This window comes from Callorhinchus milii, unplaced genomic scaffold (assembly GCF_018977255.1).
Source record: "Callorhinchus milii isolate IMCB2004 unplaced genomic scaffold, IMCB_Cmil_1.0 Scaffold23, whole genome shotgun sequence".
In the NCBI taxonomy this organism is placed as follows: domain Eukaryota; kingdom Metazoa; phylum Chordata; class Chondrichthyes; order Chimaeriformes; family Callorhinchidae; genus Callorhinchus; species Callorhinchus milii.
Genome location: NW_024704764.1, coordinates 5,310,156 through 5,438,699, shown reverse-complemented (window position 1 = coordinate 5,438,699; position 128,544 = coordinate 5,310,156). Strand labels below are relative to the sequence as shown.

Here is a 128,544-nt window from a genome sequence, read left to right as displayed (position 1 = left end):
TCTGGCTACAAAACAAACAGTCACTACGCTCCATAGTAATTAGGGGAATGTGGAGAAGTGGGTCTGAGTGAGAAGAGTCCACCTCCATAAGGAAGGGTTTCATTTTTTGGACAGACTGCTGAAGGAGCAGGCTTGAGTTAGTTGAATAGCCTTTTCACCATAGTACCAAAGAAATTTACAGTACAGAGGGACGCCATTCGGCCCATTGTGTCTCACTTCAATCCCATTTTGCCCATATCCTTTTTAATATTTCTCCGCTTTAGATATATCTCCTTTTGTAATTCAATGTTTTGATAGTACATGTTAATCTTTCCTATTTGACTTATTTGTTTTCAAGCACAGCAATCCATAAATTAATTAATGGAACACAACATTTTGAGCATCAAATATTGTTTTTCGGTGCAAAATTGATGGGCCTCTTTCTGCTCTGTAAATGTCTGATTCTATTCTACAGGGCCTCATATGAGCATCTTCCTTCTCCTGTATCAATATTTTCTGCTCTCTGTATATAGACCCCCACCTAAATTCGCACTCCTGAATTAGGCAAATCAATCCAGGAGACATCACCAGAGCAACCCTCACTAGGACCTCACAGAAAGAGAAACTGAATGGAAATGTTATTCAGGTTTGGGCTTTCAAGGTTAGGAGGTCAAAATAGAAACAGAAGTAGGCCATTCAGCCTCTCGAGCCTGTTGCACCATTCTGTTGCGCCATTCTGTAAGATCACAGCTCATCTGTAGCTCATGTCCAATAACCTGCCCTTGCCCCGGATCCCATAATACCCTGACTAACAAATATCTATCCACTTCAGTCTTGACACCTCCTAGTCCTATTTCCTTGTGCGCCAAGAACACAGAGATTAAATTAAACAATTTTAAGTAATTGATTTACAAAAATCTACACCTGCTATCATAAACCCTCATGATATCATTTGTACTGCATCCAAAGCAATAGTATGGGTGTTGTTCATTTGGTTGAAAATTTAATTGTATCCAGGATGGGAAATGAAAGATTAGATCGGATATTGAAATACCATTGCAGCTGCTTGGAAAGGTGATAATGTAAGATTAAGTAACATATTGTAAACGTAACAACAACAATTTGCATTTATCAGACTCAGGTAACATTTCAGAGCACTTAACAATAGTGGAGCTTTTACTGGAAGCTACCGAAAAGAACGATGTGATAAGGCGCTATATCTAACGCAAGGATTATTATTATCATTAAAAGCAAATGAAAAGACTGGGAGAAATGTTTGTGGAACATTTATTAAACATGGGCTATTGAGACCCAGACGAGATTTGAAAGTAGATATTTGAATAGAAACAATGTAAAATAAGAGAATGGGGAAAGAGGAGAGAATCATAAGTCATGAGTCTCTGAATCAGAGGATGGGGTTTCAAACTCCACATCAGTCTAGGCTAATGCTCCAATACAGTACTGGTGGAGGGCTGCGTTGTAGGATGTGCCATCTTTCAGATGAGAGGTTAAACCAAAGTCCCCTATTCCTGTTCAGGTAAAGATCCCATGGCACTATTTGAAAAGAGAAGGGAGTTTCCCCTCGTGTTCTGTCCAACAATCCTTCAAATTAAATTAATCATTCGTTTCATGGCTGTTTGTAAGTCATTGCTGTACCAAAATTGTCTGCTGAGTTCACCCGCATACAAAATACACAGTCAGTACATTTTTTACAGTAAATTCTATGAGGTGGTTTGAGACATCCTCCCAACATGAAAGGTGCTGCCTCAAATAAAATGGAAGGATTGATGCTCATCTCTTCCATTGTAAAGTGCTGTGAGATGTAAATGGGGTTGTCATAGTGCCCTGGTCATTCAATAATAAAAAAAAGTGTTCGAAGCGATTGTGATAGGGCAGATGTATCAACATATATTGGAACACAAACTTACTCTCACACCCACATAATAGCCTTTCACCAGAGTTGGTGTTCTTTAAATGTTCCAGGAACTTCACGTGCTTAAAAAATCGCCAGCTGCCGTGAAATTGTTTTGCTGAAAGAAAGCAAAGGAGGACTATCAATATAAATCAAAGTACAATAGAATCAAAAATGCAGCTTTCAAAATGTACTTGGCTCTCTCTGAAATGACTCCAGAATGAAGTATGGATTATGCAAGGATGAATAAATGACTTGTAAAATATCAATTGCATTTCTAAAACAATTACATCACCTGTGATACAATTTTGTATTATTAGAATCATAAATCATAGAATTATACAGCACAGAAGGAGGCCATTCGGCTCATCATGCCTGTGCCAGTTCTTTGAAAGAGCTGTCCAAATCAATCCCACTCCTTCACTCTCTCTCCATAGCTTTGCAAATTTGTCCTCCCCAAATATCTATCCACTTCTCTCAGTTCTGTCTTTAGAATCATAGACATTGATAGCACAGAAGGAAACCTTTTAGTCCATTGAGTCTGCACTGGCTCTCAGAGCAAGATGTTCATTCTATCTCACTGCCCTGCGTTATTCCCATACCTCTTCAAGTCTCTATCAACAACAAAATACAACAACAACAACAAAATTACATTTGTATAGCGCCTTTCACGTTAGGAGGACATCCCAAGGCCCTGAAGGTTATCCTTCTCCATATACAGTACCTTCTCCTGAAGAGACTGACTCATACTGGGATTGAAGTTCATTGGTACTGGCTTGCCATCGAATAGTAATAATAATAATAATCCTTGCATTTGGTACAGTGCCTTATCACGTCTTCGAGACGTCTCAAAGAGCTTCACAGAATACACTGTAATGTGAATTGACTGTATATTTTGTGGGCAAAACGCGGCAGCCAATTGCGCACAGCAGTGTTCCACAAACAGTCGGGGATTGAGTGACCAAATTTATTACTATTATTTTTGAAGGAATTATTACTCCCGGAAAAGTGATCCGCCAATCGACTAACAACTGGGGTCCTACTTTTACTGTAAGGTAAACAGAGGAGTGTGGAGCAATGGAACTTGCCCAACGTTTCGCCCTGCCCGGGAATCAATCCCAGGTTTCTCGCTTGCAATGCCTTGCCCAGGTGATCAATCCTCTTGTGGGAGTTTACATAGTGACTGACAGTGAGGGTAGTCCAATGCGGTCTTCACTCAATATCTACACACGTATACTGTCTAGCAAGATCACACAAAGTAAAATGCAGATTGACTGCTGGGTTTACTTGACAGTATTTACTGCAAAGTGTTTTGAGGTGTTATGACATAAAAATTTGTGAAAAAATACAAGTTCTTTCTTTCAATCACTTACTTCATTGCTGCTGGTGGCACCTTGTTCTGTATAAATTGGTTGATGTGACATCTTAATAATACACTTAATTAATAAGTCACTGCACTTGATAGCTATCACTCGTGCAAAGTGTTTGAGATATTTATAAGATAATAATAATTCTTGCTCTTGATGCAATACAAGGATTATTATTATCTTGAATGCAACTCCCCTCACTAAGGGAAGTTACTTCATTCTGCTTGTTCTTTATATGACACTTTAAACCGAGGTCCTGTCTGTTTGTTCTTTTGTTTTTTAAAGATCCCGTGGACACTATTCAAAAGGAGAGAGAAAGGAGTTTCTCCCAGTGTCCGAGTCAACAATCCCAAGATAAAGTTGATCATTCATTGATAAAGTTGATCATTCGCTTCATTGTGGGAGATTTATATGCCTGACTGGCTGTCATATTTGGTACAAAAAAAAGTTACTACACTTGAGATGCCTTCCCAACGTGAAAGACGCTGTATCAAATGTAAGGATTATAGGATTACTATTAGTCAAAACATACTGACTAACAAGTTAATCTGTCAGTTGAGATATCTAGAACAGGTGGTATTGATTGTAATGCACCATGTAACTGCATCTGCCACAACATAATAACAGCATGTATGGCATGAAAGAATCTGAACAGTTCTGTTCAGAAGTTAGTCTCTCCACAAATTACACTCCTTGTTTTGAGCACATCATCAATCGTCAATTTATTAACCAAAATTAATGGGCAGAAAAAAGATGTAAAAATAAAAAAAAGACTTCTTATAGAATTTCTTATAGTGGTATTCACATCGGGAGGACATCTCAAAGAACTGAACAGGATTTACTGTAAAATGCAGTTACTGTGTCATTTGCAATCAAACACAACAGCCAATTTGTATGCAAACATTTCAAAAAAAATTCTAAATAGAAGCACCTTGAGACATTATAGGCAATATAACAAAAGCAAGGTTCACCCACAAAACACACAGCCATTAGACTTTACAGTAAATCCTGTGAAGAGCTTTGAGACATCCTCCAGACTTGAAAGCCGTTATACAAAATGCAAGGATTATTAATATTATTACAGGGATTATTATTATATTATTGTGAACAAATTGTTGGCCTGTTCCTCATTGTTTTCCTTCAATTCACTCAGGTCTTATTCAACTTAAGCCGCTAAAGACTTAGACCAACTAAAGCAATTAAGCCGTTAAAATAATTAATATCAACACAGTTTTCAAGGATCTCCTACTCTCTCTTAGTCCAGATTTGTCAATATTAAAAAACGCACTGACGCTGTTTAAAAATACAATAGTACAGGATGTGAACAGAACACTATCTGTCAGGGAAGCAGATGGATGCAAAAGGAAACTTTGCAATTATCTTGCGCTAATTGAACCGGGCTCTGCTCCTTAAGACTCCTTAATCAAGTGATTTAATCATCCCGTCAACTTCTCTTCAGGCAAAACAAACTGGAGATAAAACGGACACTGAGAATGTTTTCGGAAAAAAGGGACTTTTAAAGTAAATGGTTTCAACAAAGACTTCACATGGGATCAACAGGTTTGATTAAACACTGCCTTTTTCTCAATGGCTTATTTATTGAACATAAACCCAGGTTCCGTTGCCCTTTCAGTCCATTTATTCATTGCAGGATGGACTATTGTAGATATCAAAAGAAATAATAATGTGGATTGCAGGGAAGCAGAGTAGGCAATCACAATACTGTACTGAGCTACTCTGTTGAACACAATGATTTGCCTGTTTATATCTGCAGGGGTTCTCTGCTATTGTATAAAGCAGTGAGTGCAGAAATCATTCTCCACTATCCCACAGCTTCAGAAGTATTTTGTATTTTTTTTGCCTACAAAACACACAGTCACTACAGTTACAGTAAATCCTGCAAAGCGCTTTGAGACATTCTCCTGAAAGAAGAGTTAAAAAGTTAAATCCCTGTATTTAACTTAAAAAGAGTTAAATTGAGGGATTATTGTTATTATTATTTTTGGAAATAATAATAATAATAATCCTTGCATTTGATATAGCGCTTTTCACATTTTCTAGACGTCCCATGTGGTCACTCAATCCACAACTGTTTGTGGGACACTGCTGTGCGCAATTGGCTGCCATGTTTCGCCCACAAAATAATAATAAAAATCGTTGCATTTGATATAATGCCTTGTCAAGTCTTCGAGATGTCTCAGAGCGTGTCATAGAATATACCATCAAGTGAATTCATTGGCAAAACGTGGTAGCCAATTGCACACAGCAGCGTCCCACAAACAATCGTGGATTGAGTGACCGATTTATTATTTTAGATTATTATTTTTGAAAGAATTATTAAATGAAGGAACTTCCAAATTGAGACTAAACTTAAGAAATTTTCCATAATTACATATCTTCTTAACTTTTAAACAAATTGTACCACAGAGTAAAACTTGGTGGAATTACAGTCATCTTTACCCTCCACTGCCTGCCTCCCCCACCACACCCTCTTTCTCCCACCCCCAGCTCAGGTGCTAAACACCTTGGGAAATCCTCTGATGTGAAAGGCATTATATACTGTAAATGTAAACTGAATTGTATTATTGATCAGGGCCATACTCCAAACCCCTCTGTTTATCTAGCAGTAAGATCAAATTTCCATACTCCAAACCCCTCTGTTTATCTAGCAGTAAGTAGGAACCCAATAAAAGTTGATTTATTGGTGGGTCGTTTTCCGGCGGTAATAATCCCTTAAAAATATATAATAATAATTTGGTCACTCAATCCACGACTGTGTATGGTATGGTAATAATCCTAATAATCCTTGCATTTGATATAGCGCTTTTCACGTCGGGAGGACGTCCCAAAGCGCTTCACAGAACACACTGTAAAGTGAATTGACTGTATATTTGTGGGCGAACGCGGCAGCCAATTGCGCACAGCAATGTCCCACAAAGAGTCGTAGATTGAAAATAACCAATTTATTATTGTTTTTGGTTTTGGAGGGATTATTATTAGGCTCTGTGTGGAGTAAGGAAACTTGCCCAAGGTTTCGCCCTCTGCCTGGAATTGAACTCAGGTCTCTCACTTGCAAAGCGAGTGCTCTAACCACTGAGCTACAGGACTCCACTGTTGTCTACAGGACACTGTTGTTCGCAATCGGCTGTCGTGTTTCGCCCACAAAATACACTCACTAGATACTCATTCTTTACAGTATATTCTTTACAGTATATTCTTTACAGTATATTCTTTACAGTATATTCTTTACAGTATATTCTAGTACAACGTTGTCGCTTGATCAGCCGTGATCTCAATTGGTTCAAAGGGTCTGTATGAATTGTCGTGGCTGTGACAACAAATTGGGCAGACAGATTTAGTCACAGACTTTAGGTGTGCTGAGCAGGTTATTCAAGATGTGATTTTCTTCAATGTGTAGGTGGCAGGGTGTATAGCTTACACAAGAGCACAACTATTGAAATTCACAATGTGTAATAAACCCCGCAGCATAAACACTCTGGCCTCCAATTTTAATGGTACTATTCGAAAAGCGAAAGGATTTTCTCCCAGGTGTCCTGGCCAACAATCGCCTGAATAAAATTAATTGGTCGCTCGCTCTATGGCTGTTTAGGGGACATTGCTGTGTGCAAATTAGCTGTTGCGTGCGCCACAAAAGGCAATCACTCCATTTTACACTTTACATCCCGTGAAGCAATTTGATATGTCTCGACGATGTGATAAGGCTCTCTATATGGATTTGGTTGCTACTAATGCCACCTATATCTATACCTTCCATAGTTACAGCTGCAGAATTTCTAGTTTTATCTCTCCTGTCCTTGGAATCACTACTGAATAAACTGAGCCTATGCTGAAACCAATAAGTCACTGGAAACTGAAAATACATACAATTAAATCTAGATTAAATACAATTAAATACTGGGGTTCAATAATACGTTCTTCCCGTCAATATAATATTAGGTTGTTATATTTGTACCTCGTCCCCTTCAATCCACAATCGGTGGCCGTGCTTTCAGTCACTATACACCAGAACTTTGGAACTCTCTCCCTCAATCTCTCTGCCTTACTCCTTCTGTTCCTTGAGGGAGCAAGGGAGATCATGCTTGAGATATATAATATAATTCCTTCCTTTTCAACTATGCTTAATGGTCATCTTCCCTCGGCTTGATGTCAGGCTCCGTCACTGTTAATCGTTCCGAGATGCTAGCCTGTATGAAGGGCATTATGCTATATTAATGCAAGTTGTTTTTGTTGGGTTCAAATAACTTCAGAACTTCAGATAACTTAATGATAATAATAATGCTAGCATTTGATAGTGCCTTATCACGTGATTGAGATGCCTCAAAGTGCTTCACGGGATGTGCTGTTAAGTGTGTTTTGTGGGCGAGATTGAATGTACAGTTTGTTCACCAGCATCTGTGACTGTCCCTGTTCTCCACCATTCAAAAGAACCAGATATTTCCTGTGCTTTCATGTTCTTCCTTCTGTCTGTGTGTCTGTCCGCCTTGCCCTCAGCTCGGACAAATAGCTTTTACACTTAGTTATCTGCACAGACACACGCTTAGCACTTGAGCAGAGGCTTTGCCACTTGTTATCTGCTCCGCGCTCCACCAGCGATGCTCACTGTCTGTGTCTTTCACTTCCTGTTTATTTACATTACGTTTTGCCTCTGTTCAGTTGCTGAGTGTTAATTAGATGGTGCTGTGGGCTTTATGGTGGAGAGAGACATTACAGCAGTTAGCAGGCCACATCGCCACACAAGTGAGGTCACGGGTACATGCTATGTCGAGACAAGGGCCAGCTACACTTGAAGACATACAGGCTGTCTTCCAGCTGCACCGGGAGGAAAAAAAGAGACAAGTGTATGGGGATTGGGGTGACCATTCAAACCCTGTCAATCAATTACGGAGCTCTTTGTATCCATTGTCTCCTGGCTTTGTGTCATTAGTTCAGAAATGTGTCCTGCAAAGTATCACGCCGTTGTAAAGCTCTGTCCTGAAGCACTAAACCACTCATACATGGCATTGACTGTACGTCAGAACTGTACGATTAGATAGTTTTCTCTTAGGAAATAAGAATATAGGATATGGTACGTAGGTAATTTGGGACATATGTGCACGCAACCACCAGGAAAGTAGAAGGCAAACTAAACAGACCTCTGTCTTTTTTCGGCCCGGCGTTTGTTGTGTTCTTATGTTCTTAAGGGAGAACACGGAAATTGGAGTTATGATGATTAAAAGAAAACTTCACATTTGATATAATACGCTGCAAAGCACGGTGACCGCGTGCGTTTTGTAGGCGAACAAGGCAGCCAATTTGCGCACAGTAACACCTCACAAACAGCTAGGAAGTGAAGTGACCATTCTAAAAGGAATCCAGGAACTTTAGCAGTTAACCCACCTATTGTAATTGTAGGTCATGCTTCCCGAAAGCAAAGGAATGTTATTTAGAATTTGTAATCAACAACAACTTGCACTTATATAATAATAAATAATAATGATAATAATAATCCTTGCATTTGATATAGCGCCTTACCATGATAAATTTAGCCTGTAAAATCGCACATTTTGATGTTACCAGTCAATCGCTGCTCTTTATTTTTTTAAATTTTCTGTTGCCACTTTTGCAAGTTTGTTATTTTTCTGCACTGACATCCTTTGCCTTGTTTGACCCATTAATTTTAGCTTCCTTCAGCCTTGTGCTTCAGGTGGACTCTTCAATCACGGTAGCGGTCTTGGAGTACTAAATCCTGAGCATTAAGGGGGCAGTGGAGTCCTGTAGCTCAGTGTAGTTGCTTCCTCCCTTTCCTCCTTCAAGGCCGGTCTCAAAACCTTTCTCTTTGACCGTGCCTTCAGCTCCCCTCTCGACTCTCTTCCTCCTCCTCGCTCCCTCCCTTCCCTCCCCTCACCCTGACCATTTCCCCCTCCTCTCTCCCTCCCTTCCCTCCCCTCACCCTGACCATTTCCCCCCTGCTCGGGTCATGACCCAACTGTACAGCGCCTTGGGACGTCCTCCTGACGTGAAAGGCGCTCTATAAATGGAATCTTGTTGTTGTTGTTGTTGTTAAAGCGCTCACCTCACAAGCGAGAGACCTGGATTCGATTTCCAGCAGGGCGAAACGTTGGGCAAGTTTCCTTACTCCACACGCCTCTGTTTACCTGACAGTAAGTAGGAATCCGGTTGTTAGTTGATTGATGGATCGCTTTTCCGGGAGTAATAATTCCTGTTTAAAAAAAATTGGTCACTTCAATCCACGAGTGCTTGTGGGACGCTGTTGTGTGCAATTGGCTGCCGTGTTTCGCCCATAAAATATAATCAATTCACTTTACAGTAAATTCTGTGAAGCGGTTTGAGACGTCTCAAAGACGTGATAAGGTGCTGCATCAAATGTAAGGATTACTATTATTATTCTCTTATTTCAGTGGAGCTTTTCCCACCAGTGTAGCGCCTTTCACATCAGGAGGTTGCGCTTCATGGAATTTACTGTTTATTTTGAAGCTGAACGAGGCAGCCCATTTGCACACAGTGAATGTCCCACCAACAGCCACAAAGTGAATAACCGATTTTTATCTGGAGGAGTGGGGAAGTATGGGGGGGGGGGGGTGGGGTGGGAATGGGGTGGAATTGTTGGCCAGGACAGTGGGAAGAATGTTCCTTGACTGAGCAACATCACAGAAAGAAAAGAGAGCTTGACTTCTTTCCTTTGAAAGCGCAATTAATTTATTGTGCGAGATATTGTGTTCAGCAGGTGGTTTCACAGGAATGCTTTCACACGTGTGATAGAGTCATCCATCTTGAGAGCCACAGATGTGAATGAGCTGTCATAGGAATAAATCACCGAGAAGGGTTTGATATGCTCTCTGTTACAAGTCCTTTGAAACACGTTTTGGATCGATTCACCTTTATCCTTAGCCAGGTATAATTTGTGAGGCGCTGCGTTTAGTTATCGGTTTGCATAAAGCATGATGATGGGTTCCCTTGTATGTCAGACACCTGGTTGACAAAAATTGAGGGAGTAAAGATGCCATGAACGCTTGTGTGGTTAAAATAGGTCAGACTGTAGTACGTGCGATGTAGCTTTGGGACTCAATGTGCGAGGATGACTTGTGGTAGTTACATGCAGTCGCACACTTCACTCATAAATCATGTCTCGGTTATTCCTGTCCATCATTTGCCAAGTGATTGAATTTGGTGGCTGTGTTTACAAGGACTTGGTCCAGCAATGCATTTTCCAGGGCTTCCCAGAAGCTTTACTGGGCCAAAGAGCCGAGCAAACATTCCCCTGAGCTGGCTACTATGTCGTAATGCGATGGGGATGCTTTGCTGCAAACTCCAGTTGCGTCCTGCTGCATGTTAGTGGGCCTGCATGCTGTGCTCCCCAAACTCTCCAAAGCCCATCAGAGGCTTTGCATCAGTTTCAAGCATAATCTTGTTAACATATCACCGATATCTTGATTCAAAAATGAAGTCAGCTGCTCCTTGTAAACACAAGGGAGCAGAGTTTCTTCTCTTCTTCTAACCTTCCATTTATATTACAAGATAGAATGTCAGAGAATCTAGGATAAAGATCTCTCACTTTTTTTGGTGCAAGAAAGTATTAATTCATTATTTTCAGTCCCTCCCTGTGGAATAAATAGGTAGGATAAATAACAAGAATTCGAAAGAATTCAAATAGCCTTGAATTATTAATTATTAATGGATTTCTCTCAATTATTTTAGACAGTATTTAGACAATATGGATTTAGACAGTATGGATGGAATTGGCGTCATTTGCCAATTCATTTTTTTTGAGGGTGAGGGGGAGAGGGTGGAAATGGATTTATATTGGCGGCTGTGCTTTCATCCCAAAACTCTGGAACACTTTCCCTCAAATCCCTTTGCCTTACCCCCTCCTGCTCCATTTTCAGATCACACCTTAAGACCTTCCTCTTCGACTGTGCCTGCGGTCACCTATCCTCTTCCCACCGGCTCGGTGTCAGGCTCCGCCACTGTTAATCTACCTTGCATGAAGGGCGCTGTTTCAATTCAACTTGTGGTTATTGCTGTGTCACTCACAATAAAGCCCCTAATCGTCAGAGAAAATTAATAGATGTATTTTCCTTAAAAACAGATAACTTACTCCCAAACAAAAGCCACCCGCTTTGTAATCCACACCATGTGGGATTATGCAGAAATCCAGGTTGGAATGTGGCCTCTAGCAATGGAGTGCATAGTGAGCTCACTGCTTCATTAAATCGGAAGTTTGCTGTCCACAAATAACTCCCATTGCCTGGGCACACATGAGTGGATGCCTGTACTTTGTATGAATAAAGGTGGAGCAGTAATCGCTACCAAAGTCCAATTTTTGTTTCATTCACCTTTGATGTCAGAAACCCATCGCCATCTTTAACAGTATCAACACTCTAAGATTGTCATTCTCCACCAATGGCTGACCTATCTCTTCTCCCTCAACCACCCCATTCATCCACCCCATTCATCCCATCTGACTCCCAGCTCAGCGTGAAGCGCTTTGAGAAATCCTCCGGACAGAAATCAATGTAAATTGTCACTGTTTACCCAAATCAGACGGAGAGATCCACAATCATATGGATGTTACCTTTGTACGGAGCGGAATGCACCCTCTCTTCTCCGAGTGACACACAAAGATCATACATGAAGTAAACAAAACTCCAAAGTCTGAAATGATTTTAGATTGTCAGACTGAAATCCCAAACTACCAGGATGTCATATGTCTAATCATCGCCATACAACCATTGGGTTACAATAATAATAATAATGCTTGCATTTGATATAGCACCAAATCACCTTTTTCAGATGTCTCAAAGTGCTGAACAGGATACACTGTAAAGTGAATATATTTGTAGGCGAAACGAGTCAGCCAATTGCAAACAGCGGTGTCCCACAAACAATTGTGGATTGAGTGACCAAATTATTATTATTTTTTTTAAAGGATTATTACCCCGGAAAAGCGAACTACCAATCGACTAACGATGGATCTGTATTCAGTCGTCACAGCAATCTATTATTCCTTGTGACTATTCCTTGTGTGCATAGGGTCTTTGGGGATGGACTGTCCTAATGGGGAGATCTGAATAGCACTGAACATCGACAAAGTTGCTACGCATAATGCAGTCCGGAATTTCAGGCCACTCAACCGTCTCCTTCCAATTTCAGGAAGTGGCAAATTCTTAAAATGCAGCTTTCAAGCCTGTGTTTTTTCAGCAGGTTTCATTTGCAAAGAGCCCACAGTGGAAAATTGATTCGCGTTTCACACAAGATCACCAGCCTTTTTCTGAGAAAAGCGTAAGGGTGGCTGGGTCAGGAAATAAGAGATGTCACATTGTAGAAATAGATCGTTTCTCAATTGGGTTCCTGTTAATGGCATGGTATGGTGGGGGGTGAGGGGGCAGAGCTGAGGGTGGTGCTTCAAGCACATATTATACATGAGAAACGCAGTGCACATTTCTCATGGGGTCTAATTTGCCGTGTTGCTTCACATGGTTTCTTAATAATACGGAATGGGAAATAATAATATTAACAATCTTTACATTTGATATAGTGCAGTTCACATCAGGAGAACATCTCAAAGTGATTCACAGTATTTACTGCGAGTTGTAGTGACTGTGTATTTTGTAGGTGAATTTGCACACAAACAGCCATGAAGTGAATCATTGGTTAGGACACTGGCAGAAACTCCCATTTGAGATGCAGTTAATGGGATCCTGTCGGGTAATGAGTTGATATGTTTTAGGCTTACTTGGTCCTACGCGCTCATAAATAACACATAGCCTTGAAGTTCAAGTTTAGAGTGACAACTCAATGTTACTTACAATTCGAATTGAACCAAATTTATTCATAAAGTCCACAGCAGCAAATTCAAAAGCAACAACACTTGCAAATTCACTGCACGGAGCTCATGCAAACCCACTAAATGAATGAAGCGTCAGGAATTTTCGACACTGTTCAGTGAATGACTTGTTTGACAAAACAATAGTGTACTACTATGAGTGGTATTGACTCCATAGGAATTTGTGTTGAAATGTTAGTAGCCGCATCCCCTCTGGTGAAGTCCTTGGTGCACTTTCAAGTCAAAAGAGTTTGGAACAAACCGTTTCCACCTTTGTCTGCGGACACAAAGAAATCTCTCAAGGTAAATGTTATGAAGTGCTTTGGCCAAAAAAAAGGGCTCAAAAACAAAATCAAACACTGTGTCCAATGTGATTCAGGGAGTATTGACACATCGGTTTGGAAACCGGCCAAGGTAACACAACCATACAGAGCTATGTATACACACACACACTCCTGAAGAACCCATTGAAGTTAAACCCAGAAGGTTGGGAGGTGAAGAGGGATTGTAAGGAGTAATAATAACAATCTTTGTTTTTGATACAATGCCTTTCACATCAGGCGGATGTCTCAAGCGCTTCATAGGATTTACTGTAACTGTGTATTTTGTAGGTGAAGGTGGGGGAGTCAATATGCATTCAGCAATGCCCTATGAACATGAAGTGAGTGACACATTATATTTGAGGGGTTTATTTGGTCAGGACACCGGGAGAAACTCTCTATGCTTTTCGAATAATAGCGTGGGATCTTTAACAACCACCTCAATAGGTAGCGGAGTCCCCGGTTTAATGTCTCACCTCTAACAATGCATTGCACCCATAAAGTGTCAGCTTTGACTATGTGTCTGAAAGTTTTGACACGGGGCGTCAAATGGAAAGTCTTGAACCCACAAACTCCTGATTCAGAGCTGCGAGTGCTGGCAACTGAGCCAGGCTGACGCACAAATTTCATATTAAGTAATGTTAAAAAATAGCTTAATTGCAACAGATGAAGCGCTATTGTGAATGGTCTAGTAGCAACATGCCCTTAAAGGCAAAGCTATTTAAAAGGCAGGTCAAATCTACTCTCTGTAGGAAAATTGGAAATTCAGCTTAAAATTGCTCCAATGTGTTCAACTATATTCAAACCTTACAACACACACACACGTAAGACCTTTCGTGTAAGATATTGTCATGTGTGGCTGTTTTGTTTGATTGAAACAAAGATAAAAACAACTTTCTCTGAAGTTGCTGCAAATGCAGAGTTAGTCGTTCTTATTTCAAAGACGTGAGGTCTTGTTTTCCAGCTTATCTTCCCGGTTTATATTGCTCTCCTGATCCTGAATTAATTGGCTTCTCATCTCATTGTGTGGTGTGTGTCCGCGTGTGTGTGTGTCAGTCAGGTCATTGCAGGTTTATAGTATTAAACCTGATCAGCTTTTACACCAAACCTAACTTAAACTGTCGTTCGTCAAAACCAAGTGTCCCATCTGCTGGTTGACGTGGACGTTAAAGTTACCTTGTGGCACTATCGGAAAAAAAGGGAGCTTTCCTTCAGGTAAACAAAAAAAGTAATAATAATAATTCTTGCATTTGATATACCACCTTATCATGTCTTCGAGGCATCTCAAAGCACTTCACAGGATATTCTGTAAAGTGGATTGACTGTGTATTATGTGGGCAAAACCCGGCAGCCAATTGGACACAGCAATGTCCCACAAACAGTTGTGGATTGAAGTGACCAAATTATTATTAAATCACTTCACGGCTGTTTGTGGGAAATTGCTGGGCGCAATTTAGCTGCCGCGTTTGTCAACTTTTCAGCAATTCAAGGGTCAAGCCCTTTGAGGTGTTTTAACATTGTAGCTGGCATGTCAAATGCAAGAAGTGTTAAACGTTGTTAGAAACCGTTTTGCAGTTTAGTCTCTTGGATATTGAGCTTTTAAGTTTCCAGCCTTCAGGAACAGGTAATCCTGCCTGGGGTTTGTCAAAATCTTAAGTGACACCAGACTTGTGAATGATCATATTTAATTATGAGTAGCTTACTTTGAAGACAATAGTCCTACAGCTAAGGTCACGAGATATAATAATAATAATAATCCTTGCATTTGATATAGAACCTTATCATGTCTTCGTGATGTCTCAAAGAGCTTCACAGGACATACGGTGAAGTGAATTGACTGTATATTTTATGGGCGAAACATGGCAGCCAATTGCACACAGCAGTGTCTCACAGTCGTGGATTGAGTGACCAATTATTATTTTTTGTTTGGAGGGATTATTACCTCGAGAAAGCGATGAGCCAATCGACTATCAAGCGGGTTCCTACTTGATGCTGGGTAAACAGGCATAAATTGGGCCTCAGAGTTTCACAATGCAAGGAAGAATGTTTTCATTCTTCATGCCTCAAGCCGCTCTGTGTGTTGGTAGAATCAATGCTCCTGTGGTGTTGAATAAACTATTTAGGGACGAACATCAGACTGGCTATGTGGGTGTTTATACTAAGCAACTCTTTAACAGTGCAAATTATTTTCAAGGCTTTGAAGGTCAAGTCCCACTGCTATTTTCCTTTTTGCCTTCTGAGAACGTGTTTCATGCATTAAGGCTTGCAAAACATTACCACATCCTGAAAGAAATATACAAAGCAAAATTGTCACCTCATTCTGAAGCGATGAGCTGAGTTTTATAATAATCCTTGTATTTGATATAATGCCTTTATCCTGTAGTCGAGACGTCTCAAAGCACTTCACAGGAAATGGGGAGAATTTCCATCTGGGTCTAAATTTACTCTTTTTTAAGTGACATTTTAGAGTGTCCATAAGTTGGAAATTTCTTAAATAACGTCTTTGAGGTCGAAACCACTTTTCTGCAAGTTTCTTTTAAGAACCCGATGGAATGTGTCTCCAAACCTTGTGGCTTTCTGGGAGCAGAAAAAAAAATTGAGTGTAGGGTGTAAACGTGAAGCTTTGCTTCAAAATCTGCCCAATTCCCCCAAAGCTTTAAGGCTTTAGATAATAGAATGTAATTATAGGCTGTTTATGATGGATGGTGTTTATGTGGGTGGTGTGTACCATGCCCATCCTAATCACTGCCTGAGAGAAAACCTTTACAGCAGGTTAGTGGATCAAAAGGGGTGCACCAGATTGAATAATAGTAATAATAATAATCCTTGCATTTGATAGCTCCTTATCACGTCTCTGAGATGTCTCGAAGCGCTTCACAGAATATACTATAAAGTGAATTGACTGTATATTTTGTGGGCGAAATATGTGTCATTACGCAGTTTTTTGCCAGTAACAGCACATGTTCCTATGTTCCAATAAAACAGATGGTTCACAGCTACAACAACAACTTGCATTTATACAGTACCCTTCATGTGGGTCAAGGTTTTGGAGTACTTAATAGTGGCGGAGCCTGATGTCGAGTTTGGGGAGGGAGGAGTTGAAGAGGAAGATCTTCAGTTGTGATCTAAAAGAGGGAAGGAGAGGGCAAGGCGGAGGGATAGGGGAAGAGAATTCCAAAGCTTTGGGGAGTAGTGGTGTGTGGCCGTCAATGGTGGAGCGGATGGCATGATGGCAAGCAGGAGGCCAGAGCCAGCAGAGTGAAGGTAGTGGAGTGGGGGAGAGAGGAGACCATTGTAGACAATGGCTACACACCATTGTGTAATCACAGCAGATTTCGTGCCGAGGTAATAGTAATAAGGTAGTCATAATCCTTGCATTAAACCCAGTGCATGTCATTTTGAAATTGCTATTAAGTGTAGTGATTTTGTTTGTAGGCTAACGCGGCAGCCAATTCAAACATTTCAAGCTCCCATGGAACAATCATGAAGTGATGATTAATTTTATCTGAAGGATTGCTGGCCAGGACGCTGAGAGAAACTCTCTTCTCTTTTCCATTGTAATCATGGGATCCATAATCTTCACCTGAATGACAGGCAGACTGGACACAACTGACACATAACATTGGTCATTTACTCCATGGTTGTTTGTTGGACATGGTTGTTTGTAAAAGAGCAAGTTGTGTGCAAGGATTGTTATTATTGGCTAGCACTGATTGCAGCCCTAGTCCTGTTGCTCAGTGGTTAGACCACTCGCCTCGCAAGCGAGAGACCTGATTTTGATTTCCAGGCAGGACGAAACGTTGGCCAAGTTTACTTACTCCACACGCCTCTGTTTACCTAGCAGTAGGTAAGATCCTGGTGGTTAGTCGATTGATGGATTGCTTTTCTTGGGGGAATAATTTTTTGTTAAAAAAATTGGTCACTCAATCCACGGCTGTTTGTGGGACGCTGCTGTGCGCAATTGGCTGCCGTGTTCCACCCACAAAAATATGCAATCAATTCACATTAGGGTATATTCTGTGAAGCGCTTTGAGACGTCTCGAAGACGTGATAAGGTGCTATATCAAACACAAGGATTATTATTATCTTTGGCGACAGAGTTGTGGCGTATATAACATGCCGTAGGGCTCAGAGGACTGTCTAAAAAAGCCAAATGGGATGAGAATTGCATCATCTCAACAACAACGCCACAGCGACAGACCAAACACTGAGGCTGATATACCTCAAGAATTCCTTTCCGGTTGCTGGCACGCTGAGTGCCTTAGCTTGTCCACACATGCCAGCAATGCAGCTTTTCCCTTGCAGGTTTATACATTTCTTGCCCACCCACCAGGGACATGGCTCAGCAACCTTATAATAAAAGTAGCGACTTGGGGCTTATAAAAGAATCTTTCTGCAGTAGCTTGTCTGTTCTGGTGCTTCGGAATCTGCCCTCAAAGTAAGCGGGGTGGTTTCCACAGAACACGGAGCCTGAGGGTTTATTGCAGCACCGCTGTAGTTGTTGTAGTTCTGTAACACAAACACAGAGCACAAATGTACACTACTCTTTAGTTCTGGCTCTTTACCTATTTGCAGGTAAGTGGGGCTGCTAGGTATTTATACAGTGCCCTTCACGTGGGGTAGTTTCCCAGAGTGCTTGACAGTGGTGGAGTCTGCACCCGAGCCAGGGAGAGAGGGAGTGGGGGTGGGGTGTGAGGGGGAAGAGGTGGCCATAAGCACAATCAAAACTGAAGGTCCTTAGGCGGGTTCAGAGGTTCAGTGAACAATAGAACCAAAGTCTTTATTTGGGCACGATCTCTAGGTGTGTGGGTGACAGCCTGGTGCAGTTGGTGGCACTCTAGCCTCTGAGTCAGAAGATTGTGGGTCACTTCTTCACATCCAGTCCCTGACCACGACTGCTTTCCTTCACCTGTGTCACATTGCCTGCCTCCACGCCTGCCTCACTCTAATCCTCACTCACCCAATAGCTTATCCGTGCCTTCGCCACTTCCTGGCAGGATTTTTCCCTTGACATGAAAGGCTCTAAAAGATTGGTTTTGATGAAAAAGACTCTTCGGCCCCTTTGATCTTACCTTTACAGAACACCAATCCTCCTATCCTCCCATCACAGCGTTGAGCTGTTTCTTAAATGAGTCCAGTGTCCTGGCTTCAACCACCATTCCTGGTGAACTGTTCCAGTCATTATTTATCCTCTTGGTAAAGAAATACTTCCTGGTGTCTGTCCTAAAATTGCCCTTTGCAATCCTAAACTTGTGTCATCTTCTTCTACAGTCTTGGAGTATTTGAAAGTATTGTTTACTTTCTCAACCCCATTTAAAAAACGTCTATATACTTCTATAAATGTCGCCTCTAATCAACGTACCAAAATCCAGACAACACACATATATATAATACGTATATAGTAATAATCATAAATCTTGCCTTTGATACAGTACCTTATCACGTCTTCTAGACGTCTCAAAGCGCTTCACAGAATAGAGTGTAAAATGAATTGACTATATTTGTGGGCGAAACATATATATATACATATGTATATATGACTGCTCAAAAAGAACACAAGAGCTGTCTGGGAGAGGAGTAACTGGCTTTGAAGCATAAAGTGTTATTGTTCAAGGTCGACCATCCCATTTCTCTTATCCATTAGGAAGAGTCAATGTGGTCAACCTCTCAATGGAAAACTCAATATGATATTGATGTCTTAACTGAACAACTGATTTGCATTGTCACTGAAGTGTGCGTTTACCAGGTGATCTGGTAGCCCCAATTAGCCACATGTTCACTTCCCTATGTCAGGATCTCAGCCACTCATTACACGGGCTGCAAATTGTAGGGGTGTTAAATCCTAGACTATCCTCCACTGTTACTAACAGATGGTTAGAGAATAGCAAGAGCAGGTGGTCCTGGGAATCAGATCTCTTTGCACCCCCCACCCCATCCTCACCTGACAACATGTGTTAGCCCAGCTCAGAGACGTCTCAAAGCACTTCCAGAATATACTGTAAAGTGGAGTGACTGTATACTTTATGGGTGAAACGCTGCAGCCAATTGCGCACAGCAGTGTCCCCACAAACAGTCGTGGGTTGACTGTGACAACTCCTCAGATTAATCTTGGAAGAATGGTCACTGGGTGTCTCCAACTGGGGTTAGTGTGACCCACCTCTGTGTACATTAGAATCCACAGCATGACTTCTGTAAGTACTGAAAGCAGAACCTTTCTCTTTGCCCCAGACAGATTAGTAAAGACCTTCCTTTTTGATCGTGCTTACGGTCACCTCCCCCCTTCCCTCTCCTCCCTGGTTCCGGGTCAGACTCCACCACTGCCAAGCGCTCTAGGATGCTTCCCCACCTGAAGGGTGTTATATAAACCCAAGTTGTGTCGTCGCTGTTAGGATCCCTTTGCCAAGACTTCACTTTAGCTCCGTTTCTGCCATGCGTTAAAAGTACTATTTGGCAAACGCTCAGAGAAGGATGCTCATAAGTGCATCACTTGCTGTTGGCAAGTAGCATCAATCGGTAAGGACCGCACTCTGAAAAAAAAAACGGCCCCTCAGACTTCTCCCAGTTACAATAGCCCATCCGCTATAATAGGCTCTCAAAACACAATCCCCACACAGCGCTCATTGTTTTTTTTTGGCTCCCTTGTCAATAGAAAACCCATGTGAATCTCTTTAACATGACCCTTACTCTGTTTGCATTGCTTCCAAAGACAGCTTTACAGAGAGAGAGAGACTGCTTTTGCGTTCTGCAAAGCTCTAAGGCCACCCCAATTACAAAATGCTTTGCACGGTAATTGTGGAGAGTGCTTTAAACAGCCTCATTGTTTCTCACTGATCATCAAACCCACCTGACTGAGCTGCGTGGACTGTTACAATAATTGATCGAGCTCAAAGCTAACAGTGGCAGCGAAAGAAAAAGGGAATGAGGGAAGAACGTTTATGATGAAACTGATTGCAGCTGCAATTTCAGAAATTTATGGTCCAAATTGTACTTCCCCTTGGACCTGACCCAGTAAAATGTAATCTCACCAAAGCATGTTACATTGCTACATAGTATAGAAATATATGTTTCCGTAGTTTGCATAAGATTGCATTATATCCACTCCGACTCTTAAGCATGACAAACCTCACATTTGGCATAGCGCCTTTGCAACTTCGAGGATGTCCTAAAGAGCTTCACGGTATTTAGTCAAAGGTGCAGTTAATTTTGCACAGCAATGTCCCACAAACAGCTATGAAACGAAAGACCAATTTTCTTTTGGGGAGATTGTTGGCCAGGACACAGGGAGAAACTCCCTTCTCTTTTCGAATAGCGCCACAGGATCTTTAGCATCCACCTGAACAGGCAGATGGGACCTCGGTTTCACATCTCATCCAAAGGATGGCACCTCTGACAATGCAACCTCCAACCCCCAGTAATGCATTGGATTGTCAGCTTAGAGTATGTGAGTTCAAATCCTGATGTGGGGCTTGAATCCATAATCTTCTGACTCAAAGGCCTGTACTTGATTAGTTACCATTTAAGTGCTTCAAGACGCTCCCCATGGGAAGGCCGCTATATAAGTTGCTGTTGTCGTCAGATATCAGCCTGGCTCAGTTGGGAGCACTCTCAGTTCCCGAGTCATGAAGATAATGGTTTCAAGACCCACATTGGTGCTAGGAACTCACATAGGCCAGACTGACACTCCGGCGAAGTGCTGGGAGTGTGCTATATGGTCAGGAGTGCTGTCTTTCAAATGAGACGTTAAACCAAACTCTTGTCATGCCTGTTCATGTGGATGTTAAAAATCCCATCTTTCCGTAATTACCTTACAAATATTTTCATCTCAACTTTATAACAGGAACCTTGTGGTTTCCGAGTTTTGCTTGCTGATGATCTGTTAAGTGCTGACATTGACTGTGAAGATATTAATATTACATTGCGTCCAGCATCGTACAACAATGCATGTCTCAGCCAAGGCTTGGAGATACTGCTATTTTCGAAACACACAGTCACTATACTTTACTGTGAAGTGAAGTACTTTGGGATGACTCTTTGAATAGAGCAATTAATGTCAATCCCAATCCCCAGCCCTTTCCCCATATCCCTGCAGACCCTTCCTCCTCAAATACCCGTCCACCGCGTTTTTAAAAGGAGTTATCGAATCGGTCTCGACCGACCACCCTTTCAGGCAATGCGTTCCAGATTCGAACAACTCGTTGCGTGAAAAAATTCCATCTCACCTCCCCTCTGCTTCTTTTAGAGACTATTTTGAATCTGTGACCTCGAGTCACCGACACACCCACCACTGGAAACAGTTTTTCCCTTTCTAACCTATCAAATCCCCTCATGATTTTGACGATCTCTATTAGGTCTCCTCGTAACCTTCTCTGCTCCAATGAGAATAATCCTCGCCTCTCTCGCCTTTCCTCATAATCAAGGTCCCTCATTCCTGGTACCATCCTCGTAAATCTCCTCTGCACCCTTTCCAATGCCTTAACATCCTTCCTATAGAGTTGTGGCCAGAACTGGGCGCAATATTCTAACTGAGGCCTAACCAGTGTTTTATACAGGTTAATCATAACCTCCTGACCCATAACCTCCTTGTATATAACAACAAATTACATTTGTATAGCTCCTTTCACGTTAAGACAAAATAAACTATAAAGGTTATTATTATTTTCATAACCAATGAAATTTCCTGGCTCATCTTACAAAACTATTTGTCCTCCACGGTAAGATGGGGGGAGATGTGACATTCATATGGTTGATGGAGAGAGGGAAGTTGCTAAATTATTCATTTGCGTGATCGCCTTACATTCCGCTCCATTTCTGCACATCCACATTTTCGCTACAATTAGTAAAGGAAGGAATCTCAGGCCCATATCTCTATTTGTGTGTGTGTGTGCGTTTTTGTGTTTTATTAATTAAATGCTTTTATGGGTCTGGTCGTGCATGGGATAAGATGATTACTTGACATTAGTAAGGTCATGGGTTCAAGTCTGGCTGGCTGCAATCATGGAACCACTAATTTAATGAGTGTTGTCAGTTAGTGTAGCGTGGCTTGACAGGGGGTCTTGTGCTACCAGATTCTTGCTAAGTTGGGAGGAGAGCCAAATGATATCAGATAACACGTCTCCTGATGTCTGCAAATTCACGAAGAAAGCTGGAATCCGTGCATCTACGCACAGGTGTGAAAGTGAACGTGAGAGAGCTTTCAAAGAGTTCCGTTTGCAGAAGAAAAACACACACATATTCCCTTTCTCTCTTTCCTCACAAATTCTTCCAACTGAATGCGGAAGCTGTGTCCCTAAACACAGGAGCACAAGCCAAGAGCCTTGCCAGCCTCTGGTGCGGTGAGAAATACTTCAGTGTGTTTTATACCGGTGGTTGTTTGGCTCTTGCACCAGATGATGTTGTAGTTGGGAATTTACGGGGCTGAATTTCCACTTGGGGGCATTTTGCATGCCCTAGGTCAATAGAGACGTGTGAATGTAAGCAAACTTGCCTAAGGTTTTTCCTGCCCGGGATTTGAACTCGAGTCCTCTCGCTTGGGAACCAACAACGACAAGTTGCATTCATATAAAGCCCTTCAAGCTGGATGGCACCTCAGAGTGTTTAAAAATTGGTTAGAGGCAAGTGCTCCAACAAATATGCTACTGGACTCCACTGTAGCTAGTTAGCTCCACTGTGATGTTTGTGTAGTGAATCAACCAAGCCTGCAAAATGGGCTGCAAACCCAGATTTCGAGGGCTGGCGGGTATTATTTTCATAGCTACAGGTGCAGTGACTCACGTATGGCAACTCCAAAGGTGTATGTAATAAGGCCTGTTCAGTTCATTGTGCTCTGGCCTCTGAATCAGAAGGTTGTGGGTTCAAGCTCCCATCATGGGACTTTGATTCACGGTCCAGGCTGATGCTCCAATGCAGTACTGTGGGTGTGCTGCCCATACAATACAGTGCAAAATTACATTTGTACACTGCCTTTCCCGTCGGGAGAACATCCTAAGGCACTGGACACTCAGGGATTCGGAACCGAGCTGGGGGTCAGGATCGGGGAGGGTGGAGGGCAGGGAGGGTAGGAGGGTAGCTGAAGGCTCGGTCAAAGAGGAGGGTTTTGAGACACGCTTTGAAAGAGGCAAGGGAGGGAGCGAAGGGAATGTGGGATGCAGTTCCATAAGGTGGGGGCAGAGAGGCTGAAGGCCCAGCCGTCAACGGTAGGGCAGCCTGAGCGTGGAACGAGGAGCAGGCCAGAGCCTGCTGAGAGGAGGGAGCGGACAGGTTGATATAAGTGAATTGTGGGTAAATAGATAGGATCGGCATCCAGGAAGAATGATATCTGAGCCTCTCTGTGGCTGTGCCAAGATATAAGCAGGACATTGTTATAATACAAAATAATAATCCTTGCATTTGATATAGTGCCTTATCACGTCTGCGAGACGTCTCAAAACTCTTCACAAATTATACTGTAAAGGGAATTGACTGTAATAGTTTTGGGTGAAAAGTGGCACCCAATTGCACACAGCAGTGTCCCACAAACTGTCATGCATTGAGTGACCACCTTAGTTTTATTTTTGGAAGGGATTATTACCCATGGGAAAGCGATCCGCCAATTGACCAACAACTGGGTTCCTACTTACTATTAGGTGAACAGAGGCGTATGGATTAAGGAAACTTGCCTAAAGTTTCGCCATGCCCGGGAATTGAACCCGGGTCCACTGGCTTGTGAGGCGAGTGTTCTAATCACTACGCTACAGGACTGTAGCTTCACTGTGATGTTTAAGTAGCGAGAGAAACTCCCTTCTCGTTTTAAGTAGTGAAACCAACTGGCCTGCAAAATGGTCTGGAAACCTAGCTTTCGAGGGATGGTGTTGTTTTCATAGCTACAGGTGCAGGGACTGAAGAAGCCGATTGCAAGTCATTGTACCAGATGGTTCTAATGGTTCCCCTGCTGAGTTTACTGACAATTATACTGTAGTTCTAAGAAAGGGTGTCGTTCAGAGTCCTGCATATCTATGTCAGGTGATAAGGCCACTTGCTGTTTCTCTCATTGAATTCCATTTAATTTGCTGCAATGATATAACACTTGCGTTCAACACCGCGCCCATAAGGTCAAAACATCTCAAAGTGCCTTTACGAGGTAATTGCTGTGAATTTGCAAGCAAACGCGGCAGTCAGTTTATGAACAGCAAAGTCCCACAAACAGCCACTATGCAGCTCGGAAAAGAAAAGGGAGTTTCCTCCAATGTCCTAGCCAGATAAAATTAATCATTCACTTTGTGGCTGTTTGCAGGACATTGTTGTGCTCAAATTGGCTTCTGCGTTCTCCGACAAAAAATACATGGTCACGTGTGTCACAATAAAATCCTGCAAAGCGCTTTGAGACATCTTAACAATGTGATAAGGTGCTAGATCAAATACAAGGATTACTATTACTATTATGAAGTGACTGATCAATTTATCTAGTAGATTTTCGGCCAAGACACAGGGAGAGAGAAACTCCCTTCTCTTTTTGAAAGCACCGCAGGATCTTAAACGTCCTCCTGAAGAGACAGATCGGAGCTCAGTTTAACGTCTTATCCAAAGGACGGGTTGCGGCTGTGTTTAGTGCTGGCACGAAGGTGGCTTGAATGCCTCACGTGCCAGTGCTGTGTTGTCAATGCCAACACAAGGCATGTCTTAATTCTGCCACATATGGTCACTTGTGGGGAGTGAGAACCTCACGTGTGTCATAATTAAAGCTGTAATGGTTGCTTTTTGCATTTTTAATTTGCTATTAGCACAACAGAGGCCCTGAAAAACTGCTGCCGTGAACACGCAGGCAATGATGGGATTTTCCTGAAGCAAAAATCAGCACATGCACCCTGGACTGGATCTTACAACACTTATTTGTCCATCACTACCTATCTATCTCTGTCGAATGACATTCCCAACATTTTGGAATCTTTTGCCGATAAGTGAAGTCTGTAACCCACCCACTCCCCGAGTCAAACACTTGGCATTTCACGACCGATTTGATGTTACAATTTAATAAGAGGTTTGACGTGAAAATTATGCTATGAAATGTCGGGGGGGTTTACCCACCCCCACTGTACGCTTTCTTTTGTGTGCGTTTCATTGGGTGTACGTTTTTTTTGTGAACCTGTTTCACATCGCCCATTCTCACTGTTTCCCTGTTCAGCGGTGCGGAACGTTCATTGTTCTCTGTAATGACATGAGTATTCCTGTTAAGTCAATACGGATTTTCTTGTCCATGAACAGGAACAGTATTGTCTGTGGAGCGCTGGTATATGCCATAGAACCCGTCATAACCATATCAACCTGCCATAGAACCCGTCATATCAAACATAGACTAGATATGCTACTGGAGAACTTTCAGGATTAATACCATTAAAAAAAGAACAACAACAACAAAATTACATCTGTATACAGGATACAGTTCCAGAGGGTGGGGGCAGAATGGCAGAAGGCCCACCCGCCAATAGTGGGACGGACGAGGCAAGGGATGCAAAGCAGGCCGGAGCCCGCTGGGCGGAAGGAGCGGGCAGGTTGGTAGGGGGATAGAAGGTCTCACAAGTAGGGGGTAGCAAGGCCATGGAGGAAAAGAAATTCGTTTCTTTAAAAATAATAATTGGCTCACTCAATCCACCGCTGTGCGCAATTGGCTGCCACATTTCACCCACAAAAACACAGTCAATTCACTTTACAGTATTTTATTCTATGAAGTGCTTTGAGACTTCTAGAAGACGTGATAAGGTGCTATATTAAATGCAAGGATTATTATTATTATTATTCTTGAGGAACCTTCTCTCAGACAGACCACCTGCTTTTTTTATTGGAGCTAGGGAGCGGGTCAGTTGGAGAGAGAAACAGGAGGCTTCCCCTTTGTTGCTCTTACTGAGTGACAGCTATTAATTAATACTTACTCAGCACCTGTCATTGGCAGGTTTCGCCAGCGCCTCTCAAATTTACCTCACAAAGCAAGTGTGGGAACTACCAGTCTGCTATTGCAAAGGCCTCCGCGCACTGGCATTATTAATGCATCAGGAATCATAAAGAAGGGCAGCTAATGCCACAGGTCGCACCGAGCCTTTGGTTTTGTAGAGGGACCAAGCTTTTCATTCACCAGGCATTGCAGTGTTCCTTGCGATTCTTTTGTTGGTGAATGAACTGGTGGATCGGGGCTGACTCGAGTGTCCAGTATCAATATCAATGTTTGGAACAATGCCTCTCCCCCTCCCCCCCCAAACCCCACCCCCCCCACTCCCACACACCACCACCACCCCCAATCATCATGGAGTCCTGTAACTCAGTGGTTAGAGCCCTCGCCTTGCAAGCGAGAGGACCTGGCTTCGATTCCCGGGCAGGACGAAACGTTGGGCAAGTTTCCTTACTCCGCCATGGTTTACCTAGCAGTAAGCAGGGACCCAGTTGTTAGTCGATTGGCGGATCGCTTTTCCGGATAATAATCCTTTTGGAAAAAATAAGAAGAAATTGATCACTCAATCCACCACCATTTGTGGGGACACTGCTGTGCCCAATTGGCTGCCGCGTTTCGCCCACAAAACCTACAATCAATACTGTGAAATGAATTGAGACATCTCGAAGATGTGATAAAGTGCTGTATCAAATGAAAGGATTATTATTATGTGCATCAGTACCTCAGGCCCACCATGTTAAAGTAAATGTAATGGGGGATAAACCCACTTCCTGATTCCACTTAAGCGTAAAGGAGTGTGTTGTTTCTTTGGATTTGTTTAAAAAAAGGGGCCTGAGCCAATGTAGCTAACAATGACTGGGCTCCAATCAGGGTTGTTTGAAGTTTCAACAACAATGATAAATTACACTTGTACAGCATCCTTCACATCGGAAAGATGTCCCAGGGCACTGGACGTCCCAGGGCGCTGGACAGTCAGGAGTTTTGGACCCAAGCTGGAAGTTGGGGTCAGGAGGGGTGGGAGGGTGGGTGAAGGCATGGTCGAAGAGGAAGGTAAAAGAAGAGATGAGGTGGAGGGATTGCGGGATAGAGTTCCAGAGTGTGGAATAGAGTTCCAACCCTAAATGCTAATTGAGCACCAGCAACAGGTTAATGAATCAGCAGTAGTAAATAGCTGTGTGTGCGTGAGAGAGAGGGAGAATGCTGTAAAAAGCAGTGACTTCTTTATCAAAATGCAGCCAACTTTTCTTTTTGTTGTTAAAACCCTTGGTGCAAGTTTGTTTTCTGGGTGTGACATCCTCACCCTTTATTCCTTGCCACTGCCCTTTCAAAGGATTAATCGTAGAATTATACCACAGAAGACCAATTCGGTACATTGAGCTTATTTATCCTAGCTCTCTTGAAAGAACTAGCCTTTAATTTCCACTCCCTTGCCCTTTCTCCTTGACTTATTTTTGTTTTTGTTTCAAATATTTGTGTAATTAATTCCCCAGTGGTCTTCAAGTCTTGATTTATCACTGCACAGAAAATGGTATTGCCCTGTTAAGTTTGGTGTCGTTCTGGCTCAGCTGAGAGCAACAACAACTTCCATTTATAAAGCACCCTTCATTGTAGGTCGATGTCTCAGACTGTTTTGCAGTGATGGGGTCAGATGTTGAGTTAATAATAATAATAATCCTTGCATTTGATATAGCGCTTTTCACGTCTTCTAGACGTCCTAAAGCGCTTCACAGAATAATAATAATAATAATATTCCTTGCATTTGATATAGCGCTTTTTACGTCGGGAGGACGTCCCAAAGCGCTTCACAGAACACACTGTAAAGTGAATTGACTGTATATTTGTGGGCGAACGCGGCAGCCAATTGCGCACAGCAATGTTCCACAAACAGTCGTAGATTGAAAATGACCAATTTATTATTGTTTTTGGTTTTGGAGGGATTATTATTAGGCTCTGTGTGGAGTAAGGAAACTTGCCCAAGTGGGAGCCCGAGCCAGGAGGGAGATGTGGGGAAAGATAGAGGGAAAGTGGCTGACGGTACAGTTGAAAAGTTACATCTTTAGACAAGTTTTATAATAACAATCCTTGCATTTGATATAGCACCTTATCATGTCCTCAAAAAGATCTCAAAGGACACTTCAAGGGAGATATTGTAATTAATAATAATAATCCTTGCATTTTATATTGCGCCATATCACATCTTCAAGACGTCTCAAAGCGCTTAACAGAACATACTGTAAAGTGAATTGACTGTATATTTTGTAGGCGAAACCAGGCACCCAATTGCGCACAGCACAGCATAGTCGAGCCTCAATGTAATGAAAGAGTGTATGAGGGTTTCGCTGTGGTGTGAGACAGTGACATTGTGGAAGTGGGGGAAGGTAGAGCAGATCATGGCGCAGATGTGGGGTAGAAAGGATAGTTGAGGGTCAAACAAGACCCTGAGATTCCCGACTGGCTTAGCAAGGTGGAGTATGCAACCATGGATGGTGGTGCTCCTGAGGTGAGGAGGCGCTGATGGGAACAAATCAGGAGAGCCTCGGTCTTGTTGACGTTCAACTGCAGAAAGTTAGCTCTCATCCAGGACTTGATGTCCGACAGACATTCTGTCTCGACAACAATGGTCCTGGAGTTAAGGGTGGAGGCAGAGAGTAGAGTCGGATGATATCACCAAGAGGGAGCATATAGATATTGATAGATATTGAAGAGGAGGGGACCAAGGACAGAGCCCTAAGGAACTGCACGATGTGGGGGCTAGAGGAGAAACCGTTTGTGGAGATGAAGTGGACACGGTGCGAGAGATACGATCTGAACCAGTCAAATGGCTTCAGTACTGGCTCAGTCGGTAGCACTCTCACCTCTGAGGCAAGAAGGCTGTGGGTTCAAGCCACCACATCAGGACTTTGATCTCATACAGTCTAGCTGACTCTCCGCCAAAGTTGGTGGTGGGTCAGTAGAAATGGCTAATCAAGATGCAGTGCATTGATTCTCTCCAACGCACGAGTTAAAACACCTGGCGATGACTTTAGCGCTCATAAATATTTCAAAAAACAACCTGGATCCTGGAGAGATCAAAATGTGCGTGACCAGTGCCCTTCAGGCCTGCGATCAATACTGATCCAACTGTGAGCCTGACATCACTGATGTCTTTGAACTCTACCCAGCATCGCTCTTTCCAGCAGCATTTAAACCTGCCCACGACTAAATATAAAGCAGTTGCAGCGACAATTTGCATTTAGATTGGAAGTTTCTCAAATGTTTCCTCCAGTGACCTGTACATCAATCCCTATCCCCCACCCCATTCCGGATAAATTTGTTCATTCACTTTAGCGCTGTTTGTGGGACAGTTTGTTGTATGTAACGTGGCCACTGTATATTGACTGTATATTTTGTGGGTGAAATGCGTCAGCCAATTACGCACAGCAGCGTCCCACAAACAGTCATAGATTGAGTGACCAAATTACTATTTTTTTTCAGGGATTTTTATTGACTCACAACTGGGTTCCTATTTACTACTCGGTAAACAGCAGCGTGTGGAGCAAGGAAACTTACCTAAGATTTTGCCTTGCCGGGAATCAAACCCAGGTTCTCTCACTTGCGAGGCGAGTGCTCTAACCACTGAGCTACAGGACTCCAGTGACATGAACATGCCTGTATTCACTTGTTGTCAAAGTAATACTGCATATTAACACTGGATTTTGGTCTTTTCTTTTAACCAGTGAATTTGTTACTATGCATCTGAGAAGAGTGCCAACTGTTATGGAAGACTGACTGTTCACATGACAAGAAGCACATTGTGTTCTCCTGGCTGTGAGGTTGACCATGAGTTGTGAAACCAAGCAAGTTTAGAAGGGAACAAGGGGAATTTTCCAAATTTCCAACTCATCAGTATTTATTTTTTGTGCAGTGGGATTCACGGCATTCTACTTTCAACTTTAACTTGAAGTCTTTATGCATCTTTAACCGCACTTGAGAGCTTCTCTGATTTCTCGGAGTCAATTTCCCAGGACGTTTTTGATCTCACTCATGATCATATGCCAAGAACAGGAGGCTTTCAACTGGGTAGGCCTGGTCTTTGCAAAAGGTTCTCTTACCTCACCCACAAAATACGCAGTCAATCCGCTTTACAATCTATTCTGTGAAGCCCTTTGAGACGTGATAAGGCACGATATCAAAAGAAAGGATTGTTATTATTATAAACAATAAAAAGTTCCCCATTCACCAGGCTAGTACTACTGGCAGTAATAATACCTCATTAAGAGACACCTCTCTTTCCTGTTTCAATACAGCCAAAGAACATTCAACAATTGAAACTGTTTTCATTTAAATTCCACGCGAGTGGCAAGCTTAATGCCTTCAAGAAGTATCTATATAATCCTGCATACTGCCTTCTTATCCTTTTATGCTGAATAACCCTGACAGTAAGTGTATTTCATGGACTATTGTCAGCTGTTATTAAAGCTTACACTCATCCAACAAGCCCTTGCTTACCTCGCGTGTCGTATTGCATTCAAGAAGCTAAAGGCTTCAAAGGCTTTGAAGTGTATATGTTACTTTATTGTGTTACAGCCTCGGTTGCTTTGTGATATCTGTGGAAATGAGACTACGATTAAGGAGGAATTTAGTATCTACTTCTTCAGAAAGAAGGAGTAGTTACCCATGTCTAAACACGTTGAATAAAGAGCTTCGCTGAGTAATTCATCTGATAAGGAGAAGGTGGACAAAATCTGGGCAATTTTATTTGCTCTTGGAAACTTAACAAGGACAACAGCAATAACAAATGACATTTGTATAGCACCTTTCATGTCGGTGGGACGTCCCAAAGCGCTGGACAGTCAGGGATTTGGAACCAAACGGGGGCTCAGGATCAGGGAGGGTGGAGGGCAGAGAGGGTAGGGTATGAGGGTGGCCGAAGGCATGGTCGAAGAGGAGAGCCTTGAGAAGTGCCTCGAAGGAGGTAAGGGACGGAGCAAGAAAAAGGGACTGTGGAATGGAGTTCCAAAGGTTGGGGGCAGGGAGGCTGAAGGCCTGACTGCCGATGGTGAGGTGGGCTGGGTGTGGGATGTGGAGCAATCCGGATGACTCGAATGACTCAATTCCATCCTGAAACCCTCTTGGAGTGGAATGACATAATCTCGCTTCAGCCTCCCAGGTAGGGAGGCTTTTGTCCTTTGACAAAGAGCTCATTTAAGAGCCTGGCAGCTCAGCGAGGTTCGGGCAGCGCAGGGAGGTCACTAACAATGACCCTGGGACTCCAGGCACGAAAGACGCTTTCAACGTGTCCTGTGATTTTGTCCACAAAGTTTACAGTCAATCCACTTTACACCATGTTCTGTGAAGCGCTTTGAGACGTATCGAAGACATGATAAGGCGCTATATCAAATGCAAGGATTATTATTATTATTATTTGAGGGGGAAAGACATAAAGGGTTGGCGCTAGCCACCTGCACCTATGTTAGTGTGCATTAACCTCTGAGGCTGAGTTGATAATAATAATAATCCTTGCATTTGATACAACGACTTTTCATGTCGTCGAGACATCCCACAGGGTTTACCGTAAAGTGTAGTGACTGTGCAGTTGCAGGTGATTGCGGGAGCCAATTTTTGTGCAGTAACGTCCTCACAAAGAACCGCGGAGGAGATGATCAATTCTAACTGTGACTCCTTTCCATGTGATGAGGGACTGTATCAATTTCAAGGATCATTATTACTCAGCGGGTGTTTTTCAAGGTTAGCAGAGTTGCTTTTGACGACAGAAAATGAGTAATGGCTTTGTCAGATAATGCTGATATGTAAAAGCAAAGGGAAGTCCCAATCCAGAAGTACAGATGTCCTGTATGAAGTAATAACCTTCAGATTACAATACCAAATATGAGATTAATGTACTTTAAATCCATTACATTGCAGTATTTTGTTTTTACATTTATAAATACTAATTAATAATCCTTGTGTTTCGTATTGTGTTTCACATCATTGAAACATCTCAAAGAGCTTCACAAAATTGTCTTCACCTCGCTCCCTCCCTTGCTTCCTTCAAGGCACATCTCAAGACCCTCCTCTTTGACTGTGCCTTTGGTCATCCTCCTGCTCCTACCTTCCGTGTCCTCCACTCCTCCTGATCCCAACCCCGAATGCGAATGTGGCAGCCAATACGCGCACAGCAATGCTCCGCGAACAACCATGAAGTGAATGGTCAATTTTTTGGGAGAGGAGGAGATTGTTGGCCAGGACCCAAGGAAAAACTCCCTTAAGATACAAAAGTTTTTAACTATATATAATATATAAAATATATAGATCACATGAACACATTTTGTTCTCTCAGTATACTGCACATATCTCTCTTGGCAATAAACTCTAGAAGCTCTGCCATCATGGGTTTCCAAGGGGCAAATAGAAAATATCCAATGGTGAATTAATCTGGGTCTCTGTATTTAGATAAATGGCATACACATTAGATAATGAATTGCAGGTTAAATATACAAGCAAACATAATAATAATAATAATAATCCTTGCTTTTGATATAGAGCCTTATTATGTCTACAAGACGTCTCAAAGTGCTTCACAGAATATAATAATAATAATAATCCTTGCATTTGATATAGCGCTTTTCACGTCGGGAGGACGTCCCAAAGCGCTTCACAGAACACACTGTAAAGTGAATTAATTGTGTATTTTGTGTATTTTGTGGGCGAAACCCAGCAGCGTCCCTCAAACAGTCGTGGATTGAAGTGACCAATTTATTATTTTTTTTTGAAGGAATTACAGTTGGAAAAGTGATCCGCTGATCAACTAACAACCGGGTTCCTACTTACTGCTAGGTAAACAGAGGAGCATGGAGTAAGGAAACTTGGCCAACATTCCACGCTGCCGGGAATCAAACCCAGTTCTCTTGCTTGTGAGACGAGTGCTCTAACCACTGAGCTACAGGACTCCAGAATAGTGAAGAAAAGCATAGATTTTCTTTTCAAATCCATCCTGGATATCCAAAACACAATAAATGAGTTGCAGTAAAATGAAAACATTTGGGGATTAATGTTTAGCACATGTTGTAAATTGGAACAATTTATTGGACATGGTATGCATTTTCTGACAAATTCTAATACTTAGTTGTACTCTCCTTTTAGTCGATGGATACTTCTGTATAGTACAGTATGTATCATGCAAGAAAGAAAGATTGAGAATTGTAGAAATCCTCAATGTAAATACTGATTGTTATACAGAAATGGTATGTGTGTGTATGTCTATGTGCATATATATGTGTGTGTATATGTGTGTGTATGTATGTCTGTGTGTGTACATGTGTGTATGTATATGTGTGTGTGATCTCGTGACACTATCCAAAAAGAGAAGAATGTTTGATTATTCACTTATTTGGCAGCTGGAGGGACATCACTGTACAAATTGGCTGCCGCGTTCGTCCACAAAATGCGGTTACAACACTTGACAGCGACTTTCTGTGAAGGTGCTTTGAGACCTTAGGATGTTACATGCATTAGTTCATGTACGAGGAATTTGACTGGGAAAGGAGAGTTTACTGCGCTGAGATAATTATAACAATAATTAGCAATAACCCTTGCATTTGGTACGTACCTTATCACATCTTCGAGGCGTCTCAAAGCGCTTCACAGGATAAACTGTAAAGTGAATTGACTGTATATGTTGTGGGCGAAATTACTAATTACCGCAAGTCCTGTTTACACACTTTGCAGCAGGGAACCTGGATAGTCATCGCAAGGGGAAACTCTGGTTGATTTCAGCCCTGAAGCTCAGGAGGAACCAAGACCAATTAAGGTGCCCCATTTTGTGCTGTGACTGAGATCAGATGACTCAGGTTGGCATTGGAGCGTGTTAAAATCTTATCGGTGAGATGGCCTGATCTGACATTGCATTTATGTACTAAGTCATCGGGGAAAGATCTACAATAGACAGAACATGTGAAGAAACTAGTCTTCCGCTGACCTGCTGAAAGTGTTCAAGCGCTTCACAGGATCCAATGTGAAGTGTAGTGACTGTGTATTTTTTAGGCAAAAGCAACGGGAGACTAGAAACTCAATTCTCTTCTTGAACGATGCTTTGAAATCTCACTCCCTCCCCTCATTTGAGGCATACCTCTAAAAGCACTCCTTTGACCGGGCTTTCGGTCATCTTACAAGCCTTGGCTCCCCCCACCCTCAGCTCGGGTTCACACCCAGTACTGTGAAGCGCTTTGCGATGCCCTCCTGATGTGAAAGGCGCTGCATAAATGTAAATTGTACTGCGATGTAATTCCGTAATGAAGGGGAAAGCCCACTTAAAATGGTGTGAAATTGTCCTCAGGGCAAAAAGCTAAACAAGGAAAAATGCCTCTGTTAATACCTAACTGTTGGGAGATAAAAGCCAATGTGAAATAACATCTGTCACCGTTTATCTTACTCTGTGTAAAGTTTTTTTTACAGTTGCATCTGGTGTGTCGATAAAAATCATCAGGCTTTGCGTAAACTGCTCAGAAGATCCTAATCTTTAGTTGGGCACTTATTCTTTTTTGGATGAAAAATGCAAGTTCCCTTTTTGGTCTCGCAAGTACTATATGCAACTGAAAGATTGGAAATCTGAAGTTCCATTACTCAGGTTGAAATTTGCTCAGTTTTACTAACATTCTCCTGGAGTCCTGCAACTCAGTGATTAGAGCACTTGCTTCGCAAGCGAGAGACATGGGTTCGAGTCCCGGCAGGGCGAAATGTTGGGAAGTTTCTTTACTCCACACAGCTCTGTTTACCTAGCAGTAAGTAGGAACCCGGTTGTTAGTCAATTGGTGATCGTTTTTCTGGGGGTAATAATTCCTTTAAAAAAAATTGGTCACTTCAATCCACGACTGTTTGTGGGACGCTGCTGTGTGCAATTAGCTGCTGCATTTCGCCCACAAAATATACAGTCAATTCACTTTACAGTATATACTGTGAAGCGTTTTGAGACGCCTCGAAGATGTGATAAGGCGCTATATCAAATGCAAGGATTATTTTTATTATTATTATTATTCTCAGAGAGTACAGAATATGGTTGTTGAATTTGAATTTGAATTCAGTCTTAACTCTTGTTTCTTAAATCACCTTTTAAGCAATATTGCATTCAAGAGGAAACTTGACGCACACAACAAAAACAAGTTGCATTTACATAGAGCCTTTTCACGTCGGAAGTACATCCCTAGGCGCTGGCCACTGAAGGATTTGCACCTGAGCTAGGCGTTGGAGTCAAGAGGGGTGGAGATGGAAGGATGATCAAAGAGTGCGCATGGCAAATAGGACTATCGCAAGAAGTTTTTGCTGTTGTGACCAATTTGGAATACGAATAAAAAGGAACACTTATTGTGAAGCATCTCGAGATGCTTTGACCTATTAAATGCAGTGCTCATTAGCAACATGCAATAATACAGGAGCTGAAACAAGTGTAGTATCTCACCAAAGGGTAAGCTGTGCATCAATGCAAAAAAAACTCTTCTAGTCCTTTAAATAAAGACTCTGTTCTGGTGTTCGTTTTTGTGTGTGGGGAAGTGTGCAAAAGAAATGCACGAGTGGGTAAGAACTGGGGAACTTACTGTACCCAGCTGAGTGTATTTGAAGCATTTTCATGTGAAAAACATGAGATAATTCATCGCTTCATCCTGTTATGTCACACTCAAGCGACCACAGAGCAGCTCGCACTAACCTCAAGAGAATTTCCTGTCTGTAACAGCCCCCCTTTCACCCCCCCCCCCTCCACCACCACCATGCTGACTAGAATCAAAAATATTTTCGCGGAGTATTTTAGCAGTAGAGGCAAATTAAGACATTGCTTCTCTCCCACTCCATCTCCTGGGCTGCAAATAGACTAGGTTTACCGCGGGCTGGTAAGCTGCAGATGATTGAACCTATGATAATGTTGGTAATGGGGTAATGTCTTAATTACCCCAGTCCTCGCCAGACTGCACTGGCTGCCTATTCCAGAGAAGATCGGTTTCAAGATCCTCACTCTTGTCTTCAAATCCCTCCACTCTTCTGCACCCCCTACCTCTCTGACCTCTCTCCTCACAACAGTGCCCGTTGTCTTCACTCCACTGGGTCTGGCCTCCTCCTTGTCCCCCGAATCCTCTGCTCCACCAGTGACAGCCATGCCTTCAGTCACTATGCCCCGAGGTTCTGAAAGTCGCTTCCTCGTTTCCTCCGTCTCGCTCCCTCTCTTCCTACTTTCAGGTCTCGGCTAAAGACCTTTCTTTTTGACTGCACCTTGGTCACCTTCTCCCCTTCCTCCTGGCTCGGCCCTGGGATCCATTGAGACGCCATCTGGCGTGGAGGGCGCTATGTAAATCCAAGTTGTTGTTGTTGTAATGTTGAAATTAATATTTGTCTCATCGGGTGTCAGCCTAGCTCAGTTGGTCTGAGTCTCATCTCTGAGTCAGAAAGTTGTGGGTTAAAGCCCCCATATCTGGGATTTACAATGCACCATCTAGTCTAATAATCCTTGCATTTGATACAGCGTTTTTTCACATCTTTGAGTCGTCTCAAAGCACTTCACGGAATACACTGTAAAGTGAATTGACTGGATATTTTGTGGACAAAATGCGGCAGCCAATTGCGCACAGTAGTGCCACACGACTGGGTTCTTACTTACTGCTAGGTAAACAGAGGCGTGTGGAGTAAGGAAACTTGCCCAACGTTTCACCCTGCCTGGGAATCAAACCCAGGTCTCTCGCTTACGAGAGCGAGTGCTCTAGGTGCTCTACCCTACAGGGTAAGGCTCCAATACAGTGCTGGGGGTAGTGGATAGGAACCCTAGCTGATTTTCCTCTCTCTAAGCTTCTCTATAGAGCTGGGATTAATTTGGGGGGGGTGGGGAATTTGGTCCTGCATCCCACCAACAGGTAAAAATTTCTCCTTGGAGAGTATTAGTCGCAGGGTGGCATGAGGCAAGGCTTTGGGGGACCCCAGTATGTGGTGTGTGCATTAGGGTAACTGCTGGAGTTTTAACCAGCCTAGGTATGCTATTGATTTCCTTCAGTTGTTCCCAGGCTCTTTTTTTTAAGAGAGTTTGGCGAGGTGAAGTTCAAATAGATAATGAAGTGGTGGAGTCAGGTTGTAATAGTGGCAGCTGCTTTGGTGGAATGTAAATAGGGGCCGTGTTAGTTAGCTAATGGAAGGTTTGCAGGTCGAGGAGGGTAGGGAGGTGTGATCAATCCGCAAAGCGGAGAGCCAGGGAATAGTAAAGGTGTAGAGCTCAGGCGGTTTGAAATTATCCCTCAAATTTTGGCCTGTAGAACTATCCTGTAGTTCAGTGGTTAGAGCACTCGCTTTGCAAGTGAGAGACCTGAGTTCAATTCCAGGCAGAGGGCGAAACCTTGGGCAAGTTTCCTTATTCCACACAGAGCCTAATAATAATCCCTCCAAAAAACGAAACAATAATAAATTGGTCATTTTCAATCCAAGACTGTTTGTGGGACGCTGCTGTGCGCAATTGACTGCCGGGTTTCACCCACAAATATACAGTTAATTCACTTTACAGTATATTCTGTGAAGCGCTTTGAGACGTCTAGAAGACATGAAAAGCGCTATATTAAATGCAAGGATTATTATTATTATCCTGTCTGAAAATTGAAAGTGCGGCAGATATTGCTGCAGGTTCTTAAAAACTCGTTTCTGAACTTGCAGAGCGATCCTTTTACGAAATTGCAGAAAACGCACTTCCCAAACAGAAACTGAATTTAAAAAGACGTTTTCCCGCAGATGGAAACTGGGGCCACATAACAAAAAAGTCGGCCACTCACTCCATAGCTATTTGTGAGACGTTGCCGCGTGCAGATTTTCTGCCACGTTTGGCTGCCAATGGAACACAAGAGGCACACCACTTCACAGTATATCCTGTGAGGCCTTTTTCGAGACGTGTCAATGGTGTGATAAGGCGCTGTATCAAATGCAAGGATTATCATTATATACTCAATCTTAAATGTCAAGGCAAAATGGTCTTTCAGGTTAAATGGAGATCGAATTTCATGTGTAAAACTGTGTTAACAAATGAACACAACAATAACAACAACTTGCATTTATCAAAGCCCTTTATGTTGGACCAACATCTCAAAGCATTGAAACAGCTGACTGGACGTTGAGCCCAAACATTAGGTGTTGCATTTTTGTCTGATTAAAAAAAACAAGCTCTTTATTTTCATCGAAAACCATGTTAATTTTTGGATACTTTTCTTTCCCTTGCTTCTGACTCTGAAGCGAGGCCTCAGTCATCTCTTATGGGAACTGAAAATTCAACTAAGCAAAAAAGAAAATGTCAAAAAGTCAAGTCATTGCGGTTCATACCTCCTGCACGAAGCAATGCTACAAGCCGGGCACACAAAACAGCCTTGTAGCGCAGCAGAAGAGAAGGCAAGACACACATATTACCTTCACTCATTGAACCATAGAAATTTACAGTAAAGAAGACCATTTGGCCCATGTGTGTTTCGTCCACAACATATACAGTTGATTCACTCGACGGTACATGCTGTGAAGCACTTTGAGACATCTCAAAGACGTGATAAGACGCTGTATCAAATGCATGTATTATCATTATTGTTATGTGTCATTCTGTGCTGGCTCTTTTAAAGAGCCATCCTTACAGTTCAATTTACTTGCATTTGCTATAGCGCCTTATCACGTTGTTGAGGTGTCTCAAAGCACTTCACAGAATGTATTGTAAAGTGAATCAACTGTATATTTTGTGAACGATATGCAGCAGCCAATTGCGCACCGTAGTGTTCTACAAACAGTTGTGGAATTGAGTGACCAAATTTTTTACAGAGGGGTTATTACCCCCAGAATGCGATTTGCCAATCGACTAACAACCTGATTCCTACTTACTGCTAGGTAAACAGAGGTGTGTGGAGTAAGGAAACTTGTCTGAGGTTTCATCTCACCCAGAGCACATCCAGATTGGGTGAAAGGATTGTGAATGGTTTCCTCCCCCTCTTAAAGCTCCCTCAGATTGAGGTAAGAGAAGCTGATCTCCTTGCTGCATGGGTAGACCTACACTCTGCTAAGGTCCCCCTTAGTTCAATTCGTTACTGATTGCCCTCACGGGGTTAACCATGACATGTGTCGATGTCGATGATCTGTGCGATATTGTACTGAGCTGCTGTTCAGTTGAAGGGAGCCTCTGCTTAGCAGTTTAACATGCAACCAGTATATTAAAAGAGCCAGCGCAGACATGATGGGCAAAATGGCCTGTGCTGTAAATTTCTGCGATGTTATTTCAGATTACCCAGAATTTAGCAAATCCTTGAATTCAGTCTTCACTTTTTTCCTAATTCTTAAAAGAAACTTGTCGAAAAAACACTATCAGAATTAAGGCTGTGTTTAAGAAGTTACCAAATTGTTGGGTGCCAAAATTGGATGCTGCGTATGCCTATGAAGCACATAGTCACTGCGCTCTACAGTAAATCCTGTGAAGCGCTTTGAGATATACCAGTGTAGTAATAATCCTTGCATTTGCATTTGATATAGTGCCTTTATCACATCTCAAAGCTCTTCACAGAATATACCATAGCTTGAATTAACTGTATATGTTGAGTGGGCGAAATACGGCAGCCAATTGCGCACAGCAGCGTCCTGCTAACAGTCGTGAAGGTATTGGATGGGATGATAGTGTTTAAGAGTGGATTGTGGTCACAGGCACTGTGTGGAATGTAACCCCATAACTCTTACAAAATCCGCCTGTTTCGGGCTCTCTGTGGACAAACTGAACGTTGACATGACCTTGTGGCGGGAATGCGATCTGTCTGCTAATTACTCAGGAAGTGAGCGATTATTCTTTCCACGGCAGCTGGGAATGTTTGCCATTCCTGCCCAGCATCATATTAACAAGTAACGTTATGTGGGGAGAAAACAGGTGGAGAAATCATTTAGTCGGTCACTTGCGAAATGCCTTTCAATGCCAGCCCTGCCTTCCTTGGACTCTGTCAATTGACACTCGAACTTGGCTTGGCAATTGGATTCAAGGTCTATTGGTTTCTCCCTCCACCCCAACCCGCCCCATCCCAACACACACGTCATCCTGACCCCTCCACCCATCTCGAAGGATATACTGTAAAGTGGAGTACAGAATATATTGTAAATTGGACTGTGTATTTGGGGGCGGAAAGTGGCACTGGTGTGTTTAAAGTAGTGTGAGTCCCTCAGGGGAGAGTGAGAGCGAGAGAGAGAGAGCAAGAGAGAGGGAGATGGAGAGAGTGAGGGAGAGAGAGAGAAAGCACTTTCCACTCCAGAAACGGGGAAATTTCCACACGTAGCTGGCAACTCTCAGGATATTCTTAACCAGAGCAATGGGTTTCCCCATGTGTCGGCTGTGATTGACTCTCCATGAATGAGTTTTCATTTGCTTCTTACATTCTCCCTCACTTCCAACATCGAACCATGTGGCAACTCAACTGACTGTCTCTTTTTCACGATAAAAAAATGTGCTTTTCCTCTCTCTCTTTGTCTCTCCTTACAATTAAGGTTCTCGGGTTAAAGTTCAAAACAATGGGTCTGGAGCCCTGCAGCTCAGTGGTTAGAGCACTCGCCTCGCAAGCGAGCAACCCATGTTCGATTTCCAGCAGGATGAAACTTTAGGCAAGTTTTCTTTCTCCACTCGTCTCTGTTAGCCTAGCAGTAAGTAGGAACCTGGTTGTTAGTCAATTGGCGGATCGTTTTTCTGGGGGCAATAATCCCTTAAAAAAAATTTGGTCACTCAATCCACAATTGTTTGTGGGACGCTGCTGTGTACGTGTTTCACCCACAAAATATAGTCAATTCACTTTACAGTACATCCTGCGAAGCGCTGAGACATCATGAAGGTGTTGATAAGGCGCTGTACCAAATGCCAAAGATTATTATTAATATTATTATTATTATTATTAGAGAACAGACTCTAGAAGCATCTGGGGGAGGGGAGGAAAAATGTGTTAAGTAAGATTACAGAACTCTTTCATACACACTTCGGGGGGTTGAGAGGTAAACCTGAGAGCTAAGCCCCTTGTGTTGCAGGCTGTGTCTTGTACTGTATTTACAGTCTACATCCTTGCAGCTGTCTAATGGAGGGGACATCAGAGGCTAAGTGGAGCCTTATGTGTGTCTCCCCGTGTTAAGATTTATTGATTGGTCTGAGCTGTGGGATGTGATATCCCATTGTCAGTGTGGCTGTTGGGGGCCTCCCGAGAGATTACGCTTTCTTAGGTAAAGCGCCCAGAGTGTCTCTGGTTGATCAAATGAGCTCATGCCAAATTCCGCATCTTCCCAGACGTACGAGATGCAGACTGGGATTTAAGCGTTTGAGTAATGATGTGGTAATTTGGAACGACAGTCCGTTCCCCCTTAAACCTGTGTGCATCTGAAATAAATAATCGTCTTCTCTTTGATCTTCATCTCTGAGACGCTGGGCAGGCTAATCTTGCTGCCAGACCCCTGAATAATAATAATAATAATCTTTGCATTTGAAGTAGCTCCTTATCACGTCTTTGAGACATCGCAAAGCGCTTTACAGAATAAACTGTAAAGTCAATTTACAGTTTGGTATGTGCTGTATCAAAGTGCTTCACAGAATATACTGTAAAGTGAATTCACTTTACAGTATATTCTGTGAAGCGCTTTGAGATGTCTCGATGATGTCAAAAGGCACTGTATCCAATGCAAGGATTATTATATATATTTCAGCACCGATAAGGCCAACAAATGCAATTTTTGAATAGTCACTGATTTCAACTGTTCTCCTAACCATCATATTGGAAAGTTCTCTCTCCCGGTTGCCTGCCCGAAAATCCCCCAAATAAAAACGCTTCATGGCTGTTTGGAGGGACATTGTTGTAGCCAAATTGGCTGCAGCGTTTGCCTATAAATGTACAGTCACTATACTTTACAGTAAAATCCTGTGAAGAGCTTTGAGACATTTTGATGGTATGGTGCTGTGTCAATTGCAAGGATTATGATTATATCTGTTTACCTAGCAGGAAATAGGAACCCGGTTGCCGGATCGCTTTTCCTTGCAAAAATAATAATAATTTGGTCACTCAATGCACAGGTGTTTGTAGGACGCTGCTGTCCGCAATCGGCTACTGCATTTCGCCCACAAAATATACAGTCAATTCACTTGCCAGTATATTCTGTGACGCGCTTTGAGATGTCTCGAAGACGTGATAAGGCGCTGTATCAAATGCAAGGATTAGTGGAGTCCTGTAGCTCAGTGGTTAGAGCACTCGCTTTGTAAGTGAGAGACCTGAGTTCAATTCCAGGCAGAGGGCGAAACCTTGGGCAAGTTTCCTTACTCCACACAGAGCCTAATAATAATCCCTCCAAAACCAAAAACAATAATAAAAAAAATTGGTCATTTTCAATCTACGACTGTTTGTGGGACATTGCTGTGCGCAATTGGCTGCCGCGTTCGCCCACAAATATACAGTCAATTCACTTTACAGTGTGTTTTGTGAAGTGCTTTGGGATGTCCTCCCGACGTGAAAAGCGCTATATCAAATGCAAGGATTATTATTATTATAGTATTGTTATTATTATTTATTTCACCAAAAACCTTATTTATAATAACACTGCACAACGTACGTGTCATATTTATAAATACTATAGCTGTATGAATACCAAACGCAATTCATGTCTTATTTTCACAGCTCATTATGTCCTCTGAATCCCTGGAGAGTGCCTCATTAATCTCAGACATAATTTCATATAATCTCTCAGATAATAGCTTGGAGGTTTATAGAAACCAGACCCGCGTCTGTCTGCTACCTTGGGAGTTGTGGTGCTCTTTGTTTTTCTTTTCCACTCATCAATTGGATGGTCAGGAAGAGAGTAGACTATAATCCCAGAATGCCCCCTGTATAACATTATCATTAATAATAATAACCTGCTTTCCATTTGATGCAGTGCTTTTCGTGTCAGGAGGACATGGCAAAGTGCTTCATAAGGTATAGTACTGTGAAGTTCAGTGACTGTGTTTTGTAGGCGATCGCAGCAGCCAATTTGTCATACAGCAACATCCCGCAAACAACCATGAAGGGAGTAAGTGACCGATTTTATCTGGGGGTGGTGGGGGAGAGCATTGGGCAGGAGGCCACCAGGATAGAGAAAAGCTCCCTTCTCTTTTGGAATCGTGCCACAGGATCTTTAAAGTCCACCTGAACAGACAGACAGACCAACGGGTGGAAATGAACCTTGATTTAACATCCCATCCGAAGGTCATTGATTGTGGCTTTGTCTGGTTCACAGAAACACTGGAACCAGACGTTTGCCTGCGAAAAAAAAAACCACGGTACACCCGTTGAGGCATCCACCTGACGTGAAAGATGCAATATCGAATGTAAGGATTATTACTATTATCATTATTAACCTCAAGGGCGAAGAAAATAGGCGACAGAACTATTGTCTGCGCCCAGTGTTGGCTGCACAGTGACGGTTTTTACCATCAGCTACTCCGAAACATCTTAAAACCCACTTCCCCAAAGCCACAAGAGTTCAGTTGATGAACCTGAGCGCAACCCATCACACGGATAACAGCACAGCCTGACTCTTTTGTTGTCACTGTGGTACATCTGACTTAAGACAAAGGGAAAAACAGAACCCAGGGTGCTGCTATCACTCAGCCATCTCCAGATGGAAGATTTTTTTTCTACTGTGCACAAAAAACACAGCTATAATTATATCCGAACCGTACAATTAATGGAACAAGATATTATTGATTCCCTTCAGCTTTAACAACGCCTGAACAACAAATCTCAAGTTACGCAGAAACGGTGCAACTTGAGACCTAAATGGCAAACAGAGACAAAATTCTCCCTTGGTTTTAGCCCTGAGACCATAGGCTTAAAAGCCACTATTGTGCTGTGCGGGGTTTCTGCGAAGCCACTTAAATCTAAATTCCCGTTTGCGAGCCGTGCTTTTTTTCATGAGATGGGGAATCATCCTTCAATTCCACAATGTAAGAATTTTCCAAAAATCCGCACAATCGGAAATGTCCTGTCTTTCACGCTAAGTGTCTCGAATTTGGCCCCTTCTTAAACACTACCATCATTTTGTGCTGTTTTTTTTCTGTAAGGTTTCGTTTGTGAACCACAGAAATAAACGGCTTCAAAGTTAAGACTGAGTTTGTTCAACAATTTTGCCAAATTCTGGATGCTCTCAACACTACGTAGAGTCACTGCCCATCGGGTAAATGTTAAAGATCACACAGCTCTATTCTAAAGGGGAAAGGAGTTTCTCCCGGTGTCCTGGCCAACAATCCTCCAAAGTACAATTGGTCACTCACTGAATGGCTTTTTGTAAATCTCATCCCAGATTGAAGTTTCGCCCCCGTTAATGAGTCCAAAGGTCTCCTCCTGCGCTGTGATTCAACGATTAAATAATTCCCGCATTTGATATAGCGTCTCATTGCATCTTCGAGATGTCTTGATGCGCATAGCGACTGCGTGTTTCTGTACGCAGCAGCAGCCGGTTTGTACACACACAGTCATGAAATAAGCGAGTAATTTTATCTGGGGGATTGTTGGCCAGGAAGTACCTGATTCTCTGGCTGGACGTGGATTCTGGGCATACAATTCCTCAAGCAAAATCTCCTCTTGGTTGTTCTCCTCTTCATTACATCTCCCCACCCACCTCTTCTCCTCCCATTAGTACAGTGCTAATGTGGCTGTGGCTACTGTAATGAAGACCCAGATCTTGTATGGTTTATAGCTGTCCTCGGGCACTTCACAGAACTAGTCACAAATCAGAATGGTTTGTACAGGTAATTAGATTGGCGCTGGCTTAAAATCCACCAATGTAAATGATTTGCTGCTGCACTAAAACCACAATAGGACATGTCAACGGGTGTAAACATTGTGGGTTCAAGCCTCACATCTGGATTTTGAAGTCACGGTCTAGACTGACACTCCAATACACTGCTGGGGGAATATTGCCGGAGGTGCCACCCTTTGGATGAAACATTCTTTCGATGAAATGTTAAACTGAGGTCCTCAAGCAGGTGGACATCAAGAATCCTGCTTGAGGACCTCAGTTTAACATTGGCACTCTTCCAAAAGAGAAGGACATTTCTGTAAGTGTTCTGACCAACAATCCCCATGGATAAAATTAGTCATTCACTTAATGTGGCTGGTCGTGGGACGTTGTTGTGCGCAATTGGCTACCCTGTTCACCCTCAAAAGACACGGCTTTACAGTGAATTCTGCGAAGAGCTTTAGGATGTCTTTCCAATGTAAAAGACGCTTTATCAAATGCAAAGATTAATTATTATGTATCATTAACCTAGTCAATTACTTAAATTATGGTAGTCCTGTGAAGCTGGGTGCTGGGGGGGAGGGAGAGGGGAGCATATTTATGAAATTATGAGTCTCCAAAAATACCCAACCTTTAAAACTGTGATGAGATCTATGTTTCTATAGATTACTTCATATCAATTATAGATTAAAACCTGTCCTAGTCTAATCAGTTGTCTCATCATGTTGACTCAGCTATTTTTCTCTATATTGCTTTTTGGGGGGTAATAATACCTTTAAAAAAATATTATTTAGTCAATCAATCCACGACTGTTTATGTCTGCTGCATTTCGCCCACAAAATATACAGTCAATTCACTTTGCAGTATATCCTGTGAAGTGCTTTGAGACGTCTCGATGTTGTGATAGGTGCTACATCAAATGCAAGTATATTATTATTATATTTCCCCCCTTCCCCACACCCCCCACCTTTACCTAGGATTTTTTTTGTGGGGGGTCAGTTGGGTGGCCGGTATCTGACACATCCGGAAACCCATCCATTACCACGCTTAAGAATATTCAACCCAAACTGAGAATTCCATGCATCCCACCTCCACAAGGTATAACGTGTTTATTATTATATTACTGTGTAATGTGGGTTAAATGTGGTCCACATACTGCTCCAGATTCGGCCAGCTGGGGGCGCTGTGTCCCAACCTATGATTGTTTCAGCCACACAATGGTGTATTGCCTCACCTGGTGGTGGATTGGAGACCTGCTTGATATTGGAAACATCTCGCACCAAACTTGCCATTTTGCCAACAAGAGTGCTAACAGGCATGAACTAATAAAATAAAGGACACTGGATTAAGGGGCAAGTGATCACCAAATAATGAGGGGGATCACTGTATCTTGCATCTTTCATGTCGGGAGGACATCCCAAGGTGCTGGACAATGAGGGGTTTACACCCGAGCTGGGGGTGCAGTGTTAACATGGGATTTGGAATCACTCCCAGTGTGTTTGATCCCAACCCCCAGCTTGTGTCCAAATCCCTGACAGCCCAGCGCACTGGGTCGTCCTCTCGACATGAAAGGCGCTGGTGTAAATGTAATCTGTTGTTGCATGGAGCTGTGTCGCTTCGATAATGTTAATTTTGAAGGCATGGTTTTGTTTTTGTGGTACTTTTTGGCTGGCGGTTGCCACCCCTTGTGGCTGTGCTGTTGGTGTTGGAATTTAATCGTGCGGCACTCACTGTGAGTTGCTGTTTTCAATCTTTCTCAGGATGTGGTTGAGCTGGCAGGGCTGCCGTTTATTGCCTGGCCTCTGGTTGCCCTGAGAAGGTACTGGTGAGGCCTTTTCTCTTTAAACCGCTGCACTCCTTATGGTTTCTTTTGTAAAGCAGAGTCCTGTAGCTCAGTGGTTAGAGTGCTCACTTCGCATGCGAGAGACTTGGGTTCAATTCCCGGACAGTGTGAAACTTTGGGCAAGTTTCCTTACTCCACACGCCTCTGTTTACCCAGTAATAAATAGGAACCCGGTTGTTAGTCGATTGGCGGATCCCTTTTCTGGGGGTAATAATTCCTTCAAAATAAATAAATTATTTTGTCACTCAATCCACGGCTGTTTGCGGGACACTGCTGTGTGCAATTGGCTGCTGCGATTCGCCCACAAAATATACAGTCAATTCAATTCACAGTATATTCTGTGAAGCACTTTGAGACGTCTCGAAGACATGATAAGGTGCTGTATCAAATGCGAGGATTAGTATTACATTGTCTCGAAGTTAAATATTGCAATAATACATTTCTCTAGCAGATGGTACCTTTTCAGTAAGAGGGGTGTGGATTCTATACTTGAGTAAATATTCGGATGCAAAAGAGCAGGGAATCTGACATCAAGTGCTAACAGGAGGAGCTGGGAGGAGGATAGCTGCCTGGAGAGAAGGTAATTAAAGGGAGCGGAACCACATCACAGGTTGTAAAAGAGTAAAGTCGATTATATATTATATATATTATAAAGATTTAAAGATTTCGTGATGCTACTCGAAAAGAGAAGGGAGTTTCTCTCTCCCGGTGTCCTGGCCAACAATTCCGCAGGTAAAATTGGTCGTTCACTTCACAGCTACTTGTGGGGCACATTGCTGCATACAAAACTGGCTGTTGTATTTGCCGACAACCACAAGAGTTTTGCAGTGAATTCTGAGAAGCGCATTGAGACGCCTCGATGATGTTGTATCAAATGTTATACCAACAGTACGTCAGATATTTGCCCATTTAGTCACTGATATGTGTGTGGCTTTTGGTCTCTGCTCCCCCTTCTTACACGCACACACACATCCCCCCACCCACCCAACACACACACACACACAGCCAGTGTGAAAGCCTGCTTCTCGTTGAGTGAACAAAATAAATCAATCCAGCGATGAATGGCTTTGTATCTTGTCAGCGTCCTCTTTGCTGCTCTTCCCGCTTAGGCAGTGGCAGTCCCTCCAGCGGGGGAAAGTCTGTGGCTTTCCTGTGTCTGTAACCCACGGCCCGAAGGTGGTAGGTAAAGAACTCCATGACGTACATGTACCCAGGCTCCACATAGTGAAAGGAGATGGCCAGGTCAGAGCAGCATTCGGGACCCTGGGGATAGAGAGAGCATCAGTTAGCCGAGGAAACGGAGTGGAGTCCTGTAACTCAGTGGTTAGAGCATTCGCCTCGCAAGTGAGAGGACCTGGTTCAATTAACCTGCCAGGGCGAAACACTGGGCAAGTTTTCTTACTCCACACACCTCTGTTTACCTAGCAGTAAGTAGGAACCTGGTTGTTGGTCGATTGGCGGATTGCTTTTCCGGGGGTAATTACTCCAAAGAAAAAAAATAATTTGGTCACTTAATCCTCTACTGTTTGTTGGGACACTGCTGTGTGCAATTGGCTGCCGCGATTCCCCCACAGAATATACAGTCAATTCACTTTACAGAATATTTTGTGAAGCGCTTTGAGACGTCTCGAAGACATGATAAGGTGCTATAGCAAATGCAAGGATTATTATTATTATTAGTGCTGCCGACTGAGCCAGGCTGACATTACAATATAATTTATCTTCATACAGCGCCTTTAATGTCATTGAGACATCTCACAGCTCTTTGGATGAATTACTGTAAAGTGCAGTGACTGTGTGGATTTTTTGTAGGCTTTTATGACAGGGCCAGGGTTGGCTGTCTCTATAAATAGAACGTGAGGCATTGCATTTGATGCAATCGTCAATCCATCCAGGCACTAAGTCACCTGCCTGTCATCTGACGCTAATCAGGTCCAGGGGTTGTGAACCAACCTTAAACTCAGCGGATTACAGAGTGCAGAGCAAACATGGAAGCCCACTGCCTAAACAGCTCATCAACCTCCGTCTGTGAGAGGCAGTAAATGGATTACTTGAGGGTGACAGGTGTTCCAGTGTCACTCAAACAAGCCACCAAAATGCTGAGCAATTTTGGGAGGACATCATAAAAGCATACATATTTAATCGATTTTTTTTAAAAATTCAATTCATTTCCAGGCAGGGTGAAACTTTAGGCAAGTTTCGTTTCTCCACACACCTCTGTTTACCTAGCAATAAGTAGGAACCTGGTTGTTAGTTGATTGGAGGATCGTTTTTCCGGGGGTATTAATCCATAAAAAAAAAATTTGGTTACTCAATCCACGACTCTTTGTGGGACGCTGCTTTGCCTGCTGCTGCCGCGTTTTTCCTACAGAATATACAATCAATTCACTTTACAGTATATTCTGTGAAGCACTTTGAGACGTCTCAAAGATGTGATAAGATGCTATATCAAATGCAAGAATTACTATTATTATTACACAGTCACACCAACACTGAATCCATGACATACGGAAGAACCATCAAGAAGCAAAACTCACGTCGGTAGCTTTGTAGTAGCTGAATTCCCAGTACCAGAACTCCCTGCCTTGACGACCCCGGATCAAGTGACTGAACACTGTAAGAGGCAAAAATGTCTCCCTTAAATTCACGTCCCTGGTGTCTCCGGGCAGTATTCCGAGGTTTCTCATACAGATCCCAAATGCCATGTCCTCAACGTGCGAAGTGTGGCTGCAGGTCTTATCCTCCAAAGCCGCGACGTATCTTTTGAGCGTCTCCCTGCTTAGGACGTAGCCAGCTCCCCCGCTGTTGTAGCCGCCTGTCAGGTACTTTCCAAATCGCCTGCCCAGGTAAACGGGCTTATCAGGGTTGTACCTGGAAAGCAGGAGCCGCAGGTTGTCCAACACCACATAGGTGTCATCATCGGCCTTCAGGAACCACTCTGCCCGGTGCAGGTAGTGTTTATGGACATACTGGAAGGCCTTGATGGTCTTGCGGTACAGCTCCCGCCTGCCCTCCTTGGTCTCCAGGCCGATCGCGGGGAAGTCCAGGTTGGTCTCCGAGCTCATGAAGAGGAGGATGGTACAACGCTTCCCCCACGAGGCTTTCACGTGCCTGGCCTTGGTCTCCAGGTTCTCGGGCGCTGTCATCACCCAGCAGAGGACTCGCACCCTGCCTCGTAGCTCATTGGCCTCGGACCGATCGGCTCCTGCCAAAGACAAACACATTGCCACAATTGCTGCTGCCCTTGATTGTTGAGACAAGCACTGCCTGACAAGTTTCCCCAATCACTGCTCTCAGCCACTATGCTCCAACGTTGTGGAACTCTGTTTGTGGGACACTGCTGTTTGCAATTGGCTGCCGTGTTTCACCCATGGAATATACAGTTAATTCACTTTACAGTATGTTCCGTGAAGCGCTTTGAGACGTCTCAAAGACGTGATAAGGTGCTATATCAAAAAGCTCGGCTTGTTTGTAAATCTCTCCCTCAAGCCGTTTGCCTTGCCCTCCTCTCTCCCCCGTTTTCAGGTCACGCCTGAAGACCTTCCTCTTCAACTGTGCCTATGGTCACCTTCCCAGCCCCCTCCTACCCCTGGCTTGGCATCCTGCTCCGCCACTCTGTCCAGCGTGAAGGGTGCTATATAAATGCAAGTTGTTGTTGTGGCTTGTCCAGCTAGGACCACCCTACCCGCTTGGGCTCTGGCTTGCAAGGTTAAGCCAATGCTTTGAGATGTCCTCCCGACATGAAAGGCGCCGTATCCAATGCGAGATTTTTTTTGGGTGTTGGGTGGGGGTAGAAGGCATTATTGCTACTTTCTAATTGAAGAGTGAGGGTGCGGATTCATGCAGGTAGACACCCTGGTTCAAACTAGTTCATTCACACAGTAATCAGTGCAACTAAGGTATAGAATCATAGAATCATAGAATTGTACAGCAGAAAAAGAGGCCATTCGGCCCATTGAGTTTGTGTCGGCTCTTTGAATAGAGCAATTAATGGCAGTCCCACTCCCCAGCCCTTTTCCCATATCCCTGCAGACTCGCCCTCCTCAAATACCCATCCACCACATTTTTAAAAGTTGTTATCGAATCGGCCTCGATTCAACCTTTCAGGCAATGTGTTCCAGATTCGAACAACTCGCTCCGTGAAAAAATTTCTTCTCACCTCCCCTCTGCTTCTTTTAGAGACTATTTTAAATCTGTGACCTCGAGTCACTAACACACCCACCACTGGAAACAGTTTTTCCCTTTCCAACCTATCAAATCCTCTCATGATTTTGAAGACCTCTATTAGTTCTCCTCATAACCTTCTTTGCTCCAATGAGAATAATCCTCGCCTCTCTCGCCTTTCCTCATAATCAAGGTCCCTCATTCCTGGTACCATCCTCGTAAATCTCCTCTGTACCCTTTCCAATGCCTTAACATCCTTCCTCTAGTGTGGTGCCCAGGACTGCGCAGTATTCTAACTGAGACCTAATCAGTGTCTTATAGGTTAATCATAACCTCCTGACTCTTGTACTCTATGCCCCTATTTATATGATCATGTGATCTCAGGTAAGATATAATCATGTGCTCTGCTAATGAAAGACGTTTTTGCCTCTTTCACATGATAATTCTAAAGCTTTTGTGAAATCAAGGGGAGGGTGAGGTGAGGGGGGGAGGGGGAGGGTGGGGGAAAGAAAGCTATCAAGAACTTTTACTTAATTTGAATAATAATCCCTTAAAAGAATAATAAATAAATAACAATAATTTGGTCACTTAATCCATGACTGTTTGTGGGACGCTGCTGTGCGCAATTGCCTGCCACAAAATATACAGTCAATTCACTTTACAGTATATTTTGTGAGACACCTCAAAGACGTGATAAGGCACTATATCAAATGCAAGGATTGTTATTATTATTATAGATTACTCTGTCTAAATACATGTATTTGTCTTGGAGGTCCTGGCTGGGTGCATCTCCTTATGTGCAGCAATCGGTGGTGGAGTTTTCAGATCTAATGGCAACAACATCTAGAACTCCCTCCCTTTTCCCCAATCCCAATCTCGCTCCCACCCTCTATATCTGTCTTTAAATCCCACCTTAAAGCCTACCTGTGCCAATGGTCACCTGGTTGACCTAGTTGAAAGGCGCTATATCAACCCAAGTTCTTGTTATGTCCATGTTGTGATGCCATTGATTCCCTTTCATCTGGATGAGACTTGGATCTAGTCCTGATTCAGATTGGGTCCAAGGTGAGTGGGCAGCCCTTTAATGTGTTCCATGTGTTCCAAGAGACATCAGTCAATCTGACAGTCAGTCTTTTCTTCGGTGACCTCAACAACAACTTACATTTGTGTACTGCCTTTCATGTCAGGAGGGCGTCCCAAGGAGCTGGACAGTCAGGGATCCGCACCCGAGCTGGTGGTGGGATCAGGAGGGGTAGAGTGCAGGGAGGGTAGGGGTAGGAGGTTGACTGAAGGTACAGTCGAAGAGGAGGGTCTGGAGACGTGTCTTGAAGGAGGTAAGGGAGGTTAGCTAGGTGGAGGGACTGTGGGATCCAGAGGAAGGGGGCAGCTGGATCTTTGGGTTCCACGTCAAAGGCAAAGACGTCAGTGCCTTGGGAGGTCCTCCTGATGTAAAAGGCACTATACAAATGTAATTTTGTATTTAATTGTATTGTAAAGAGTGAGGAATCCTGCTCAAATAATTACAGCACCTCCTAGTGGCTCGCACAGGAATCACACCCTGAGTTTTCATAGAGCTTCTATTCATCAGGGCAGATTGTCAGGATACGAGAAAGGAAGCCCAGGGTAGACAGGGGGCAATAATAAATAATAAATATAAATAATAAATATACTCCAGGTAATAATAAAGCCTAGTAATAAAATAATCCGTGCATTTAATTATAGCGCCTTTCACATCAGGAGGATGTCTCTTAAGCCTTTCACAGGATTTAACTACAAGGTAATGACTATGTATTTTATTGGTAGTTAATATGGCAAATGGATCAACTAGCAATTGGAGCAATTCTACTAACTACAGGTGCTAAAGTTTGAAGCTTGCAATGAAAACTCGTCAAATTTTTAATCCTGTGAAAACTCGGCAAATTCAACAACAACAAATTACATTTGTACAGTGTAGCGCATTTCACGTCAGGAGGACGTTCCAAGGTGCTGGACAGTCAGGGATTTGGACCCGAGCAGGGTTAGGATCAGGGGTGGTAGAGGGCAGGGAGGGTAGGGGTAGGAGGGTGACCAAATGCGTGGTTGAAGAGGAGGGTCTTGAGACATGTTTTTAATAATAATAATCCTTGCACTTGATATAGCGCTTTTCACGTCGGGAGGACGTCCCAAAGCGCTTCACAGAACACACTGTAAAGTGAATTGACTGTATATTTGTGGGCGAACGCGGCAGCCAATTGCGCACAGCAATGTCCCACAAACAGTCGTAGATTGAAAATGACCAATTTATTATTGTTTTTGGATTTGGAGGGACTATTATTAGGCTCTGTGTGGAGTAAGGAAACTTGCCCAAGGTTTCGCCCTCTGCCTGGAATTGAACTCAGGTCTCTCACTTGCAAAGCGAGTGCTCTAACCACTGAGCTACAGGCCTCCATGAGGAGGCAAGGGAGGAAGCGAGGAGAAGGGATTGTGGGATGGAGTTCTAAAGGGTGGGGACAGAGAAGCTGAAAACCCGAGCGCTGATGGTGGGACGTGCCGGGCAGGGAATGTGATGCAGGCCAGAGCCTGCTGAGCGGAGGGAGCGGACAGGTTGATAGGAGTTAGCAAGTCACAGAGGTAGGAAGCAGCAAGGCTGTGGAGGCCTTGAAGGCGAGGATGAGGATTTTGAATTCAGCCTTTAAAAAGGTAATAAAACGGTTACTCACTCAAGCTGTAATTCACGAGTTCTTTGGCAAGCGAACTGTAGTACTGGAAGTTGTGAAGACTGTGGTTTCTGTGCACAGAAAATCGAGCGGGTTCATGTAGCCTGACTACACTAAGAAAATAGGAACAGCCACAAATTCCAATCACTATCCCACAGACAAAATTGGCGAAGGAACTCACAGACCTTGGCACTGCCATCTTGCAATGTCCTGAGAAAAGTAGAAACAGACTGTCACACATAGCACAGAGAGAAAGAGAGCGGAGGGCATGACTTCTATGTCACTTCCAATATACCCATGTTTCCTGGCTTCACCTCAATGAGGTTGTTAAAGATCCCGTTGCATTTTTCATAAAAGGAGTTTCTCCTGGTGCAGTAGTGCACCAATTAGCTGCAGTGTTCAACAACAACAACAAGATTCCATTTATTGAGCGCCTTTCACGTCGGGAGGATGTCCCAAGGCACTGTACAGTTGGGTCAGGACCCGAGCAGGGGGGAAATGGTCAGGGTGAGGGGAGGGAAGGGAGGGAGCGAGGAGGGGGTAGAGAGTCGAGAGGGGAGCTGAAGGCACGGTCAAAGAGAAAGGTCTTGAGACCGGCCTTGAAGAAGGAAAGGGAGGAAGCGGCGAAGGCACTGGGGGATAGAGTTCCAGAGCCTCGGGGCTGAGAGGCTGAAGGCCCAGCCACCGATGGTAGGGCGGTTGGGGCGAAGGATGTGGAGCAGACCGGAGCCAGAGGAACGGAGGGTACGGGCGGGTAGGTAGGGGGATAGTAGGTCGGAGAGGTAGGAGGGAGCAAGGCCGTGAATGGCCTTGTAGGTGAGGGTGAGGATCTTGAATTCGATCCTCTGGGGGATGTGGAGCCAGTGGAGGCGAGCGAGGGTGGGAGTGATGTGGTCCCGAAGCCTGGTGCGGGACAGTACACGAGCTGCAGAGTTCTGAATGACCTGCAGTATGGAGGGAGGGCCGGGAAGGCCGGCGAGGAGAGAGTTCCCATAGTCCAGCCTTGAGGTGATAAAGGCGTGAACCAGGGTTTCAGCAGCGTGAGGGGTGAGGTAATGCCGTAGTCTGGCGACATTCCGGAGGTGATGGAAGGCGGTGTCAGTTGTGGCGCAGATATGGGGGAGAAAGGACAGCTCAGGGTCGAACAGAACCCCGAGGTTCCTGACTGGCTTTGAGAGGTGGAGAGTGCAGCCTTGGATGCTGATGGTGTCAGCGCCTGAGGTGCGGAGGCGCTGACGTGAGCCAATCAGGAGGGCCTCAGTTTTGCGTACGTTGAGCTGAAGAAAGTTGTCTCTCGTCCAGGACTCGATGTCGGACAGGCAGCTGTCAGGACATCGGGGGTCGTGGAGTTGAGGGTAGAGGAGGGAAGGTAGAGTTGGGTGTCATCCACATACATGTGGAAGTTAACCCCATGTCTGCGGATGATGTCACCACAGGGGGAGCATATAGAGGGTGAAGAGGAGGGGACCGAGGACAGAGCCTTGAGGGACACCACACGAGACAGTGCAGGGGCTGGAGGAAAAAACATTTTAGGAGACGAAGTGAAGACGGTGGGAGAGGTACGACCTAAACCACTCAAGGACAGGGCCTTGAAGGTTTAGGTGGGAGGACAAGCGGTGGAGGAGGATAGCGTGGTCGACCGTATCGAATGCTGCCGATAGGTCGAGGAGGACGAGGAGGTAGAGGGAGCCCTGGTCACAGATGGTCAGGATGTCATTGGTGACCTTGACCAGGGCAGTTTCTGTGCTATGGGCAGCACGGAAACCCGATTGAAGGGGTTCGAATAGTGAATGGTTGGAGAGGAAAGAGTGCAGCTGGGAGTGTAAAATGCACAGTTGCTACATTTCACTATGAAACTTGTATAAACACAGTACTTAGAAACGTTCCGGGGACCATGATAAAGTGGTAGGTCTGTGCGCAATTGGCTGCCCACAAAACACTCAGTAACTTCACTTTACAGTGTACCCTGTGAAGCGCTTTGAGACCTCCCAATGACGTGATAAGGTGCTATATCAAATACAAGAATTATTATATCAAATTTAAGTATTATTATTATATTATAAATTCTGGAGACAGATTCCCAGGGATTATGGTTAACTTTGCACGTTTCACTGAAAAAAACCTCTAATACTAGTTGTTAACTGGTTGTCACTGTACGTGTGTATATGGATGTCCGTGCGGGCACCATTTATTTCACCATTTAAGTCATCACTAATTTAAGCCATGTAGGATGAATAGCCTCAGGCGGCACCATTGAAGAATAAATCTCTGTGGGTTTGCACTATGTAGGGATTGTGCGTTGCCCTCCCCCAAATTACTGTAATTCCCTTGTTATTTGTAAATCGGTTTTGCTTCAGCTGCCATTGGTCCCCGGTGATCACTTTCCTTTCAAACCTGCCAACCCCATTAAACGACTGATTATTCATACAAAATGAATTAGAGAAAAATTAATTATCCTCAGCGAATGTTTTCCTTAAAATTGTAAAACTAAAAAATTACAAGCCTATCAGAAAGATTAAGAAAAATCCTTGCATTTGATGTAGCATTTTACCACATCGACAAGGTGCCTTGAATCGCTTCAAAGCACAAATCATTTTGCCTATAAAATATATAGTCAATTCACTTTACAGTATATTCCATGAAGCGCTTTGAGACATCTCGAAGGCATGATAAAGCGCTTTATCAAATGCAAGGATTATTATTAAAACAATTTTAGTGTAGTAAATGCACATTTGTAGATGAATGCGGAAGCCAGTTTGCACCTTCAAAGCCTTCTAAGGCCTTGCTCCTCCCTACCTCTTTGACTCCTAACTCCCTAACAACCTGTTGCTCACTCTGCTCAGCCTGCTTCACGTCCCCCATCTTGCCTGCCTCATTATTGGCGGTAGGACCATAAGCATCTCTGCCTCCACCCTCTGGAATTCCATCCCACAATCCCTCCACTTCACCCCCTCCCTTGCCTCCTTCAAGACCCGTCTTAAGACTCTCCTCTTCGACCGTGTCTTCGGCCTACTGCTACAACTCCCCCAACCTCCACCCGTCCTGAACCCAACCACCAGCTCGGATGTGGATCCCTGACTGTCCAGAGCCTTGGGACGTCCTCCTGACATGAAAGGCGCTGTACAAATGTGATTTGTTGTTGTTGCACGCAGCAGGTGTCTCTCATAAGCAGCCAATTTCAGGTCGGGGATTGTTGGCCAGGGCACTGAGAGAAACTCCCTTCACAAATCAATACCATTGCTGACATGAACACGAGCAGCCATAGGGCAACACTTACCTAAGTTCGGCATCTTTTCTTCCTCAAGTTGAATTCAACAAGTGGACCATACTTTTGACCTTGTCAAATTATACGGAATCTTTTCTTTCCTCAAATTTCGTAGGGAAGTCAGGCATTGAGCGATCACCTTCCCCAATTCAGCAACCTTATCTGTGATCTAGAATTTCAACGTGTCATGCTCAATTATAGAAACTCAAGAACTTTGGGTGTGGCAGGACTGCCTCTTGCACCAAATAAACAAAGCACATACGTGAAAGATCAAGCCTCATGTTTACTCGACTCACACAAATACATTCTGTTACTTTGTGTAGGCTGAGATAAGGCCACGAGCCTTATCAGTTCTCCTTGGTATCTTACAACCAGATGTGCAGTGGACTCATTGTTTATTTTGAAATCTTGACTAATCGCCACCCCCATCACCGCCTTTTATACTTCATTGTGCATCTGTTCAATGTATAACTCAGTATATTGTACATCAAATAGAGATAAAGAAGCACTGGATTGTCAGGTGTTTTTTAATATAATAAAGCAAGTTTCAACAACATGTATTTCACGGCATCCAAATGCGATTTGAAATAAACACAGAAATTATACTATCCGATCTCTGAAATGCTTGTATCTCGGCTGAGTTAATTTTTTTAAATGATTTTTAAACAAAATATATATTTATTGATATTTACGCTGGCATTGAAAAATCGACGTGACAGAAAACAAAAATGCTACGTGCATTATGGGCTGAGTTGGCTGGCATTAATAAAAATGTTTGCATTTAATTATGATGCCTTTCTTTGTCAGAAAGATGTCTCACAAGATTCACTGTAAAGTGATTGTGTATTTTGTGGCAAACTCAGCAACCCATTTTTGCAGCAATGTTCCACAAACAGTCACAAAGTGCATGACCAATTTTATTTGGAGGATTTTTTAAAATTCTTTTCCTCTGGAGTTGTTGTACAAGCCCCACATTGTCATTTGGAATCACATAGTCTAAGGTACCGTCCTTCAGATGAAACGTAAAACCGAGGTCCCATCTGCCTGTTCGGGAGGACGTTAAAGATCCCATGGCACTATTCGAAAAGAGAATGGAGTTCCTCCCGGTGTCCTGGCCAACAATCGCCCAAATCAAATTGGGCATTCACTCTCTGGCTGTTTGTCAGACGTTGCTGTGTGTAACTGGCTGCTGCATTTGCCCACAAAATACACTGTAAATTCACGTTTTGGTATATCCTATGAGGTGCTTTCAGACGTTTCAACGATGTGAATAAGTGCCGTTTCAAATGCAAGGGTTAATTATTATTATGGGGAGGGGAAGGGAAAGAGAGACTGAGAGGTGGGGGTAGGGAGACAACAGAAAGGTGATGGGTAGAAAACAAGGTTTGCCAGAAATTAAAATAAGTTTGTATCCCAGATCCCACGAAAAGGAGGCCAATATAATAATAATCCCTGCGTTTGATATAGCGCTTTTTCACGACTTCTAGACATCTCAAAGGCCTTCACAAAATACAGTGTAGTGAATTGGCTGTATATTTTGTTGGTGAAACGTAGTAGCCAATTACGCACAGTAGTTTTGAAACTGTGTACGAAAGGGTCTTTCACTTTTACAAAACACACAGTCGGTACACTTTACAATACATTCTGTGAAGCACTTTGAGCCGCCTCGAAACAACGCAATGAGGCGTTACATCAAATCCAAGGATTATTATTATTATTGATTACGATTCAAAGGAGGGGGGGGAAGAAACGTTTGGCACTTGTAAAAATTAAGACACCCGCCCAAAGCCTTTTTGTTTTTCCACGCGCAATTAGAACCACAAAAACCCACCCAACTTGGGCTTGGAACCGGCCTATAAAAATAACAATAATAATCCCTGCATTTGATACGGTGCCTTATCACGTCTTCGAGGCGTCTCAAAGTGCTTCACAGAATATACTGTGCATTGTGTGGGCGAAACACAGCAGCCAATGGCGCGCAGTGGTGGCCCACAAACAGTCGTGGGATTTATTGATTAATTAATTCAGCCGCAACCGCCTCCCCATCTCCTCTCCCCCCGACTCCAATCTAGGAACGTTGGGAGCTCAGGAACAAAAAACCTCGCTCTGTGGCTCTCTCGGACCTGTTACTATCCGGGCTGCGCGAGAGCGACCGGAAAGAGTATCCGCGGCGGCGGAAGGAAAAAACACACACAAGGTGGTCGGGGAGAGGGGGAGGGAAAAGCAAAAGGGGGCGCGTCCTGGTCCTCAGAGCGGCGGCGCGAGGAAGCAGCTCCCCCGATCGGTGTTGCGTCTGCTCTGCTCCTGCTTTCCCCGCCGCCCCCCCTCCCTGCCGAGGTGCAGGCAGCCAGTCAACCGCGCGCGGGGTGGAGGGGGGAAGCGGGCGGGCGGGCGGGCGGCGGGCGAGCGTTTTGTGAGTGGAGGGAGACTGTCGGACGGCAAGAATGTCTCGCAGGAAGGTGAGCGGCGGTGGGTGGGGAACCGAGCGGGCGAGTGAGTATTTTTGTGAGGGAATGTCTTTTTTTGTGAGCATTTCCCAACGGTTGTGAAGGTTTGGTGCGGCTGCCCGCGAGCGACTGACTGACTGAGCGAGTGAACCGAGCCCGCGCGATCCTCGCCTGGTAACGGTCGCCTTTCGGGGCCTCCTCTTCTTCCTCCGCCGCCATCGCCTCCTCTCTCTCCCTCGCGCTCGACTCCTGGAAAGTACTAGACGCCGCTCGGCCCAAGGCCCCCCCCCCACCTCTGTCTCTCTCGCGCTCGTCGCCCCGCCCCCAAACCAAGCAGCTCAGGCACCTGATGGGCTGGGGGAAGCGAGGGCGTCACCTGATTGACAGTTCCCGCGGCCAATCGCCAGCCAGAGGGGATCGGCCAGCCGTACACACCCACCTTACTCCACCCCGATTGGTCCGTCGCATGCAAAACCCCGCTGGCTTGCACCGCCCCCTTCTAATTGGCTGCTCCCCTTGTCACTCCGCGTGGCCCACGGATGCCAATTGACCGCGGGAGCAGTCCGTCTGCTCTCACCCTGGTTGGTGATTGGGCGCTGGAGCTGTCAATCTACTGTCCCTCTCCCCGCCCCCCAAGCAGGCAGCCTGATCATCTGTTTCAGGGGCTGCATAATACCAGCTGCTCGCTGCTGGGCTGCACAAGTAGCAGCAAAATCAACATGCAGTAAGCAGCGCAACATTCTCCACCCTGACATTGACCAGGTCTTAACATTCCGAGACCTGCAGGGCGGTCTAGTTGACTGGTTTGCTAGGGTCAGCGATTCTTCCAACTCTGCTCCTGATAATAATAATAATCCTTGCATTTGATATAGCGCCTTATCATGTCTTCAAGACGTCTCAAAGTGCTTCACAGAATAAACTGTAAAGTGAATCGACTATGTTTTGTTAACAAGAACAACAAAAACAGATTGTATAGATATAAGATCCCGCCTTTTACATTGGGCGGGCAACCCAAGGTGCTGGCTGGATAGTCGAGGGTTTGCAATCGAAAGCCCAAAAGGGGCTGGACAAGCAGTGGGGAAAGCTTGCCAGACATTGCTCTCAATGGCAAACTGTGTTTTTAGCTGGTTAGATAGACTTCAGCAGTTACCCCAATGTGCCCTTTAAGGTTCTCAATTCTTGGCTCTTACCAACCTGCACCCAATGCTCTCTGGAATTAGTTAACAACAACAATATTACATTTGTAAAGCGCATCTCACGTCGGGAGGATGTCCCGTAAGCAGGATGTGTTCCCTCCAGGGCCTGAGTGCGCATTCCAATACATTTCTTGGAAATTTCCATTATAGGTGGGAATGCTTAGACGTCTGCTTAGAATGCTTAGACCTCTCAGCTGGACTATTTAAATGCGCTCCTCGCCGGTCTCCCCTCCACTACCGTTCATAAAATCCAGGTCATCCAAAACTCTGCTGCCCGCATTCTTATCTGCACTAAACTCCGCTCCCCGATTACTCCAGTCCTTGCCAGACTGCACTGGCTGCCTCTCCCAGAGAGGATCGACTTCAAGATCCTCACCCTAGTCTTCAAATCCCTCCACTCCTCTGCACGCCCCTACCTCTCTGACCTCTCTCCTTACCACAGCGCCCATTGCCTTCGCTCCACCGGGTCTGGCCTCCTCCTTGTTCCCCAAATCCTCCGCTCCACCATCAGGGCCGTGCCTTAAGCCACTACCCGAGGCTCTGGAACTCCCTTCCTCACTCCCTTCACCTCGCCCCCTCTTCCTATTTTCAGGTCTCGGCTGAAGACTTTTCTTTTCGGCCGCGCCTTTGGTCACCTTCCTCCCCCTCTCCCTGACTCTGCCCCGGGATCCGTTACTGTGAAGAGCTGTGAGACGCCATCCGGTGTGGAGGGCGCTATATAAATCCAAGTTGTTGTTGTTGATTTGAATACTCTTAAGCATGGTGATGGGTTTCCGCATGTGTCAGACGCGTGGCTGACCAAAAAATGGTTCACCAGCTAATCCGTCAACCAACCACAGATAAGCATTTAATGGTGTCAACCTGGCTCCATTGGCAGTCCCCACACCTGTGTGTCAGAAAGCCGTGGGTTCAAGCCCCCATGTTGGGACTTTGAGCTTGCATAGTGACTCTCCAATGTAGTGTTGGTCTTGCAGTGTTTTTTTTTGGTGGTGCCATCCTTTGAATGAGACATTAAACCGGATGTTAAATGATCCTGCAACACTGTTCGAAAAGAAAAGGGGGGTTCCTGCCCCTAAATTCCCCAGATTAAATTAGTCATTTGCTTCACGGCTTTTTGGGTGAGATTGCTGTGGGCAAATTGGGTCTGGTGTTTCCTAAAAATTACATAGACATTGAACTTTACAGTTAATCTTGTTAAACGCTTTGAGAAGTTACTTAAGATGACTTAATAAGTTGCTATATCAAATGCAAGAATTACTGTTATGGTGATAACCTTGTTGCCAATGTCACCATATTAGTTATTAAGATTAAGGTGTGTGCAGCTGCATTGTTGTAATGTGGAATTGGCTGCCCTCATTTAGATTCATTGAGTATTATATCTCAAAAGTAGGCTTATCACACCTGCTGGCTCTCTGCAACAACCCTGCACTTTTCCAAGACCTTTGTATATTTGTCAAATATTTGTGCAGATCCCTTTCAAAAACCCGTGGTCCGTTTTCTGCTAATCAATTGCTTATACTTAGGGTAACAAAATGGAGGTAACAGCCTTCTTTGAAACGTAACGCAACAGGCCCATGTTTGTATCTTGTTTCAGGAAATTAATATACAGTGTTTAACCAGTGAAATAATGGTAACTTGATCACGGTGTAGTAAAGTCTGCTTGTTGTTGACAGGAATGTGTAAACTAAATCTCTTGTCTCTTGTTTACAACTTATCAATTATGTACTGTTGATTTAGTAGAATTAGAATTTGTCCTGCTTTTACAGCAGCTGCAGAAACCAAACTTTGGTAAGATAATTGCAGAGAGATTGTCAAGGGGCAGGAAAACCATTGCAATACAATAAAAAGTTACATTTGTATAGTGCCTTTCATGTCGGGAGGACGTCCCAAAGCGCTGGACAGACACGGATTTGGACCCGAACAGGGGAGGGGGTGTTCAAGTGAGGGAGGGCGGAGCAGGCCAGAGCCTGCTGAGCGGATGGAGCCGACAGGTTGATAAGGGGATAGCAGGTCACAGAGGTAGGAAGGGACAAGGCTGTGATATTTCCACGTTACCTTTCTCAGACCAACAAAAAATGATAGTTCTGATTACATCTGTAAACAAATTTACTGCATAAATATATAGTTTTATTGCATCGACAATGGGTAGTATTTGCATTTTATATAAACAGAGCAAATCACTAGTGTCGCTTCATATTAACAAAGTAACAGGAAGAGTACTGGGATGCCAATTCTGGTTTCAGATTGTCTAAATGCATGAGGGTTATTTTCTAAGAAGATTGGTGTTTGTCAACTATTTTTTAACATATTACAACAGTGTTGGTCAAGTATCAAATGATATTTCTGTGTTACCTTTCTTAGACGAAACAGAAAATTCTAGTTCTTATTTCATCTGTGAACAAATTTAGTATATAAATTTATAGTTATATTACATCGGCAATCCTGTTTTGTATAGTTTTCCTATGGACTGCTACATTCAGTGGTAATCAATTTGTGACATAATTGGTGCAATTGTATTAACTAATGATCTGCAGCTATGACTAAGTTATAGCAGAATATGATGAGTATAGTATGATGATGCTGGATGTATGGTCAAGTATTTTTCTTGCTGAGAACCTGCTTATCAAGTACACAGCTGAGTGCCTAATTAACTTATGCCTTAGTCTAGTCTGAATCACCATATTCTATTAAAATCAGCATAATATCTTGTTGTGCACTTTGTCCAAGTCAATAACTGTAATAAAAAAGAAGTCACTGGGAACACTCATGAGGTTCAGGCAACATCTATGGAGAGACGAAAGTGAGTTAATGTTTCAGGTCGATGACTTTTTGTCACAAAGTAACTTTGTATCGGGGAGCAGCGGCAGGACAGCGCGGGGAGGAGCCTGGGCCTACTGACCCAGGTACTTAAACTCGACGCCGGAGCGAGTTCAGCTAGCGAGGGGAGGGAGGGGTGGGGGCGGAGCGGGGGAACCGCTGACGTCATAGATTAGTTTTCAGGTGAGTGCGCGCGCAAAAAAAAAAAAAAAACCTCTGCGCCCCCCCCCTCCCCAGGGCTCACATCAGAGCCCACTATGGTCCTGTTGGGTTCGCTGCCCCAATCTACGGGATAATGCCATCCACCTGACCGCTCGCTCCCGGTCCCCGCGTGCGCACTATGGCTGCCGCTTTGACCCGAGCCCCCTCACCCCCTCCCTCCCGCCCCCCTCCTCTCTCCCCCCAAACCCTCCCCCCTCTGCATCTCTCCCGCTCTCTCCTCTCTCTCCGTCCCTCTCGTCTTCTATCCCCACTTGACCCTCCCACAACCTCCCTCTGTTCCAGCCTGGGAATCCTCCGCCGGGCTCACCGTGGCACTCGGCGTTGGCTGTCCAGCAGCAGCCACACCGACTGCCCCATTCCCCACCACACTCGCCAGCCACCCCGGACACAGACCCGGGGAGTCAACCTCTCCTCCCTCATCCCCATCCCCCCACCCCTGCCTCACAACCTGGACCCCCTCCCCTCCCACACACCCTTCTGTCAACCGCTCCCTCCACATCGGACTGCAAAATGTCCGCTCCCTCTGCAACAAGGCCCTGGTCATCAACGATCTCATCCTTGATGAGAACGTTGATATCATGGCCTTAACAGAAACCTGGCTCACCCCAGGCGACACCTTCCCCCTCACGGAGGCCACGCCACCCGGCTACACCTCCCACCACATCCCCGGCCCCAACCGCCGTGGCGGTGGTGTTGCCCTTATCTCAAGGACACCACTTGCCCTATCCCCCTACTCCACTGGCTCTTTCCCCTCCTTTGAGCACCTCACCCTCTCCCACCCCTCATTCCTCTCCCTTAAAATCCTCCTCCTCTACCGGCCCCCTAAAACCTCTCCCACCTTCATCTCTGACATTTCAACACTCCTCACATCTCTTTGCCTCTGCTCCGATCGCCTCATCATCCTGGGCGACTTTAACCTACACTTCACCCCTCCTGCTCCATCTCCACAGACTTCTCTTCCCTGCTCTCCTCACTCAACCTCTCCTTACACATAAACTCCCCCACTCACAGTCACGGCCACCCACTCGATTTGGTGATCACCCGGGGCCTCAGTGTCTCGGATGTCACTATTACCGACAAGGCCATCTCTGACCACTACTTCATCTCCTTCACCACCTCCACCCCCCTCCCCACCTCCACCAGACCCACCACCATCTTCTACCGCCCTTGGAAGAAGTTACCCCCACAATCCCTAACCGATGCCTTGGAGTCCTCTGAACTCCTCTCCCTCTGGCCTTCAACCCTCACCGACCCCTCTTCTCCTCTCTCCCTCCTCCACAATACCCTCTCCTCCACACTCGATACTCTTGCCCCCATCACTTCCCGCACTGTCTCCTACTCCCGCTCCTCCCCCTGGTACACCACCCACCTCCGCTCACTGAAAAGCCAGGTGCGGGCTGCTGAACGCACCTGTGTCAAATCTGGCCTAACGGTCCACCGACAAATCTGGCTGGACCTCCTCAAAATTTACCGCTCCACTCTAGCCTCGGCCAAGTCGTCCTTCTACTCCAGGATAATCCTGGAGGCGAAGAACAACCCCAGGCTACTGTTTTCCACCACAACCCGACTCCTCCGTCCCCCCCGCCACCCCGCGCAGGTCATCTCCTCCAACCTTCACTGCGAGGAGATGCTGGATTTCCTTGAATCCAAGATCAAGGGAATCCGCTCCGCGGTCACTTCCCCTCCAACTTCCACCCACCACCCACCCCTTCCCTCCCACACTCCGACTCCTACCCATCCTCCCCTACACACCTTCGTACCCGTTTCCCCACCCTCTGTCACTGAACTCATCCTATCCCTAAAACCAACCACCTGCTCCCTTGACCCCATCCCCACTCCACTCCTTATCTCCCAGCTCCACTTTCTTGCCCCACATATCACTGACATCATAAACCTGTCCCTCTCCTCTGGCTCTGTCCCCATTCCATTAAAAACTGCCATCATCACGCCCACCCTGAAAAAACCCTCCCTTGATGCGTCGCAGCTATCAAGCTACCGGCCCATCTCCAACCTCCCCTTTCTCTCCAAGGTCTTGGAAAGAGTTGTCGCCTCCCAACTGCGCTCTTTCCTTTCCACCCATTCTCTTTTCGAACCCCTTCAGTCAGGTTTCCGTGCTGCCCATAGCACAGAAACTGCCCTGGTCAAGGTCACCAATGATATCCTGACCATCTGTGACCAGGGCTCCCTCTGTCTCCTCGTCCTCCTCGACCTATCGGCAGCATTCGATACGGTCGACCACGCTATCCTACTCCACCGCTTGTCCTCCCACCTCAACCTTCAAGGCACTGTCCTTGAATGGTTTAGGTCGTACCTTTCTCACCGTCTTCACTTTGTCTCGACGAATGGCTTCTCCTCCACCCCCCGTACTGTCTCATGTGGTGTCCCTCAGGGCTCTGTCCTCGGTCCCCTCCTCTTCACCCTCTATATGCTCCCCCTGTGGTGACATCATCCGCAGACATGGAGTTAACTTCCACATGTATGCGGATGACACCCAACTCTACCTTTCCTCCTCTACTCTCAACTCCACGACCACCGATGTCCTGACAGCTGCCTGTCCGACATCGAGTCCTGGACGAGAGACAACTTTCTTCAGCTCAACGTGCGAAAAACCGAGGCCCTCCTGATTGGCTCACGTCAGCGCCTCCGCACCTCAGGCGCTGACACCATCAGCATCCAAGGCTGCACTCTCCACCTCTCAAAGCCAGTCAGGAACCTCGGCGTTTTGTTCGACCCTGAGCTGTCCTTTCTCCCTCACATCCGCACCACAACTGGCACCGCCTTCCATCACCTCCGGAACATCGCCAGACTACGGCACTACCTCACCCCTCACGCTGCTGAAACCCTGGTTCACGCCTTTGTCACCTCAAGGCTGGACTATGGGAACTCTCTCCTCGCCGGCCTTCCCGCCACCTCCCTCCACAAGCTGCAGGTCATTCAGAACTCTGCAGCTCGTGTACTGTCCCGCACCAGGCTTCGGGACCACATCACTCCCACCCTCGCTCGCCTCCACTGGCTCCCCATCCCCCAGAGGATTGATTTCAAGATCCTCATCCTCACCTACAAGGCCATTCACGGCCTTGCTCCCTCCTACCTCTCCAACCTACTATCCCCCTACCTACCTGCCCGTACCCTCCGTTCCTCTGGCTCCGGTCTGCTCTACGTCCCCCGCCCCAACCGCCCTACCATCGGTGGTCGGGCCTTCAGCCTCTCAGCCCCAGGCTCTGGAACTCCATCCCCCAGTGCCTTCGCCGCTTCCTCCCTTTCCTCCTTCAAGGCCGGTCTCAAAACCTTTCTCTTTGACCGTGCCTTCAGCTCCCCTCTCGACTCTCTTCCCCCTCCTCGCTCCCTCCCTTCCCTCCCCTCACCCTGACCATTTCCCCCTCCTCTCTCCCTCCCTTCCCTCCCCTCACCCTGACCATTTCCCCCCTGCTCGGGTCATGACCCAACTGTGCAGCGCCTTGGGACGTCCTCCTGACGTGAAAGGCGCTTTATAAATGGAATCTTGTTGTTGTTGTTGTTGTATCACTGTAACGACTAACGCAGGGAATAGTAAATTTCTACAAGAGTAAAAGTTTACAACAACAACAAAATTCCATTTGTATAGCGCCTTTCACGTTGGGAGGACGTCCCAAGGCGTTGGACAGACACAGTTACGGACCTGAGCTGGAGGTCGGGGTGGGGGAGGGTGGAGGGCAAGGGGCGGGAAGCCAGGGAGTTGGGTAAGGATGGGGATGATAGGGTCGCGGAGCCTGGTGCGGGAGATAACACGGGCTGCAGAGTTCTGGATGATCTGCAGCCTGTGGAGGGAGGAGTTGGGGAAACCGACAAGCAATGAGTTTGCATAGTCGAGCCTCGATGTAATGAAAGAGTGTATGAGGGTTTCGCTGTGGTGTGAGACAGTGACATTGTGGAAGTGGGGGAAGGTAGAGTGGATCATGGCGCAGATGTGGGGTAGAAAGGATAGTTGAGGGTCAAACAAGACCTTGAGGTTCCCGACTGGTTTAGCAAGGTGGAGTATGCAACCATGGATGGTGATGCTGTCAGCGCCTGAGGTGAGGAGGCGCTGATGGGAGCCAATCAGGAGAGCCTCGGTCTTGTTGACGTTCAACTGAAGAAAGTTAGCTCTCATCCAGGACTTGATGTCCGACAGACATTCTGTCAGGACAACAGTGATGCTGGAGTCAAGGGTGGAGTCAGAGAGGTAGAATTGGGTCTCATCCGCGTACATGTGGAAGTTGACCCCATGTCACCAAGAGGGAGCATAGTTTAACCCTTTAAATAGTAAATAACGTTTAGTATTTAAACTAAAAAAAGGATATTGTGTATTTTTTAAAGAAAGAGAGGGAGCAGGAGTATTTACTTCAGTAAAATGTGTGTTTGTGTTCCGTTTTACATTCCTCTGGTACCTCAAGCTCCATCAGGCAGTGGGGTTCAACAACAATTCCTTGTGGCGCTTGACATCCTGCAAAATCAGCCTTGCAGATCACACCCTTCCTGTTTCTGTTGTATTCAGCCTAGAGCAGTATCGTATTTACATGCACCATGAATGCTTTGTGTACTCTGTTTAGCGCAATGGTATATGCAGATTGTGTAGTACAGGTATTTCATAACTGAAACGTTAAATAAAGTTTTGTAACAACTGAAGAATTTATTTTGATTGGTAGCATTGTTGAATCTGGGTCACAAGGTTGCAGGTTCAAGGTCCATGTCAGAAACTCAGAGCTGTAGGCTCATGTTACAATCCAGCATTGGGGGAGGTTGCATTCTCTGAAAGCTGCCTTTTGGATCAAACTTTAATGCCTGTTCATGTGGATGTTATACTACTACTAGTTTTCTTCTAATCCAGTCCAACAACTCTTAATTTATCATTCACTTTTGTGCCTGTTTACGGAACTTTACAAGCCATTGTTTGTTTGGGGAAGAGGTATATGTGCCACTATTCAAGTGACACATGAATGTGTTTATAATAATACTTGCATTTGATTGTGGTTTATATTGTCAAGCAAGCAAACAAATCAAAGGAATCCCAAACTTTTTCAAAAGGATAATCCAGTTTGAAGTTGAAGTTATCTGGTGAAAAAATTAATCAGTTTTAGTACCATATTATTGACGTAACTTGTTTTATACGTTAGGACCATGGAAGTACTTTTTTATTTACTAATTTTCTCAAATCAATTCTGTGTTTTTTTGGCGATGATCAATCTATAAAAAAATATTTTTTCTTGCAATTTGATCTAAAAATGTATGTTGTGTTCATCATTTTCCGGACATACGCTCATTGTAATCTAGATGTCCAAATGCTTAAGGTTGCTAAGCTTGCGATATCTCATAATTCAAGTGTCTGTAATAACCTTGTGTGCATGTGAGCAATTGGATTTTTTGTGGTTGTGCAAAGATAAGCTTTTAATGCTTAATTTTGTTCAGTGGCAAAATGGAGAGAGAAAGAGCCTTAGAGACAGAAAATCAGAGACTGAGACAGTGAGAGAAAAGGGGGGCTGACAATGCAGTGCTACATTGACAGGCTAAATCCTGATGGAATAACGTTTTCGTTAATACTGTGGACATTCTTTGACAAAAAGTAGACCCTGAAAAGGGACTTTTATTTTGTGGATGAAAAAATAACTTTCATGGTGCTTGTTCCATTTATGAGTTTGTCCAGTAGATTCCTATAGCTGTTTCCAATTTTTTTAATGAATACCCAAGTGAATGTGCAGAAACTTTCACTTGAAGCTCATTCACGCATAATTTTTTAGATAATGGAACAGTATTTTCAATGATTATTTTCAGATCTGTGCATTCCTGGGTGTGTGGTTAGCTTATGAATCTTGTATTTTTTTTTACCTGGCGAACATCATTCGGATACATTTTTCATGGCTGTTTGTGGGATCTTGCTGTATGCAAAATGGCTTTGTATTTGCCTACAAAATGTGTCACCTTTTTACTTACTAAGTAACTTTAGTAAAAAAAATTGAGATTGTGTACAAAATATGAGATTTTTGTGGGCTAAATATAGAGTGGCTTGCTTGTAAGTTTAAATCTTACGTAATTTGAACAGTTTTGCAAACTGCTATGTTGCAATGGGTGTCTAGTAAGGTCAGGAACAGTTTTTGTTCTTGTTGTTACTAGTCTGCATTTTTAAAAAAGTTGACATTAAGGCACTAGTTTAAAATAACAACTTGATTTTAAATTGATCATGTCATTTTATATATGTTGAATACCATAACATTTAGTTTACACACAGACCTGTATATGTTTTGTGTGAATAAGCACTGGACATAATAATTATTATAAGTGTTCAAGAACAAGTGCTGTGTTGGATTCAGGAGGATGAGTATCTTTTGATGTTCTTGCACACGCTAGGAGCCAAAAAATGAATGGGACATGTTTTCGCTGTTGCAGTCATACCCTGCAATTATGTTCCCTCAGGAAGCATCCTAACAAGGTGAAGTGGAAGCCTAGTGAGTAAATGGACACTGATCGACGAAGGCAGGTATGGACGCTGTATATGTGTGTATGTTGCTTGGGAAAGGGCAACTGATCTTTTAATAATAAAGTATTAATAATGCAGTATCAAGAAAAAAAACCCTAACTTAAAAAGTCATAAATACTAACAACGGAGGCAGAATTCTGTGCAAAATGACAATTGCAATAATGCCCATCTTTTAAACCTAACAGTTTAACTAATTGTAAATATTTAACCTGTTTAGGGTTTTGCCAAACAGTTGTTTATAATAATTTAACAAATGTCTATTGTGTGATGATGAGTTATTTTGTTGATGGTCAAATTTCTGCTGAAATATGTGTTCAGCCGTTTGCAAATTTTGTGCAAAACGCTGAACATATCACGGCTTTTCCAGTTCAGTTTTTCAGCCAAATTAAATTATCCTGTGAATTTTATTTATTGTCTCCCTCTCCACTCCTGAAGCTATTTGATATATTTTTCTTCAATCCTGCAGTTCCACAGGTGCTGTAACCCTCCAGTATCTCACTATTTGACCCTGAAGGTATCACACCTCAGCTCAATCCTGTCCAAGTTCAACACCCACACAAGTGGACTTTCTAGAAGGGAATAGTGATTGGGAGTGAGAACCCTGGTGACTTTTGTGTTTCCCCACCATTCCCAGTCCTATTGTAGAGTTCTAACTGCTGACGGACGTACACTAGGCATTTGAACTTGCATTGTTCCGATGTGTGTGGCTTAATGCAGTAAAGTTGAACTGTTACCCACTAGCCATTGGTGAGCTTCTTGAATTTGCAGGGTCACAAGCAAGGTTCAGATGAAGAAAGCCTTTTGGATCATTTGTTCTCATGCTTCCAAGGCTACCTGTCTCTCCATTTGGCACTGCACTATTTTTAAAACGAGTCCTTGACCTAGCCCTAAACTTTGGGAATCCATACTAGACGTTGATTAATATTTCAGGTATCTGTCCGAAAATTAATCTTCACAAACCCTGAATTTGTGCCCTCTTAACTCTTGTCCTGCTGATGTGATGTATCTGAAAGTATGGTTTCAAGTTTGCTTTTTTGTTCCATTAAGCATCTAGTGAAGCTGTAAGCTGACACCTGAAGTAATAATAATAATAATCCTTGCATTTGATATAGCACTTTAAGTCTTTAAAACATCTCAAAGTACTTCGCAGAATATACTGTAAAGTGAATTGACTATAAATGCCTTTTTGAGGCTGAAGAAGTCTATCCTATTGCTTGGTTCTTCCTCATTGTTCATCCCTTCATTTTTATTTCTAATTGCTTGGCACAGTTTGATTTTGTTTTTTAAAAAAAACTAATACAATTTGATAAGACGCCCATGAAAGGATACTATAGTTTTTACTGATATTTGCAGCCAACAGAGAAGACAACAGAGAAGACGATGTGGAAGCTGTAGGAATACTAGAAAGATGGGTTTCTCCAGTATAAATAGAAATTATTATGACAGGCTAGTATTTTTAGTCTGCTGATTAAAGGATTGTAGCCACTGTTTGGCAGTGTGCCGTTCAATAATATAGTGTGTTGGGTGTATAAAAAGCTAAACCTAGCGTTTCTTATTGAAGCAATCAAAGTATCTTAGTTCTTTAATTTTCTTTCCTACTTTCTGTACTTCATGTGTATTCACATATGTCTTGCTTTTAATTCTGTCTGTTCAAACAACTCCCACAATCTCATTATAGATGTCTTTCCTGCTACATCAAATGACTTGGAAGAGTCAAGTTCATACAAATGAGGCAGATCTTATCAATTGCACTTTATGAATTTGGGGATACTCAAAACGCAAAATACTGCAGATGCTGGAAATCTGAAACAAAAACATAGATCACTGGGAACACTCAGCAGGTCAGGCAGTATCTATGGAGGAAGGAAAACAGGTCAACATTTCGGGTCCATCACCCTTCGTCAGGGTTCTGATGCTGCCTGACCTGCTGAGTGTTCTCAGCGATCTTTGTTTTCGCTTTATAATCACTCTGGCTGAGTAATATGGGTAAACTCTGCTTCATTGACTATTAATTTGTATACGTCATGGGAAAGAAGTAAATATTGGGACCAACACCTTCAGAACCTGTAGCTCAGAGTAGCTCAGGCAGTTTACTTGGGCCATTAAATGTTGTGTCAAATGATACATAATGTTACAAAAAGCATGTGGTATAGATATGTGCCTGGTGACAACTACGCTTATCGTGGTGTAACATTTAGGAGTTTGCTAGTCAGAAGTTGTGTTTATTTGTCTTGGTGAATGTATTTTTGTAGGTTTCTTTTAAGTTTGGTGTAGCATTACTGTATGATTATCACAATGGAGATGAAATTGAGAGGTTGTTATTTGTGGAGTCCTGTAGCTCAGTGCTTAGGGCACTTGCCTCGCAAGCGAGAGACCTGGGTTCAATTTCCGGCAGGACGAAATGTTGGGGAAGTTTCATGACCTCACACGCCTCTGTTTACCTAGCAGTAAGTAGGAACCCGGTTGTTAGTTGATTGGAAGATTACATTTCTGGGGATAATAATCTGTTTTTTTAAAAAAAATTGGTCACTGAATCCACGACTGTTTGTGGGACACTGCTGTGCGCAATTGGTTGCCGCGTTTCGCCAACAGATATACAGTCAATTCACTTTACAGTATATTCTGTGAAGTGCTTTGAGACGTCTAAAAGACATGAAAAGTGCTATATCAAATGCAAGGATTATTATTATTGTTTGACAATCTGAAAGTTGGTGTAAAATTGAGCCAGCAGACTGAATTGTAGCACTGAAGCATTAAGGGTCCCTATTATATATTTATTTGTATAGAATTCAGACTTGGTATTTAATATGATCACGTTGGGACAGCCCAGTGGAGCACAACATTTAATAATAATAATAATCCTTGCATTTGATATAGCGCTTTTCACGTCAGGAGGACGTCCCAAAGCGCTTCACAGAACACACTGTAAAGTGAATTGACTGTATATTTGTGGGCGAACGCGGCAGCCAATTGCGCACAGCAATGTCCCACAAACAGTCGTAGATTGAAAATGACCAATTTATTATTGTTTTTGGATTTGGAGGGACTATTATTAGGCTCTGTGTGGAGTAAGGAAACTTGCCCAAGGATTCGCCCTCTGCCTGGAATTGAACTCAGGTCTCTCACTTGCAAAGCGAGTGCTCTAACCACTGAGCTACAGGACTCCATGGGATGGCTGTTTGCGGGACATTGCGCTGCATGAAATTCACCTATTTGACCTAACTACTGTCTGGAGCCAACTATCATTGATGGTGCAGACAAATTATGGTAGCATCATGTAAATGTATTAAATATATATCTGTAAAATATGGTTTACATCTGAACTTGATTCTGTTTAGTGATCATGTAATTACTAGAACATACGGGTGCAATATAAGTCATGTGAATGATTTTATTATTCTAGTGCCAACTATATCAATAGTTGCTCATTGCTTGGGTCTGGGAAGTGTTTGAAACAGTAACTTTCTGGCCTTGACTAAGCTACTATCTCAAGGGAATAACAAGTTGGCAATAGCTGGAGTCTGGAATAACTGGAGTGAGTTGCATGTCGATTCCAGCAACATTCTGTATATTGATAAAGATGAATGTTTGGAATTTGTTATGCTCCTCAAGATGAGGGATGTTAATGCTGAGGAATAGAACATTTTTCTAATATTGCACCCAGTGTTAGAATTCTAGACTTCTGCTGTCATTGTTCGCATCCCCGGTTCCCTCTACTCTGTGTTAAAATCAGTCTTCTTGTAACCCATGTTAGAAACACAGACTCCCTGTACTCTGTGTTAGAATTGCAACGTCTCCCCATATACAACGGTAACATCACAGCTTGTGTCAGATTCAAATACAGCATGGACCAGTGGCAACGACAAATTACATCAGTGTGAAGCTCTTTCTATTCTTCAACAATATTCTTCAGAATGTTACGCTGTAGTATTGCAGTATTTGTTTTCCTCATTCTCTATTCCTCCTTATTGGCAGTTTTGCGTTGTCATATTGTTACCGGAGACTAGGTTTTGTATGCCTAAAATAATTGCGTGCAACACTTTACAGCAGATAGTGAAAGTAGGATAGAGTCATAGCCATCTTTGTACAACCCATTCTTCGGATAATTAAGAGTATTATATGACTTTTCTAGTCTTCGCTTCTTTAATAATCAGGCATTATCTAGCATATAGATATATGCAACTGGCAGCCGCATTTTGCCCACAAAATACAGTCAATTCACTTTACAGTATATTCTGTGAAGTGCTTTGAGATGTCTCGAAGACGTGATAAGACGCTATATCAAATGCAAGAATTATTATTATTTAGCATATAGAAGTGTTTGAAGAATGTTACTGGGAGGCTTTGCCTCTTGATCTGTTGTATGTTCTATTTCAGCGGCAGGCAGGCAGCAGTTCCGAGGGCACAGAAGATTCTGATTTTTCTGCTGATCTGGACCATACAGACAGCTCTGAGAGTGATGGACAACCACGTCGGTCTACCAGGTTAACCAGGTCTTCATTACGGAATAGCCAGAGTTCTCAAGGTAAATGCTACACTCCGCTTTTGGTGGTTGGACCTCTGCCCCCCCATCCTTTGAAATTCTATCCCACAGTCACTTTACCTCCCCTCCACCCACCTCCTTCAAGGCTCGTCTCAGGACCCTTGTCCTCGATCGCACCTTCGGTCACCCTCTCTGCCCTCAACCCCTCCTGATCCCAACTCTCAGCTTGGGTCCAAATGCTTGACTATCCAGCACCTGGGGATGTCCTACCGACTTGAAAGGAGCTATACAAATCTAATTTGTTGTTGCTGTTGTTGAGGAATCATAGGGGTTATGAAAAGGAGGAAAGATTAAAAAATGTAAAGCATCCACTAAAAGCATTGCACGCTGGTAATTTGTTGTTGGGTACTATAAAAATCAAATGAAACAATACAAATTGCAATTGGACAATAACCAATGTGAAGTGAAACCAAGAGACGGTTTAAAATTCTGTGTTGACTTATATTCCACTTAATCATCAGCATAGACTAAGGTATATATTTTGTCTAAATGGGTCCTAATATAGAATCCAAGTTCACAATATTTAAAGATTCTGTACATGGCAGTGCTTGCAGACGCTGATCTTTATGACTTCAGATCACAGTGACGAGTTTGTGGGCCAGTTTGTAACTGACTATTTCAATGATACGTTGTCTGGGAAACAAACTGAAACAAACAAAAGCTAATTTGCACATCCCTGAAGAAAATATGCTGATTGCACCCAAAATGGTGCCAAGTTGGCATAATTGTATGTTATTTGGAACTCAACGAGTACGGATTCCATGGATTTTAAAAAGAGTTTCTCGGCCAGACATTCAGAACAAGCCTTGTGTGACTCCAATACAAGCAGCTTACTGAAGCAGGTTTGATAAAAAACTAATCCTATACATGCCAGCTCATGAACATTTTGTTAATGAAAGAATACATTTGCTTAAGTATGGATTTATTTCCATGTAATGGAAATGCTGCTGGATAATGGGAACAATAGAATAAAAGGTCAATTACAGTGGCAGTTAATGACAAAGATTTTGAGTATATTAAATCATTTCCCATTCGCAATTAAAATGTCCCATAGTTGCAGCCCGTATCCTCTTCCCGCACCAGGCTACGTGACCCTATCACTCCAATCCTCGCCTGACTCCACTGGCTTCCCATCACACAGAGGATACAGTTCAAGATCCTGGTCTTCACCTTCAAAGCCCTCCATGGCCTTGCTCCCCCCTATCTCTGCAACCTCCTAACCCCCTACCACCGTGCCCGCTACCTCCGCTCAGCGTGCTTCGGCCTGCTTCACAGCCCCCGCCTCGCCTTCCCCACAGTTGTCGGGCGGGCTTTCTGCCACTTTTACCCATTCTCTGGAACTCCGTCCCCCAATCCCTCCGCCTTGCCCCCTCCCTTGCCTCTTTCAAGATCCATCTGAAGACCCTCCTCTTCACCCTGTACACCCCCTGCCTTACACCCTCCCCATTCCCGACCCCCAGCTTGGGTCCGAAGCACTGACTGTCCAGCACCTTGGGACGTCCTCCCGACATGAAAGGCGCTATACAAATGTAAGTTTGTTGTTGTAGTTATACTACAAGAAACCATATAACAAGAAAGGCAATCTTAACATTCCAAGGATTATTAAGAAAGGCAATGTGGCTTATTAGGCCAATTTAAAATTTAAATAGAGAGTTTAGGGTTTACCAGCACGCGGAACATTGTCCTGGCGTCCAAATCGCATTATTTTCCTCTTCAGTGCAGCTGTTTTAAAATTAGATTGTTAAGAGTAGATGGCATTTCTTCTCGGGTGGTCGTTTGGTCAAAGGGTGCGAAATGGAAGCCTGCACTCTTTGGTCAGTGGGAAAGTGACCAAGCACTTTGCTATCTGACTATCTTCATGTCTGCCTGTTCATATTTAGAAATGCTGCGTTTAATTGCAGGCATTTTATTCATGTGTCTGTTCTGGAGAGGGGAAAGTTGTTTGGTTTGAAATTGAAAACTCTTCTAGTCTGCATTGTAGTGAGCCGTGCAGCCCTGGGTGGAAAACTGAGCAACCGATTGAGCAGAGTCTTGTCGGAAATGTCATAAACTTAACCGTGACTGTCCCCTTAAGAGTTAATCATTTTGGAGCGTGTTAAGTTTGGGTGCTCCCAGTATTCTGAACTTATAGGAAATGTTTTTTTTGTCTTTTAAATCCCCTAAATTATACTTTTTTCAATAAATGTATGCAGACTCCAGTCCAGTACGTCAGATTCCATCATATGCCTCGGATGAACCTGCCTATGCTACAAGGAGGGTGACTCGTAGCCAACAGCAGACCACCCCCGTCACACCCAAGAAATATCCCCTACGACAAACGCGCTCCTCTGGCTCAGAAACCGAGCATGCAGTTGACTTCTCGGACAAAGGTAAGACCCAGGATGTAATCACAGCTTGTAATTGTTTTAAATTGATTATATAAAACAACAACAACAAATTACATTTGTATAACGCCTTTCACGTCAGAAGGACCTCCCAAGGCGCTGAGCAGTCAGGGATCCCCACCCAAGCTGGTGATTGGGATCAGGAGGGGTGGAGGGCGAGGAGGGTGACCGAAGGTATAATCGAAGAGGGCGGGTCTTGAGACGGGTCTTGAGACGGATCTTGAAGGAGGCAAAGGAAGGATAAGGTGGAGGGACTGTGGGATGGAGTTCCAGAGGGTGGGGGCAGAGAGGTTATATAAAAGTATATAATCAGCCTATATAAGGCTGATGTGTATCATTATGACATGATTGATTATGGTCCCAAGGTGCTGAAAAACCTTTGAAAGAATTATGTATCATTACATTCCTTTCCAAAATCCGCAGCATTTTAGTGCATTTGTCCTTTGAAGATTTTTTAAAGATGAAATGGTTAATGTATTTACTCATCTCTACCCTTGTTACAAAAAACTGTTTGAACAATTAATAGCAAGTGAGAACATCAGCTGTTTCTCTAGGGCATGAGTATCGTTATCCATGTTTAATCAATTATATATAAAATAAAAGTTTAGATAATAGTATAAATATAGTATTGGCAATTTTGCTATCACAAAATTTAAATTCTGTTCTTAACACCTTTTTTTCGTAATCCGAAGAAGGTTACACTTCCATTTAACAAAGTGCTTTGAAGGAAGCTTGCTTTTTTGGCTTCTAGTAATGTTAATGGATTTATTCTGCTTTTGTTATAAACAAAGGCAGCTCACAGCGCCATGGTAACAGTGTTTGTCTTAACCATACCACTTACTCTGTGTTACGTGTACTTAAAAAGGTTATGCGAGTACTGTAGTCGTCTGATTGCTAAATAACCTTCTAGAAACTGGGCGCAATGAGACTGAAAGCCCTGTTTTGTTTGGATGTTTTAGGCAGAGTTTGAATGTCATACAGAACTAAATTACCTAGTTGAGGCATGCTTGAAAATTGCTTTGTAAATGTAATAGTATCTATGATCCTTTGGGTAGATGAAATAGTTCATTAAGCTTTCAGAAATAGTTTCCCTTATAGCATAAGCAATAGTTATTGACCATAAGGCTGAAAGGATAAAAACAATACTGAAAGAAAGAAACAGTGTGGTTTTCTTAAAAGTTGCCCTGGAGAGGTAAGGGGAGAGAAATATGAGAGGGATGAAAAAAGTTTAGGATGGAAAGTCTTTTGACAATAAAAACAGTCCCTATGCTTGACAGTAATCCCCGTAAAGTGCTTTGACATGTTTTGACATGATAAGGCTTTATAAAATCCATTCCTCCTGAATGACTTGGATGCACTCCCATTGATTTGAGTTGAAGGCACATTGTTCAATGACACAAAAGCAGTCTGCTTCAAGCTAGACTCGTACCTGATTTAGCAATCAATGTGAAAAGTGGCAAAATGTGGTCCAAATCATGAACACAATACATCAAGAGAGAAAGATAAAAACTGAAAAATACTACAGACTCCTAATGATTAGCTTAACATTTTTTCGATCTCGAATGAAAACTAAAGGTATGAAATTTTTTATGTGCCCTGCTTTGCCCGCCCCATCATTGACAGGCGGACCTTCACCTCTCTGCCCCCACCTTCTGAAACTCCATCCCACAGTCCCTCCACCTCACCCCCTCCCTTGACTCCTTTAAGACCCGTCTCAAGACCTTCTTTGACCGTGGCTTCGGTCACCTTCCTGCCCCTACCCTCCCCGCCCTCCACCCCTCCTGATCCCAACCACCAGCTTGGGTTCTGATCACTGACTGTCCAGTGCTTTGGGATGGCCTCCTGACGTGAAAGGCGCTGTACAAATGGAATTTTTTGTTGTTGAAATGTTTAACAAATCAGTGTTTTGCAAACTGCTTGTTTTACAGATACTAAAACTGCCGTGGACCATGATGAGTCTCCCCCACGCACCCCGACAGGCAACGCTCCATCCTCGGAGTCTGACATTGACATTTCCAGTCCCAATGCATCGCATGATGAGAGCATAGCCAAGGATGCTTCAATGAAAGATTCCGGAAGTGACCTTTCACACAGGCCCAAGCGCCGGCGTTTCCATGAGAGCTACAATTTCAACATGAAGTGTCCCACTCCTGGCTGCAATTCTTTAGGTAGGGAAGAGATGTAGTTACTGGGATCAACAGAGATCTCTTTACAGTGATGACTTTAAAGCTTTAGAAAGGGACCAACTAGGCTGCCAATGTTTAACCAATGAATGTGTTGCGCTAATTACAATATTGCTTTAATTCCTATTTTATGAGCAACCCATGTTATAACGGGATTCCACTGCATTTAAGAAACAGTTTGATCCTGTCAAAAGGATGAATTTAGAGTTTGGTTAGTAAAACCAACCACTGTATTTTTCTAGTATTTTCTTGCTTCACATATGTTGGTCCATCTGCGTTGGTGGAGCAGTCTATACTGACACCTGCTGGATCTTCTCAGTTTATCAGCCTGCTTATTTCTTACTGTTCCTTTTGGATTTCATACCAGTGAAAGATTCCGGTTATGCGGAATGACGTGATTGAAAGGAAAAGGCAACACTTTTTAGGAGAAAATGTTGCATTGCAACTTATTTACAGTAATTTTAAAAGATTATTTATGCGCTCATTATTTATTGCTGTATTGCTACAGTCATAAGGTAATGTACTGTTTCAGGTCTCCAAAAATTCGCCGGTTATGTCTGTTCATTCCTCTCTTTGGGTCAAAGTACACACATTTTTCTCTGCCAAGTACCAAAGCTATTGTGACATTGAGGTGAGGTGGGAGTCAATTTGTGGAATGTAGTGTTATCTTTGTGTTTTGTGTTGCTATCTTGCTGCTGACGTAGATGTTTTGTTATTAAATACAGGACATTTAACTGGAAAACACGAGAGGCATTTCTCTATATCTGGCTGCCCACTGTACCATAATCTATCTGCCGATGAATGTAAGGTAAAGTAGACTCCATCCTATAATGTAGACCGAAAAAAAATCTAAGCAATACTGGTTAAATGCCATTCTACCCACCTGCCTTTGTGGACAAAGGAAGTTATTATAGTGCATGATAAACTCTGACAGTCAATTTTATATATTTCCACCTTCATTACATCTCCATTATAAGCGTGTCTTTGTTTTCAAAGGACTACATTTGACCTGATTTGACAGAAAACTAAGATGAAAGTTCTTGTGAAGAAATGAATCATTTTAAACCCATCTGAGGGAGTTCTAGAGTCAAGACTGTACACTGTTTGAGTGAAATAAAAGCAGAAAATTCTTGACATTTACAGCAAATCAATCAGCAGCTATTATAAAGTCCCTCATTAGAGTGTGCGTTCGCTTATAATGCAATGTCTTGTGGCTCCATGGTTATCAGAAATGTGGTATTTCCAGTCTCTGGTGAGGACTGACCCAATTCCTGTGCCTTTACCTTTTCTAAATCATAACCTTGCAGCTACCTTTTACTGAACAAATTGCCTGCCACAGGATTCTACTCCCAATACCAACCAGACATGTTTTCCTCCCGAGGCAGCTGGTATGCATATCTATCACCAGCTTGGAATCGTGAGTTATGTTCCTGTGAGTTAGGAATTGTCCCCGTTGACAAGTGGGCGGGACACAAATAAAATACAACCATTGCTGGATGTGCTAGTGGGAAGTGGAACTACATGTTTGGGCCTGAGCTAGAGACAAAGCTCCAAGGTTCAGACTCATAGCCTCCTGCTCGCAAACATACTCCACAGAGCATGTTGTTAATTGGCACATGTGCCAGATTAGCTGCATCCTGATCAGAATAGTGGCGTGCCAATGCACAGCAACACTTAGAAGGTGTTTTTCCATCTGTAATACTGTCAGTGTTGCATTAACTTGACTGTAGAAGAAGCAGTGATCCATGTTTCCTTTATATTTGCTAAGATCTCATCGCTCACCTGGGTTTGAATGATAAGCATTATTCATTCTGCTTACTTCATGATGCAAAATGTAGAAATTGGCAACTTAAATATTTGCACTGTTTTATAAGTTTGATATTAAGTCTCTTGCTTTCTGGAGCTTGCCCAGTTTTTCTCTTCTAATAGAGGAGCGTTGGTACTTTGCAGGTTAGAGCTCAGCAGCGTGAAAGGCAGATTGATGATCGTGCACTATCACAGAGGCAAGATGAAAACAACAGACATGCGACCAGACATCAGGCGAGTTTTTCTTGTTTCTGCACTCAGAAATATTAATTTAAAATAAAAGGTAGAGATACGGAATGGAAATAATAATAATAATCCTTGCATTTGGTATACAACGACAAAAAAATTACATTTATATAGCGCCTTATCACATCTTGTAGACATCTCAAAGCACTTCACAATAAAGTGAATTGACTATATTTTGTCGGCGAAACACAGCAACCAGTTGCGCACTGACTGTGACAAAGCTGAACATCTTGGTAACAGAAATAAACTTAAATTACATATTATGATGTGAGGCAAGAGGTTTGCGTGTTTATTATGGGATCATTTCTATATCACCAGTTATGTATTAAAATTGAAATTCTGCAAATACTGTAAAGATGAAGGACTGAGTATATAGGACCAGATAGTTTATTTACATTGTTCTTTACTCATCTTTACAGAAATAATTTACTGATGTGGTGTGTTCTAACCCTAACCCAAACTTGTATTTCTTTTCTTTCAGGCTCCAACAGAAAAGCAGCTGAGATATAAAGAAAAGGTGACAGAACTTCGTAAGAAAAGAAATTCTGGACTGACCAAAGAGCAGAAAGAGAAATACATGGTAGGATTATTTTTTTATATTTTTATAATCCTTTTGGATTTAATTTGTTTGACATTTTGAAACCTGGAAAGCCTGAAGACACACGTGAAGTAAAAGGTCCTGCTAACTGTGCTCCTGTGCTCTTGTTTGTCTGCTCAAATATGTATTTGTATACGTGTGTGTATGGGTTTAATTCAGCTTTAATGCCTCACCTGCATGATGTATTTGGACAAAAATGTCGAAGGTCTTTTTACTCAGCATTAGAATTTCAGATCACCTCTGTAATGGAAGCTTGAACTATTGAGGTGGGGGATAAAGAGGCATTTGTTTTAAGTGGTTATCTCTGGAGCCTGATGTCACTTATAAAAAAAATTGTAACATGACTATGTCCACTGAATTATTCTTATAATCATAGGATTTACATAAATCTAATTTAATGCCATAAATGTAGATATTTATTTTTCCTTACATATGTCTGGTGTCTTTTCAAAACACATATATTGCACTCGGGTAACTTTGCACTTTGCAGAATTATTCTTTTAATTACCATGGTGACGAAACAAAATAGAGCCCTATTTTGAAGCATTGATGTGTTGTTTTTATAACTTCCATTCAGTGGCACAATTGAGTTATGTAATAATATGATATTAACCTTCATATTGCAGAGCCGTCCTTGGAAATTCCAGGCACCTTTTCCGTGGCTTTTTTGTAATAAAAATCCTTTTTCACTCATGCATCACAATATATAAGCACTTGTATCAGAGTAATTCAAGTGCTCATATGTAAAGAGTAGCTTTTTTTTCTGAAATACTGTAACCCTATACAACAAAAACACCTTAAAAAGCATTTAAAATAATTTCCAACACTTCTATTCGTTTTACCTATTTGCTCTTTTTCCTTGTACTCTCTTTCTCTATTATTCTAGCTTTACTTTTTTCTATGTAATGGTTTTCTTCTGCCTCTTGGTGTCCACCATGTGTTTTGGTGATTGGAGGCAAATCCCCCCCCCCCCAAATTAGGCTTTTATTGTCGAACATTTTACTTCTGACACTCGTCCCTGATGTTTGCTATGCACTGTTGATAATTTGTAGTCAAAGGTCCATTTTTGGCTTCTCCTAGGTATTAATAGGTCACGGTAGTGTAGACAAACCCTACGTTAATTTAACCCACGAGCTTGCAATTTAACAGTTGTTATGATGTTGTGAAACCTACTCTGGCTGCTAGGATTTGTAATTCAAGATTAGGAAAGTGAGAAATATAGTAACCAAAGTTGATGCTCACAACCTCTGGTCAAGCCACCTCTGGTAATGTCCATCTCTGCCTGTTAGGTCTCAGTATGCAGCCGATTTTCTTTCACAGTGAAGCTAGTTTCAAGATTTGTGCTTGTGCAGTTGAACTTTCTGATGCAAGTTGCAGGACAAAATATTTTAACAAGCCCCCACATGGTGTAATGGATAGCTTATACACCGGGCCTTATGGAACAGGCTCCCTAGAGAGACAGTGGAAGCAGAAAATGTAATTTGTTTCAAGAACAAATCAGATAGATTCCTGCTAGAAAATATCTCAAGATACAGTACATAATTTGGTTCACGACATATCAAGTGACTGCCAGGTTGGTGGATGACGAACTAGATGGACCTTGGTCTTCTTTCACCTGGCAAATTCTTATGTTCTTATGTCTCACTAGTTTGAATCCGTGCTGAGTTTGCAGTTCTCACTCAGTCTGCTGCATGGGGAAGCTAAATTGGCTTCAGTCTTAACCAAATTTAGGGAGGATAACATCAGTTGGGTTTCGTAGTCCTGATCCCTCTTTAATATCCTCTTGGATTAGGAGGTCAGGTTCTGCTGTGACACCTCCGCAGTTGAGTGGATTAGTTGACACTCACTGGCAAGACTCACATGTGGATAATGACCACTTAGGCAGGATACTGGAAGACAGTCAATGAATGCCTGTGGAACGTCACCTCAGTTTGAGGAAGAACTTCACCTCAGCTTGAGGAAGCTGGGGACAGGAGCAGGGGCGGATGTCAACAGGAAAATCAAGAAGACAAAATGAACAAACTTTTTTTTAAAAAAAAGAATCAGTTCAGTTTAACTACCTATACTACAGCATTATATTTTTGTCATCGCTAAAAAAAAAAACTGTTTAGTAGTCTCCCTTCTGGAACGATCATCAATATAATTTAGGATAAAACACTACTTAGGACACAGCTTGTTGGGAGGGAATAATGCAGATTCAGTTACAACATTTCAGTTACAATAAACCCCCAGCTTACCGAACTCCCAACTATCGGGAATTCATACCTAGCTGAACCAGGCCCAAAATGGAAACGTTTTAAAATATTTTCACGGATCCACGTGTGGACTCCAGTCGCACCCCGTCCTCAACAGTTGCCAGGAAAGGATATCGACTTTGACTCCGTTTGAATCCCAAGAGCAGGAGAGAGCTTATTCACTGTATTCCGCTTGTGGGATGCAAATAATTACAAATTATCGGCATTTTTTGGTGCTGGCTTTTTTCAGAACCGAAAAATGCCAATACCTGCATTGTAATTACTCTTAACCGGAAATTCTGGCTCACTGGGCTGGGTCGCCCCTCCCATGTCCAGCTAACTTGGGTTTTAGAGTATATTTTGTTAATCTTACTTCTAATTATCTGTTCTCTGGGGACAGCCATACAGCTTAGTAAGGGGTTGTAATGTCGAGAGTTCTTATTGATAGGAGTTCATTCTGTCCCAAAGATGTTGACTCTTGGAGTATGGTTCCATGAGCACCTTGTCCAAATTGGAACATTGTTTACGTTGGGAGCTTGGCTAAAATTTGAATGTCAACAGGTTTGTTTGATCTTAAAGCAATAACGCTGAGCTTCAACTTATTTCCATCCAATGTCCACACACTTTCCAGCATTAGTTAGTGTTTCTTCTCTTCCTCCCTTTACTAACCTAGGTGTGCTGAATCTAGTCATAGCACCCTAACTGCTACTTGGGATGCTAACTGATTTAGCGCAGTGCAAGAATTGAATGTGCAACTTTCTGACAGATATACAGTACAATTTACATCTATGTTATGCCTTTCATGTAAGCACATATGCAACATGTCATCTGACCACTGCATTGTCGGTCTATCGAGTCACCTCATTCCAGGTTGAGTGACTGGATTTCGGGAAAGATCCATTCTGCCGTAGATTAGAGGAAAAAAATGTTCCTTTTTAATTTCTGTAGATTATTATCACCAGCAGAGTATCCTTTTATCATTTTATTTCTTTGTGTGCTGCAGCATACTGATCAAAGGTGTTGATTAAAGATTTTATTTCTGAGACATCTTGACAGCAACATTGATTTCCCAACTGTATTTGATCGCCTTCCCAGTTAGGTTTAGCTGCTTTTTGTACAATGTACAACCAATGTTTAGAAAGCTGATTTGTTGTACTCTGTTCAACATTTTCAGCATTGCATTTTCAGTTTACAAGTGACTTCTGTTTTGGTATGAGTAAACAAATGGAAGATTGTACTATTTTTTATGGCTGGTGCAGCGAGAGAACAGTCATATTACACCTGTGGTTTCATAGATTTATGTTATTCCCTGCCCATGGTCCATATTGCAACTTGGTAACCCCCTAAAGTACATAAGATAATAATAATAATAATCCTTGCATTTGATATAGCGCTTTTCACGTCTTCTAGATGTCTCAAAGCGCTTCACAGTAAAGTGAATTGACTATATTTGTGGGCAAATGCGGCAGCCAATTGCGCACAGCAATGTCCCACAAACAGTCATGGATTGAAAATGAGCAATTTATTATTGTTTTGTTTTGGAGGGATTATTATTAGGCGTCTGGAGTAAGGAAACTTGCCCAAGGTTTCGCCCTCTGCCTGGAATTGAACTCAGGTCTCTCACTTGCAAAGCGAGTGCTCTAACCACTGAGCTACAGGACTCCACATTACGGATCACTACAGTGCAATAAGAATTGAGGTGCTATTGTAATATAGGACTTAAACTTGGCTTCTCTCTTTATCTTTGAAAGGTTATTAAAGCAGTAAAGTGTGAAATTCCCCAATGTGATCCCAGTTCTAAATGAAAAGCTTGCCTTTGTTTGCTTTGTTTGCCTCAGTTTGCTTTATCTACCTGATAATTGAAGCAAAGCTCACAAATTGGTTTAAGAAAGATCTTTTCTAGGGGCCTGGGTGGAAGCTCTTAGGAGTGGGGCAACCTTGAGTAGCTCTTCCCCACAATCATAGTCCAAATGACTAAAACTTAGTTAAATTCCATTTAGGCAATTGCTGGTGAAACGTGTTAGCATTGTCACACTGGACTTTTTTTTAGCAATTGAAAAATGATTATTAAATATGATAACCGCTTATTAGGTTGTGGGTGTTGGAAGCTATGGCCCCAGCTGTGAAACTTAAATGCAACCAGGAGTTAGCAACAGCATTTAGTTTAATGATAAATGCTGAGGTTTTCTGGAGGCCAATATTGAGGGGTTTAAATGAGGGACATTGTATTTACATTCGATCTCAGTTTTTGAATGATTTTCACTTTTCTCTGTGTGCTGGTGGGGGTCGATGCCAGCAGGGAGTATTGTCACAGCTGGCTGGACTCGAAGTTAATACAAAGGTTTCCAGTGTCTTGAGCGTTTCGACTCGAGCTCGGGCACCATCTGCTGCACTTCCTGCTCCTTCCGTTACTGCAGCTCCAGCAGCAAGGCTGGGCTCAACCAGGGCCAGTGTGACAACAAGCAACAGGCGGGAAGTTCCAAGAACAGTCTGGGCAGTAACGGCAACAGCAGCAGCAGCAACAATTCATAAGCAGGTAAAGAGGGTGGTGGGGGCTTAGCTACATAGCAGGTTCTGGGGAGTAATCATATCAGCAAAACCTGGCACCAGAAGTCATCTGGTTAGGGTGTGATTTCATTCATGTCTTGGGGCTTTTAGTAAAGGTGCCAACTTGAAAAAGTAAATGCGTAACTTTATAAAAATTTAAATATTGTCAATTTGCAGTAGAATCGCCATCTATAAAGCTATTAGTTAGGAAGTTCACTGGTTGCTTTCCCAATCTATTTGTGAGAATAGAAAATTCATGTCCTGGTAATAGGAGAAGGTAGATATAACATTATAAGTTAGGCACCTTGCTGTTGGAACCTGTGAGTTTCTGGGCCCAACTTAACTTGCGGTTATTGTACTTTAGTGATTTATAGATACTACGGTGAAAGATTGGCTTCACTGGCAGTGACCTATCCATTATAAAAGGACATGGGGAAATTGTAGGACATGTATTGCATTGTACAAAAATGAAAACTTAATTTTTACAATTCAGGATACAATCTAAGACTTGAATACTTTTTTCCGCAATACTTATTGCATCTTGTGTGAAAACCAATTTGTGTGCCTTAGGTGTTAAGCTGCTGACATAGATTCTTCTTTACTTGCTAGCTTAAAGTACAGATGTAATTCTAGTCTTTATGTAATCTGTATTTGTGATTATAAACTTGCTTTATAATTCTCCTTATCCTATTAGACACTGGAATGGGTCACATAATGCACTGGCTCCCTGGTTATCTTTCTTTCCTTATCCATTGGAAAAAAAACTTCTTGGATTTGAATCACATTTCATAAATGTTTCCCATTCCATTGTGCACTTAATTTCTTCCTATAAAATGCCCTTTTGTCTGCCTGACACGCAAAGAAGTGAAGTTGCCTCACTCACGTAAGAAATCTCTCCTTAATGAGGATTTTTTTCCTCATGCTATGGACTCTTTTTCAAAACTGGGTTGGATACTCTTTAAGCATGCTGATGGGTTTCCCCATGATTCAGACCACCCCCACCCCCCCCTCCCACCACACACAAAACAGAATCAAAACAAAATACATCTCCAATATTTCATCAATATTTCATCTGTCTGGAACATTCAACGTTTCACTTCAGCTTTAAAGACTTCTCAGACTTTTGTCAAGGTCGCTGGTGGAGTTCTTGGTTTCTTTCAGTGTTAAAGCTATTGTGCATCCATAAATTCTTCAAGAGGCATTGCTGATGTGTGGCATCCAGTAAGCTATAGATTTAATTCAACTCTAACCAAAGTTCTAAGTAACTTATTTTCATTAAATTAGTTTACCAAATTTCATGGTGGGGCTTGCTTGTGCTAGAACAGTCTCAGGCTGCTAAATTTATATCACACAAACAATAACCAGATACTTTGCGCTGCTGCAAAATGCACATTTTTAAAAAAAAAACTTGCACATAACGACTTAAGTAGCACCAGTGTGTACTTGGTGTTGAATTAACACAAATAGGATTTTTATTTAAGATCTTGTATATCTGTATTTTTGTCTTATGATTGCTCGTTGAATTAGTTGCACTCTTTCAAAACGGATCCCAGGAGAATATGTGTGAAACGCTCACATTTCTGTTTCTGATTTGTGTGTTTAAAAAAAAATGTAAAGAACTGACACCATGTTAATTAGGGCCAATTTAATCAACTATTGGTGTTATGTTCTACTTAATAATCCTTGCATTTGATATAGCGCCTTATCACGTCTTTAAGACGTCTCAAAGCGCTTCACAGGATACACTGTAAAGTGTAGTGACTGTGTATTTTTGGGGCGAAAAAGATACTTCTATTTAATAATGTGCCTAATAGCTTTTGACTGTTGTTGCGTATGACAGTGTACTATATTTGGGGTTCTTAAACCTACAGGAACACAGACAAATACATGGGAATACAAGAGAGCCACTCTTGGACAATCTTACTTCTGACTTTGACCTGGAATTGTTCCGGAAAGCTCAAGCTCGGGCTTCTGAAGATTTGGTATGAATTTATGCATTTGTTATGAAATTTTTCATACCATACATTGCTCTCATTCTCCGAAAATTATATGTATAATACCGATATCGAGAGACTTTTATGAGCTGCACTTTGAGGATTAGTCTCGACCCCTCCCTTGCCTCCTTCAAGACATGTTTCAAGACCCTCCTCTTCAACCGTGCCTTCGGTCATCCACCTACCCCTAAATCCCAACCACCAGCTCAGGTACGGATCCCTAACTGCACGTTGGGACGTCTGCCTGATGCGAATGGCGCTGTACAAATATAATTTGTTGTTGTTGTTGCTTTGAGAGTTAATCTATGACTACTTTTCTGTTACTGTAGGAAAAGTTGAGGTTACAAGGCCAAATTACAGAAGGCAGTAACATGATTAAGACCATAGTGTTTGGCCGTTATGAGCTAGATACCTGGTACCATTCTCCCTACCCTGAAGAGTATGCACGTCTTGGGAGGCTCTACATGTGTGAGTTTTGTCTCAAGTATATGAAAAGTCAGACCATCCTACGCAGACATATGGTAAGTTATGGAAAATCAATATAGTTGAATTGCCCAGTATTGAATTCCTGACCAGATTGATGATGTTTATAATCCACTTTTTAATTACGCACCAGAAAATGGATCGATTTCAAAGATTATAACTGATGTACGTAATTCGACAGTTTTATGTTTTTGTGCATTACATTTCTGATTCTAACTTTGAACGGTATCTGTTGAGTTATATATGGTTTCAAATTTAGTTTGATTTCATCTTGTTAATGTGAATTTAGCACAAATTAAGCAAGTTATGTAATTATTCGATATGCAATTAAGTGTACTGTGTTGTGCTTATTTGGCGTTCCGTATAATTCATATATAATTAATAATAATTCTTAATGATATACCAATAGTACCTGCTTTTTTGCCGGAAAGTGTAAATTAATGGTAACTTCCCCAACAGTAAACCACTTGCAAACTTGTCACTAGATTCACTAAAAGTTTATGAGGAAGTGGGTTACCTTAGTTATCATTAAATGCCACCAAATTAACAGAGACCAACAGATGATTAGTTTCATTAGCTTGTGCAATAGATTTACTTCAGTAATTATAGTAATATAATCCTTGCATTTGATATAGGGCTTTATTACGTATTTGAGACGTCTCAAAGCGCTTCACAGAATACTGCAAAGTGAATTGATTGTATATTTTGTGGGTGAAACTTCTATATAAAATATTACATTCTGTGCTTAATTTTTTCTCCGATTAATAATGTAGGCAAAATGTGTATGGAAGCATCCTCCAGGAGATGAAATCTATAGAAAAGGAAACATATCGGTATTTGAAGTGGACGGGAAGAAAAATAAGGTATTTTGCAAAAAAAAAAGATATTCAATTAATATGTATTAAGTTTGGACACTTTAGAAATATTTAGCATAGAATGCAAAGTAACAATTTTTTGCAATGATGAACTGACTTGTTATTATCCCATTTGGTTCAGTCCAACACTATTTAGCACGGTAAATCTAGAAGTGTGTTCCCACATATAGCAGTAGTAAGCACAAGTTTACCGGCAAGAGAATCAGAATTAACATTGCTTGTTATTGATGTCACTATGGTGAGAACTGAATCCTTGATATCTGAAGGTGGCTGCCCCAGAGTAATAGTTCACTTCCTGTCTTTCTTCAGCAGCACAATTACTCCTCACAACTGTTCCTGTCATTCTGTATGCCATTATATATTCTATATGTATGCGTTCTAGTGTGAAATCCAATGAAATGTTTTGCATCATCCATGATTACCAAATGCACTGTTCTCCAGTGTCTCCTATACTGGTGCAATATGGTTTCTTATCAAATGATCATTGGTAATCGCGTGGCATTTATTTGGTTTGGCTTGGCATGGTTGATTTCCAAACTTAGATTACTCGATTAAATGATGCCATAATTGATAAATATATCACTTTGTCATCAAACCTGGCCCTTAAGAGTCGACGTGGTACTTGATTTAGGATGTAGCAGTTAGCTTTACCTTTCTGTTTTGTGATTTTGTAGATATGGGGATCACAAGGCCTTTACCAGTAGAGCTATGCTCCACTTTACTTTCCTGCTGGCAAAAAAATGCATGTATTTTTTTAGACTCACAGCAAGGAAGGATGTCGGTAGCCTTTTCCTAAGACTTTGTTTAGCCCTCTCAGCCTTTTCCTCTGTTACTTAACAATATGCAGGTCCAGAGCATAAAAAGGCTTTATGCAGGAGAAAGATTTTAGTTTTACGCCTTTAATAAATGACTCAAGTTTCCTTCAACTGTGAAAGTATTATTTTTTTTCTTTCATTTGTGTTACAGATTTACTGCCAGAATCTTTGCCTTTTGGCTAAGCTATTTTTGGACCACAAGACTTTATATTATGATGTAGAACCTTTCTTGTTTTATGTGATGACAGAAGCTGATAACACAGGGTGTCATCTTGTTGGATATTTCTCTAAGGTAAAGGAACATTTTTTTTGATGTTTGGGTCTTGCCTTTAAAATTCCATAATTGAAAATGTCTTGTGTTTCTTTTTAAAACTTAAGGAAGCATTTTGCGATATCTCAAACTTAGTTTAGATAGTGCATGAAACAGCAAGCACTCGAAACAGCCATGAAACACTTTACTTGATACAGTCAACAACACAATTACATTTATAGAGCGCCTTTCGCATCGGGAGGACGGCCCAAAGTGCTGAGCGGTCAGGTGTCAGGACCCGAGTGGTGTAGGGGTGAGGGAAGGCAGAGAGGTAGGTGGGTGACCAAAGGTACAATCGAAGAGGAGGGTCTTGAGACCGGCCTTGAAGGAGGCAAGGAAGGAAGCGAGGTGAAGGGACCGTGGGATGGAGTTCCAGAGGGGGGGCAGAGAGGTTGAAAGCTCAGCCACCGCTGGTAGGGGAGGAAAAATGGAGCAGACGGAGCTGAACGGAGGGAGCGAGCAGTTTGGTAGGGAGTCAGCAGGTCAGAGATGTAGGAGGGGGTAAGGTCATGGATTGTGATCGGATGATCTATTTGCTTCTCTGAACACAGAGTATCGCACACTATAATAATAATCCTTGCATTTGATATAGCGCTTTTCACGTCGGCAGGACGTCCCAAAGCGCTTCACAGAACACACTGTAAAGCGAATTGACTGTATATTTGTGGGCGAACGCGGCAGCCAATTGCGAACAGCAATGTCCCACAAACAGTCGTGGATTGAAAATGACCAATTTATTATTGTTTTTGGTTTTGGAGGGCTTATTATTAGTCGTGTGGAGTAAGGAAACTTGCCCAAGGTTTTGCCCTGTCTGGAATTGAAGTCAGGTCTCTCGCTTGCAAAGCGAGTGCTCTAACCACTGAGCTACATTACTCCACCATAACAGAGATTAAGCCAAGAAATGATAACTCTTCAAGTGTATCTGAATCTGCGGAGCGTGTATGTAATATGGGAACCAATTTTCTATATTTGGTTCTGCTGAGTTATTTAAATCTTCGAGCAATTCAATTTGTAGTATATTCTGTGAAGCGCTTTGAGATGTCTCGGAAATCTGATAAGCTATATATCAAATGCAAGAATTATTATTTAATTATTTTGGAGATTCACTGCTAGTGGGATATTGCTGACAGTTTGAGGATTGTGATCGGGCGATCTCTTTGCTTCTCTGAACACATGGATCGTACACCATAACCGAGATTAATTCAAAACACGATAACTCTTCAAGTGTATCTGAATCTGAGGAGCGTGTATGTAATATGGCAACCAATTTTCTATATTTGGTTCTGCTGAGCTATTTAAATCTTCTAGCAAATAATAGCGGCTTTATGAATTATGGCTCTGTTGCCCTATGGTGATAGATTAAGTTTTGTGTCCTTGGTCATGTAGAAAAATGAATAGCCTCTAGAAGTATTTAGATGTTTGTCATGTTGTCCTCACTGGCGACAGATATCAATCACTTTAGAAGTCTTAGAAGACACCCTCTAACCACGGATGCCAATATTTTGTTAGAAGCAGCTGTTTTTTAAATAAATGGATAGAATTGTTTTTGTTCCTGGGAAAAACGCCCAAGCTCTATAAGCATAGTATGGCTTTATAAAAAGTCAAAATTTGCTGAACGGGGGGAAAAAAAAAAGAACTAAAGAAGAAAACTGAACTTCCCAGTGGCAGCTTTAATAACAGTGAACATGTGTGTATCCCATTTGAGATCAGAGGTGATGGCGAGGCCTGGGATATTGATAATGAAGAATTGGGTGTTGAGCCATTAAAGATAAGAGATTGTTGACTACACTTGTGAGAAACTTGAAGACGCTATTTTTCAAGAAAAGCAGATCAGCATTTCTCCATTGATTACGTCACAGACCGCGGTTTAGTGATTCAGACATTAAACCGCAAGATAAATGAAGGTTTTGTACACTGTAGACATGTTATCTGAAGTTGTTGTTGAATGGAAAGTGAAAGATGTCACTGTTGTGGAGAAGGAACAAAGTGGATAACGGACATTTGAGCAGATCCAGAGATTTGTAATAACTCTGTATATTGATCAGCAGAATACCCTGTGCACCACCAAAACCTATTTCACTGCACTATAATAGGTGCCAATCTTGGTTCCTATGGTTTCATTCTATTGTGAGTTTAGACAAGTGAAACACATCTACGAGTTAAATTGACAATTTATCATTCAATCTCAAAGATAAAGCATTGAATGACTGTGATTGGAAGCTCTGGAATATACATTATTATTTATTATTATTAATCTCCTGAATATCTTGAATGAATGTGGTGTGAGATTTTCTTCAACACGTCCTCACCCTTAGTGGACCTATTGCCTCTGCTGTACTACCTCTGATCTGCCTGCCCATCATTATTATTATTAATTATTATCATATCCAGTCATTTTTGTACAGGAACCAGGCACAAACCGGTGCTTTGAGAATACGTCAACAGTACCTTGAATCTAACAGCTGCTTCTTTATTTTAGGAGAAGAATTCATTCCTCAACTATAATGTTTCATGCATTTTAACAATGCCACAGTATATGAGACAAGGATTTGGAAAAATGCTCATTGATTTCAGTGAGTATGGACACCTTTAATGCTTGTCTTTGATTGTCTTTGTTATTTTGGTATTAAACAATGGAGTCACTAAACATGGACGTGTTGCCTGATGTCCTATTTGCAGTAATAGATAAGATTGGTTTGGATGAAGAAGGTTCAGCTGAGCATATCCCTCCAGAATACCCACCTTACTGTCTCCTATCCACAGAGTGAAGCTGCTTTTTTAATTGCATCCAACAACAACAATAACAACTTGCATTTCTATAGTACCCCTCACGCAGGGTAGAGTCCTAGAGCGTCCAATGTCCTTACCTCAACCACCCTTCCTAGCAAACTTAAGACTCCAGTTGTGACCACAAATGATTTGTATGACATGTTTTTTTCTCTCTCTTTCAAGGCTATTTGTTGTCTAAAGTAGAAGAAAAGGTTGGTTCTCCAGAGCGTCCTCTGTCAGACTTGGGCCTGATCAGCTACCGCAGCTATTGGAAAGAAGTACTGCTACGTTATCTTCACAACTTCCAGGGCAAGGAAATTTCTATCAAAGGTGATTGATTTCAACAATAAACAGTGTTTTCAGTCTAGGTCCTCCGTTAGATCTTTGACCTTTTTTTTGCAGCAGAGTGGAATGTTTGTGTACCATTGTGATACGTCTTCAAAATTCAACTTCCAAAATAATAAAGCGATATTCCTAAGAGACAAAATCAATATTGTTTTGAGATCATGTTCCTCAAATGTTGAGATTGGTGCATGGATGGCAAACCAAAAGAAATCAGTGGACCATTTCTAGATATTTAATAAAATTTCCATATTGGAAATTGGACCTTCAGTGTCTGGTCTGCGAAACCTTCCATTTGCTGAAAGAAATTGGAGTTCGATTGTTTTGGGTTCAAATATACATCTTAAAATATGCATATACCGTTATCATGTGTGACTTTTGTGTTTGTAAACGTGTGATTTGCAGTGGTGATTTAAGATTATTCTTTAAGAAATGTTAATATACAGGCAATTATAAAATTTTCGTGAAAGTGAGTGCTCGTTCATAGAAAGCAGTTCATACAATCATAGTATAATTACCACACAGTACCCATTGGTTGTGTGCTGTATGCATAAATGTACATAACCCATAATAAACTTTTTTTTGAGTATTAGCACCTTGGGACATCCTCCCGACATATTATTGTATTATTTGCAATGAGACTTTTTTGAAATGGTTCTTATTTCTACTATTTATAGTTTATTTGATACCTGGGGCACATTTCTGTTACTTACTGTTGTTCTGCCAAATAATCATTTTTATAATCCAATGACAATTTCTCATAGTGACACACGCATCCTTGTCTTTGTAGAAATAAGTCAAGAGACTGCAGTTAATCCTGTGGATATTGTCAGCACGCTTCAGGCATTACAGATGTTGAAATATTGGAAGGGAAAACACTTGGTTTTAAAACGGCAGGTAATTCACTCCAGTTGAAATATAAGATGGATTTTGAACTCTTTTTCTACTTTAATTTCAGTTTCTTTCAAGAACAGTTTAGATAAGAGCTCTCAGTCGCAGCACACAATCTTATCAATGTAGTTTGTAAAAGGAAAACGGGGCTTCTTAATTAATTATCAATCCACGACTGTTTGTGGAAAACTGCTGTGTGTAATTGACTGCTGCTTTTTGCCCACAAAATATACAGTCAATTTACTTTACAGTATATTCTGTGAAGCCCTTTGAGACGTCTCAACAACATAAGGCAAATGCAAGGATTATTATTATTATTTATAAGCAAACTGAGTTATAATGGGTTCTCCTGAACTTGGGGACACTCATACATTTTTAGATCTTCTAAAGTGGCCTAAATAACATATTTGGATAAATGTCGAGTGTAATTATGAATACATTTTAATCTAATGCATAAAACTTTTTTTTGTGGTGGAGTACAATCCCATAATTTGGCACATTTATAAAGTATACTGTCTCGTTGGCTGAAGTCAGTTTGTTAGAAATGAAACCCGTGCCGGATCCAGTAGTTTCTGCTCTCGCTGAAAAAACTTTTAACATAGTATCCTTCGCTGTTTAATTCTGTTTCAGGATCTAATAGACGAGTGGTTGGCCAAAGAAGCAAAACGAACAAATGGGAATAAAACCATAGACTCGAGCTGTTTGAAATGGACACCACCAAAAGGAACCTAGTTTGGCCATTGTTTTGTTCCAGTAAAGGCACCACCCAGTAAAAGCTAATGAACACAAAGCAGAAGATCCAGTAGTGAATCTTTAGCCTTACATTGTATTCTTCACCTCTGTTTGTCTGCAGAGTGCATAGTAAAGCGTATGACCCAGCAAATATAGTATTGTGCTTTTATCCCATTTGTTGTTTGTGGTAGCAGTTCCAACAAAGCAGCTTGACTCATGCTGTTAGAAGAGAGATTTGGGCTCCAAATGACAATTGTTTGGTCAGAAATAAATTTCACGATTCGAATATTGTTTTGGGAGTATTGAAAAGCATCCTGCAAATTGCCAGCCATGTTTTTGTTTTGTTGGTTTGCTTTTAATTGAAACGTCAACAGGCTATTTGGGCTTTTGAAGAGAGAAAAAATGTTCTTAGAAAATGTAGAAAGGGGAAAAGAGGGTTTTCTACGGCAACGACAGAAGAGTGTAGAAGGAGGCAATTTTGTTTTTTTTTTTGTAAAAAAACCCCCCAACTTTTTTCTCGTTAGTCATGTTAACACGTAAAAATAATATTTTGGGCAGCAATATCCCTAAATCGTCATCTGTCCCAAAGCATTGTATATGCTTTTGTCCATAAGCAGTCTAAGAATGTAATGGCTTTTATGAACGGGGATGCCCTTTTGATGGTTTTTAAATAACAGCGGACAGGGAGGGAGGAAGAAGACAAGGAAACTGAAGTTACAGTGTTTAACCCATTCACCAGCCTGATGAGCTAATACTAGTGTCACCAGTATAGCAAATGCTTCATGCTAATATATTGTGAATGCCATTCAAATTTATAATCGAGGCAACTTACTGAGGGGTTGTGAGATGCTGTTTACATTACTCAAAGACGCGGGTGGCCGTTTATACAGAGATCATCCTCTCAGTGGAAATGTAAGTCGTGTTTCATGGCTTCCTCGATGCATTGTTTTGCTGTATCACACCTCATCATTGTTTTCCATAAAATAATTAAAAATACAATTTACGTTTGTATTCAGTTTGTTTTTGAAACATTTTGAAATTCAATTGTTTTGCGGAGTCGTGAAGCGACTGCTGAGATCACGGGTTATTGTGATGTAAGAACTATTTCATGGGAGATAATGAAATTACGGGTACAGTATAAATATAAATACAGGTGACCGCTGCCATGTTTGGGTTAGACACACGTGTTATATACAAATAGGCCAAGTTGGTGAAAGTGTTAAATGGTTCCTGAGATAAAAACTACCCCCATTTTAATCTTATAAGGGAATAAAATGTATGAGTTAAACTGTGTTTTGTATTACAGTACGCACACTTGTCACGTGGTGTCTTAACGCTCTTTAAAAAGTTATGTCACTGGCAGCTAATCTTAGCACTGAACAAAAGCTTGACATCTTTGCAAACAGCCTTGTTTGGTTTGAGTAGAGGGTAATCTGTGTATCCTTTAGAAATCAACCAGGGTACACAATTTGTCTGCCTGACATTGTTGTGCCAAAGTTAGCATTGAGGAAGATTGCTGAACTATTTGTTGTACCAAATGTGATGTGACTCCTTCTGTACCTGCTTATCAATAAAGCATGTTGTACAGCATGTTTTCACCAGCTGTTAATGACTTTTTTAAAAATGTGATTAATATTTTATTTTTTCAAAAAAAATGTCACCTGCTGATGACTTAACATTTTAGGTAAGATTTGTGGCTTTATTGGGGTTTGACCAGTTTATGTCACCTGTTGCATTTCACCCACAAAATACAGTCAATTCACTTTACAGTATATTCTGTGAAGCGCTTTGAGACGTCTCGAAGATGTGATCAAATGCAAGGATTATTATTTGATTTCCAAACTTATTTTTTTTAAGCTGTCCCGTTAGCCATTGCTGGAACCACTTAACAGTTTCTCTGAATGGTGAGGTATAACCATTTGTTTTTCATTGAGCACTTCTTCATTTATAGAAAGTGTAAAGCAGCTCAGTAGATGAGTGAAGAAACAGACTAAATTGGACATCAATATTGACCTGTTTACAGTAAGTTGCAATGCTTGTAATTCAGGATCATGGTGTGCTTATAGCTGGGTCTGATACTAAAAGCTAGTTAAGGTGTTTCTATGAGAGGCAGCAGTATATTTGGCTTTCTGAAGATTTGTGAAGTGCTTTGAGAACTCTTGAAGACACAATAAGGCGCTATTTCAAACGCAAGTATTATTGTTTTGGATAGGATTGTGCATGTTTAATGTGGGTCAGAGATGCCACAAATCTCAGTTTACATCAACCATTAGCTTCGCTGGAACAGGGAAGTACTGACGTACATGGGTTCCGCTCTGGCACAGTCTACGTTTGGAACAGAATTCCCTGGAGTCGCTGCCCTCCTTATTCAGGAGGAAGCCATATCAAGATTTACAACAAGTTATTTTTGTTTGGCCTATTTTTCTCCTGACATTGCCACCTGGTAGCAAGCACACTCCAAGTGAGCATTGGCACTACAGCAACAGCCGATCGCAGTGTGATCAACTTACAAACACAACTTCTGTTTAGTTACAGTGCTGCCCCAAGTCTGTTTTTGCCTCTTATAAAATGGAATGACTTTTCTATGCAGAAATGCTTCCAAAGCTTCCCAATGGAGTGCTAACTAAGTTAGTATACTGATAACTAATGCAGACATTTGGTGTGGCAGATGGGCATGCTACCAGGTACTCACCACTACTACCATGAGACATATTGTATTCCTATTAAATGCCCTATTCATTTTTGCTTGTAAATGTCATTGACACATCAATCAGGCTGAGCAGAATAAAGGGAAATCCCCAAGGTAGAAGCAACTAACTTCTCTGAAGAAAAAAAATCAATCGCCTTCAAAGAACGAAAAGCTATTGTAATCATTATATGGTACATTTTGTTCAAAACAGACCCACAGCGTCAATTGTTTTGCATCATTTGTGTCTGAGTGGTACAAACTGTTGAATTATCTTTGCTGCTTATTGTAATAGATTCTTGTGTGCAGTTTGCCACCCCGCCCACCCCACCTCAATCATGTTGAACAAGTGCTTTGTGCTCAAGGCAAGATCAAAGACTGGGGTGTAGCATAATACATAGCAGCACTCGAGCTGCTACCTTCAAAGCCCTCCACGGCCTCGCTCCTCTCCACCTCTGTGACCTCCTAACCCCCTACCAACCTGTCCACTCCTACCGCTCAGCGGGCTCTGGCCTGCTTCACGTCCCCTGCCTTGCCCGCCCCACCACTGGCGGGCGGGTCTTCAGCTTCTGCCCCCACTCTCTGGAACTCCATCCCACAGTCCTTCCAACTCGCCCCCTCCCTTGCCTCCTTCAAGACTCGTCTCAAGGCGCTCTTTGACTGCACCTTCAGTTACCCCCCACCCCTACACCCCTCCTGATTCCAACTACCAGCTCAGGTGCGGATCCCTGATTGTCCAGCGCCTTGGGACGTCTGCCTGATGTGAAAGGCGCTGTACAAATGTAATTGTTGCTACAGACTCTCATTTGGTGCTTTGAGTAAATCTTGTTAGTTTTCTCCTGTTCCTACTATTTAGCGACTTACTGGATCTGATGCTGCTGTTTCTCCTCTCAGTTTATTCAATTATTGACTAGACATAACACTTAACAGCCATCCAGAGTCTCCCTCTGCAACAGGAGTGGGCCATTCAGCCCACCAATCTTGTTCCATCATCTTATTAGATCATGATCGATTTTTTAACCTTATTTGTCTACCTTTGTTTTTCTCTCTTTTTCCTTGATAACCTTAACTTGGTGGTTAGGCATTTTAAAGCTTGTTTGAGGTAGTCTTGTAAAACCCAAATACTTTGTTCATACTATCTCACAATGGGAATGGTATGTCCAGTGGGTCCTGTATGAAGGATGCTTATCTAAGAGCACTTTAAAGTAGAGTGGAGACATTAAACCCTGGCTCAGGTGGGAGATGAGTAGCTGAATCGGTTGCACATTTTTCTACTCTTGAATCATTGATCAGTACGTGGGAGTACTGCTGCTGATATATTAAAAGGCAATGAATCCAACACCACATTACTCAAAGCAGATCACTTGTTAACCTCCTTAGTCTTGATCTATTCATAATATGGTACATTCTGTTCAAAACAAACTCATGGCAGCAATTGATTTGCTCTCATAGCTATAACCCTTCATTTTTTGTAATATAATGTATAATAATAATCCTTCACATCTTCTAGATGTCTCTAAGCGCTTCACAGAATATACTGTAAAGTGAATTGACTATATTTGTGGGCGAAACATGTCAGCCAATTGTGCACAGCAGCGTCCCACAAACAGTCGTAGATTGAGTGACCAAATTTTTTTTAAGTATTATCCGTGGAAAAGCAATCCGCCAATTGACTAACAACCGGGTTCTTACTTACTGCTAGGTAAACAGGCGTGTGGAGTAAGGAACCTTGGCCAACATTTTGCACTGCCTGGGAATTGAACCCAGGTCGCTTGATTGCGAGGCGAGTGCCCTAACCACTGAGCTACAGGACTCCACTTGGTGACTGGGCAGGCATTGGATTTCTTCCAACGCTACTATTATCTGATCTAAGGTTAGGCACCCAAAACTAAACTCAACAGCTCAAAATGAGGTATCACCAGCACTATATACAGTTGCAGCAATGCTTCATTTAATGTTTCATTTGTTTGTTTATAGCCATTAACTTTTTTGGTTGATCTTTGATTCTGTAAACTACTTAAGTACTTGGAACCCACAATCCATTTATTTATCTATCACCCCATCCCCCAGCCTCAGGAAACAAAGAACATTTCAGTTTGTTCCAGTTCACAAAACTCGCAACTACTGACTAATTGCTTTGAAAGGATTATTATTGATAGACAATCAATGACAATTGGATGGATATCTTCCATTGGTTTCACTATCAATACTTAATTACTTCAGCATCACTGTTTCCACTAACCAATGTCGAAATGTATATGATAATATTCTTCAGCAAATCTTCTGTTTTGTTTGGCAGACCACTGTACCCATTCAAGACCGTCTGCCTGGCTATAGAATCCCCTGATCTGCTGTCATTTTTGTGTAATGGATTCCAGGGATAATGAATGACTCATTTGTTTAAGAAGGGGGAAGTGATCAGGAATTACTGGAAATCTGCATTAAAGTAAGGATACATGAAATGACTGGTTGCACTTAGCAAAGTCAATCAAGAGTTCCATGATTCTCCAGCTCAACGGCATAATGTAACGTACTTGAGTCTGTCTCGTATCTTTATCATCCTCACTTTTGAGATATGTGTTACCATGTCATCAAAACGTCTCAAAGAGTTTCAGGTGGCTGCTGCATCCGCCAACAGATTTACTGTAAAGTATTCGTTCAGACTGTATTTTGTACACCACATGGTAGACAATTGGTAACACAGCGATGTCCCACATACATGCATTTAGTGATTGATCAATTAGGTATCCAGCCAGCAGCGTTAAGCACTTTATAAATGTTCTGATCCATCCTACATGAAGGGCACTATCTAAATGTGATTTGTTTGTAAAATACAGTGTTCCCAATGTGGTCTCTAAATTCTATATTAATAGCCAAGTTAACAGCTTATGTGTTTTATAAGGATAATTATAATCCTTGGATTCGATATGATACATTATCACGTCAAAGTGCTTCACAGTATGGTGCAGTGAAATGGAGAGACTGTGTATTTGATGGTGAATGCAGCAGCCAATTTGCGCACAGCAATGTCCCACAAACAACCACAACAACAACAAGATTCCATTTATAGAGCGTCTTTCACGTCGGGAGGACGGCCCAAGGCGCTGTCCAGTTGGGTCAGGACCCGAGCAGGGGGGAAATGGTCAGGGTGAGGGGAGGGAGCGAGGAGGGGGTAGAGAGTCGAGAGGGGAGCTGAAGGCTGAAGGTCAAAGAGAAAGGTCTTGAGACCGGCCTTGAAGGAGGAAAGGGAGGAGGCGGCGAAGGCACTGGGGGATAGAGTTCCAATGAAGGACTAGGAATTTTAGCATTCCCACTAACAGTATAGCATGCCCATCACACACATTTACTGAGATCTCAAAATATTCAATGGCATAACGTAGGCTCTGAATCTACTTGTTTCTTTTACATATAAAAATGGGAAGGCGAGAGGGAAAAATGTGAAATTTAGAGGTTTGAAGGGTTAGGACACGGCAGTGGGATTGAATGAATACCTTTCCTCTGAGAGGTGGTACAGACTCGATTGGCTGAATGTCCTCCTATTCTGTAAATTTCTTTGATTGATTCTATGTCAATTTGAAATCTTACTTGATGTCCAGAGACCATTTCATTGCGTTAACATATTGTTCATTGATCCATGTTTTCATTACAACAGATATATAACTAACCTTTGATGTGAATCACAGAGCAAAAAAAAAGTAGTCCCAATCAAAGGAACAATAATTGTTTTTTTACTGTTTAAAAAAGTTGGCACCAGACATACTATAAAACCGTTAACTTGATTAACTAATACATTTATCTGTAGACATTTCTTTGAAGGTTTTATGAGAGGGGGGGCTGACTGAATGAAATAGCAAGCCTCAGGCACCTGATGTGGAAAGTGACATAAATTAGCGGTTTGTACCAAGTAAATTAAAGTACAGATTTTTATTTGTTATATAGGTGCCATCATGTGAATCATTTTAGCTCTCGCCGACATGGCTATTTATGCAGCTATAATTATGTAAATGTTGTCAAAGCCACATTTTTGACCATATAACATTCAAACTAGGATGGTAACTGAACAGGGACGAACTCAATTAGTGAGATCAGCAGTAAAGATGAAATCCGGAGTCTAGCTCATTGCCGGGATGTGAACACAGCTTGTCCACTTTCCCCAAAAGCAAAGTAAATTTCAAAAACACAGTACAATTAATACAAACTCGATTAGTTGAAGGCTCATACTTTGACACTCATAAACCACAGTTGATCAATGATTTGGATGTCTAGGCAAGATATGAAATACGTAGGCTGAAATAGACAAATTACGTAAGGTTTAAGTGGGGGGGGGGTTTTCGCATCAGGATTTAATGCTTGGTAAGTTCAAAGGAGTTTAAGCGCGTTTCTTTTCATCACACGGTGACTGGCTATTTTGCCAGAATAAATACCCAGTCTTCCAGATGGTCAGGTGTTAGGAGCCATGGAGGTGGATTTCACGTTTAACAATGGTTTATTTGCGTCTTCTGCTGTAGTACGGGGAGAGTTCCAGTTCGGGTAGCGGGTCTGAAAAAGGGAAAAAAAGGCTGTCAAGTATATCACATTCAAGCATGCCGGGTGAATAAACTGCGGCGAAAAGCACACATTTAAAAAAAATCTATTTGCAGTCCTCTGGCGTCAAACTACATTGGAGCACTTTGCAGCTCTGTTTTCCTACAGCGAACAAAACAAACAGTGAACACTTTTCCCAATACCAAGTTTTTGTTCTAAGCGCAGAGTAAGACCCCACTCCCCCTCCCCCCCCATCATTAATGTCTTCTGATCACCAGGATAATTCATTCTAATGGTCATGTTGGTGTGTCAGCACTTCATTCCTATGAGGCTGATGGAGCTGAGCACCACCAACAACTTGCATTTTAGAGGTAAAAATCCTCAACAATCCTGACTATTCATCCAACACGATTTAAATTAGTGACGACTTAAACAGTGAAATAAATGATGACCGCACACATAACACACACATCCACATATACACACATACAGTGACAACCAGTTAATAAATAGTATTAGAGTTTTTTTAGTGAAAAGTACAAAATTAACCATAATCCCTGGGATTATGGGATTATCTGTCTTTAGAATTTAAATTATATGATAATAATGCTTGAAATTGATATAATAACAATAGCTGCATTTGATATAGAGCCTCATTATGTCACTGAGATGTCTCAAAGCGCTTCACAGGATACCCTGTAAAGTGAATTGACTGTATATTCTGTGGGCGAAACCCATGGGAGAGCAGAAAAGGAACACAAGTCTACAAAATGAATAACGTACCAGCATCAGACCGTCTACCCATAAGTCCGATGAACATCTCCCCCTTTTGCCCTAGGATTTTAAAAAAGAAAAGATTAAAAAACAAATCGAGATTTAAGATTTATTAAAACAAAAATTTTGACCTTAATATCTGACCAAAGTTGTGGTATTAACATAATAAATTCCTGTTTCTGCCCTGTTTAAGTTGAGTCGAATCGTTCTGTATGAAACCACAATGATTTGATATAACGTGTTATTTTGATGTGACCTATAATAATAATAATCCTTGCATTTGATATAGCTCCTTATTACGTCTTCGAGACTCTCAAAGCACTTCACGGAATATATGGTAAAATGAATTGACTATATAATTTGTGGGCGATCTACTGAATAGATCACAAGATTGGTTCAGAAGAAGGTCATTCAGCTTGTATGATCTCATCCCTCCAGAACACCCACCCTATCGTCCTCCCATTACAGCGTCAAGCTATTTTTTATATGAGCCCTATGTTCTGGCCTCAATCACCCTCCTTGGTCTCAACCATCCTTCCACTAACTCTCTAGAAATATTTCAATCTTCAATGGTTTGGTGCCCGAGAAATGAGATCGCCTCTCGACCCAGCAGCGCCTTGGGACGTCCTCCCGACGTGAAGGGCGCTATCCAAATATAATTTTGTATTGTATTGTTACATGCCTTGAATCTTACTCTTTGTTCCACTCTCTTGCCCAAATGTTTTTATTCACACACACACTCAAACTCACACAGTGCAAAGCAAGACTTAATTTTCTGTCTGGTAGCATCGAGGCTAGGGCCATCAGCATTGAATAATATTTGTCAACTATGCTGTTGTCCACTTCAATAGGCCTTAACCCCAATCTCTCCCTGCTGTGCCAATGTCTGCTTTTGCCCACAAAATATTTAATCAACTCGCTTTACTGTATATTCTGTGAAGCGCTTTGAGACGTCTTGAAGACGTGGTCAGGCGCTATATCAAATGCAAGGATTATTATTATTATCTCACCATTTTTTGGACAGTGATTCAAGGATCATGTTTGCCGTTAGCTGGTTAAACTCCAGCAGCTACCCCACCGTATGCTCTAGGGTACATCCCCAAGCCTTTGCTCCAGCCAATGTGCGACTAATACTGTCCGGAATCATGTAAGCAGGGTACGTCCCTCCGGGGAGAATGTGCATTCCATTCCAGATACAGGAAATTTCCATATGTAGGTGGAAGACATAGATGTAACTCTCAATCTGGTACGGTTACTCCTAAGCATGGTGATGGCTTTCCACATGTGTCAGCCACCCAACTGACCAAAAAGAAGGCATAGGGGTAATAATAATAATCCTTGCATTTGATATAGCACCTTATCACATCTTCAAGAAGTCTCAAACAGCTTCACAGAATATACTGTAAAGTGAATTGACTGTATATTTTGTGGGTCAAACGTGGCAGCCAATTGCGCACAGCAGAATCCCACAAACAATTGTGGATTGAGTGACCAATTTATTATTATTATTATTAGGGAATTATTACCTCCGGGAAAAGCCATCCCACCAATCGACTCACAACCGGGTTCCTACTTGCTGCTAGGTAAACAGAGGCATGTGGAGTAAGGAAACTCCTTGCCGGAAATCAAACCCAGGTCTCTTGCTTGCGAGGCGAATGCTCTAACCACTGAGTTACAGAACTCCACAAAGGGTTAAGTAACATGAATGATAATTGCTTAAGGTGATAGCGTTCAAACACCTTGTTGGAACTTACTGTCAAGGCTAACGCAAGGGTTCCCTTACCATTAATGTGAGGAGGAGCTGACATGAAAGGTGCTATATCAAATACAAACATTATTATTATCACAGAACCAGACAGTATATCCAACACTATATCCTCTGTCTTGGGTGAAAAAGTTCTGGGACTTAATGTTTCCTCCAGGCAAGAGGATTGAAACTCTTCTCTCGTCAAAGCTCTCTGTTGCCAGAACCATTTACAGGTCCAGATCCAACAACAACATTACATTTATGGAGTGCCTTTCATGTTGGGAGGACGTCCCAAAATGTTGGGACTCGCTGACAAAAATCCACTTGCTGACAAACCACAGATAAGGCGCCCTTGTTTATATATTGCAGCGTTCCTAAATTACGTCCTGAATTCATTTAAAGGTTGCAAATTCTGCATGATATTCACAGTAACAGGAATAAATCTGCCCTCTTACAGGCATTCATCAGAGAGCAGTCTTCTTTAACATGTGCCTGTTAAGGTTTTATTGTTTTCTGCACGTCTCCTCTCATAAGCTTGGTAAATAAATATTTGAAAGCAATAACAAGATACACAATAGGTCTAGGGAGGAAAAAGCTGAATCAACAATTAGATTACAAACTGCCTACATTACCTAGTGAGATTGATTCATAACTGCCTACTCCCTTTCTGGACACTTGATTGCTTCAAATTAATTTTTAATTATACAGATTATTATTGCCTGAAAGCAATATACGATAGGCTGGCTGTGAAGCAATTGAAAGTTCAAGTGATATCATATTTAGAATTAAAGCTAGTGGCTGGAGTGATGTATGGTGACTTCAAGATTAGATGTAGTGCTTTGCTTATAGTGCATGTTTGCTGGTGCTTTAGGAGTTATTGTTAACGGGAGAGTTTGAGTCTGAATGGGCCCTTAAACTCCACATTAGTATCTAAGGTTTCACTTCTCCCCCTAGAATACCTTACATCTATGTAAACTCAATTTTACTGGAAACTGGTCCCATGGATATGCTTTTTACTGTACTGTTATTACAATTAGCTTCCCCTCTTGGCACATTTCCTATTTACAATCCAATATCTAAACTTACATAAATAATGATATATAATAAAAACCCTTGCATTTCTTCTAGATGTCTCAAAGCCTTTCGCAGAATACACTGTAAAGTGAATTGACTGTATATTTGTGGGCGAAACATGGCAGCCAATTGCGCACAGCAGTGTCCCACAAACAGTCGTGCATTGAGTGACCAAATTGTTATTATTTATTTATTTCCTTGAGGGGTTATTACCAGGTGTGGAGTAAGGAAACTTGCCCAAGATTTCACCCTGCTGAGAAATGAATCCAAGTCTCTCGCTTGCGAGGCAAGTGCTCTAAACATTGAGCTACATGGTCTATACATAGAATATACAGCACGAAAAGACGCTATTTTCCCTTTTAGATCCGCTAGTTGCTATCATACACTTGTATCCACTGCTTGCCGACTCCCCTAAAAAGTGGGAACAGCCTATTTATTGCTAACTTTGCTGAAATCGCAAGGTTTACTTCAGTCCTAGTTACTCTGGTATCCTCTGCGGGACATTAACTAATGATTCTGGTTTCAGCCCAATAACTAATGCACAGAAATCCAATTAGCAAACTCAATTTGAGAGTCAGTTGCATCTAATTGCATTGTCTCAATCTGAGGGTCGACCGTGATAAAGGGAATGAAATGAATGTCACGCAGGAAAGTTCTGTGTAAGGTGAGCTTCCTAAGGCAGCAGCGAAGGAACTTTTCCACACTGATGCCTTCTTCTAGAAACTGGAAAGCTATTGCTGTGTTCAGTGCTTAGTTGGACTTTTGCATTAATCCTGTAAAGCCATAGAAATTTACAGTGCAGAAGAAAGCCATTTGGCTTATCGTGTCTTTGTTGTAGTCTTTGAAAGAGCAATTCATTTTTACCAGCCATTTATCTCCAATGCTCTCGCAAATAGATATCTATCTAGTTTCCTCTTCAAAGTGAATATGGATCCTGCCTTGACCATCTCAGCAACAAGGCATTCCATATCCTAGCAACTCTCTATATAAAGAAATTCCTCCTAACCTCTTCCTTTGGTAATATCTCAATACCACTGTGAGCTACTCCTAATGTTAATAGAAAAACAGATAAAATCCAATAGCACCCCTATGTTGTTCACGTGTTATAAGCCCTCCACCAACACACACCCACTATACACACAAACACACACATACATGTACAAATGAATTACAAAGACTTACTTTTACGACCAACAAACTCTGTCTGTTTCGGGTCTGAAAAATATCAAGCATTGGTAAATGTAAAGAGAGCTGAATGAAAAACAAATCTCAGTTACTGAGGTCTTTAAATGCTTCTCTTTAACCTCCCCCAATACTCCTCCCCTTCCTCCTTCTCACCTTATACAATGTTGTATTGTACCATGTGGAATCCATTGATGCTGAAGTCAAATAGACCCGATAAAGTGAAAAGTAATGCTTGTGCTGGAGGTGCTATTATGTTCAAGTGGCTATTTGTCCGTGTAACTGAATCGTATAACGGACAATGTGTGTCCGTGGGCTATTTAACCATGTGGGGACTCACAATCAAGCCTGATCCTGGCCTTCATCCAACAAGAGTGGTCGGGTACATTTCAGCACTGGACAGCAATTAGAGGTGAGAACCGTCGCTGATTTTTTCCCCTTACGTAACCCAGAGCACTAAAAGCCAATTGTGGAGCTCTGTCTGGTAGCCTAAGTGAAATGAACCAATTGACCACAGCTGGGAATCAAATCTCCAATATTCTGGTCTTGAATGGCCAGAGTTAGGACATTGTTCAGCGCAAAGTTACTAAGTTACCATAGACAGGTACTTGAAAGGAAAAAATTGCAGGGGTTTGGGGAAAGAGCAGAGGAGTGGGACTGATGGGGTATCTCTTCCAAAGCACCGGCACAATGGGCCGATGGTCTACTTCTGTGCTGTAATAGTCTATGATTCTAATAAACTGTTCTCAAGATAACAGCTTGGTAAGCAACACACAAAGCCCTGGAAGGATGAGATCAAACAGGCTAAAAGACTTCCTTCACCTGAATTTCTCTTGTATTCTTGCGAGTAATGGCTTTATCTACTGAACCATCAAGGAAGCTCCATCCATCATTGAAAGATTCGCAGCACAATACAATGTGCCAAATGCAATTCGGAGAAAAATAAATCTAATATATTCCAGTTGAAGGGAGAGAGGGATCTGATCAAGCATGTATTAGTTCGGAGGCATACTAAATCATTAAACATGATCAGATAATGGCAGAGCACTCGAGAGGAGATGAATGAATTGTATTACAGTTGGGTTGTCAGTATACGATGTGTTAACTGGGCAAGACAGGAATGATTAATGTCAATCTCCCAGATGGTTTTGTATACACCTGAAGTATGAGGGTATGTAAAACGTTACAGTGTAGAGCATCAACTGTCTGATCAATAAAAGGATTAGGCATAAATCATTACTGATGACAGTTATTATGCACATCAATAAAAACCGTTGGTGCCAAGGATAATTGCCAATGAAGTGATTAATAGTTCTAAGTTCTAGCCCTGAGAAAATCAGCCAAATGTTGCCAAAGAAGAAGTTGCTTTTTTCAAACATGGAGGAACCCAGGTTCCTCAAATAATTCAGGGCAGTCAGTACAGTCACATACAACTAGACTTAAAGAAAGAGCTACCTAAATATTGACACAATAGATTCAAAATATAAGGCAAGTCATGAATGCAAGGCTATGAAATGATTGTCCAAATACTGGATGTTTAACCGTTTTTTGTCACTATCCCTTTCTTTTAAGCTGTTAAGAAATAACACAGAGTTTACATGTAAAGATTACATAATATGCAAAAGATTCAAAGCAGGGTGCACCCCTCAACAACAACAAGTTGCATTTATATAGCGGTCCTCACACATGGTAGCGTCCCAGACCGCTTGACAGTGGCAGAACATGACTCCGAGCGAGAGACGGGCAGAGGGAGTTGATCGTAGGCATGGTCAAATAGTGAAGATCCTCAAGTGCGATCTGAAGCTGGGGAAGGAAGGGGCAAGGCAAAGGAAGAGTGTTCCGGAGTTTAGAGAGAGCTCACAACCCATTCCAGACACAGGGAAATGTCCATTTATGGGTGGCATACATGGATATGATTCCCAGTCTTACTGGTTTGGATATTCTTACGCACAGTGATGGGTTTCCACAAATGTCAATGCCCGACTGATCACACAAAAAAAACTCTGAGCTTTTTGTTGTTATAATATTTGGAAAGGACAGAAATACAGATTAATATGAGGAACAGCCTCTTACCAGGGGAGCGCTTGCCCATTAAACTGTAGAACTTTTCATATCTTGCTCTCTTCACCATGCGCGCAAACTGATCGATCGGGTTGTCCTCTGGCAAATCATCCTGCTGACAGAAAAGGCATCGAAGACGATTAATTTTTTCTCAGTACACATTCACCGAAGGTCTAAATTCAATGGTAAAACATAGCTCTTGGCTCTTTTTTATTAGTGGAAGGAACAGTTGGAATGGACCAGATGAACAGAATAAAAATGATGAGAATATAATCATTGCATTTGATAAGATGCTTTGTCACGTCGTCGAAACACCTCAAAGCGTTTCACGGGATTAACTGCGAGATGTAGTAACTGTGTATTTTATAGATGAGCATGACTGCCAATTTGTACAAAGCAATTTCAACAAGAACAACAATTTGCATTTATATAGCGCCCTTCACATGGGGTAGCGCCCGGAGCACTTAATTTCCCACAATAGTCACAAAGTAAATGATTAATTTTAATCGGTGGGAGGGGGTGGGGGGAGGGCTGTCGCTGGCCAGGACACTGAGAAAAATTTCCTTCTCTTTTGAAATAGTTTGAATTAATGGAAGAAAAAGCAATGCTGTGTGATTTGCCAAGAGAAGATTAATCAAATGAATAACAACAACAACATTACATTTGTATAGCGCCTTTCACGTCGGGAGGATGTCCCAAGGTAACATCCTAAAAGGTAGCTTATTTGTTCTTACACAAGAACAAATATTATCAACAAATATCCTCAAATAATAAGAATATTATTTGAAAAACTGGTTGAATTAAATGCAACGTTATGACAATTGCATTCAACAAACAGCACATCAAAACATTTAAAACCTCTTCAATTATTTTGAAATGTAGCCGACTATCACGAGTTAGCTTACTGAACACGGAAGCCTCTGAGTATTAAACAGGTCGATTCAAAGTGGTGAGAGAATAGACTCCTGATTTCAATGGGCAGAAGGTTGATGCTAATCCCGGGACGAGATGAAATTAATCAAATTGGACTTTGAATGATAGGTTGAGCTGGAAAGATTAAATGGGGTTTTGCAGTCCTACCTTCTTATTCTCTTGTCTTGAAAGTATCACAATGCTCCTCCCTTAATAATAATACTACTAATAATACTAATACCGATCCTTGCTTTTGATATAGCTCCTCATCAAGTCTTCTAGATGTCTCAAAGCGCTTCACAAAATATACTGTAAAGTGAATTGACCGTATATATTGTGGGCAAAACTCTTAAGGGACTCTTTAGAGATATAACAGTAGAGGCCTTTTTTGGCAGTAATTGCAGGCTGTTCTTATTCCTGAACTCTGCTTCTTACCAGTAAGTCTACAATGAATTATCCAATTAATTTACTTTATATAATAATAAGTGTGATAATACCTTAAAAAGAAAATTTGGTCACTCAATCCATGACTGTTTGTGGGACACTGCTGTGTGCAATTGGCTGCTGCGTTTCATCCACACAATATACAGTCAATTCACTTGACAGTATGTTCGGTGAAGCTCTTTGAGACGTCTCAAAGACATGATAAGGCGCTATATCAAATGCAAGGATTATTATACATTAAAGTCAGCAGACATATTATTTCTCTCCTAACCTTTTTAAGACACATTCTCCCACAGCTACCCGCCATAGTAATCACTTTTGGTGCATTAGAGTGTTTTAAAAGCAATTTGATCAAAAAGAGCAGGACATTCTTTAACAACTGCTTGGCTGCTCGATTTGGTCACAAACAGGTAAATAAATGTTAGTAAATAAATGCCCCCGAGTTCTCACTTGCTGTTACTGATACAATAGAGGGGGAGAGAGAAAGAGAGAATAAACAGAGAGAGAATAAGCAGAATAAACAGACCCAACGAACTGTAGGTACCTGTAACAATTTACTGTGACTGGTGATCTGTGGGAGTTCAAGTGGTCTTGACATGTGCAACGCAAAACATTATACCCCAGTGTAATATGCACGACTTATAGATGAAGGAGGGGATACAGTGCAGGAAAAATTAAGGTACTTTACATATAAAAGGACTTTATACAAAAGGAGTTTTCAGTTTGTAACTTCCATTCTGTATAAATTATTATCTAGTCCTTGATGGTGAGAAATTAATATTGATAAATAATATGTAAGATAATAATCCCTGCATTTTGATACGGCGCTTTTCACTTCTTCTAAACGTCTCAAAGTGCTTCACAGAATATACTGTAAAGTGAATTGACTGTATATTTATGGGCGAAACGTGAATTTGTGAATTCAAATCCCCCCTCCCCACTCCTCCCCAAGAAAACTTGAAATGAAACTGGGGAAACATATTTCAAACCCAGACCTTGCTTTCCAGATTCCACCCTTTGACAGAAATGAACATTTTACAGCAAAAACTGACCTATCATTTTGCCACCTGATAATTCAGGCTCATACCCCAACAAACTTTAAGCTGCCCCTTCTCGTTCTCTATGCTCTCATCTTTCCATAATGCTACTGCTTTGAGCATTTTCTCCCCCTTGTTCTTTTTTAACCATTCAACCACTGAATTTCTAAAGCTGTGTTTTACAGCAATGCAATTGCAATGTTTCCCTCCCTATCACCCCACCCCACCCACAGACGCACACACTCCCCAGAAAAGATGAAATCTTTGGCTGTTTGTGTGGGGGGCATCGCTGTGTGTAAATTGACTTCCCTGACTCGCCCACGAAACACACAATCACTCCGTTCAAGAGTAAATGCTGCAAAGCACTTTGAGACATTCTCCAGATGTGAAAGGCGCTACTTTACTTTATCTAATAATAATACTTGGATTTGATACAGTGCCTTACCATGTGGTTGAGATGTCTCAAAGCGCTTCGCAGAATATACTGCAAAGTGAATTGACTGTATATTTTTGTGAGTGAACACGGCAACCAATGGCACAGTCGTGGATTAAGTGACCAATATGAAATGCAAGGGTCATCATTATTACTGTTATCTAACAATCAAATCTATTGCAAAAAATAGCTCAAAGCGCTCCTCACCTGCCACTTCTCACCGCCTCCTCTGTTCCAGGAATCCTTTTTGACATCGGGTGATGTCTCTTGCTGGCAATCAACATGTGCACAGAGCAACATCAGCACCAGAAGCATTTTAATGCTTTCCATCCTCAAGCAATGCTTCAAGAGCCGAACTCCTATTTGCAGCAGAGGGAAAGAGTGTGACACCAGAGCAACAACTTAATGCAAAATTCTTTATGAACACACACACACATATATATGTATAATACTGTATATAAAATAAAGGAATTAAATAATAATATTCAGCTCAAATAGCAGACAAAGAGAAAGAGAGAGAGATCTGTTGGTGCTTAGCCTGTCACACCAGCACTGTTGTGATGTTAAGATATTTAGCCTAAGAAAAAAAGTTGTGGAACCTCTGATGGCTTTCAGCTGATGTGCTGGTTTCTCTTTGATGTTTCAGAGGGTCTGTCTTCCAATTTATAGCAAATCTCAGCATGATCCACCGCTGTACAGCCCTCCCTCCTCTCCTGGTAGATGAATCACCAGCTCTTTTTATGTGACAGTAGGAATGATTGTATTCGAGGGTGGGGTGAGGTGAGGTGGGTGTTTGTCTCTCATCCATCGTGATTGCAGGACACTTTTATGCACAATCGAGAATTGCAATAAGGTGTCACACAGAAGGAAGGAAGGAAGGAAGGAAAGGGGGAAGGAGGACAAACAGAAAAACAAGAAAGACAGGAAAAGAGACAAAGGAAAGCAGAAAAAGAGACAGAACAAAAAACAGAGAGAGAAAGAGAGAGAAAGAGTGAGAGAGAGAGAAAGAAAGAACAGAAGAAAGATAAACAGGAAAAAAAAGAAAGAGAGTGAGTGACAAAGGCAAAGAAAAGCAAAAAGCAGAAAGATAGACAGAAAAAAAGAAAGAAAAAGAAGATAGATAAATAGAAATAACAAAAGAAAGAAAGGTTAATTTCATCATGTAAACCTGGAAATAAGGATTGAACCCTTTCGAGGTCCCAGATCCCAGAAAATGGTTCAACAACAACAACAACAACAAGATTCCATTTATAAAGCGCCTTTCACGTTAGGATGACGTCCCAAGGCGCTGCACAGTTGGGTCAGGACCCGAGCAGGGGGAAATGGTCAGGGTGAGGGGAGGGATGGGAGGGAGCGAGATGGGGGAAGAGAGTCGAGAGGGGAGCTGAAGGCTCGGTCAAAGAGAAAGGTTTTGAGACCGGCCTTGAAGGAGGAAAGGGAGGAAGCGGCGAAGGCACTGGGGGATAGAGTTCCAGAGCCTCGGGGCTGAGAGGCTGAAGGCCCGACCACCGATGGTAGGGCGATTGGGGCGAGGGACGTGGAGCAGACCGGAGCCGGAGGAACGGAGGGTACGGGCAGGTAGGTAGGGGGATAGTAGGTTGGAGAGGTAGGAGGGAGCAAGGCCGTGAATGGCCTTGTAGGTGAGGATGAGGATCTTGAAATCAATCCTCTGGGGGATGGGGAGCCAGTGGAGGCGAGCGAGGGTGGGAGTGATGTGGTCGCGGTGTCTGGTGCGGGACAGTACACGAGCTGCAGAGTTCTGGATGACCTGCAGTGTGGAGGGAGGTGGAGGGAAGGCCGGCGAGGAGAGAGTTCCCATAGTCCAGCCTTGAGGTGACAAAGGTCCAAATGTGAAACCAAAATTTTTTGTGGTGTAAGTGTGTGCAGGGCCATGGGAGGTCAAACCTGGAGACTTCAGTTCCCTATTCTTTAGAACCTAAGTAATAAAAATAGAATTATTAGCCACTGAAAATCAATGAGGATTAAAGATGCAATTTTTTGGTAACTATTTCTTTGTAAAATGTGCTCTTCCAGCCTCGCAAAGGATAGCAAGAAATGCCTCCAACACATAAAAGTGCAGCACTTTTAATAGTAATAATTAAAATCTCATACATTGCTTTCTCACGTCATCGGGACAGGATTAACTGTGAAGTGTAGTGACTATATATTTTGTAGGCAAACGCGGCAACCAATTTGCACACGGCAATCATAGGATACGTCCGATGTGCGACACTGTTAGTGAATTGACCGCTTAGTAACCAAAATGGAGTTTAGGGTTCTGAGACTTAATTCTCCAACATTGTTTCTGTGCAGTAATAATAATAGTAATCCTTGTATTTGATGTAACGCTTTTCGCTTCTTCGAGACATCTCAAAACGCTTCACAGAATATACTGATTATTTGTGGGCGAAACGTGGCAGCCAATTGCGCACAGCAGTGTCCCACAAACAGTTGTGGATTGAAGTGACCAAATTTTTTTTTTGAGGGATTCTTATCCCTGGAAAAGCGATCCGCCAATCGACTAACAACTGGGTTCCTACTTACTGCTAGGTAAACAGAGGTGTGTGGAGTAAGGAAACTTGCCCAACATTTCGCACTATCTGGAAATAGAACCCAGGTCTCTCGCTTGCGAGACGAGTGCTCTAACCACTGAGCTGCAGGACTCCACAATGTAGTAATAATTGATTGAGTTTAAGTTAAGAGCTAACAATGAAATTGATATACACAATGAATGTCACATGCATTCCACACACAGGATTTCAACATACGAAAGTAACCCAGGCTAATAAAGATTGTTGAATCTTGTGAAAATGCTTTACTTCAATTTAATTACTTCAATCCACAACTGTTTGTGGGACGCAATTGGCTGCCGCATTTTACCCACCAAATATACAGTCAATTCACATTATAGTATATTCTGTGAAGTGTATTCAGATGTCTCGAAGGTGTAACAAGATGCTATATCAAATGCAAGGATTATTATTATTATTCAAAGCTCGGCTGTGTTAACCACAGAAAGCGTGCCTGTCGCCTCTCACGTGTGCGGCTGTGAATAGTGCAAGTGCAAGTCGAGAACATTTAAATTGTGGTCAATTAACTTTACAGTTTATTCTGTGAAGCGCTTTGGGACATCTCAACGACGTAATGAGGCGCTGTATCAAATGCAAGGATTATTATTATTATTATTACTAAAGTGGAAAAATACAGCCTCAAACACATCTCCGGGAAAATTATCAAGCATGATATCAGGTAACACTACATCATGTCAGACTTCGGTGTCTATGAACCGAGGAGATTGATAAGGCCAGTGTAACACCAGGGGAGGATGACGCATATGTATTGTAAGCGCTTTAAATGGGACAATGAAGTGAGTTGATAAGGGTGCTTGGAAATGGTGCTGCATGTTGCTAGGAAATAATTCTCTCAATTATCTCACTGATCGTCTATTTATTCTTTATTGGAATATTGTAAACGCTCAATGCAATCATTGTGAACACAGAGTAGTGGACACACTGGGCTACAGGCGTACGCACAGATCATATTGAACCCAGTGTCTTTTCCCACTCGAGCAAGAGTAAACCATAGCAGTTGTAAACAAAATCACGCCTGACCTAATATTCTTCCGTTGCTTTTGACAGGAGATTCCCAGGAGATGATATGACTGTGTTTCCGTGAATTATACTCAATGCAGTGGTCAGTAACATTTAGGGATTCAGTCCCCAAAGCAAGGCATATATCCCCCCCACCCCCCACACCCCACTCCTCCCCCTCCAATGTAAATATTTCTCACTCAATTTGCATTTCAGCCTTATTCCTGTTAAGTGAAATAAATATCTTGAAAAGAATTTTCATCTGAAAATAATTTTGATCTTGCTCTGCGAGGGAGTGTGGACTTCTTGGGCTGAATGGTGTCCTTCCGCTCTCTAGATCTATCTCTCTTAGAACATGAGCCAAACTGTCATTACATAGATACAATACTTATGTTAGTGCGTTACCCATTAATCTTTAATGGCCTAGCACCTCCCTATCGATCAGATCTCCTACCCCAATAAATAATAATAATAATAGTCATAATGATTCTTAGATTTGATATAGCACCTTTCACGGCTGGGGGTTGTCTCAAAGTGCTTTACTCTAAGTGTAGCGACTGTGTATTTTCAGGCAAAAGTGTAATAAATATATAATACAGGTATAATATGAGGGGAAATAGACACTACCTTTGCTCAGCCAACACCGGCCTGCTTCACGCCTTCTGCTCTATTCCACCCCACTAACAGTAGGTGGTCTTTCAATCATTCTCTGCCTCACTCCCTCCTTTGCCTCCTTCAAGACCCGTTTCAAGACCCTCCTCTTCGACTGTGCCTTTGGTCACCCTCCTTCTGACCCTGCCCTCCACCCTCGCTGATCCCGACCCCCAGCTTGGGTCCGAAACTCTGACTGCCCAGTGCCTTTGGATATCCTCCTGACGTGAAAGGCTATACAAATGTACATTTCTGTTCTTCCTTGGAACCCTTTCCTAGGGTCTCTCCAACTCCCTCCCTCCCTCCCTTCCCTCCCCTCCATCTTCCACCTTTTCCCTCCACCCCCCTATTGGCTCCCACTCTCAGTTCAGAGAATGCTTTGAGATGTCTTTCTGAGGTTGAAAAGCATTTCGTAAATTTCAATGTGTTGTGTAAGAGTCGTTTGGTTGGCAGTAGGACCAGAATTTGATATGCAACGTGAATTATATATTATGTATTCTGTAGCACTCAGTCAGATGTGACCACATGCTGCTAATGGATGCCCCTGACATACCAGGGTAGTATTAATGGGACATTAAAAAGTAACTGATGCAGACTGGTACATTAATCAATTAATGAATGCAGAATTGCTAGTTATTAAATTCTCCGTCCTGTATCTTAAAGAGTGCTGGGAATAATTAGCAAGAGTATGAATCAGCCAAAGACACTGAAACGCCACTTCCCTCTCCTCCTTCATTACGTTAACTAATTTGGGTTTGAAAATCTTTGATTTGCGGTAATTTGATAACAAGATGCAGTGGCTGGCTTTGACTCCTCATACTCCCTACATAGTAGTACTACATAGTACTACTATACTACTTCCAACTTTGAGTCAGGAGTTGCAGGTTCCAAGGCCCCCCATTGGGAATTTGAGCTCATATTTAATAACTAATGTGGTGTCCTGTAGCACAGTGGTTAGAGCACTCGCCTCGCAAAAGAGAAGACCTGGGTTCGATTCCCGGGCAGGGCGAAACGTTGGCTAAGCTTCCTTACTCCACACCTCTATTCACCAAGCAGTAAGTGGGAACCCGGTTGTTAGTCAAATGGTGGATCACTTTTCCGGGGGTAATAATTCCTTCCAAATGTTTTTTAAAAAATAATAATTTGGTCATTCAATCCATGAATTGGGTTCATCCCAATCCTGTGCGCAATTGGCTGCTGCGTTTCGCCCACAAAATATACAGTCAATTCACTTTACAGTATATTCTGTGAAGCACTTTGAGGCGTCTCTCGAAGATGTGATAAGGTGCTGTACCAAATGCAAGCATTATTATTATTATATATTCTAGGCTGATACTTCAATATAGTGGGGGTGTTGCACTACATTGTCTGGGACGCTATCCTTTGGATGAGACATGCTTCAGATAAGACGTTAAATCAAGAACCTGTCAACTTGTTCAGATGGGTGTTCAGATCCCATGACACTGTTGGAAAAGAGAAGGGAGTTTCTGGCCAACAATCATTTACTTCAAGGCAATTTTTGTGACGTCGCTGTGTGTAAATTGGCTGCCCCATTTGCCTACAAAACACACGGTTGGTACACTTTACAGGATATCCTGCGAAGCGCTTTGAGACATCCTCCCCAATGTGAAAGGCGTTGTATCAAATGCAAGGATTAATTATCATTTAAAAATACTTTATTTGAACCAAGAATCGTTTAACTCAGGATGAGATTGCTGCCAACAATAATAATAATCCTTGCATTTGATATAGGCCTTATCATGTCGTTGAGACGTCTCAAAGCGCTTCATAGAATATACGGTAAAGTATAGTGACTGTGTATTTTATGGGGCGAAATGCAGCAGCCAGTTGCACACAGCAGTGTCCCATAAACAGTCTTGGATTGAATGACCAAATTATTATTATTATTTTTGGGAGGAGTTATGACCCCCAGAAAGCGATCCGCCAATAATACACTGTTAACAATACCCCAATCAGCAGAATTAGACCACATCAGGACAGCAAGGACAGTCTCAGGACAAAATGGAAAAACACATTTCTTTATCATCTCTTTTGTATTCTACAGATTAACAATAGATAGTTGATCAATAGGACAGTTAGGGAGGAAATTAATTCTCGGTAGCTTCTCACAGAGTTTCCAAACACTCGTATCAACTCATTTCATTGTCACATGCAAAGTGGTCACAGTGCAATAAACATTCACAACCACAGGTTTCGGACTGTGTCACACTGACTCGATCGATCAACTGTAAGAACAACAAGAATAATCATCCTGCAGTTGATATAGCTTGGGAGATGCTTCATAAGATTTACTATAAATATTATATTTACTACTAATGTACACTGTAAATGTTGCCTTTTACAGAAAAAAAGCTGTGAAGTGATTTGAGATGTTTTGATATTCATAGGAGCTATATCAACTGCAAGGATCATATAACATAGATGAATGAATAGGTGGGACAGCATTAACTCACCATTTAAGGTCAATACAAGATTAGAAAATGAATGACTCTGATTTCTCTTGGACGATAGAAAGCATAAGGTAATATTTATGCATGAAGCCTAAAAGGACAATAACTGATTACTCTTAATTTATAAGACCTAATTACTGGTTCAATGGAAAGGAGCCTTGTTAAATCCAATCTGAATGCTTTTAACTTTGATCTATGCTGCTGAGATAAATGTCAGAACTTTAATGGTTAGTTAGAAAATACAATCAAATTTACTCTTCCTCTGTTTTCTGTTTACTCTTCTTTTCTGTTCCGCCAGTGTTCCTGCTGGGAAATGAGTGAATCTTAAATCACAACCAATTTTGTACTTTTTTCGCTGATATTGAGGTGTCATCACCATAAAAAGAATAATAATCTGGAGTCTGACACCGAACCAAGGATAGAGGGAGTGGGGGAAGGGACCGTAAGCACGATCAAAAAGGAAGTTCTTTAGGCGGGATTTGAAGGTGGGGAGGGAGGGAGCAAGGTAGAGGGATGGAGGGAGAGAGTTCCAGAGTTTTGGGCATGGTGGCTACCGATGGTGGAGAGGAGGGGACATATAGGAGGCCGGAGTCAGCCGAGTGGAGGCAGTGGCTGGTGGAGTGGGGGGTAAGCAGGTCGGAGAGGTAGGGAGGTGCGAAGGGATGATTTGAAAACAAGTGAGAGGATCTTGAAATAGATCTGTTCAGTAATTGTGAGCCAGTGGAGCCTGACAAGGACTGATGTGATGGGGGTACTGAGTTTTGTGTGGGTGAGTATTTGTGTATGGTGGAGCTGGGGAGACCAGCGTGGAGGGCATTGGAATAGTCCAGCCGGGAAGTGACGAAAGCATGGACAATGTGTGTGGAGTAAGGAAACTTGCCTAAGGTTTTGCCCTATCTGGCTTGCGAGGCGGGCATGTAAACTACTACGCTACAGGACTCCACTTCTAGTTGAAGGTTCACTTCAAGCAGAAATTAACAAAACTGAAAACCTGCTTCTTGAACCTCATTGTTGCAGTCTTTTCATGTGAATCCCAATTTCTCTCGCAATTAATTCAATCAAGATACTAAATAGAACTCTCAGGTCCCATGACCTGTTAATCTGTATCTATTTATCTCCCTATTCATCTTTGCTTTTATCATACTAACAAACAGCGGTATCTCTTGAAAAATCCTGAAGCATAAATGCACCTTCATTGTCTGTGTTGCTGACAGCTTCATTTCTCTCAGCACTTTATAATAGTAATAAGAATCCTTATGTTTGCCAGTACGCTTTACCACTTCACTGAGACGTCTGAAAGTGCTTTACAGGACTTTACTGCAAAGTCACTGCGTATTTGTAGGTGTATTGTTTGGTAATAATAATAATCCTTGCATTTGATACAGTGCCTTATCACGTCTCAAAGCACTTCACAGAATATACTGTGAATTGTAGTAACTGTGTATTTTGTGGGCGAAACACAGCAGCCAGTTCCTACTTACTGCTAGGTAAACAGAGGCGTGTGTGTGGATTAAGGAAATTTGCGTAAGGTCTCGTCCTGCCTGGGAATCAAACCCAGGTCCTCTCGCTGGTGAGGCAACTGCTCTAACCACTACACTGCAGCTCACCGCACTACTACAGGACAGTTTTCTCCCCTCACCCCATTGGGATTAACCCCCCCCTAATTCCAGTCTCCTCCTCCTCCAGGTCCTGCCGATGAGCCATGATGGGCTGTGCTAACATCAGCAGTGCCCTGAAATACTGCATGTACTCCATGTGGCTTAGAAGTCGAACAATTTAGACCTGTCACATAATGTTGACTCAATTCTGACATCGCATTGACAAAGCACGTCACCTTGGAGCCAGCTCATTCCGACATTCCATCTTTCCACACTTGTTAAATGGGATTTAGGGGGAATTGGTCTATGGTTGTGACATTCCGTTCACTCAAGCCTCGTGTTCATCAACTCCATTAATTCCTTGACATCCCGAAGGACAATCTGGATTGCTGATGGACAGTGCCTGATTTGATGCTGTTGTGTTTTCAATGCCATTCAAGTTAAGACGTGTCCTAAATTAAGAGAACTAAGTTTGTACGTCAAATAAAACTGTTTGTACTACTGCTTCCCCTCCCGCATCAGCGCTTTGAGTGAAGGCAATGAATGGTTTTGTTCAGATAGTATGAAACTTTGGGATAAAGTTTCCGCTAATTTAAGCCTTGCATTGTGTTACTTCTTACTTGCAGCTAGGTGGCAGCAATTGGTGTTCAACCAAGTTAAAATTCAGTTGCTTTTGGCCGAGAGAGAGAGAGAATTTTGCTTCTTCTCTTGAGATACAATTTATGATAATCTTTATATCTTTGCATGAAGGGAGAATCAATGGTGTTAGGTATATGCCAAGGCAGTGGAACAAGAGGGGGCACAGATTTAGAGTTGCAAAGGGCAATTTCAGGACAGGTATAAGGAAATATTTTTGGATGTATTTCTCATTGGCTTGGACACCGGGAGAAAATTCCCTTCTCTTATCGAATCCTGCCATGCACCTCATTCACCTCAAAAACATTCACCTCAAAAACATGCACCTCATTCACCTCAAAAAGGCGTGATACCGTGACAATATCTGATAAATCTTAAAGAAATTATGATTTTTGTTTAGATAATAGGGTAGCTGAAAAATAAGACTTTTTTTGGTCACCCTGTACATAATCAATCCCTTCTTATGATAGTTTCCATCAACTGCTGTGAGTTGCTTCTTACACATATTACTTAAGGCACTACCCCACATGAAGTGCGCTATATAATTGCAAGTTGTTGTTATTGTTGTTGTTTTACTTAGTTACTATCTACCTGGTGAGTTCTCTTCTGATTTCTGTCAGATGGCTCCTTGTTATTCTCAAGCAACTATTCACTGCACTGATGGCTTTTATTCTATCTGCTTCAAAATGGGCTGCACTTGATCTATGATAATGTAATTCGACTTAAGAATTATGCAAAGGTTACATGATTCAAAGTAGGTGAAATCAGTTTAGTCCAATTCATAATATATAACTTATGGCCCATATTGCTTCTGAATAATGGCCATTCCGCCCAAAAAAGGAGCGGTTCTGTTAATTAAATATTGCCGTTATGTTTTGATTGAATACAGGAAATAATTGAATTGATAGCCTTTTAATTTATTCCTCATGCCCAGCAAAGTCTTCATGGAGCACAAACAAACCTTTCTCTTTCACTGACTGACTAACTCCTCATCCGAAGTCTTATCTTTAAAGAAGTGTCTGAAAACAGATTCTTTTTTGAAACAAAAATATCCAATTAAAGTCTTACGTAATAATGGAAAGCTGTCATTCCTATTCCCACATGGCTCATGTAAAACCTAAAAGCCAAAGCCCTAATGGTTCGGGTAATCCTAGCTGGACAAACAGTGGCAATTGTGTGATTTCAGTTGGTCTCAATCCACGACTGTTCGTGCGACACTATTGTGTGATTGGCTGCCGCGTTTTGCCCACAGTCACTCCACTTTACAATATATTCTATGAAGCTCTTTGAGACATCTCAACAACGTGATAAGGCGCTATATCAAAGGCAAGGTTTATTATTATTAATATTATGAGCTGCAATCGGCTTGTATTAACTTGACTCAGTCGGTAGAACTCTTGCTGGTGGATCCAAAGGTTGTGGGTTCAAGCCCAGACTGGGGACTTTGAGCTCACAGTCTAGGCTAACACTCCAGCGCAGTGCTGGGGGAACGCTGTATTGTCAAAAATGGTTTTCTGTGGTCCCGTCTGTCTATTCAGGTCATTGTAATAATAATAATAATCCTTGCATTTGATATCGCGCCTTATCACATCATTGAGACGTCTCAAAGCACTTCATAGAATATACCGTAAAGTGAATTGACTGTATATTTTGTGGGGGAAACCTGGCAGCCCACTCTGCACAGCAGTGTCCCACAAACAGTCGTGGATTGAGTGACCAAATTATATATTTTTTAAAAATTCTGGAGGGTTATTACCCCTGGAAAGCCCTTCCTCACTCCCTTCGTCTCTCTCGCTCCCTTCCCATTTTCAGGTCCCTGCTGAAGACCTTTCTTTTCGAACTTTGGTCACCTTCCCCCCTTCCCCCTGGCTCAGTCCCAGGATCCGTTACTGTAAAGCTCTCTGAGACTCCGTCCAGCATGGAGGGCGCTATATAAATCCAAGTTGTTGTTGTTGTTGACTAACTTAGTTCCTACTTAGTTCCTACTTACAAATTACATTTGTATAGCGCCTTTCACGCCGGGTGGACGTCCCAAGGCGCTGGATATTTAAGGGTTTGCACCCGAGCCTGCTGTGTGAATTGCCTTGAGACGTCCTCCCTGACGGGAACGTAAATCATATATCTGTATAATCCAGGAAGATCTGAGTCAAAGAGAAATAAATATTAAGGATCTCGATGGTGGTGATTTTCTGATAAAGTCAGGAAGGTTGTAGGTTGTTGGGTTCAAAGCTTGGTTTAATCTGTAGCTCGGGTTTTAGCTTGAGCAATAAGTGGGGCTGCACACTGAGTGACAAGTTAACCTCTGAAATCTTTTCCAATGCACCTTCTAATCAAGTCAACCAGATTTCCGTTGATGGGCGTGTAAAAGAATACAGCGCATTGCAGGGTAAAGATAAAGTTAGGAGACTCCGTTGTCATTTTAGCTTTCAAATCTGCTTCCTTAATGCACTGAATATTAATACATTGAAGTGAGTACATGGGGCTGTTCTTTTTGAAGTGAAATTAATTTGTTGAGGTTTTTGCACATTGATTACCCTTTAATCATGCATCGGTTAAAGGCGGCAAAATTAACGATTTGGCAAAGCACACCTTTGGAGATTTAAGACTTGTTTCATTTTCAATGACATCCCGGCCTTACTTTATAATCCCTTTGTAATCCGAAAACAACAATATTTCATTGCTATGCGGCTAATCCTCGACAATAACTGTGCCAATCGCGTTTGTCTTGTTCCTGTGTTTTTGCAAGCTCTGTTTGAACGTTGAGGTTATAGAGCAACTGGATTTGCTTCCAATCTGCTTGGATTAAGCTGATAGCTAAACCAAAAATAAACTACAGGAAATAACGTGTAGAATGCTATTAAACTGTGCTCAGTGTGTGGCAAATTGAACCAATATTAACCTGTTCAGTGAAGTTGCTTATATTTTTGCTATTTTACTCAGCAGTCAGTGGCATATTGTTATCCCAATGCCCTTTTGCCTTAAATAAGAAGTAAACAATTGCTTTAGAGTGACGACTAACTCTCAGAGATTGTGAAGGGCTGAACCAAAGGTAATTATACTGATGCAGCAATTTCTTTCCTTTGGATGAGACGTTAAACCAAGTTGAACGTCTGCCTGTTAAAGTGGACAGTGAAGATCCCACGCGCCATTCAAAAAGAGAAGGGAGTTTCTCTCTCGCAGTGTCCTGGCTGACAATCCTCCAGATAAAATTGTCCGTCACCCCATGGCTGTTTTGTGGGATGTTGATGTGTGCGCAAATCGGCTATCAAGTTCGCCCACAAAATACACATTTCACTCCACTTGACAGTAGATGCTGTTAGCGCTTTGGGATGTCCTCCCGAAGTGAAAGGTAATGTACAAATTGTAAGGATTATTGTTATTAAATTGCTACGTTTTGGAATGGAATGCGCCCTTTGCTTCACCTAATTATTTCACAGAGTGTTAGGCGCAGGCTGGCGAGGCCCTTACTTGGGTTGGGATGGGGTGGAGGGAACCCAGAGTGTGTGTTGTGGTACTGCTGGAGGTTAACCAGCTAAAACTGCATAGCTTGTCACGCTGTTAACACTGTTGCTCATAAAATGACGTATTCTTTACACCTTCCAAAACAGGAGGAAATGAACGCAGTAAAAGATGCCTTTCCAGAATGCAAACAAACCTTTTGAAACATGACTGGTTTGTCTGAATGGAATTTCGGCAGAGAAATCAAACTGCTTATTAAACAATAATGTGTGGCAATCTTACAATTTGAAACACCCTTTATTCTTGTACCTTGAGCATAAAGACTGCTCAGGAAAGTGTGATTTGTGTTCATAAGGTGATCATTAGCTATTAAGAGACTGACAGCAGTTCTTTCCCCATCAAAGAACAATATGTTTCCTGATGTCAGGAAGGATGTCTTTGTGGAAAGCAAGCATTCATTCCCAATGTCACTTTGGTACATAAAGTCAACGGAACTTCACCTGCAAAACACACAGTCACTATACTTCACAGTAAATCCTGTGAAGCGATTGAGATGTCCTCCTGATGTGAAAGGTGCAATCATTATTTTTATTATTTGTTTAGTTAGTTTAGTTCTTGAATCTTTGCATTTGATATGGAGCCTTAACACATCGTCGAGTCTTTTCAAAGCAATTCACAGGATGTTGTTATGAAGTGTAGTGATTGTGTATTTTGTATGCGAACAGCTAATTTGCGCATAGCAATTTGCCACAAATAACCATGTAGCGAGTGACCAATTTTATCGGGGGACTGATTGTTGGCCAGGACACAGGGAGAAACTTTCTTGTCTTGTTGAATAGCGCCATGGCATCTTTAATGATCTGAACAGGCAGACAGGACCTCAGTTTAACATCTGAGGATGGCACCTCTAACAATGCGCATTGTATTTGAGGGTTCGAAGAGATAGGAATTGAGGTCAAGGGATAGAAGCCAAGGTGCCAAGTTGGTAGTTTCAATAATGACAACAACGACTTGCATTTATATAACGCCCTTCACCCCGGATGGCATCTCAGAGCGTTTTAGCCTAAATAACATAATAATATAATAATAATAATCCTTGCATTTGATATACAATATAAAATTATATTTACACAACGCCTTTCATGTCGGGAAGACGTCCCAAGGCTCTGGACAGTCAGGGATTTGGACCTGAGCTGGATCGGGGGCGATTGGGGTAAGGGAGGGTGGAGAGCAGGGAGTAGGAGGGTGGCTGAAGTCGCAGTCGAAGAGGAGGGTCTTAAGACGGGTCTTGAAGGAGACAAGGGAGGGAGTGAGGCCAAGGAAATGTGGAATGGAGTTCCAAAGGGTGGGGTTGGAGAGGCTGAAGGCCCGTCCGCTAATAGTAGGGCAGGCTGGGCGGGGGACTTGGAGCAGGCCCGAGCCTGCTGAGTAGAGAGTGCGGACAGGTTGATAAGAGGTTAAGGGGTCAGCAGGAGGGGGCAAGGCCATGGAGAGCCTTGAAGGCGAGAATGAGGATTTTGATCTCTATCTTCTGAGGGATGGGAAGCCAGTGGAGGGTGGGGTGGTGGGTATGGAGTCACGGAGCCAGGTGCGGGAGAGGACACTAGCTGCAGAGATCTGGGTGATCTTCAACTTGTGGAGAGAAGAGTTGGGAAGGCTGACAAATCGCGAATTGGCTTAGTGGACAAAGCGCTTCACAGGATATACTGTAAAGTGAATTGTCTGTGCATTTTGTGAGCATTACATGCAATTAATTCACATGCCTTACTTGTTCACGGTTCTGATGAAATCTGTTAAGTGTTTGTGGCAAGCCTCCACATTTATACGTTGGAATAAAAGTGTGCCATCAGCCTTCATGTCCCGCTGTTCACTTTGAGACACCAACGTACACTTTTTTTTAATGTAGAACAACCAACGAGGTTGAATCGTGACTGACTTCTCCCTCCTAAACCAATTTCAAAACTGCATCGAAATCCCACACTGGGTGGCAGCCGTCCGTCTTGTTTGACTCAAATGCATTTAAATTCCCTTTGACTCACCAGAAAGCTCCAAGCATTTGCAGCTTTGGATTTTTTTATATATATTATTTTTAATTCTGGTACGAAATGATGCATTATTAACCGGCTGCTCCAAACAATGTAATTTTTAAAAATTCTTCTGCTGCATTCAGTCGAACGAGCGAGGAGTGAGCGAGCGAGCGCAAGGCTATTGTGGAACTCACTAGCTAAAAGCTTTCCGTTAATTGCAAACTAAAAGGCTAGCATGTAAAATACCCTTAATGCTGAAATAATTGCTGTGTGGGGTGATTCACTGCGACTCTCTAAGAATCATTTCCACCTTTTAAAACGCAGTCACTTGCATTTCAGTGTAGCGTGCACCTGGAATTGTAACAATTCATAACACTTTATTTTAAGTTACAGAGTTGCTCAGTGACACGCATTTCAAGATTAAAGCAACATTTTAAACAATTTCAATGCAAAGCACTCTCTCTGTAATCACTACCGACCTTGTTTGCGATTTGAGATCTTTGCGATGCGGAGGGAGAGAATGAAGAGAGAGTTAGGGAGAGAAGAATTGCAATGTACCCCCGAATTAAGGATGGTTTTATACCCAGTTTAGTTTTCAGTCAACGATAATAATAATAATAATAATCCTTACATTTGATACAGCACCTTATCATTTCCTTTAGACGTCTCACTGTAAAGTGGATTGACTGTGTTTGTGTGTCTCTGCGCTTATTCCCCAGCTCATTCTCACCTATGAGTCAGAAGGTTGTGGGTTGTGAGCCCACATTGGAACTTTGAGATCACAGTCCGCAGAAAGCATTGTTGCAACCACAACACAAACATTAAACCGAGCTCCCGTCTGCCTGTTTTGGTGGACGTTAAAGATCCTGTGATACCGATCTCGAAAAGAGAAGGGAGTTTCTCTCTTCCAGTGTCCTGGCCAACAATTCCCCAGATAAAGTTGGTTGTTCACATCATGGCTGTTTCTAGGGCATCGCTGTGTGCAAATTGGCTGCTGTGATTGCCCTCAGAATTCACAGTCATTACACTTTACAGTAAATTGTGGAGACTTTATTCATAGATTCATAGAGTGTTACGGCACAGAAGGAGGCCATTCGGCCCATCGAGTCTGTGGCGGCTCTTTGACAGAGCAACTGACTTTTATTAACCCCACTCACCAGCTTTTTCCCCATAACCCTGCAAACCTGTCTTCCCCAGATACCTATCCAGTTCTCTCTTAAAAGCGGACTTCACTGCCCTTTCGGGCAGATCATTCCAAATTCGA

General features: G+C 42.4%; 3 protein-coding genes across 10 annotated transcripts; 1 reads left to right on the top strand and 2 right to left on the bottom strand.

The window, feature by feature from the left end:
- Positions 1–47,633: 47,633 nt before the first annotated feature.
- On the bottom strand, positions 47,634–59,786 carry LOC103183841 (glycoprotein-N-acetylgalactosamine 3-beta-galactosyltransferase 1-like). 2 transcript variants are annotated; one of them, XM_007901549.1, is made up of 4 exons: positions 59,669–59,786; positions 53,789–53,995; positions 49,463–50,130; positions 47,634–48,188 (listed from the first exon to the last, which is right to left on the bottom strand). In XM_007901549.1, the coding sequence occupies exons 2-4, from the start codon at positions 53,982–53,984 to the stop codon at positions 48,003–48,005; spliced, it is 1,050 nt and encodes a 349-aa protein (XP_007899740.1). In that variant the 5' UTR covers positions 53,985–53,995; positions 59,669–59,786; the 3' UTR covers positions 47,634–48,002. The 2 variants fall into 2 exon arrangements, with proteins under 2 accessions (XP_007899740.1, XP_042199106.1); XM_042343172.1 differs by lacking the exon at positions 59,669–59,786 and adding an exon at positions 57,063–57,215.
- Positions 59,425–97,564, top strand: kat7b (K(lysine) acetyltransferase 7b). Of its 4 annotated transcripts, none has more exons than XM_007901546.2 (17): positions 59,425–59,509; positions 70,159–70,222; positions 74,600–74,747; positions 76,958–77,134; positions 79,078–79,317; positions 80,058–80,140; positions 81,283–81,372; positions 81,866–81,964; positions 86,516–86,752; positions 88,635–88,745; positions 89,087–89,278; positions 90,014–90,103; positions 91,082–91,222; positions 93,720–93,813; positions 94,193–94,339; positions 95,142–95,248; positions 95,873–97,564. In XM_007901546.2, the coding sequence occupies exons 2-17, from the start codon at positions 70,199–70,201 to the stop codon at positions 95,972–95,974; spliced, it is 2,082 nt and encodes a 693-aa protein (XP_007899737.1). In that variant the 5' UTR covers positions 59,425–59,509; positions 70,159–70,198; the 3' UTR covers positions 95,975–97,564. The 4 variants fall into 4 exon arrangements, with proteins under 4 accessions (XP_007899737.1, XP_007899734.1, XP_007899735.1 ...); XM_007901543.2 differs by having other exon boundaries at positions 86,513–86,752; XM_007901544.2 differs by having other exon boundaries at positions 59,425–59,543; positions 86,513–86,752.
- A 4,845-nt stretch (positions 97,565–102,409) lies between these two features.
- Positions 102,410–113,560, bottom strand: LOC103183844 (protachykinin-1). Of its 4 annotated transcripts, none has more exons than XM_007901551.2 (6): positions 113,448–113,560; positions 113,056–113,207; positions 110,035–110,137; positions 107,962–107,994; positions 103,968–104,018; positions 102,410–103,199 (listed from the first exon to the last, which is right to left on the bottom strand). In XM_007901551.2, exons 2-6 carry the CDS (start codon positions 113,176–113,178, stop codon positions 103,147–103,149), a joined length of 363 nt encoding a protein of 120 aa, XP_007899742.1. In that variant the 5' UTR covers positions 113,179–113,207; positions 113,448–113,560; the 3' UTR covers positions 102,410–103,146. The 4 variants fall into 4 exon arrangements, with proteins under 4 accessions (XP_007899742.1, XP_007899743.1, XP_042199272.1 ...); XM_007901552.2 differs by having other exon boundaries at positions 110,035–110,134; XM_042343338.1 differs by lacking the exon at positions 103,968–104,018.
- Positions 113,561–128,544: the final 14,984 nt, after the last annotated feature.

What these genes read in the sequence shown, in the direction of transcription:
- LOC103183841 (XM_042343172.1), bottom strand. An exon ending in ACTCGTGAATTACAGCTTGA is followed by an intron (nt 50,131 to 53,788) that starts GTGAGTAACCGT and finishes TGTCTTTGGCAG; the next exon opens with GAGCCGATCGGTCCGAGGCC. An exon ending in GCTACTACAAAGCTACCGAC is followed by an intron (nt 48,189 to 49,462) that starts GTGAGTTTTGCT and finishes CTCTATCCCCAG; the next exon opens with GGTCCCGAATGCTGCTCTGA.
- kat7b (XM_007901543.2), top strand. Translation starts at nt 70,199, where the DNA reads ATGGACACTGATCGACGAAGGCAG. An exon ending in ACACTGATCGACGAAGGCAG is followed by an intron (nt 70,223 to 74,599) that starts GTATGGACGCTG and finishes GTTCTATTTCAG; the next exon opens with CGGCAGGCAGGCAGCAGTTC. An exon ending in TATCTGCCGATGAATGTAAG is followed by an intron (nt 80,141 to 81,282) that starts GTAAAGTAGACT and finishes GGTACTTTGCAG; the next exon opens with GTTAGAGCTCAGCAGCGTGA.
- LOC103183844 (XM_007901551.2), bottom strand. Translation starts at nt 113,178, where the DNA reads ATGGAAAGCATTAAAATGCTTCTGGTGCTGATGTTGCTCTGTGCACAT. An exon ending in AATGGGCAAGCGCTCCCCTG is followed by an intron (nt 107,995 to 110,034) that starts GTAAGAGGCTGT and finishes GATATTTTTCAG; the next exon opens with ACCCGAAACAGACAGAGTTT. An exon ending in GGGTAGACGGTCTGATGCTG is followed by an intron (nt 103,200 to 103,967) that starts GTACGTTATTCA and finishes TCCCTTTTTCAG; the next exon opens with ACCCGCTACCCGAACTGGAA.